This window comes from Nelumbo lutea, chromosome 2 (genome assembly GCF_056320005.1).
Source record: "Nelumbo lutea isolate HS-2025 chromosome 2, American lotus-T2T, whole genome shotgun sequence".
Classification (NCBI taxonomy): domain Eukaryota; kingdom Viridiplantae; phylum Streptophyta; class Magnoliopsida; order Proteales; family Nelumbonaceae; genus Nelumbo; species Nelumbo lutea.
In genome coordinates this window covers 73,881,929-74,007,582 of record NC_142685.1, presented here as the reverse complement: position 1 = coordinate 74,007,582, position 125,654 = coordinate 73,881,929, and the positions used below count along the sequence as shown (strand labels likewise).

At 38.7% G+C, this 125,654-nt stretch overlaps 2 protein-coding genes and 1 long non-coding RNA gene across 26 annotated transcripts; 1 reads left to right on the top strand and 2 right to left on the bottom strand.

Annotated features, from left to right (window-relative positions):
• Window positions 1-12,741: 12,741 nt before the first annotated feature.
• LOC148871525 (heparanase-like protein 2) lies at window positions 12,742-15,704 on the top strand. The gene is made up of 9 exons (XM_088973379.1): window positions 12,742-12,986; window positions 13,079-13,115; window positions 13,387-13,570; window positions 13,733-13,887; window positions 13,985-14,218; window positions 14,326-14,515; window positions 14,628-14,753; window positions 14,880-14,979; window positions 15,111-15,704. Exons 1-9 carry the CDS (start codon window positions 12,777-12,779, stop codon window positions 15,444-15,446), a joined length of 1,572 nt encoding a protein of 523 aa, XP_088829505.1. The 5' UTR covers window positions 12,742-12,776; the 3' UTR covers window positions 15,447-15,704.
• A 4,161-nt stretch (window positions 15,705-19,865) lies between these two features.
• On the bottom strand, window positions 19,866-27,405 carry LOC148871524 (uncharacterized). 2 transcript variants are annotated; one of them, XR_016106484.1, is made up of 3 exons: window positions 27,148-27,405; window positions 26,554-26,799; window positions 19,866-20,253 (listed from the first exon to the last, which is right to left on the bottom strand). It is a non-coding gene; the product is annotated as an uncharacterized LOC148871524 (long non-coding RNA). The 2 variants fall into 2 exon arrangements; XR_016106485.1 differs by lacking the exon at window positions 19,866-20,253 and adding an exon at window positions 21,524-21,855 and having other exon boundaries at window positions 27,148-27,353.
• Window positions 27,406-31,116: 3,711 nt separating this feature from the next.
• Window positions 31,117-88,252, bottom strand: PPT1 (polyprenyltransferase 1). 23 transcript variants are annotated; one of them, XR_016107774.1, is made up of 10 exons: window positions 87,297-88,252; window positions 84,473-84,608; window positions 74,297-74,418; window positions 72,214-72,283; window positions 71,975-72,124; window positions 69,295-69,430; window positions 69,079-69,175; window positions 54,320-54,399; window positions 51,720-51,791; window positions 31,117-31,588 (listed from the first exon to the last, which is right to left on the bottom strand). XR_016107774.1 is itself a non-coding variant. In XM_088972353.1 (9 exons), the coding sequence occupies exons 1-8, from the start codon at window positions 87,713-87,715 to the stop codon at window positions 51,722-51,724; spliced, it is 1,200 nt and encodes a 399-aa protein (XP_088828479.1). In that variant the 5' UTR covers window positions 87,716-88,252; the 3' UTR covers window positions 31,117-31,588; window positions 51,720-51,721. The 23 variants fall into 23 exon arrangements, 9 of the variants coding, with proteins under 9 accessions (XP_088828479.1, XP_088828477.1, XP_088828478.1 ...); XR_016107781.1 differs by lacking the exon at window positions 54,320-54,399 and adding an exon at window positions 56,632-56,965 and having other exon boundaries at window positions 69,079-69,180; window positions 87,297-88,250; XR_016107780.1 differs by having other exon boundaries at window positions 31,216-31,588; window positions 69,079-69,180; window positions 87,297-88,250.
• Between the last annotated feature and the right edge of the window lie 37,402 nt (window positions 88,253-125,654).

Below are 125,654 nucleotides of genomic sequence, written 5' to 3'. Positions count from 1 at the left end.
ACACCATAGCTCCATGATTTGTTGACATGGTTTCATATATTCTTTTTTTATTCATGTACATGTTCTTTTTTTTCTTCAATTGCTTAACTAATCTGATGAGAGATGATTTTCCCTTCCAATTACACCTTGACACATGGCAATACGAATGCTTTATAGCGCCTCATCGACATACGTGGAAGGACCTCGCTTAATGGCACCTTGTCAGCTCAGCTTATGAGGCTTGAGTAATATCCGACCTCTGAATGTGGGGCCACCTGGCACTGCTAGGATCCCACTTCCCCCACTTTGTAAGGAAGTGGGTACAAGGCATCCCCAGATCGCAAATGTTCCGCATGGGCATATCACATGGACGATAGACGTGCCGCCATCAATCGCCCAAGCATACCCACTTAGGCTAGCCACCTAGCTTGCTCCTCTCGCCATGTCTAAGCTGAGCCTTTAAGCTGCCACCGTTCGAAGGTATGGACATTCTACTCTGATTCCTGCTCTTTCCTTTCTCATCACCTCAGAGAGCTTGACGTCTATTGACTTGACAGTCAGAGTCCATTACCTAGGACATTCCTTGGGTTCTCTGACATTGTTTTTGCCAATCTTGCTACGAAAGTCTACACTCAAGCTCCAGATCACCATTGCCAATAGGGATTGAAACTTTTGAATTCATCAACTGCTATCATCTATGGAAACTTCCTAAACACAAAAGTCATTCCCTTGCTCTCACCGTCATGTCATCTTAGAAAAATCCTAAGGACACTCATCATTCTAGTGGATGATCCTCCTCTAGGGAACATCCTCTTCACGCTAAACTCTCTATGCCGCCAATAAATATGTGGGGAACACTTAGGGGTAGGTTGTTGGCCTAGAAAACACTTCAATAAAGCAATTACTAGCTCACCGTGAAGGTGGATGCCATTTAGATGGTCCAATGATGTGATTGATGTGAAAGTTTTGCCAATATAATGTGTTAGCCCACCATCAACCTGCAATGCCTCACTAGCCCTTTTCCATTTTGCAGTGGGGAATTAGCATCCTTAGACCTTTAGCACCAGGCCAAAGAAAGTTCCTAGTCATAGCCATTGATTATTTCACTAAACGGGTGGAAGTTGAGCCTCTCACCACCATTACAACTCGATACGTTCAGAACTTATTTTGAAAGAACATCATATGTAGATTTGAAATACCATAGACACTAATTTCAGATAACGACAAGCAATTCACTAATCTGAAATACCAAGACTTCTACTCCGAGCTGGAGGTCAAACAAAATTTCACCTTGGTCGCCTATCTTTAACCTAATGGTATGCCAAGGTAACCAACAACATGATCCTCCATGGGCTAAAAACTTGGCTTGCTCAAGTTGAGGGGCAATGGGTGGAAGAACTCCCTAGTGTGCTATGGACCTGCTGAACTATAAGTAGAATGGCTGCTAGCGAGACTGCATTCAACCTCACTTTTGCCATTGAAGCGATCATCCCTACTGAGATCAAAGTGCCGACTTTGCGAATAGAGACCTATAATGAGGAAGAAAACAATGACAAGCCTCAAACTATTCTGGGCTTGATAAAAGAAGTGTGTAAGCAAACTAAATTTTGAACTACAACTTACCAATAATGGGTTGCTTGCTATCATAATGCTCAAGTTTAGAGAAGGAGCTTCCATGCTGGCGATCTAGTGCTTTGAAAGTTCATGGTGCCTGAAGTAGGTTCAGTAAAACTCCGCCCGAATTAAGGACCTTACAAAATTGTTAAGGTATTAGGACACAAGGCCTACTAGCTCGAAACTCTAGAGGGGAGATCGATACCCTGTACATGAAATACCAAGAACATAAAATTATACTAAAAATGGTTGAACTTACATTACCAAATAAAGTTCCAATCTTGTTTTGCCACCCTGATTTATTTCACTGTCTAATTCGATTTATTTCATCATCAGTTCAATTTATTTCACTTAACTCATCTTGCCCTTATGAGTTGGGTCGTCTCAGTTTTAGTTAACAATGAGATGGGGAAATTGGCCTCGATTTGCTGGGACAACTCAGGTGGATGAATTCGAACTACCGAACTACCTGAGATTAGAACAATTCGTCCTGAGACCCTGCTTATGTGACCTTGCTTTGCACAACCTAGTATGGAATCATTTTGAACTCGACCATCTTGGATCGATATGGATTATTTCAAGAAAATAAAAGCTCACACAAATCGTGCAGAAAGACGCGTAGAAAGACATGCCTTAACCAAATGGGCTTCAGGTTGTTCAGATCTTAATGCAAAAGCTCAATGTGTCTTTTGACTCTCAGAGCTACCAAAAGATCTTTCCAATAAGACTTGCCAAATGGCCCCTTAATTAAAATTATTATCTAATTAGTCACATAATTAATAATTAATTCATTACATTATAATTATTAATCACATAATTAAAAGACTCTTGTTACTTTTTTCCCTTCCCTTCTATGAGCAAATGGGATTTCCTACTCAATTTTCCTACCCACACTCTATCCGTCGTGAATTGCAGCCACACATCTCTATTATGAATTGAGAGATCCAACATTAATTGTTAGGAAAAGTGAGTAGGAAATCTAGACTCTTCTATGAACATCTCTATCTCTCCTTCTCAAACACACTGAGTCCCCCACTCCACCTCTCTCTTCCCAACTATGACACCATGTTGAGTGCAACCCCCTCTCACTCTCTCTCTTAATCCAATATTTTTTTTGGTATGAAGAACAAAACAAATCTATTAAAAGTTTAAAATAGCAACTAAAAGATCCAACATTAATTGTTACTTGTCTCAAGTAAAATTTTAAAGTTAAAAGGTGATATAACCAAAAGACCGGTACAAGAGAATAACTAAATTGTATCATGCTTTACATCTACTGCAATCAAAATGAAAAAATAAAAAAATAATTGAATATAAATAAACGAAATAAAATAATTGCAAAAACATTTCCAATATAGGAGTTAGATTCCCTATATCCCAAGCAAAATTAAAAAAAGTAACAAAAATATGCTACCCCAAAAATTAGAGAAATAGAGAATACCTATTGCAAAAATCCTCACTTGGTTGTTGTATCATCTTGCGGCGTTCAATGAATTACCATTTTTTATTACACTGTGAAGCTATAACAATGCGGACATTAAGAAAAAAATGCACTATGTTTTAATGTTTTAACCTTTCTTTGGTTACACAAAAACCATCATATATTCTCTCTCTCTCTCTCTCCAATAGTTCTAGTTCCCCCACAAGATAATTGGTACCACACAACCCCCCTTTGCACCCCATCCCTCTCTCATCCCTTTTCACGAGTTTAATGTAACCTACCCATGCTCTAAGGCCTAAGCAAAAATTGCAACTTGACATCCTTCAAAACAAAAGTAACCTTTCTTTAATGTTATTACATCACTTTGAACAATACTCAAAGGTATGAATGATGAATGTCACCCCAAACCATCCCAGCTTTCACTAATCTCATCCCTACGTCCAATTACAAATGCATCTCACTACTTTTCCTCTTTCTATACCCTTCACCTTTCAAGTCACAACTCATGTAAAACTTGTTTTCATCTCTCTTTTAGATGAAAATGAAGCTCTGTATATAAGACATTTCTTCTTTTTTTTTTTTTTGCTCCAATCACCATTCTTTGATGAACACCTTTTGTCATCAATTGTTTTGCTTTACAATTTGATATAACAAATAAACATCTTCGTGGACAAAATGAAAGAATGAAATGTTAGCCATGAACAAAAGACCAAAAAAAATAAATAAATAAAACAGAACTGAACAAAAGTCCTAAAGTAGCAATCTCTTTAGAGAAAATGCCAATAATAATTAAAAATATAAAATATAGGAAAAAAAGAACATTGACAACCTAGAGGTGAAACAATCTATATCTTATACTATTTGTAAAAGTGTGAATGAGGAGGTATTGGCTTCTGGATTTTTTCTTTACTGAAATACCCCTCATCTTGATTTTAGTTCATCTCTATTGAAAGGGCAGAAAATGTAATAAAAAGAATACCATTAAGTATATTCAATTTCGTCTCATTAAGTCTCACATTTAAGTTATTAAATAAATCACATTCTCTCTCATTGAATCCAACATTTATACTTTTGTTTATTATCATTAAATTCCATTAATAAATCCATACACAATAATTGTTAATACAATGAATTTTTATATTTTTAAAATAAACATAGAAATGAAATCATATTTTTCATCTAGGTGGTGGGTAAGTAGTTCAACCATTTGGGTCAAATGGATAACTTCATGATGTCATAAATAAATAATATAAATTTAGAAATATAAAAAATACTTTTGTTTATCATCATTAAATTCCACTAATAAATCCATACATAATAATTATTAATGGAATGAAATTTTATATTTTAAAAATAAACCTAGAAATGAAATCATGTTTTCCATCTAGGTCGTGGGTAAGTACTTCAACCATTTAGGTCAAATGGGTAATTTCATGATGTTATAAATAAATAATACAAATTTAGAAATATAAGAAATACAAAAAATATAGAAAAAAAGGAAATTTTGAAAAATATTGGACACATTTCTATTATTATATATTTGTCATATTAAAAAATAGCTATGACAAAATAGACATAATTTTATTAATGATGGACATCAAATATACAACTTAAAACCGATGGGAAATTAAACCATCTTCCTATCTAAGGGGTGGTTTAGTGGTTCAACCTTTCAGGTCAAATGGGTTAACCCATGATGTATAATTAATTTTTTTAAATAGAATAGTACAAAAAAAAATATATGAAACAATTTTGGGCACATCTATAATATTATGTACTAATAATATAAAAAAAATAAGTATGATAAATAATAATTATTTTATCAATGATATAAATAAAATGCAAAATTTAAAACCAGTTTGAAAATGAAACCATTTCCATATCTAGATTGTAGCTAGGTAGGTCAATGATCAAATATTCCGACTCAAATGGGTCAATTTATAATGTCATAACTAAGTAACGAATATTAAATACATACATACATACATACATACATACATACTTATATATATATATATATATATATATATATATATATATATATATATATATATATATATATATATATATAAAACTCAAAGAAAAATATAAGCTTTGTATAAAGCATTTTTATATGATTTTATTCTTATATATTCACTATATTAAACAAAAATAAATGTGAAAATAGGAATGACTTTTCTTGATGATTTAAATGGAATACATGATTTAAAATCAACCAATAAAGCAAAATGGTTTTTCCATCCAAGTGGAGGGTTTGTGGTTAAACTATCCATGTCAAATGGATGCTATTATTAAATAATAAAATACATAAAATTCTAGAAAATGTGGAAATTTGTCAATAATTTTGGGTACATTCTATAATATTATATATTTATCATACAAAATATTGATTAATGAGAATTATTTTCAATAATGATAGAAATGAGATAAAAATTAGGATAAGAAATAAAGAGCATTAATGTCTAACACATGACCCCACTAACCATGTCAAATGGTTCAATGATTTAATTAGATAGGTCATTGGAGGTAAGTGGTTTGGTAGGGATGCAAATAGATCAGTTCGGATTTGAATTAGGGTATGTTTGAATTCGATTCAATCCGAAGCTTTGATTGGATCTCATAAATATTGATTAAAATTTGAATCTGATCAATATATTGGATAATCGAATATGCTATGACCCGGTTTAATTTAAAAAATAATAAATTATTAAAAGCAAAAAAAATATAATAGTTGAAATAAAGAAAAACAAAAAATATAAGTACTTTTTTAACTATTTTCATGATATAAAAAGTTTATAAAAATGCAATATAAATAAAATATTTATAAATAAACAATAAATAACATATATATTATATATAAATGATATATATATATATATATATATATATATATAAAATTGATTTGACCATAATATTAAAAACCAATACTCAAAAAATATGTTAGAATTGTATTTCCTCTTGGTAAATAAGTAATTTTTATTATATCATAAATTAAATAATAAAAAATAAAAAATATATAATTTTTTTATAAACTTTATAAAAAAAATTGAACATGCATTAATATTATGTATTCTTCTTATTAAACAAAAATATGTTCAAAAAATAAGAATTCGTTGTTAGTAAAGATAAAAATGGCTAAAATACAAAAAAAAATAATTAATATCTTAATCATAGTCCATTTTCTTGGTTAAATAGGTAAATGGTTCAACTAGTAAGGTCATTTGGTTGTTGACTATTATCATCATCATCTTTTGATATTGCCACATGCAATGTGCATACAGTTTTACTAGTTATTTAAAAATTGCATACCAATTAACAGGTAACACACCTTGTGGCATTACTTAAAGTCATAGTATTGCAAGAAAATAAACATGTGGAAAGGGAAAATTGCATACCAAAAATCAAGAAATGCACCCCAACCATAGTATTATGTTAAATAGTGTATGCCCTTAGCTCTAATCACATTAATGTACATAAACATTTACTAATAAATGAAAAAAGTTTTTTATTGGTGTGTTTCTATGAATTATTACTTAAACTGGACACTTATGAGACTAGTGTGCTGCCAAATTGGTTGAGTAGATTGTCTTAGCTGGTAGGATTAGACCCCAAGCACAACTTGTGGGTGTTTAGAAGAAACATTGAATCTGGACCAATTTCCAGTTATGCCTTGTATCTTGAAAATAATTGGACAAAACTGGAAATTTACACTTAACCGTAGACTTGATTCTAATACTGCATTAGGTTTTGGACTAATCTGTCTTTGATGTGCTAACCAGTGAGATCCATCAAGGGCCAAATATTTGGGCATGTTAGAGTAGTTTGGGAAATTACTTGGATGATCATAGTGACAGGAATAACCCCTTTGCCAGACAAAGTGAATATCATGCTTTACACTCTTTATAATAGAAACCTAATCAGCCAAGGAACTAATCTAGCTGAGTTAACCTAGTTGACATGTGAACTAAGAATTCAGTTCTTAGTTTTGGGTCAATGATCTGAAATTTATTATTTATATTTTCTATTATTATTTGGAATGATTCTATGGTGAATTCTTGAGTTCTTGGGCTGAAAGTGTGATGGAGATCAAATTCTTTATTAGTGGCAAGTTATATGCACATTATGCAATTTTGATATTCGTGATTTGTAATTAATTATATATTTTTTAAAAGATAAAATGTATTAGGGTTTTTTCCCTAATGTAAACATTGGAAATTATGGTTTTCTAACTTTGTTTATATTGTAGAAGAAGTTGAATATCAAAGAGAATGATGGAGAATAAAATTAATGTGGAGATAGTAGATCAATGGATTCCAATAGATTGTCTAGATTAGATTCGAACCATCATACTATTAGTCATAGCTATTTCATTTTATTATATTGTTGATAATTTGCTGATTTGATTGTGAATCATATATTAGAATTTTTAGATCAGACTTCTTTTGAGTTGATGCATGTTTTGGGCACCAAACCCTAGATAGATTTGACCTAGTCTTGGTCCACCCTACATGGCCTAAACCTAGGGTAATTAGAGAATTGTTAACAACCCCTTAGGTCACTAATAGTGATCAATTTTGGACCTAGGATAGGGGTTTTAGGGGCCATTTCATGGACCAATTCAGTTCACACTTGTGAAACCTAATTGGGTTTAGATTAAAGTAAGATAAGCCCATAACATGGACTATTATATGGACTCAATTGCTTTTTGTAGTTGAGATTATATACCAAACAAGTTTTATTAGATAAATGGGTACAATAATGGGTTGATAATGTGTTAATCTATGTCAATATGGGTTTCACAAGATTTAAGTTGATTCTTGATCAATTATGTCTGATGTGCTATGTGAATGTGATTCATATATGGATCACAAGTGCTTGCCCATGTAAAAGCTTTATGTGGCTCTTTACGCCCATCATGAATGAACACACATCATTGCCATCATGTCCATGGATCATTGAATCTAACTTTATGAAAGTTAATGGGAACCATTATGGTAAGACCTAAAATCAACCTAGGGGTTGATATAATTATTCCCTCATCAATGATAGTGCTAAATATCATAAGATAACATATTTAGAGGCCTTCCATCATTAGCATGGAAACAGGCTGAATTTGTGAGTAGAGATGCACCATAAAATTAGGCTATCTATTTCACCATGACAGTTAGTTGAATTGCTTCATTGGATTGTAGGGGCATTATAGACTAGTGGAAGAGGCCTATCCTAAAATGGAAGACTATTTCACAGTACCATTTAGAAAAGTTTATCTTAAAATGACTATCAACCTTGTCTAATGGAGGCCAAAGGGGAAGTTCATGAGACATGAGTGAATTCATGATCCTTCATAGAAAGTGATTGGGATTATACAACTGAAATAGTTGGCCCCATGCATCTATATGATTTCCTACACTTCTAGAGGCTTGAATAATGTCAGCATTCTTAAGATAAAAGGAAATATTAGAGATGAATAAATGGAAATGGAACATAGACAAAAGTTCATTTTATGGTATATAACATGGAACTATGATTAGGTTGTGGACTAATTATTTGTGCAATTTGTCTAGTTGTGATAGGGACTGGTTTCCATCAGTTCTTTACTATATTTTTGCATGAAAAACATCACAAGATATTGGGTTCGCACACACACATCGATCGAAGCAAGTTGGTGATCGATTTTGCTAAAACGGTGTAACTGAATTGGCTTCAGTATACACTGCATTATCTTTAATTGGAGGCCAATTTTGGGACTGATATTGGGTGTGAACTACCACTTTGGAAGCTGCATATTTTAGTCTCCATATCAAGTATAATATGTTTTAATTTGAATTTCAAATCTGATTTAGTTCAATGCAAGATCAATCCCAAAATCTCAGATTTTAAAATCATTGGGAAATTGGTTCCTAGGTTGGGTTAAGAAAATTTTAAAAATTCGGCCAGCCACCAAACCTAGTTCAACCATGTGAAGCTTGATTTCTAACCCTTCCAATATATTATATTATACTTTGGGGTGGATGTGGGGATGAAAGAATGGTATTCCCAAAAACTAAAAAAGATACTTAATTTCAAATGAAAAAGAGAAATTAATATTTAATAGAAAGTCTGGTTGTCAAACATGCCCAAAGAACTCCTTTAATTTGCATAAGTTAAAGAGAAATGCTTGTCATTCCATCCATGGTTTTTGAATCCTTGTTGACCTAGACAATCGAACCATTCAACTTGGAAATCGTCTAGGCAATTGGTCTTTTGCCAAAAAATAGTTGACTTGGTTAATGACCCATCAACTTGTGCGATTGAGCCGTCAACTTGTTTAACCCGGATAGTGGTTTTGGCCTTTTTTTTGTTTTAATTATTATTATTTTTTAATTTGCTATTTTTAAATGCAATGGGCCATCCGTTTGGACCAGATAGTTGAATTGTTGACCCAGAAACCAATAACCAAAAGGGGTTCTAGTTTTGGGTCGATTGGCAACATCTAGTTTGTAGTAAATCAAGGATGGAGAAACATCACTAAGAAATCTAGAGGTTATAATTAGTAATTAAAACCAACAAACAAAAAAAATTAACAACTAAAAGAAATAAAAAAAGAAACAAATTCTTTGAATCTTGCATTACCATCTTCACCACCCTTCCTGCTGTCTTTGTTCTTTCATTTCTTAAAAGATGCCTTCATAGACCCTGTGAAGATGGAGAGATATAATAAATTAATAAGAAACAATTTAAATTGGAAAGAAGATTACAATAATTTTTCTACAAAGAACAACAAAAATATAATAATTTGACAATTAATAAAATAAAAGAGGAGAAATAGACGAGGTTTGGAGAAAAATATGGGTGAAATAGAGTGAAAAAAGAAAGGGCATAACTAATGTTTGAGCAAGGGAAGAAGGAGCTAGCATAACCAATGTTTGAGCAAAGAATAATCAAATTCCAGTACTTTGAATTGTGTGTCCTGTCTTAGGACTTGACGTAAATCATTTGCATGATATTCACTCTATGGATTTAAATGTGACCAAACTCTGTTGATCTAACCTTAGAGACCAATGGCTAGAATTAGATCTAGTTCTTAGGTTTCTCGAACTCTTAATTGGACTTAAATATGAAAATTCTATGTTTGGAAAGCTAATACAAGGGAAGTTTGGATGCTAGTGGAGAATATAAATTCTATGTTTGGAAAGCTAATGGAGGAGAATATAAATTCACAAAGTTTGGTCCAATTTCTAGGAAAAAATCTGTTATGCTCTATGGTTTATTTGGAAAAAATGTTGTATGAGAATTTTCCAAAATAAAGTTGGGGGTCTTGCCAAGATAGTGGAAATAGCTGCCAAAGAACCAATAGAATACCACAATTCAAACCAAGGCAGCTTGATAAAATATAATAAAATGTGGGTTAAATGGAATCCTCCAAATGAGAGTACTTCAAAAATTAATTTTGAAGACAATCTTTAAAGTAAGATGGAGTCTATTCGTTTAGGTGAATTCAAGTGGTCACGCCATGGCTGTGAAAGTGGGTGGAAGTGGCACCACCACCATCAATGTTGTAGAATGTTGGACAACAGTTGAGATATTGTGTCAAATTATGTTGGTAGAGTGTTGAACCGTGTTTTGTTGGCAGGAGATCCTAACTCATAGGATAGGGCTGTGAGGTTGGTGTGAGGTGCGCTTTGTACGTTAGGAGCAAATCTCGATTCAGCACAAAGTGGTTTTGATAACATTTGGATCGAAAGGCTATGTCTGGAAAGAGTACAAGTGCAAATATGTACAACATAAATACATACAAAATAATACAAAATATAAGGTTTTGCACTCTACATATTTGCATTTGTACTCGTTCCAAACTCAGCCTTGACAGGGAGGACAGCCATATGGAAAAAGACCAACCTCTGTGGAGATGTGTTTCTTTAATTCAAGAATGTGAAAAATCAAGGGATCAGAACCATCTTCACATTATACATATCTGGAGAGAAGGAAACCATGTGAGCTCACATTTTCTGTCCCCTCTTGGTATGACCATCTGCCACATTATTTAAAAAAAATCACTTTAATTTTGAAATGGGAAAAACAGGCTGGTGCAGCAGATTGCTATTGGTCTGTCAGAAAATTTTCTAGGATGTGAATTCAAGCCATGCAGCTGATTTGTTAATTAGCAAATATGGATCAAAATGTCAATCTAGATTTAGCAGATATTTTGCCTACGTGGCACTTGTTCAGTTGTCTTACATCTGTTTTATGGACAGATGGGGTAGGCCCATGATCAGTTCCCTACCTTTTCCTTCCTTTTCCTTCAAACCAAACACTGCTTTAGGGTAGTTCGGATTAGTTAGGCACAATGTTGTAAGCATGGTAAATGAGCACTTAGAATTTCTTTTACACCTGTCCCTTAAAATACTCCCAATCTATCATTAGAAAAGATGAATACCCACTTTTTTTTGATAGTTGTCAAAATATTTATCAAGTACCCATTTAATGTGCTTACTTTCATGGTGTTTGGAAGCGTGGGTGTTTTTTGGGACCGATTTTCAAGAAAAAATGCCTATGCTTCCAAGACTCATTTTTTACAAAAAAAATGCTTCTACCACGTATGCAGTGAGCAATACTATGCTGTTTGGTAAGGTGATTTTCATCACCATTTTTCATGTATGTGCTAACAGGTAAGCACCACATAGGATACACATCAGTCAACCGTTGGGGGAAACGGTTCACCGATGCGTTTCATGCATCGGTGGGGTCCTGATTTTTGAGGCATGCCCGATTTTTTAATAATCAGTTAAACCAAACAATGAGACACATGGGTGTTTGTTGAAACGCCTATGTGGATCCAATGTGACACAGTTTTTTTGAAAAACGGAAACGATTCCAAACATCCCCTTTGTTGTGCCTAGTAGATCCAACCCCGCTTAGGGTTTCATCATCTTCCACCAAACATTTACTTATCTAGATAGACAATTAGTGGTTCGGTAATCACTCCCAAACGACTCCTTAGACGGTCCTAACAACAAAAGCATCGGTCCAACTGGTCACATTTCTTGGGCAAGCTGCAATATGCGTCTAGGGGTGTAAACAAATTGAATTTGAATCGGATAAGGAAATATCTGAGTTGGAATCCGATTAAAAAAATTCAATATCCCAATTCGGTTCGATATTTGATGGATATTGAAAATTAATATTCAATTTCGAATCTGATTAAATATTCGAATATTCGAATCGGTTCGACTAATTAATTATTTTAGATAATTAATAAATGTATAAAATAAATATTTTATTTATATAAAAAATATAAATTATTTATATAATTTAATTATTATATATAAATTATATAAAATATATAAAATTTTTATATATTATATATAAGAATTAAATAATCAATAAAATTCAAATTAGTTAAATATTCGAATCCGATTAGTTAAATATTCAAATTATCCTAATTCGATTCATTACGTAGAATCTAGAATCCGAAATTGAATTTTCGAATACCGTTGCATATGCGTCCAGGGCTATGAAAACGAACAGAGGTTGAGTATACCTAGGAAGGATATATCCAACTATATCTTATCCAAAACCCTGAAGGACGTGGAGTTCGAATTTCGCGGGATTCATTGTTGGAGTTGGAGTTGTATTCTTTGTTGTTCTCTCGCTTTCTCTCTCTCTCTCTTTATATATATATAGGGTAGGTAGCTTCCACCCTTCCACGCTCTTGATAGATTCGATATAATCGATAGTTCATAGTTGTTTGTTGTTGTTGTGCATGAGAATGAGAATGGGTCTCAGAATTATCCTTCTGTGTCTACTTCTCTGTCAACTTTCTCTAGCAGAAGATGTGACCATTACAGTCAAAAGTACGACCTCTATCGCTACAACAGACGACAACTTTGTCTGTGCAACTTTGGATTGGTGGCCTAGTGGCAAGTGCAACTATAACCAGTGCCCTTGGGAAAATGCTGGAATTCTCAATTTGGTAACCTACCTCTCTCTCTCTCTCTCTGTATCTAGATGCAGTAGTAATTCATGTACTATAAATTGAAACGATGGATGTTATCATGTTTGCAGGATTTAAATAATACAATTCTCACTAACGCTGTCAAGGGTAAGTAGATCAGATCACTACCTGAAACTTAATCCCATCGATGTTGCTTAAAAGTTAAAACCCCATTCGACAGACTCAGCACTCCAGCTGGGGTTGAGTACTTCTGATGAGCCCAACAAGATAAAATGTGTATTTCGTCATGACGTGGGTCTGGATTAATTTTTGTGAACTACTGGTTGATTGATTAGCTTTGTTTTCTGTTTCTGATTGTTATATACAATTACACGCCACAAGAAATGTAGCTTATTGATTGAGTTGATTAAATTTTCAGCTTTCAATCATTTGAGGATAAGAATCGGAGGATCATTGCAAGATCAGATCTTATACAAGGTAGGGAACGCCATTAAAGAATGCCCCAGCTTCAGGAATGATACCAAGGGGTTGTTTGGATTCAGCCAGGGTTGCCTTACAATGGAAAGATGGGACCAGATCAACAGCTTCCTAGGCCAGACTAGGTAATTAGATTTCTCATTATATTCCTAAATAGCTATCTTCTTAATTTACTTGTTTAATTTATTTCTCTTCTGCCAAAGTTAGAACAAGATTAGAGTATTCCTTTCCAACTTTGTTTAGAATTTTATCTGAAGTGGCATAACATCGATATCTCACGGTTGCAGAACTTTGTTGACGTTTGGGTTGAATGCCCTCATTGGTCGGAAGAAGGTATCCGACGACAACAATCTCTACGTGGGTAACTGGAACCCAAAGAATGCTCGTGATTTAATGCGATATACCATCTCCAAGGGATACAAGATCGATTCATGGGAACTGGGTAACTAAGATGGATCGATCCTAATCAAAATCTGTACATACAACTTGATATATTAATTTATCTGATATATAACGTCATTGTCTTCTAATTTCATCAGGAAATGAGTTATGTGGAGGTGGGGTTTCTGCAAGAGTATTGCCCGACCAGTACGCCAAGGACGTAAAAGTTCTCCGACGACTTATCAATAAGTTGTACAAGGATGCCACGACACGACCACAGCTACTGGCTCCAGGAGGTTTCCATGATGAAGAATGGTTCTCTGTCTTCCTTCAGGATTCAGGACCTAATGTTGTCGATGGAGTAACCCACCATATCTACAATCTTGGCCCAGGTATGTATCTCTTTCTTGCTTTCTCTTAATTTCAGGATTATATTCATGGGTGAATGCATGATTGTGGGTTTTGATTGAAAATTTAAATTTGTATGTCTTCCATACAGGTAATGATCCCGCATTGATCTCCAAGGTTCAGGATCCATATTTTCTTAGTCGGATAGCTCAGACATATAAGGACGTTTCAACAACCATCCAGCGGTTTGGTCCCTGGTCATCTGCTTGGGTTGGGGAGTCTGGTGGAGCATACAACAGTGGAGGCAAAGATGTATCACATACATTCGTCAATGGCTTCTGGTGAGGATTGATTTTCCTTTTTCTTCATTAAAATGAGACTGCAGCAGCTTCTAGCTATATATGTTTCTCCATTGTTACAGTGATCCAACCACTGGGAATTGTTCATGAACAGGTATTTGGATCAGCTCGGTATGACATCAACTTTCAATCACAAGGTTTTCTGTAGACAGGCTTTGATCGGTGGAAACTATGCTCTCCTCAATACTACGTCATTTATCCCCAACCCAGATTACTATAGGTAGGTGTTTCATGCGATCAACCACTAGAGAGCTAGCTAATCCATTGCTTGATTGTTGAAAGAACAAAAAAAAAAAAAAAAGAAAAATTGTTCATTACTCATTTCTTGTCTTATTTCTGCTACCAGCGCTCTTCTTTGGCACCGATTGATGGGAAGGAATGTTCTTTCAACAACTCACAATGGCTCCCCTTACTTGCGGGCATATTCTCATTGTTCAAAGGATCAGGTAACACTTGATCTGAACTTCAATTAGTGCAAGTTCTGATCTCTAAATTTTCTTTCCTCCAAAGTTGTTTTCCTTTATTCACATTTTTGGAGTTCTAACATGAAACTCAAATATCCATTAATTTGTAACAGCCGGGCATAACTCTTCTTCTGATTAATATGTCCAACTCCACCTCCTTCAATGTTTCTGTGGCCGATGATTTAAACTTGTACCCACTACCACAAAACAAGCAGAGTGCAAAGGCTCAAAGTGGACAACAGAGAGAAGAGTACCATTTGACTCCCAAAGATGGTAACATTCAGAGTGATGTTGTGCTGCTGAATGGGACGCCCTTGGTGCTCACAGAAGATTCAGATATCCCACCTTTGAATCCCGTTAAGGTTGATCCTTCTTCTCCTATCAACATTGCACCTGATTCAGTCGTCTTTGCCACCCTTCAAGACTTCAAGGCTCCCGCCTGCGCTTAAAAGATTGTTTTGGATATAGGTCATAGGGTTTTATATATATATAGGCAAAGTTTTTGGGGTTTGAAATGAGAGAATGGAATCCCATAATCGAAGTAAAGTTTTTCCTTTTTTTTTTTTTTTTCTCTTAATACTAGAAAGTGTCTGTCAATGTCAAAGCAGAAGAGTTTCCATTTTGCAGAATTACATGGTTTGAAATTAAATGGTTGAATCAGATGTCATAACACAGTCAAGAATCCCGAATCCCTTTGGGGAACCTTATATTGATATTCTTTTGTTCAAGTTGTTTCTACCCATAAAAGAACACTTATTGTACGGCATGTGTCGCAGTGAGCTAATATGAGATCCAAGGTTTTTAAAACCAATCGGGACAATGAAACGGTTAGGGGTCCGGTTCCCTGGTCGAATGGTTTGACCATTCAAATCGAACGGATGACCCATTTTAACAAAAAATAAAAAAATTTAAAAAAAGTAAAAAATGGTCAAAACCGTTGAATGGTTCAACCGCCTGGGTCAGCAGTTTACTAATCAAATCAACATTTTTTTTCGTAAAAATCTGGTTTTGGGGAAAACCGAAGCTGGTCACCTGATTGGTTCCCGATTTTTCTAGTCTGACCATCCAGTCCGGTCCAGTTTTGAAAACCATGATGAGATCCACACACTACAAAGAAACATACCAGTTTTGCCAAAAACAAATTTATATCAATGTAAGCTTTTCTCAATAAACACTAGGTTTGGAAACCATTAGGTGTAGTAAGTTGATTTTAAGCTTGCATTAATATATATATAGAATACAATAAACCAAGGCCCCATTCGCTTTCACTAAGTTACTTCTTAACCAGGTAAATGCAATTAACTGAGTAAGTTTTTCTTGAAAAACACTTACCCCGTAAGTGCATTTACCTACGTTTTTTTTTTTCAAGTATGCAATGATTATTTTAGCCATAAAAATCCATTATTAAAAGGACTTTTTTGTCTATTCAAGTGTTGTCAATTTCTCCCTAGGTGGGAAAGTTATTTATCCACCTAGGAAAAATACCCATGAAAATGAACTTTCCCTAGTCCCCACATAAATTTGAAAAAAGAACATGAGATTCTTGGTCAATGGGAACCAAAATCGCATTGACGAACTTTTCCCCTTCTCAACATCCAAAAAAAGAACATCCCCAAGTATAAGAGCTTAACTGCTAAAGAGATCATTGTACAAGAAATATAGGCTCATTTTGGAAGGAATACAAATACAAATATGTATATAGTGCAAATGCATACAAAATAGTACAAAATACAAGATTTTACACTACAAATTTGCATTTATACTCCTTCCAAACTGAGCCATAGGAGATTAACCGTACATCGACAAGAACGGGGATCCAGTGCAGGGATGTTTCTATTCTCAGTAAAGTCTAAGGGAGTGCCATTTAAAACCATGGTTTGGCTTCAGACCATGAATGAAAGAGCCTTTTCTTTGAATGGTCTGCTCTCCTCTTCGTAAATAGACGTTGATATAATTTTGGAACGTGATTCCAAAGTCTGTCTGGTTGCCTAAATTGATCTGGAGGAGGGTTATCCCTGCATGCACAAGACCCCAACAAGTATATAACCAAGGAATTAGAAAGAAAATGGCGGTAGTCCTCACCTTAAGTTGATTATGGTCTAACTTGTGCTTGAGGCAGGCCCAACTAAACTGACTAACCTAATCCAATTATGTTGGATTTGGTTGGGCTGGTTTAGATGCCATTATGATCACATCTACGATAAAAATATGTTGGCACGTTTGGTTCATGGAAATAGGGGCTGGAATCGGCCCATTCCAATTCCAACCGTTTGGTTGGACGGAACTGAAATTCTATTTTCATTCCTAGTGGAATAACATTCTCCCATTTGAAGTTCCTTCTATTGTAAATTAAAGGTTTGTTTGGCATGCATTTTTATGCAGTCTTTCGGCTGTTTATAAAGCTGGGCAGATCGATTTTTAGTCTATTTCCGTTTGGCGCACGGAAGATCTAACCACCAAAAGCCAGAATGCCGAAAAGATGCGAAAAACCCATTTTGGGCTGATTTCAAGAAGCTCCAAATAAATTTTTCGTGTTTTATTCTCGTGCGGAAAGACACAAAAGACATGCATCTACCAAACGTGCTTCGGGCTGCTCAGATTTTCATACAAAAACTCAATACATCTTTTGACTGTTAGAACTACCAAAAGATCCTCCCAAAAAGATACGTCAAACAGGCCCTAAATCTCATTTCAGCTTATTTCAATTCCCATTCCTATTCTGCATGAACCAAACAAACTATGGGAAAATATCATTCCAGCTAATTATATATATCAAAAACTTCCCTAATTTACCTAATTAGAAAACTTAATTTTTGGTATATATAATTAGCAAGGAGATGTTGCTGACTTTAAGAAGACTCCTTACAACTTCTCATATCCACCCAATTTCTTTATGAAAACAAACAAGTCGTAGACCTGAACAAAACCTAGATATCTAGCTAGTAACGGAATCTATTATGGCCACCTTGTGGATTAATTTGAGCCAGCCATATCTGAGCTGGCAACGGAATCTATTATATCAAATCAGAATTGGAATCAAAATCCTAAATGGGAATCAGATTCCATAAGATATGCACAACTCCCATGGAGGATTGGCATCCAGTAGAGAGAAATAAGCTTTGCGTAGAGGGGTTTAAGTCACTTGTCTTTTCTTGCTAGGCTGGAATCACATTCTCAACGGAGAGCCCAGAATCGCCATACTCACGAACAGCTGGAAATATGGAATTAGAATGGGCCATTCTGATTCCGTTATTCCTTCAAACCAAATGGGCCCTAGTTATTGAACTTCAATGGGATTCATCACATTAGCATTCTTTTAATGCATGAATATGATATTGGAGGAACCCTATGAATACAATATGATCAGACTTACTATTCCGTTTGAACAACTAGAATAAACACATAAAAATGGTGATGGCATCACTATCAACATTAAGGACACTTTTCCCATTAGCCGATGCTAGAAAAGTGCACTGTCATAATCAATCCATTCAAATTATTTGCTTGGCATTGCCCTTACTCTTGCTCCTTGGCATTGCCCTTACTAACACGCACAAAATATTTGGTTAGTCTAAAAGAATAGGGGGTGTTCAAACCCTGTACCATGATTTTCAAAATCGGATCGGATCAGACGGTTGGACTAGAAAAATCGGGAACCGGTCAAGTGACTGGTTCTCTTTTTCCTCAAAATCGGATTTTTGCAAAAAATAAAACGTTGATTTGATCAGTAAACCGCTGACCCAAGCAGTTGAACTGTTTGAAGCATTCAACAGTTTTAATCGTTTTTTATTATTTTTTTATTTTTTATCAAAATGGGCCAACCGTTTGGTTCAAATAGTTGAACTGTTCAACCCGGGCGGGTTGGTTTTAAAAACCTTGCCCTGTACTACAATTTCAGTCTTACTGAAATACGCTCTAGCATCTTTTGAGTTAACTTATACCTAATCTACAACTAGGCTTATAACCCCTTCAACCGCATAAGATGAGCTGTTGAGCTTTAAACAACCCAACACTAGCAGCCTTTCTATCCTCTTCCTTGACATCAGCAATAACACCTGAGGCCAAACTTTACAAAACTCTTGTATATCTTTTAGAAATTTATTATATTTGGAGAAATCAATAAGAGGCATGTGGCTACCCGACCTCAAGGGAGATGGAATTACACCTAAATTTTTGGAAATTGGGAATTTAAAAAAATTTAAGATTTTGTAAGAAAATAGAATTTTCTTGGTGATTCATTGCCTAATATGGATAGAGATTCTTAGGATCCAGGAATCAAGGTATGTATGGGAAGGTGTTAGGCACCCCACACGCAGTAGGTTAACCGTCCTCTACTTGGTCAATGTTCCGAGGACATTTTTTATAATTTTGGGCTTGAATGAATAACAAGAAAAGCTTATGCAACATGGTGCAACTAAACCGGACTCTACTTTGTTCCAGATTTTTATAATTTTTATAGGACTCACTTGGGTGCAGCTAAGACTATTGATATGCAACATGTAATGTCTACAGTGGTGTGTTTTTCTAGTAGACCAACTAACCATGCTATGGTCTCAACAAGATGATCTGAATTATTCTAGTGCATGAAAAGCTCAAAACGGATATTTAGAATTAGAGTGCATTGTTAATCTTCAACGTGCCTTTTTTTTTTTTTTTTTCTTTTCTTTTCTATTCAAGTTTGCAGTTTATTTTTCTTTGTGCTAATTTTCTCACAACTGCAATACTTACATCTTGAGATCTTGTAAATCATCACTTTACTTCTCTCTCTCTCTCTCATACATCTACAAGATACAAGGTCAGCTATTGTAGTTTGTTAGGATTAAACTCTGAATTACCGATTAATTAGTATGGCAAACAAGAAAAAATAATTGAGGAATATGTGAATTATAAAACAAATAATAAGAACAAAAGAAAGGTAATGATGGCACCAGATTTACGTGGTTCGGTCAAAAAGACCTACATTCACCGAAGAAGAAAGAAAAGCATGTTTATTCATGTCTTTGATGAGAGAACTACAAACTGACCACCTTACTAGTGCCGAAATGCCTTTAACAAAGCCTTGAAGCACTCAAAAAAGGGATAGATGATTGCTTTGAGCTGGTGTGAGAGAAACCCTTAATGGCAGCAAAGAAGAAGAAGATCGATCCAAATAAAGTAGGAGCAGATCTTGTCAGAAGATGGTGATGACGTTCTCCCAATCTTTTTAGCCTTCTAATGCTCTCTCTCCATACACATACTACCCCTAAGAGGCACCCCCTTTATAGAAGAAAATAGGAAAGTGGAGAAGTCACAATAAATGTAGTAGTTTTTGGTGGTGTAATTGTGACTGTTACAACATTCATCTCAAAAGATAAATATAACAGTTTTTTGTGGTATAATTGTGACCGTTACAACATTCATACCAAAAGATAAATGCAGCAGTTTTGGTGGTGTAATTGAGGCTGTTGAATTACTTAATCACAACAAACGTCAACATAGTTTGAACTCTAACTCAACTAACCCTACTAATTGCATCAAACATTACTAATTGCTATACGCTTATTGTTTTGTTGTTTACATTTATTGTCCATTTACATTTCAACATTATTTAATTTTCATCAGTTGGATGTGTCCTTGAGATTCTAATAGCAGCTAATCACTACTTGAATCTCAAGTCAATTATAGTTTGGATAGCTGGTCCTCTCTCTCTCTCCCTCTCTCCCCCCCTCTCTCTCTCTCTTTCTCTCTCTCCAGCTGTTAAGGCACACACCATCAGGTGCAACTGTTATTCACATTTGTGTTTATTTACTTTTAGTTGCAATTTACAGCAATCATTATTATTGTTGCTGTAGTTATTTGTTGACTACTAATCCCTTATCTTGTATGTTCACTTTTGTAGTTGCAAGTTTATCATTTTAATAGTTAGGTTAGTTTAAGTTTACTATCTTGATTAACTACTGAACCTAACTGACTAAGCCTTCAAACTTCTGTTGCATATTACTTGTTATAATCTTGGATTCAGTGTGAGGAAAATGGTATTGAGCTTCATTTCCAAAGGGTCAAATAATTGTAATTGAATTCCACGACAATCAGATTTTTAGAGCTTTACCCAATTCACCCCCCTTTTGGGTAATGCCATTGGTCCCAACAATCTATACAAAATTCTTTCCTCTTCTTCTCTATAATTGTAGCATCATTGGTGACAGGTGGTATATATTAAATTCCTTTCAAATACTCACCAAGTTAGAATAATAGTCTTCAAGAGACTTGTCTCCCTGTTGTGGCTAATAAATTGATTGAAACAACTGGTATATCCTAGTAATACTATTGCTCCTTGAGTACATCCTCTTTATTTATACCCAATTATGCTTTATAGTATTAAGAAATGTAAGGGTGGTGCTGATTTTTGTCTCAATGAAATTCCATAACCATGTTTTAATTTATGCATCCTCTTGTAACCACTCTGAATACTTAGAAATATTAGTCTTAAGCTTCTTATCAGTAAGAGACTTTAATTTTCCAATAGCCACAGGTGACACCTCTATAGTTTTTTCCCAAACAACATAGTTTTCACTTTTATTCAACATGATGGTGGTCAACATAAAGGTTGTAGAGGCCATAACATTCAATTTTACCTCCATTGTATGTCACTTTTCTTAAAAGAATGGGATCCAACTAAATTTTGCCAATCTTATCACATTCAGAATTTACAAAAAACACCTATCACGTCACTATTAATCACCTCACAACATTGTGAGCACCGGAAGGTAGCCCATTACATGTCTAACTGTTGGTGCCTCCACCCATCATTGAAGAGAAAAAAGGAGTGACAGGACTCACGGTATTCGAATTTGAACAGTCTTTGATTTGTAGTGACTCCTATGACATGACAAAGGCCATCCAGGTAAGTTAGGAAGGAGAGAGTGAAGGTGTTAGGCACCCCACACTCTTTATGTAGATGCCAATTCCTTAAGTTCAGAAAATATGAAAAAAAAAAATGAATAGCTGATTAGTGGAGTGCATGCAGATGAGTTAAAGATAGGATTCAACTAGGCAAGAAAAGTGAAAATTCATTAATTAGACGACATGGCTTTATTCAAAAAATAGATCTCTCCTAAGTAAACCAGATTTCATGATGAAAGACTAAACACATGAATGTTACTTACTTCCAATGTTGACGGGCTGAGTCTGAGAAGCATTCTGGACTCTGATGATTAGGCTTCTTCATAGGCAAACTCCCATAATGTGCAAGAATAAGTGTAACCAATATGCAATCACTAGATTTTTCTCACCATCATTAGCACTGCTAATCCTTTTATTCTCTTTCTTTTTTTTTTTTCTTAATTTTTCTTGTTATATTTTAAGAAGTCTAGCACTAGATTCAGCAATAATACATGTTTGGATTATTTGGCTTACTGTTTTTTATAGATACTAAATCCTACTATAATTTCAAAGAAAGGAAAAAACAAATAGATAAATAGATAGATAGATAGATAAATAAATAAATAAATAAATAAAGACATACTACTCAATTTTGCCATAGAATCAAATGAGGATTCAAGCCTTCCCTATTCACAGTCCATGTCTTAGATTGGGGTCCCATGAATGGGACGATTTTGGGATTCCCTTTCTTCACACCTTTCTTAGAACTAATCATTACACAAGAAGGTCAAGAAGGGCACAAATTAGAATAGTTGTGAACAGAGACAAGCCTGATGCACAAATAGAGAAAATGGAAGGTTGGGGTAGTGTCAGCTTGGGCTCGTTCCTCTTCAAGCTGAAGTCCAACGAGTAGGGTGGTATTGGGGATTTCCCTTCACACCTCTCTTGGATTCAAAGATTTACTCAGGAAGGAAGAAGCACAAACACTTGATGCCAATAACCCTTATCCCATGTTTGAGTCCTAGACAAAACAAAACAATACCTCTAATAGAAATTCAAAAACCTACCGTCCGAGCTCAGTTTCTTATTCGACTGTTGTTTGAGCTCACTCCCATCATCTTCTTCATCTCCTTTCACGATGATTTATTGGTCTTTGTGCTCACGAAGATAGAGAATAACTGAGTCATCATTTCCATCGAGAAAACTAGTCACTTCCACCAAGAAGTCACAAGTTGTCATAGGTGATGTAATTGACATTTTAACTCTGTCCAATGCACGAAGAATATTTTTAAGAAGTTTTGTCTTGTTTACTAGTATCAAAGGTAGGTGGTAAAACCATTTTTACTGATTATCTCGTTCTTCCTTTTTTTTTTATGAAATAGGAAGAAAAATGGGTGTGGATGGAATTACGATGGTTTATTGGTGGAAATTTTTTGTTTTTGGGGGGTAAAGTCAAGCTTATAGAAAAGATAAATGTAGACAAAATCTCATACTGGTCACTATTAACTATTGTAGAAGACTATGGATATTTGAAGGATGAGGTTAGTAAAATATGCTGTAAGGTACCCATTAGGGGAAGTGTTTGATGATTCAAAGACATTTTGGTTGTTTAGGTATGTATCTAAAGGTGAGACTCTTGGCAACCTATGTGGAGCACAATGCGTTAGACCTAGCATATAATGCATCAAGGTGCATTGCAAAAGAAACTGGTAGGGGGACTTATCAATAAATAGGCTCCAGGTGAATTGAAATGAACAGTTAAAAGAATTTGAATATCTTGGGGTTAATGATAGTCAAGCTAACGTTGGTACATAGAATTGGATGGTAATGTAATTTTCCATATGTTGCAGTGTGATTTAGAGGATGTGTTAGGTTATATGACACAAGCTAGAACCATTGAAAAGGAGGAAATTGGTCAGGCTAGGATTACCAATGTTGGAGGAATTGGAGAGGAAGACCCTACTAGAGGGACTAAGGGGGAAGAACCCATTGGAGGGACTGAGGAGGAAGAACTTGTTGGAGGGGTTGCAGGGGAGCATGTTGATAAGCCAACTAAAAGCGATGGGGAGCCAGCTGGTGAGGAATCTACATCTAAGTATGATGTTGTAGGTTTAGATATTGAATGATTAATAAACAATGAAGATGAAGTGCTTCAATCGGTAAGGCAAAGAGTGAAGGGGATGAGTAGGAAGAAAGGCAAGTGGTGGGTCAGGCAATGAAGCTGAAGTAGAACATTTTAGGAGGAAATAGAAGAGTGGTTTTGTGTATGACCCCACCATTGAGGTCCCCCACTTTGAGTTGGGAATGGTTTTCCTAAATAACAAGCGGAGCAAAAGGGAAGTTATAAATCATGCAATAAAGAGCCATAGGGACATTAGATTTAAGAAGTGTGAGTCCCAAAGTATTAAGGCTTTGTGCAAGGATGAAGGTTGCCCATGGACATTTTATGCTGCATTAGACAAGTGCACAAAGCATTTTCAGCTAAAAACGTATGTTCCCATGCACAAGTGCCAGTGGATTACTTTATAAAAAAGATGTAATTTGCAACTTAGAAGTTGGAGAAAAAGAATTTTCGAACTGGTGCTAAGGATTAGTTGTTTTGTGACGTTACATGTCATAGTATAGGAGAGCAAAATAGAGAGAAAAGGAGTACTTTGCAAGTGATTCCAGTTAGGAGTATAGGTTAGTCTATGATTATGATGTAGAGTTAGCGAGATCTAACCCGGGTAACTCAGTGCATGTACACATTCATAGAGAGAATGAGGGGGAGAAACCTATTTCTAGTAAGATTCTATGTATGTTTTAATGTATGTAAGAAGGGATTTTTGACAAATTGTAAACTAGTTATTGGGTTGGATGGTTGTTTCCTAAAGGAATTAGGTCATGGCGAGCTTATTTTAGTTATTGGTAGACATGCAAATAATCAAATGATGCCAATAGCATGGATAGTTATAAAAAGTGAAAGCATTGACAGTTGGCAGTGATTCCTTGGTTACCTCATAAATGCTATTGGCATGACAGGGGCAATTTGTGCTAGTTACACCATTATTTCAGATCAACAAAAGGTACGTAGCTGACATGTTTGTCTTATATTAATACACACGACGGAAGAAGTATGTTGAGATTCCAAGCATGTGTTATTAATATGAACATTTAAGGGACTGGTTAAAGTAGTTATAGAGCTGATGCCTCATATAGAGCACAAGAAGTGTGGAAGAAGTGTCTTTGCAAAATGGAGGAAACACAAGGGTAAAGAATTACAAAGGTAATTTTAGATATGTGCTACAGCCACTACCGTGGCTGACTTCCATAATGAGCTAGAGAAGCTTTAAAGGTTGAAGCCCAGTGCTAAGGAAGATGTGATGAAGGTAGATCCAATCCAGTGGTTGAATGCATATTTCATACATTCCTAAAGTGTGACTGTGTTGATAACAACATGTTAGAGACATTCAATGGAGGCATTCTTGAATTCAGATATAAGGCAATGATTTTAATGCTAGAAGATATCAAGATGAAGGCCATGTCAAGGATAGTGAAGAGAAGAAACTTGAAAGTTTGGGGCCAAGATATAGGAGAAGATAGAGGAATATAAGAAAGAAAGTGCCCAAACTAAATTGATTTGGAATGGGGAGTCAGGGTATGAGGTCCAACAAGGTGCAAATTTGACTGAGATACCCTGTCCCCATAAGAAGGAAAAAAATAGAGGATTATGTTCCCATTGGTATAAAAAAGATACCTTCCTGCAGACCTATCAGTATGCCATGCATCTAGGGGTGAAGTTTTGGCCCAAGTCCACTGCCAAAGCACCTGAGCCACCAACAATGAAGAAGAAGAAAGAAAGGCCTAGGGAGAAGAGGATTCTAGAGAAATGGGAGGCTCCTCAAGGGACAAGGCTTGGTAGGAGAGGGAGGAGAATGACCTGCCGGTATTTCTTTAAATATGGGCATAATCATAGATCTTATTCTAAGAAGTGACAAAGAAAATTTATTTAATATAACTATACTTTAGTTTTAATTTTATTTCTCTATGTATCACTAGTCTTATTTTGTGTTTGGTGTGAATAAGATATGGGGTAGTATGGATCAATGCGTAGGTCTGAGTCAACATGGGTATGGGTTCGGTCATAATTAGTATTGTGCCAATGGTGTGTTGAGACAAGGTCTAGGTCAGACTATGACTGCTAACAGTTAGACCTAGCCATGGGTGGTGTAGAGTTAGGATAGGGTGGTTTGGATCAAGAGCATGGGTGAGATGGGGTAAAGGTGTGGGGCCAAGATTAGGGGCTGGTATTTGTTAAGCTAGATTAGGGCTAAGGGTCTGTTTGGTTAGTGATCAGAATTAGAATGGGAATCTCTTGGAATCGGAATGAAATGGCTTAATCCCCCTACCTGTTTGGTTCAAACAGGAATAGGAATCGGATTCCATTTGATGCTGTTTGGTTTATCAAGAGGCTGGAATCGGAATCAGTCATGATTTTCAATTTTGTCCCTAATAAAAATAAAAAAGCAGAAAATGCATGAAAATATAAAAAATGCAGAAATTTTGCAGAAAAATGCAAAAATTACAATAATTTTGTAACAAATTCAGAATAAAGCATGAAAATATTCAAAATTCAGAAAAAAAGCAGCAAATTCAACAAATTCAGCAAATTCAGAAAAAAAGAATCAAAGTAAAAGGAGTGAAAATCGTATTTACCTGAGTTGGGATTTGGCCTAAACTTGATCAATGCAGCAAGGACGAGTTTTAGTTGATTTTTCACCTTAGGTTGTTTGCTGTGAGCCACAATGACAATCAGGAATGTGGACGGGGGCGATTCACAGGAGAAGACAACCTCACTAGCGTGGACTTTGCTTGAAATCTGGATTCTCTCGAGTGATTTTCGTTATAGATGGTTTTTCTTAACATGTGACAAAGAATAATAACAGGGGAGTCCTTCGAAAACTGCAGAAACCGATGGTAGATGAGAGTAAACCCAGAAACGGCGAAAATTGCTGAATATATGCAGGAAAACTGGATTGTTGTCTCGTCGGGGAAGATGATGAACAAGTATCCGTAAATGCTGTGTTTTGCTCGCCGAAAGAATGATAGGAATGATAAAGGAAATCAGAAAAAAATAGGGGAAATGGGAGAAAGAGAAAGGAAAATGAGGGAAAAGAGATCAGAAGAGAGGGATTTCGGTCCAATATACCGCTACAACGACCATTGCATCAGCAAGGAAAGAACAGAGGGAGGGAATGTGAGAAGAAGAAGAAGAAGAAGAAGAAGAGAGGAAAAAGAGAAGAGATCGACCTCCTCACAGTAATGGCAACGGCAATGACAATGGCATGGAATTCTTCCTTCTCACCGTAACTCAATCCCAACTTGGATTGGAGGGGTTTTTTTGTTCAAAAAGAAAAAAACTGAAAATTAATAGCGGAATGGGAATCATATTCCAGGGGGAGGGTTTCGGTGATGGCCATTCCCCCCTATTCTGATTCCTCATTCCCATTCTGATCGACCAAACATCCAAAATCGGAATGACCCATTCGATTCTGATTCCAGGGTCCTATTTCCTCAAACCAAACAGACCCTAAATTAGGTTATAGTGGGCTAGGTTTAAGTCAGTCCATGGCTGGGCTGAGATTGAGTCAGACTGTGACTATTGACTACTGATAGACAAACCATGGGTTGTGTGAGTTTTAGGGTAAGGTGGTTCGCGTAAGAGTGGGTCTGAGTTAGCATGGGTAGTGTGGGGGCAGGGTGTGGGGCTAAAGGTCAAGGACTGGTATTGGTCAGGCTAGGTTAGGTCTAAGCCAGTTCAAGGTGGGCTAGGTGTAAGTCAGTCCAAGGCTGGATTGGGTTTGGGTCAGACTATGACTACTGTTAGTCAAACCCAGCCATGGGTGGTGTGAGAGTCAGGGTAGGGTGATCTAGGTCAAGGTGGGTTTGAATTAGCTTGGGGCGTGTAGGTAAAGTCAGGTCAAGGTGGGGGTTGGGCTAGGTCAGGATGGGGTTTGGGTCAGGATCAGGGTGGGATTTGGGTTGGGTTGGGATGGGTTTGGTTTGAATGGGTTGTGAACAGGCAACCTACCACAGCCCATGGTTGGGGCTGGGTTAGGGAGGGGCCTAGATTGTGTAAGGGTGGGGGCTTGGGGTCATTGTTAGGGTGGGGTTGGGCTCTAAGTCGGTTCAAGGCTGGACTATGTCAGTTTGTCTACACATAGACAGTCCAATTGGGTAGCAAGGTTTGGGTTAAGCGTCAAGGTTATGGTGGGGCTTGGGTTAGGTTTGGTTTGAATGGGTTGTGAGCAGGCAACCTGCCACAGTCCAAGGTTGGGGCTAGGTTAAGGTGGGGCCTAAGTTGGGCTCAAGGTCAGAGTGAATTTTAAGTTGGGTTAAGGTGGGCTTGTGGTCTAAGTTAGTCTAAGGTTGGATTGTGCCACGCTGTCTATACACAGACAGTCCAACTGGGTAGCAAGGTTTGGGTTAGGGGTCAAGGTCAAGGTTAGGGTTAGGGTGGGGCTTGGATTAGGTTTAGTTTGAATGGGCTGTGAGCAGGCACCCTGCCACAGTCAATGACCATGAACCCATCATATCCATCTTCTAATGACATTTTTGATAGAACCATGTCGCCTTGTACATGCAACTTCTTTGATAGCAAGAAATTCTCTCTTTAATAATAGAGCTATTTGAATCCCTTTCAACATGACTACTTCCCAAACTATGGCATGAACACTTTTTCTTCAGTTCTTTAACTTGCATAATCAACAAAGTCTCCCTTCCAACAAGCTAAAGAAATCACATCCATTTTCTTATAAAGTCCCTTTTAGGTCAAATGCAAAGGACAAAAAAAATCAGCTTCATAACATATAAATGAACCTTAATTAGGCAGTACCCTTGTATATTGGACATTCATACAACAACGACTTGAGATTGAGGATAAACATCCTTCTATTTGTTTTACAAATGTGATGTGGATTTAGCATTTAGGGTCTAACCACTCGAAAATGAGGAGATGGAGAAAATAATGACTCAAATGCAGAAGAAAAACTTCAAATATGCAAGAGTACATCTCAAACTTCAAGAAAACCTAATATATAGTTGAATGAGGAAGAAAAAGTCTGCAAGCTCCTTTGTGTCTCCTAGGGGATGGCGTGTAACTATGTAAATGTTTGTAACGGACGGGATTAATGTATGGGTCCCACCAGTAAATGCATAGGTTGACTAGGGATGCAACGTCAGCATTTTTAACTTTTTTAATTTGGTCTCAAATGGAACATTCAACGGCGTTACAAATGTCCTCTATCTTTTGCCTACAATTGGCCTTTTCGCCAAATTGAGGGGTTGTCAAAGCCAAATTACCTTTTATTTGTTAATCACCAAACCTTATCTACTCAACTGCTAAAATCAATTCTCGTATATTATAATGTTTGGGTTTCATACATACTATAATTTTTAAATAATAAAATTTTAACTTCATCTTTTCATCCTTTTTTGTTATAAGATCAATTCCCATATTATCCTAATAAGATTCAAGTAAAGCATCAGCTTCTTTTTTAATCTTAGGATCTAATAATGAAACTAAACAATATAAAGGAGATTTTTTTTCCAATATATAATTTTTTAATTTTATTTCTATTACATCAACAATATTTTTAAATTTTAAATCATTTCTATATTTTGCAAACATTCACTAATTATAAACAATTGATTAACTAAAATACAAAATATTGGGTAATAATCACCCGAAACTACATTAGTTGCATCATAAAAAAAAAAAAAAAACAGTAACTTCCCAATCATCATGAGTTATAAAATCATGAGGCATTTTTTTATTGTTTATCCCATATTCTTGACATAAATATTTAAACTCTTGTTTTTGTGTTTAGAAATTATACTATAAATAATATAATTTCTAATTTTAGAAATATGAGGTAAAATAATATTCAAAACTTCTTGCACACACAAATTTAAAACGTAACATGCGCATCTAATATAAAATATTTTTTCATTTAAAGCGTCACATCTCATACTATCAATGTGAGACAAATGGATTGTAACATTCTGCTCTGATACCGACCCCTTCTCGAGGACGAGAAGAGTTTTTGCCCTTGTCGTAACATCCTATACCATTAAGATCTTTATCCATTTGTCCCTCCCTCTCACAGCTAGCTTTTAGGGGAGAGTTCTTAAGTCATATATTAAGTGGTACCAATGCCTACACTGTCTCCTAGTTGCAATCATGTGGCATAGATGGTGACGTTGGTATTGCAATGTTTGGCCAGGACTAGGTGGACTAGTGCAATACTAGCCTACGTGGGCACCGAGACTGCAGAACGTGGTGGAATGTTACGATCCATTTATCCCGCATTGGTAGTACGTAGCAAGGTTCAAAATATCGATATGCCCAATACACCAATAGGGGCATATCGAGCAAATCGATACCTTGTTTTTTCTTTTTTTTTTTCCGAAATTGGTTTGGGGGGCCGATTTAGGGCTCATCCACCCCCTGAACCCATCAAACCCCCAGTACACCCACTATAGGGGCGTATCAGAAGGGTCCCGAAACGATACGTATCATTCGATACGGGCTGATACTTTGAATCTTGGTATGTAGGAGTGGCAATTTTTCACCCAACCCGTTGAACCCACCCAACCCGCCCATTTACTTGGTGGGTTGTGTGATAACCATTAGGTTAACCATTACGAACATAGTCAAATGGCTTCACCGCCTGTGTAAAAATAATATGCATGTAATGTGATTTGAACCTTCACCAATTGTGTAAATAGTAACTACAATTACCATCAAGCTATGACCAACTTATTTGTTAAGAGAGTTTGTTTTTTTAAGTCCACAAATATAAGATTAATGGGTTTAGGCGAGTTGGATTGGGTTAAAGCGGGTTTGGGTTGAACCCAACCCATTTAATTTTATATAACTGGGTTATTAATGGGTTGGCGGGTTAGATGGGTTGAATTGAAGCTCAACCCAAACCAAACCTTTCATTTGCCACTGCTAGTAGTATGGGATGCTAATATGAGAGATCTCACATCGGTAGTAAGAGATGCTATTGTGGGGTACATATGTGCTTGGGTTCCCTCCCTAACAGCTAGCTTTTAGGGGCAAGTTCTCCCAAGTCACGTATCAAATTGTCTCCTCATTGGGCCCCTAGAGCTTGCCACTAGTTCTGTTTCTACAATGAACTAGTCCAGTTAAACTCCATGCATCATCTTCTGAAGCAAGGCATACCACATTCGTGTAATAATAACTGCAATCAATTTGATCCTTAATTCGTATAAATAATTGAATGCTTGAAGTTACTGCAATAACACTCAAGACCCAACAAGGCCCTGTCCAACTACACGGAATCCCTTGAATTGGGAATCCTATCTATCTTTGTTCATTATCTCGTTCCATGTGCTTTACAGCCTATATTGACCCTAGTTGCAAAATAATACCTCTATTAATGCTTAACCCCTTGATTCCTCTAAAATTTCATACAGAAAAACTATTGACACGCCTGTATTCATCCCAGTGGAAATTAAATGTGCTTTACAGTATCACATTTAATTCATGGTAGTACAGATTGAAGCAGCCCAGTGGAAATAAGTTACCATATTATGAATTCATCAGAGTCGTGCCGGTGAGGTTTCCAAATGATATTTCCTGATTTTTTCACAAATGGTTGTGTTGGTTAAAAAACCTCAAAGGTATGCCAATAAAGCACTGTGTAAATGCTGAGATTCAAACCTGTGACATTAGATATGAACCAGAATTAGAAGAGCTATGGCAGATAGCACCAAGACAAAGATAGGCGACATATATATACATCAATAGAGATTTATTTTAAGTTCTTAGTAAATGCCCTTCCAGTTAATTAGAAAGAAGATTGTCAAAGGATCATATCATGACCCAGTTCCAATCAGAATACAACCAGATTAAGCAAGATTTGACTATCAAATGGTAGATTCGTTTATAATTGGAGAAGATTTAGATCTCATGCACATCTACACAGAGAATTTTGTATCTTGCACAAACATGCAGGCAAGTATGCACATATACGTGCATACATAAAAAATTATTTACCATAGTTTATCTGAGTGCTGTATTTTCAACGAAAGGTTGAACGTTGAAGGCTTAGGACTTTGTTGCCTTCACTTTGTGGATAATATTATCTTAATAGCCAGACTTAAATCAAATTTTGATATAGTAAATATGTGATTGGATCAAATTCAGATATACCTAGGCCCTATCAGATTCCAACTGGTTACCTCAGTCACGAAGCCACTAGAATGAGTACCTCAACTGCAGATTTCTTCAATGTCTTAGACTCTTATTGTAATAGGTATACAGTCAGATCAGACTTGCATCCCCGAGTCAAAAGTATATAACAATGTGACACAATTCAAGTCAAATCTCAATTAAACGAGTTGAGAGAATTTCAATTCAAAACAAGGAAAACCTGCACTAAAAAACCAATAATGTTCAAGGTTTAAATATTACTTCCTTCAAGAAATCAAGGTATTCTGTTCTATAATTTTATGATTCAAAAAAGTGCTTTCTATATGTCTAGCATTCTTTACAACACTTGTGACTTGCTATAACATTCAAGTATAATAACTGTAGTGGCATAGGGGAAGGGAAGATGGAGGAAAGGTTCGTGGAGGTAGCTAGATGGAAGAGAATGCTGAAAGTCGAAGTCAAGGAGTTCCTGTTTGAAGAGATGAGGATCAGAGGGCTGTTGAGCTTGAAGATTAGAGAGGCTAAGAAGGCCACAGTGCTGATGGAAGGACTAGGAGTGCTTGAATGGCTCAGGGATTTTGTACTTGAGGCAAGCTCCAGAAGTAGGCAACCTATCAGGAAAGAGCTCGGTACAGAAAAGGGGAAAAAGTAAGTGATAGAATGCAAGCATACCAAAGGATCATTCATTGCATTATATGAATACTTTGATCAAGGGAATAAGCAGTTGGTGTGTTTCCCACAAGGAAGAGTTACAGGTGGAAGTAGCCAGTAGCCAGTTTGCTTGGTGAGTTCTTGCTCTGGTCAAAAGCAGCACAAGTAGAGACTTCGACAGGCTTGAAGGTAACTGAGAAAACCGACGACAAAATGAGACTCTCTGAGAGAAACTGCAACATGATGGAGACCTTGGAGAAGGAACTTCTGGTTCTGGGGAAGACATACAGACAAATAAAATGATAACTCATATTGGAATGGAGAATTGGGAAAAGAAGTTTGTGGTTGAAACTTCATAGCCTCCATCTAAATGGAGGAAAATTGAAGAAATAATTTTGCGGAGTATGGATTTGAAGGAACCTATTGTCATTACCCCTTTTGAAAAGTGTAAAGCCTTATTGAAAATGAGCATAGCTGAAGGTCTAGTTAGTGCCTTGAACATTTAGTTGAATGGAGTAGTAGTTACAGTATCAAAATGGTGTCTTTTATCCAACACAAAATTCTTTGGAGTTGAGGATGACATGGTCATTAGAGTGCTGGGCTTGCCATTCCATTTGTGGAAGGAATAGATATTTAAGGTGCTAGCTTCTTTTTGTGAGGCTTGTTTAGATGGTTTCTTTGATGTTGATCTCCACTCGGTTGCCTTGAAGTTGAGTGGGGTGAAACCTGAAGACATTCCAAGAAGAGTTCAGGTGGTAGTAGAAGGTTACACGTACTCTGTATGGTTGGCAACCTCCATTGAAGCACAACTGTGGAAGGAGGAAGGCAAAGAGACGGAGGTGGCAGCTTTATGTGGGGTGCAGATAAGAAACTTTGCACAAATTTAGCTAAAAAAAATTTGAAAAATCAGAAAGGAAATGGGGAAGGTGACCTTTCAAGTAGGCTGGGGACAGAGGAAGGATAGGCGGCAGATCTTTTATGCAGGCTTAGACAGAGGGACTAATTGATGGTGTTAGAGTCGGCTGTAGAGGGGGAGTATAGTCAATTTACTTTATGTTATATGCTTGATGTAGTTACAAGTAGATCCTAACTTAAGTGATGTGTCCCACACTTAAGTGGGGGCACAATAGTCATTGTGCATTGTTTTAGAAACCTATAAACAAAACTGGCTGACTAGAAAGAACTCTCTCTAGTTCGAACCAGATCTTCTTTTCTCTTCTTCTCTCTCTTTTTTTTTTTTTTTTGATCAACAACCACAGATTTCATTAATAATGGAATAAAGTTACAAAGAAAGGGAGCTAAAAATTCTTAGCTCCCCAAGTTATGGGAATACATCTGACTTAAAAACACAATAAACTTACAATTGAGCCCAAAACCTAGAAGCCCTATTAACCCCTTGTCTAGCTAATCCATTAGCAAAGGAATTAGCATTTCTTTTTACCCAAGTACATTGGACTTCCATATCCTTGATCAGCCATTTAAACTTTCTCTTCTCATTGTTGTAGCTCCACATCTTAGAAGTGTCTTCTTTCAACCAGTCCACTACAATTGCAGAATCTCCCTCTATAATCAGTTTCTTAGCATTAATTTCTTTGGCCCTTCGAATCCCTTCCAAGACTGCTAACACCTCAGCCCTCAAGGAGTCTCTCACTCCAATTGGGCCAGAAAACAAAGCTATTGCATGACCTCTCTCATCTCTTAGTACCCCCCAATACCTGAAGGCACTGGATTCCCCATGCTACTGCCATCAAAGTTTAGTTTGATAAAACCAGGAGGTGGAGGGTTCCAATTGAGAGTCAAAATCTTCTTTGTTGAAACTGAGCTAGCAACTTCTTTCCAATTTCTTAACATATCATTTGTTGAAAAATCTATGAGCTCATTCATTGTCTTAAGCCAATGTACTACCCTTATATGAATCAGTTCTACCATTGTTTCCAAGCCTCTCTCCTATTCCGAAAAGATCCTTGCATTTCTTTCTTCCCATAATGTCCGACAAACAGCAGCTCTCATGCATCTCCACATAATTTTTTGCCACTAGTTGGGGATATCCACCTGCACCCAAACAAAGAAGCAAACCAATCCCAAATATTTTTTGCCAAAACACAAGATATTAGTAAGTGGTAACCGGACTCACCAGCAGCTTTGCATAAAACACACCAGTGTGGAGACAAACAGCTATTGGGTCTTTTTCTTTGAAGTAAATCACCTATTTTGATTCTTTTTAGGAAATCTTCCCAACAAAAACTCCCAACCCTCGGAGGTATAGGTTTACACCTTGGTTGTATTAAGGCTTTAAAGAAGGAGGCACAAGTGAAGGATCCGGAGGGAGACAAACTCCAAATCCTATTATCTATATTCTTCTCTTCTCTTCTCTTCTCTTTCCTCTACCCTTTCACCATTACTTCTCTCTCTTTATTATTTCGTACTTAAGAGCATCACAGGTCTGAACTTTATCAGATGGCAGTACCGTAGGTAAGGTCTTACACGCAAATGGGAAGGTGAACAAAGTGGGAAGGACAGGAGTTGGACCGACCCAGGAATTCAAATTGAGAGACCTCGGTTCAGAACCCCACATGTGCTTCCTCTAGTGTTCATGTGGCAATTGACTGTCCAGGTATTGTTGGACCGGTCCAACCCATTGAGCTCATTACAAACAGTCAATGGACCGAAGTGGTGAAGAAACACATGCCGCTTTAAACAGGCACATGACAAGGCAAGTTGGGGAGTTGATGGACAATAACAATGGTCCATCATCATCCCCTTTGAGCAAAATTCGATCGGCACATCTTTCTTGCAACCAGGTGGTGTCTTCGACTTGGGTTTGGGTTCCCAGCAAAGGAAAAGCAGTTTGTTCTCCAGAGTGGTGCAATCCCAAGTTTAAGAAGCAATCCTTCAAATTCCAGCAACGGATTTGGAATCTAGCGAAGACGAAAGTGAAGCAGAACCGTTTGAGTCTTCAAATATTCGTAGCATTGAGAAAAATGGAATGTTATCTCTGGAAGAGGAGAGCTTCCACATGGAGCTTCTGTTTATAGAAGAAAGTATATAGAGAAGGAAGGCCAGTTTGATGTTGCACAGGATTTGGAACCTGCTGCAACCAAGGATAGTGATACATTGGAGGCATCAGTAGCTTTGGCTGAGATTGATAGGTCTGCTTCTCTCAACAAGACTCTAAGTCAGATTCGCATCAAAGTCAGGATTTCCATAGGATGATGTTGACTCCACGTTCTGCACGAAATTTGAATGCACTGGGAAGGAGAGAACAGGGAGAGGGACCTTCCACTAACTGTTATTTGGTTCCCAGCTCTACGGTTCAACCATTCTACTTTAAGGAAAGGGCTCCCAATTCGATACCCGATGGAATTCCGGCTCCAGTTCCAGTGAATCCTTGCAGCCTTCCCATTCCAGGTACCCTTGTCAATTTGTTTTTCGGTACTGATTGTGCCCCTGTGCTTGTTATTGATACTTCTGCTACCGTACCTGTTTCCCAACCAGTTGGAAAAGATGGATGTGGGTATATCAAGGAGGGATTAGAAGGTAGACAGGGGTTTGGAGGGCCGGGGGGGACTTCCAGGAGGCTGATAAGATTTGGAGTCTGACTTGGAATGAGTTGGAGGGGCTTAAAAGAAAGCATATGGAACAAGAAAACAGGGACAAGTTGATGTTATCGGAAGGGAAAGAAGAAGAAACCTCAAGGGTCAAGGGGTGGTGATGCTCCAGAGGATGGGTAGAACCAGGAAAAAGAAGAACCAAATAAGGTGAAGGAATATAATAGGAAGAGTGAAGAAAAGAAGAAAAGGAGAAGGGAAAAGAGATAAGAAGTGGAAAGACTAAGATCAGATGTCAGGGGTGATTTAGAATTTAGTGGTAAGGGCGAAAGACGGAGAAACCCAAACTAGGGAAAGCACACTTAAGGGGTTTTAGTGGAGCTAGTGTCATAAAGATAGTCAGTTGGAATGTAAGACATTTGGGGAGTGTAAGGAAAAGGCAAGCTATAAAAGATTTGCTGAGAAGAGAAAATCCAGACATTATTGATAAAAAAAAAAGAAAATCCAGACATTGTAATGCTACAAGAAACAAAAACTTTAGAAATGGAAGGATGTTGGATCCAAAGTGTTTGGGATTCAAGAAATCTTAGATGGTCTTGTAGTCCTTCATGTGGGGCTTCAGGAGGAATTTTGACAATTTGGAAAGACAAAGTGGTGGAGTCAGTGGAGGAGTTGATTGGAAGGTATTCAATTTCTTTGAAATTTCGGACCATGGGGGATGGATTTATATGGGCTCTCACCAACGTCTATGGTCCAAGTAGATACTGGGAAAGGAATGAGATGTGGGAGGAATTATTTTCCATTAGGGGCCTTTGGGAAGTGTCATGGTGTGCGGCCGGGGACTTCAATATGACTAGGTTCTCCGATGAAACAAAAAACCCCAACTAACAAGTGACCACTAGCATGAGAAGGTTTAACAATTTTATAGAGGGATGTGAACTGAAGGAACTAATTCTGTTGCATGCCCGTTTCACTTGGTCCAACTTTCAAGAAGTTCCCCATTGCTCAAAATTGGACAGATTTCTCTTTAATGAAGCCTAGGAATCACACGAAGGAAACTTGGTGTCTAGAGCCTTACCTAGAGTCACCTTACTAGAAGTTCAGGACTGTTATCAGTCTTGAACCCTAATGAATCTTAGGATCGAAGATAAGCAGAAAGAAAGAGGAGAGAAGAGAAAGAGGGAGAAGAAGCAGTAGAACACAAGGGTTGAAAGGAGGAGAAGAAGCTTCATGTTCTGCCGCCACCACTTTAATTAATATTTATAGGTTATGCTCATTACATGGAAAGGACAGATCTGCCCTTAGTCTTTACATAACAAATAGAGTAAAACAAAGACTGAAATAAATAACAACTGAAACAACTAAATGACCAATAGCTAACCCTAGGCAGACTAGAATATCTTCTACCCTACGAACACAGTGGGACCGTAGCTATGGGGCCCACTTCAGTGTTCTCTACACTCCCCCTCAAGTTGGGAATAAATGTTTATCATTCCCAACTTGGATAGATCTGCCTCTAGCTTCTTCCGTGATACAGCTTTAGTGAGGATATCTGCCAGTTGCATATTGGAGGTGATGTATGGGAGACATACTTCTTGTGATGAGACCCTCTCTCGTACAAAGTGTCGATCAACTTCAATATGTTTAGTCCTGTCATGCTGCACTGGGTTGTGTGCTATATTAATAGCCGCTTGATTATCACAATACAGCATCAGGGGCTTCTCATACTCAACGCCCAACTCCTCAAGTAGTGATCTCAGCCAAAGAATTTCAGCCACTCCATTAGCCATTGACCTATACTCAGCTTCAGCACTGGATCGAGAGACAACACTTTGTTTCTTACTCCGCCAAGAAACCAGGTTACCTCCCACAAGAGCACAATATCCAGAGGTAGACCTTCTGTCATCAACACTCCCAGCCCAATCGGCATCTGTATAGACTTCCACCTTCATGTGGTCATTGTTCTTGAACAGTATACCTCTACCCGGGCATCTCTTCAAATATGCTAGTATTCTTTCTGCTGCTAGAAGGTGTGTGGTTCTAGGAGAATGCATGTATTGACTGATAACACTAACGGCATAACTGATGTCTGGTCGGGTAAGGCATAGATATAGGAGCTTTCCCACTAACCGCTGGAACATAACTTTGTCTTCAAACAGCTCCCCACTCTCTGCATTAATCCTGTGGTTCTGTTCAATAGGTGTATCTGCAGGTTTGACACCTAGCTTTTCAGTTTCAGCCAAGAGATCTAACACATATTTCCTCTGAGAGACAAAGATCCCCTGCTTAGATCTAGCAACCTCAATACCCAAAAAATACCGTAGTGTACCCAGATCTTTCACCTCAAACTCTTGATGAAGGAGCTGTTTGAGGGACTCAATCTCATGGTTGTCGTTTCCTGTGACCACAATATCATCAACATAAACTGCAAGTAGTGTCAGTGACGACTCCACCCTCTTGATGAATAATGTATGATCTGACTGGGCCTGTACATAACCGAACTTCCCAAGGGCTAGTTTGAATCTGTCGAACCAAGCTCTAGGTGACTGCTTCAAACCATACAAAGCCTTATTGAACCGACAAACTTTCTTACCTGCCTCTGTATCATAGAATCCAGGAGGCAACTGCATGTAGACCTCTTCCTGCAAGTCCCCGTTCAGGAAAGCATTCTTAACATCCATTTGGTACAAAGGCCAAGTGTAGCTTGCTGCAAGAGATAATAGAACCCGAATGGTGGTCATCTTGGCTACCGGGGCAAATGTCTCCAAGTAATCTATACCATAAGTTTGAGTGAACCCCTTTGCAACTAGCCGAGCTTTGTACCTCTCAATGGAACCATCCGCATTATGCTTCACAGTAAATACCCACCTGCATCCAACTGGTTTCTTTCCTTTGGGCAAGTCAACTAGCTCCCAGGTATTATTTTTCAACAGGGCATCCATTTCAACTTGCATTGCACCTCTCCACTCCGGGACTGATAGGGCTTCTTGCACTGTTCTCGGAATAGGGACATCAGCAACAGAGGTGAGATAGGACCTGTAGGAGGGAGATAGGCGATCATAGGACAAAAACTGGGAGATGCAGTGGGCTGTAGATGTGGTGCAATGCCGTTTTCCTTTACGGAGGGCAATGGGAAGGTCAAGGTCATCTGCAAAGGGTGAGGTAGCAACAATGGAAGGAGTCTCTGTGGGCCCTGGGACTATAATATCTGGACTTGGAGCCGCAGAAGATATTGTAGCTGGCTAGGACTGCTGATGACCAGGATCAATCTGCCTGCATTGCCTATGATAGACTCTCAACTCCCGATCCCTTTGACCACCCTCGCTACTACAACCCTCATCATCAACTGGAATAGGTAAGGAAACAACCCCAAAGGTATTAACCCTGTCCTCACTGCACTCCTCCCCCTGAAGAAAAAGACCCAAATCTCCACGCTCACTACTCTCCCCCTGAGGAGAGACCCGAGAATAGTAGGGTGTCTCCTCAAAGAAAGTGACATCCATGGATACAAACTTCTTCCCTGAGACAGGATCATAACAACAATAACCCTTTTGAGTTTGTGCATAACCAAGAAAGATGCATTTGGAGGCCTTGGGTTGAAACTTGGAGTGATTGGGACCAAGAAGCTGAACAAAACAGGTACAACCAAATGTCTTGAGGGGAATAGTGAACAACTCCTCATTGGGGTATAGAAGGGAAAAAGGAGGTTTCATATCAAGAACCCGAAAAGGAATCTGATTAATAAGATATACCGCCGTAAGGATAGCATCACCCCAGAAGCGAATAGGGACATTGGAGGTAAACATAATACTTCTAGCCACCTCCAAGATGTGCCTATTCTTCCTCTCTGCAACCCCATTCTGCTGAGGTGTATGAGGACACATACTTTGGTGGATAACCCCATGATTAAGGAGGTACAATGCCAATGGCTTAGCAAAGTATTCATTTGCATTATCAGATCTAAGTACTTTTATCCTGGCATCAAATTGTGTTAGGATCATTTGATGGAAGTTTTGGGTCAGGACAGGCACCTCATCTCGTGATCGCATAAGATAAACCCATGAAAAACGGGTGTGGTCATCAACAAATAGTAAAAAATACATGTACCCCCCCATAGAAGGAATGTGATATGGCCCCCAAACATCAGTATGCACAATATCAAAAGAACTATTACTCCTTTTATAACTCAATGAATAAGAGTTTCTACAATGTTTAGCCAACTCACAACTTTCACACTTCAACTGAGATAACTCAACAGACTCAAACAAAGTAGGAAACAGACTCTTCAAGGACCGAAAAGATAAATGACCCAATCGGTTATGCCACAACATAACCGGACTCACAACTTGAGAAACCAGTAACTTCTTATCCACTGACTCTTCCCGACAAGAACTCTCCCCAAGCAGATAGATCCCATTCGTCTCACAGCCAGTCCCAATCACCTTCTTCGTCTCCATGTCCTGAAAAACACATCGGTCAGGAAAAAAAGTTACTGAGCAGTTCAAATGTTTGGTAATGCTACTGACGGAAAGGAGGTTAGTATCCAGTTTAGGAACATGCAAGACAGAGGACAAGGATATAGTATCTGACAGTTTGATGTCACCCTTGCCAGAAATAGGGACAAGAGAGCCATCAGCTATAGATACTTTATCCCTACCAAAAGATAAGTGATAAGTAGTAAACAGAGAGGGCAAGCTGGTCATATGGTCAGATGCACCTGAATCTATTACCCAACACGGTTCAGTAGTACCTGGAGCGGAGGCATGGTAGGCTGAGGCTCGAGTACCTGAGTGTGCAAAGGCCGATGTAGCTGGAGCTGATGATGACTGCGGTAACTGAGCTGAACTGCCAACTTCCTTCTCCAATTGTATTAGAACTGCCCGAACTGCAGCTAAGGTCTCTAATGGTGTGCCTCTCGTGCCAGATGAGGATGTTAAATCAGTAATCGTAGCCACATGAGCATTACTCCTTTTATTTCTCAACTTTGCCGGGACCAAATGTGGATGCAGCTTCCAACATGTTTCTTTTGTGTGTTTAGGTTTCTTGCAATGCTCACACACCACATCCCTTTTATCTTCCTTCTTTCTGTCCCACTCTGAATCACCCTCTGTTTTGGGTTTGACAGCTACCAAGGCAGGTGTAAGCGGCTGAGGTTGCATCATGACTTTCCTCCTGGTCTCTTCACTGTACACTAAGGAGTATGCCTGAGAGAGGGTCACACTATCCCTGGTCAAGATCTGCTGCCTCACAATATCATATTCTGAATTCAGTCCTGCCAGAAACTCAAACACTTTGTTTGTCTCAATGTGCTTTCTATGTATCTGAGCATCTTTGGGACTCTCCCACTCATGAGTCTCTAAGTGATCAATCTCATGCCACAGGGACTGCAAGTTAGAGAAATAGACTGACACCGGTTTCTCTCCTTGTTTAAGGGCATTCACCTCACATTTCAACTCATATGCTCTGGCAACATTAAGGGGTTGGGAGTAAGTCTCTTTCATCACATTCCATATCTCCTTGGCTGTCTTTGCCCATAAGTAATTTCGGCTGATATGGGGCTGCATTGAATTACAGAGCCATGTCATAACCAAGTAGTTTTCTTGGACCCACTTGGTATACGTAGGGTCTCCCTTGGAAGGTTCTGCTACATCTCCCAAGAGATACCCTACTTTGCCCCTTCCCCCAATAGCCATCATGGCTGATTGGGCCCATTCCAAGTAGTTTGATCCATCAAACTTTACGGTTGTAATCTGAAAACCTGTCTCAGAACCACCACCATAACTGTTGTTCCCAAAACTGCCTTCTGCCTGATTCTTAAGCTCCATTTCAGTCAAGAACCAGAAGTATCAAAGATTATGGTTACTACAGTCAAAACCAGCACTAGAAATCCCAACAACAGTCACAAAATCAGTAGAGAACCAATCTGTACTCACGATAGATGTGCATGAAATATATATAAGACTGATCTGAAATCAATAACCACACACAACAGCAACAGTCCGAACTGTTTTCACCCCTTCAAAAGTGTTTGAAATCCCAAAAAAAGACTGAAACACAATTTGAAGGGTAATCTGATATGCTGAAGCAAATTCGAGGTTTTAATCAGTCCTAAGAGCCTTATGGATAAGGTTTGTATTAGGGTTAATATGAAACCCTAAAACTGATCAATGTTGAGGAGAATTCTGGGGTTTTCCACAGGAATAAGATCACAAGTTTCGGCCTAATACTAGGGTTTGCCGTAGGGATAGGACAAAACCCTAGAGAAACCCTAGAGAATAGAGAGATAAAACCCTAGAGTAGTTCGGCCACCCTTACTGGATAGGTCCAACCTATCTTTTCTGATGTTACTTCTCTCAGAAAGTAAAAAACTTACAGTAGAATGCAGTTCGCTGCCTACCAAGGTTACCCGAACCCTAGCCTTCTCTGGTTCTTCTTGATCACCAACTTGCTACAACTGTAATACTTCTTCAAACAGCTGCTAATCCTCTGGAGATCTCCAAGAACTAGTCAACGAACTCTGCTTTCTCAGTCTTCCAGCCTTAGATGGTTCTCATGTGGTCGGCTGGACTAGGCTCACATGAGAGAACTTAGCTCTGATACCAACTAGAAGTTCAGGACTGTTATCGGTCTTGAACCCTAATGAATCTCAGGATCGAAGATAAGCAAAAAGAAAGAGGAGAGAAGAGAAAGAGGGAGAAGAAGCAATAGAACACAAGGGTTGAAAGGAGGAGCAAAAGCTTCATGTTCTGCCGCCGCCACTTTAATTAATATTTACAGGTTATGCTCATTACATGGAAAGGACATATCTGCCCTTAGTCTTTACATAACAAATAGAGTAAAACAAAGACTGAAATAAATAACAACTAAATGACCAATAGCTAACCCTAGGCAGACTAGAATATCTTCTACCCTACGAACACAATGGGGCCGTGGCTATGGGGCCCACTTCAGTGTTCTCTACAACCTTTAACCACTGTCCTATTAACTTAAGTCCAGAAACCTTTCAAAGAGGCCCCATACCTTTTAGATTTGAAAACAGGTGGCTTACACACCCAAATTTTGTGCGAAAAAAGGAGAGTTGGTGGAAGGAGGAACTAAGGGGGTATATTGGAAAGGTGTGAGATTTCATAAGAAATTAAAGAGATTGAAAGAGAAAATCAAGGAATGGAACAGGGATCACTTTGGGAGTCCACAATAGAGGAGTTAGATGAGAAGGGAGCCCAAGGGACCCTAGTAGGAGAGGAAAAAGAATTGAGATGTAGGGTCAAGAAAGAGTTGGAAGAAGTTTTCTTTAAGGGAAGAGATCAGTTGGAGACAAAAATAAGGATGCAAGTGGTTAAAACAAGGTGATGGTAACACTAAATTTTTTCATACTTTGGCAAATGGGAGGAGGAAAAATTTTGTGGCCAGATTGGAGGTAAAAGGGCAAGAGATAACAAATCAAGATGAAATTGTCAGGATTTTTGTGACTTCAAATTAATTTTTAGGCAGCCCTTGGATGATAGGTTATGACTAGAAGGGTTTGAATGGCCCCAAGTGGAGACTGAAGTAGCACATTGGCTGGAAAGAGACATTGAAGAAGAGGAAACAAGGATGGCCATGTTCTTAATAAAGTTATCGATGACCCAAGGCCAAATGGCTTTACTATGACTTTCTACCAAGACTGTTGGGATATTGTAAAAGATGATCTTTGTAAGGTCTTCAATGAATTTGTAGAGGTTTATTGTGAGTCGAGGGGTGAATGCAACCTTTCTTGCCCTTATTCCAAAGAAGACCGATGCATGTTATCCAAAGGACTTTAGACCCATCAGCTTAGTAACATCTATAAGATCTTAGCTAAGGTTCTCTCTGTGAGATTAAAAATAGTTCTTCCAACCATAATTAGTCAAAATCAAGGGGGCGCTCATCCAAGGGAGCCAAATAACTGATCAAATTCTTTTTATGAATGAATGTGTGGAGGATATGAAGAGATCAAGGAAGAAAGTGCTTGTGTGCAAATTGGATGTGGAGAAAGCCTATGATCTAGTGAAAGGAGTGTGGGGTAACCCAATGGCCCCAAGAGTGGAAGCTTTTTTTTGGCTGGTGGCACACAATAGCATGTTAACCTATGATCTCTTGAAATCCAGAGCCTTGCAGTTAGCAAATTGCTGTTTTATGTGTAATCAGGAGGAAGAAACAGTCATCCATTTATTCTTCTCTTGTAGTGTAGCAAACTTTTTTTTTTTTTATCAATAACAATGAATTTTATTGATAACTGAGAAAATCAGAATTACAAAGGAATGAGCTAAAGAATCTTAACTCCCTACCACCTAATGTACACCCTAACCATGAAACAATTACAAAACAGCCCAAAAGATAGAATTTCTGTTCACCCCTTACCTAGCTAGACCATCTGCCAATGCATTTGCACTTCTCTTTATCCATGTACAATGAATTTCAATGTCCTTAGTGAGCCACTTGAACTTCTTTTCATTGCTGTATTTCCAGAGCATAGAACTGTCCTCTTTTAGCCAATTCACCACAATTTCAGAATCACCTTCTATGATCAAATTTTTAATTTGCATTTCCTTGACCCTTTGTATCCCTTCAAGAACTCCTAGAATCTCAGCCCTCAAGGAATCTCCCACCCCAATTGGACCAGAATACATAGCTAACAAATTCCCTTTTTCATCTCTTATCACTCCCCCTACTCCGGAGGGCCCTGGATTGCCCATGCTGTTGCCATCAAAATTCAGTTTGATAAACCCATGAGGTGGAGGTGTCCAGCAGGAACTTGAAGTCTTCTTAATTGAGACTGAATCTGCAATCTCCTTCCAATTTCTTATCATCTCATCAATTGAGAACACTGTAAACAATTCCAAAGATTTCAACCAATGTATCACCCTAATGTGGATAGTCTCCAAAATTACTTCCAAGCTTCTCTCCTTATTTGAGAATATCCTTGAGTTTCTCTCCTCCCAAACAGTCCAATACACTGCAACCCTAACACATCTCGACATGATCTTGGCCCTTTTGGTTGGTTAGTTAGGCATGGAAGTAAATAAGCTTTGAACATTCAAAGGGGGAGTCCACCTGCACCCAGACAAAGAAGTAAATCATTCCCAAATAACTTTAACAAATTAACAAGAAATTAGTAAATGGTATCTAGACTCACATGGTATCAGATTTACAAAGGACACACCAATGAGGAGACAAACAACTATTGGGTCTTTTTCTTTGAAGTAGATCCCTTGTATTAACTCTTTGCATAAAGGCTTCCCAACAGAAACTCCCAACCTTTGGAGGTATAGGTTGGCACCACACTTCTTTAATAGGGAATGACAATCCAACAGGAAAAGGGGGTAAAAGGGCCTTAAAGAAAGAGGCACAAGTGTAGGAACCCAAGGGAGTGAGTGTCCATATTCTATTATGTCTTTGATGGCTCAATGAAGACCCCTTCAAGAATGGATAATAAGGCTAAAATACAAGCCAACTCTATGTCCCTGACATCTCTTCTCAAACTCAGGTTCCATCCGAAACCAGAAGATGAATTAGAAGGTACAAGGAAGGAGGAAACTAGTTCATTTTTAAGGGTAGAGATAGCAAAGAGGCCTGGAAATTGATCTTTCAAAGAGGAATCCCCAACCCAAACATGTTCCCAAAATTTAATGAGGTTACCTAAGTGCAAATAATACCTGATCCATGGAGATAACAAGGGCAAGCTGGCTTGAATAGCTTTCCAGGGAGACGCTCTTGTAGTCCTTGCTAGGATCCCAGAGTCCCATCCATTGTTTGCCATCCCATGAATACTTCCCACTATCTTAACCCACAGTCTTTCTTTCTCCAATGTAAATCTCCATAGCCATTTCCCTAGTAATGCTAGGTCTCTAATCCTTATGTTCCCAATTCCCAGACCTCCCTCCTTCTTACTCCTACATACCACCTCCCACCCAACCCTATGATCCTTCTTTTCCTCTCCCGGCTCCCAAAGAAAATCTTTCATTAGTTTTTCCAGCCTATTAGCCACCTTATCCAGAATCTTAAAGACTGACAAAAAAATAAACAAGAAGGTTAGCAAGAGTAGACCTAATTAGGGTGATTCTCCCTCCAAGAGACAAATAATTTTTCTTCCAGTTGGCAAGTCTCTTTTTAAACCTCTCCACAACAACGGCCCAAAAATCACTTTTCTGAGGATTATCTCCCAATGGTAAACCAAGATAGTTTAAGGGCCAATTAAATACTACACACCCCAAAATGTCTGCACACTCGCAAACCTCCCCTTCCCCCATATTGATTCCAACTATACAACTTTTCTCAAAGTTCACTCTAAGGTTTGGCATTTGTTCAAAAAGTTGTATAGTGAGCTTTAGGTTTCTAATCCTATTGATATCCCCTCCACAAAACAAAATTGTGTCATCTGCAAAGTGTAGGTATGTAAGTGGTATGTTTTCTCTTCCAATTCTCCATCCTCTTATTAAATCCCTAGAATCTACTTTGGAAATTAGTCTCCCCAACACTTCTGCAACCAATGTAAACAAAAAAGGGGATATGGGGTCTCCTTGTCTGATCCCTCTCAAAGTTGGGAAATAGTCCACCACTGTCTCATTCACCAAAATGGAATAATGGCAATCCCTAATGCAGCCCATCACCCATTTGCACCAAATGTCTCCAAACCCAAAGTTAATCATCACCTCCAGTAGGAAGGACCAATCAACCATGTCATAAGCCTTTTCCAGATCTAATTTACAGACCACCCCTCTTCTCTTGGATCTCTTAAAGTCCTCTAAACTCTCATTTGCTACTCTAGACTCTCATTTGCTACAAGTATCTAATCCGTTATTTGCCTCCCCTTCACAAAAGCTCCTTGATTATTTGCTATGATTGCTGAGAGCGCCTTCCTAATTCTAAAGGACAACACCTTAGCAAACTTCATGTGGAAGTTTTTCTCCTTTCTATTAGGAGAGAAAGTATTTCACCCTTTGGTTCCAGCTGAGTCAGTCGCAAGGCGCAAAAAAGGCGCAAGGGTCAATTTGCGCCTGAGGCACAAGGCGCAAGGCGAGGCATGCGCCTTTTTAAGCAAGGCACAAAAAAAAGGCTAAAAAATAAAAAAAAAATCCAAAAAAATGCAACAAAATTAAAAAAAAATTGCAAAAAAGTAAAAAACTATTAAACATAATATTAATAAAACATAAACTTTAATTTTAAAATAAGTATTTTAAAAAATCTATTATCTAATATTAAAATACACAAATATAACATGTAAAGCATATTTAAATGAGAATTTAAAAATAAATTCAAATATATAAAACATTTTCAAGCATATAAAACCCACAATCTCTTTTTTTGTTAATTGCATTACTTCAAGTAGCTAATGTGATGTAAAACATATTAAATTCCTAATTCTACGAGCCACCTTTGTACCACGCCCCTCGAGGCAAGCCCATACAAGTCCATGTTAGGTCTTAAATTCTTAGTTCTCACACAAAAAATAATGATTTTATAGTTTTAATTGCTTTTTAAGAAGACATTTTATTAGGATGAATGAATGAACAACATTACCAAATAGGGGGTGCGGGGCGGAGCCCCTGACCCAACCGTTAGACACAAAAAAAAAGCAAAAAAGTGTCAAAGATTCAAAAGGAACACACCTGGGTTGAGGCGCAAGACGCACCAGGCGTGCACCTTTTGAAAGGGTTGCACCTAGGACCTGGTAGGGGTGCCTACCTTGAAATGCACCTCACCTGTGCGCCTAGGCACGCCTTTTAAATCACTGAGCTGAGTTATTTTCTAAATGGCCAAAAATCAACGGAAGCAAGAAAGCCCCAAATTCTATGGAGTTGTATTCCTTTTGTCTGTTATGTTGGTTCATTTGGAAAGAGAGAAATAGAAGGATCTTTGACGACAAGGCAAAGAATGTCGAATACTTGTTAGTAGGGATGAGCAACTCGATTGCAGCCTGAGTTCTCAGTCTTCTAAAGTTTGACCAAGTGAACAAGTTAGATCTGATAGAGAATTTTGAGTCTTTTACAATGTAATTTTGTTCAATAATTGGTTTGTCAACTAGACAACCATTTTTCTAAGATGTATTGCTTTTTTCAATTTTAATGAAATTTCCTTTTAATCCTTCAAGAAAAAGCCTATGATCTGGTAGACTAGACATTCCTTGTTGAGGTACTGAAAAGTTGTGGGTTTGGGGAGAGATGGTGTAAGTTGATTTTGGGTTGTATTAATTCATGTCACTATTATCCTAATCAATGGGGTTGTGAGAGACTTCTTCCCAACTTGTTAGGGTTTAAGGCAAGGTGATCCTCTTTCACCTTTTCTTTTCATCATAGTAGCTAACATGTTTTGTAGAATGATCTTGAAGGCTGATAGGGAGAACAAAATAAAAGGAAGATCGGAAGAAATATGGTTTCAATGACACATTTTTAATTTGCAGATGATATCATAATATTCTGTGATGGGAGAGGGCAAGATGTGGTGAGGACAGTGTTTTAAAAGCACAAGGTGCAAAAAACGCACAAGGGCCAATTTGCGCCTGAGGCGCAAGGCGAGGCGTGCGCGCAAGGCAAAAAGTTTAAAAAAAAAAGATAAAAAATAAAAAAAAAGTCAAAAAATTCACAAAATTGCCAAAAAAAATTTTTAAAATGCAAAAATTTCAAAAAATATTAAAAATAAAGTTAATAAAAAATATAAACTTAAATTTTAAAGTAAATGTTTTAAAAAACCTATTATCTAAAATTAAAATTCATAAACATAAAATGTAAAGTGTATTCAAATGAAAATTTAAAAATAAAATCAAACATATAAAGCATTTTCGAACATGTAAAACCTACAATCTCTTTTTTTCCTTAATTGCATTGCTTCAAGTAGCTAATGTGATGTAAAACATATTGGATTCTTGATTCTATGAGTTGCATTTGTACCACGCACCTCGAGGTAAGCCCGAACAAGTCTATGTTAGGATCTGATCCGCCCCAGGCCCAGCCGCTAGACTCAAAAAAAAAAAGCAAAAAGTGCAAAATTTTAAAAAGGCACATGCCTGGGTTGAGGAACCTACACCTTGGAGTGTTCCACAGCTAGTTGGCCCTTGACCTACCTTGTAATCACTGGGTGAGGAACCTAAAGAAGGTAGTGAGGAAGTTTGAGCTAGTTTCTAACCTAAAATCGACATTGAGAAGAGTTGTGTAGTGGAGATCAACTTGGAGGAAGGGGAACTAAACTCTATTACCTACACCTTAGAGTGTTCCACAGCGAGTTGGCCCATGACCTACCTTGTCCTTCCTTTAGGAGCAAACCCTAGAGAAAGCAAATTCTAGATTCCAATTGTCGAGAGGTATGCAAAGAAGCTGGCAGCCTGGAAGAGAAATTGTGTCATTAGGCAAAAGAATAACTTTGATCAAATCTACTCTTGCCAACCTACCAATTTATTTTTTGTCAGTCTTTAGGATTCCCCAAAAGGAAGCAAAAAAAAATTGAAAAAGACATGAAAGATTTCCTTTGGGAGCCGAGTGAAGGAAAGAAAGACCATTTAGTTAAATGGGAGGTTGTGTGTAAAAGTTTTCAAGAGGGTGGGTCAGGTATTGGAAATATAGATAAAAAAAAATGGCTTTGTTAGGGAAATGGATTTGGAGGTGGCCAAAGGAAAGGGATAGATTGGCATGAAGTAATAGCTAGCATACATGGGAGGTTGGGAAACAGTTGGGATGCAGGAGTATCTAACAGGGCTACATTGACCTCTGCGTGGAAAGCCATCCGCACCTCTTTTATATCGGACTGTCAGGTATGATGTTAACTCTAGAACCTCTATTAAATTTTGGGAGGATATATAGATTGGCTCTTGTCTATTGAAGGATCTTTTTCTACTTTATATTCGGTTTCCTTGTATAAATATGCATGTGTTGAACTTTATTGTTCCTCTAGTACTCCTTGTGGGCCTCAATTGGGTTTTTGGCTTCTATAAGGGTCTAAGAGATAGTGAAATCTTAGCTAGCTCGGATATGTTACAACTCTTTTAAAATGTTAGTTTGGACCCTGAGAAGTCCGGTAAGCGTATTTGCCCCCCCTCCTAACAGTTTGTTCTCCTATGCCTCTTTGTTCAAGACTCTTTGCATTCTGTCGGGTCCTTCCTTTCCCTAAAAAGAGTTTTGATGTAGACCCATTCCACCTAAAGTAAGAGCCTTGTGTTGGAAAGTAGTGCATGGAAAGAAGATTAATACTTTGGATATGCTACAAAAGAGAAGGCCTAATTCTTGTCTCTCTCCTAACTGGTTTATCTTGTGTAAATCCAATATAGAGTTGCTATCACTTACTAATCTCTTGTCCTTTTGTTGCAGAGATTTGGCTTTGGTTTTTTTCTTTGTTTGGGTGCAGGTGGACTTCATCATCAAAGGCTAACAAACTATTCGACCCTTCCATGATTACGCTACCAAAAAAGGGAAGAATAATGTGGAAATGTGTTAAAGCAGCCTTGGTGAGGACAATTTGGGAAGAGAGGAATGCTAGAATATTCTTAGAAAAAGAGAGGAGCAAAGAAGTTGCTAGGGATTGTGTAATGGTCAGGGTTATCCACTGGATAAAGACTTTGGAATTGTTCTCCAAATTCTCCTTTGATGATGTTTGGAGGAACTGCGAAGCAATTTCCAAAGGCTCCTCTAGAAAGGAAAGTGTGGAGATGCATTAGATACCTACTATGGAAGGTTTTGTGAAACTGAACTTTGACGGGAGCAGTCAAGGTAATCCAGGCCTCTCTGGTATAGGAGGGGTTTTGAGAGATTCAGAAGGTAAAATTGTAGCTTTATCCTCAGGCCCCGTGGGTTTGGGTGACTCTCTCAAAGCAGAGTTGCTTGCAGCAGTACAAGGAGTGCAGATTGTGAATGAGTTATAGCTAGTAAATGTGGTGATAGAAGGGGATTCAAAAGTGGTGGTGGGGTGGCTAAAGGACCCCAACTCTATAATCTGGTGCTACAGGAATGAAACGAAGAAGCTTAAGTGGCTCATTGAAACATGAATATCAGGATACAATGGGTGAGGAGATCTGCAAATGGAATGTCAGATGCATTGGCTAAGCAAGAGGTGAATAAGGATATTTTGTTTTGGGCTCAGTTGTAATTTTTATGTCTTTTGTAGAGAGGTAGCATCTCGTGCCTCTCAAAGGGATGCTTGTAAAGTCTTATCTTATAGATTAATAAAATTTTCTGTTCATTCATAAATAAAAAAAAAAATTCTTTACTGAAAAGCTTGATTTTTAGTCTCTCCCCTAGCTCTAGCCCAAACAAAGATTTCAATTCCAATCTGATCATGAAAAGAAATGGCTTAACTAAAGAATCTAATAACCACCACCACTGATTATATTGAGAACAATTGTTCATCATGAACCTTAAGATGAAAGTGATTGTTGCACAAAACGAAATGGCATTGCAAGATTCTAAGATGTATTTTTGAAAATAAAACATCTATACCGTCATGACGTCATCTTTCCAAACAAGATCCCAGTAAAGATGATAGCTCCAAACCACTTGTTGGACACAAACCTGTCACCAAAAAAAGAATTGGAAGATAGATGTTAAAAATGTTCCTAACTGAAACTGGGGGATAATTCCTAGAGGGTATGATATACCAATGTCAACTAAAAAAAGAAAAAACGTGCACGGGATGGTAGCATGACTCACAGTAATCAGGATGTGTGTCAATAAAGAAGTTTCAGTTACCAATTGAAATAAAGGTTCCTAGCTGAATGGGGAGAAATATATTGATCTTTTTTTTGGATCAGCAAAATAAATTCATTAGTTGATGTCTGAGATAAATACAAGGTTTTAGCTACACAGTAGCCCAAAAAACTCATCAGAAATACAACTTGTCCACACTGTTTTGGTTGGTCATCCCCCCTTTTTTGCTATTACAGATTACAACATTGCCGAAAATAATGTGGACCTATCAGCTCCCTGTTTTGCTAGGACATTTGCCAACCTATTTGTTGTCCTTTTTACCCAGACAAAATTAGAGTAACAACTTTTTGCAAGAAAGTCAATTTCCCTAAAAGCAAATTCATATTTCTAAGGGGCTGAGTTGACTTGCGTCACCCAAGAAATAACCAACAGAGTCTCCCTCTACTTCTAGCTCTCTAACACCTAGTTGTACCATGGTTTTCGGACCGTCATTGACCCAGACAGTTGAACCGTTTGGCCTGGAAACCGTCCAGGCAACTGGTTCCATTTCACCTTTAACCCGTTCCTTGGCCAAAAACCGTTGACTTGGTCAGCGACCCGCTGACTCAGGTGGTCGAACCATCGACCCATTCGACCCAGACAATGGTTTTGGACATTTTTATTTTAATTATTATTTTTTTAATTGGAACGGTCTATCTGTTCAAACTGGATAGTCAAACTGTCATCTCGGAAACCGGTGGCCAAAGCGGTTCTGGTTCCAGGTCGGTTTTTAAAACATTTTGTTGTACTGCTAGTTTTAATCCTTGTAAGAGAGCCATTATCTCAGCCTTTACCGAATCTCCAAATCCAATTGGCATCGAGAATAAGGCCACTACTACTCCTTGATGGTTTCTAAAAACTCCCCCTATACCTCCCTGGATTGCCAAAAGAGCTGCCATCAAATTTTAGTTTCAGTTTATTTGGCTCTGGAGGTTGCCATTCCAGTCTCACTTCTTTGTGTGTATCTGTTTGTACCACACTATCACTCCAGCCCATTTCCATATTAAGTCATTTGTAGAGACATCTATGAAGAGTTCCATTGTTTTTGCCCAATGTGCAAATCTGACCTTTATAGTTTCAATCCTTTAATATCTTTCTTCCCAAATAGTCCATACTAGGGCTGCTCCTGTTATTTTCCACAAACATCTTCCCCTTTTCTTATGTTGCCTGAAGAAATTGGATTTGAATAAACTAACCATATCCTATGGGGTAACCCATTTGCAACCAAAGAGAGAACAAAAACAATAAAAAATACAAGTCACAAAAGAACAGGAGATTAGTAAATGAGGGAGGGTCTCACCACTAGCCTTACAAAGGAGGAGAAAGGCAATTGATTGGCCTTCTTTTTCGTAGCATGTCACAAGTGTTAATCTTTCCAAGGAACATTTCCCAACAAAGAGCCTGCACTTTAGGAGGGATTGGTTTGCACCAGATTTCTCTCACCGGGAAATTCACCCCTAAAGGTTATAAAAAAGCAGAGCCAAAATCATATTATTGTCTAGGTCCATACAACTCTTATAGCCCTTTGAATAAGTTCCATGATGGGTCAGTTATCATGCCCATGTTAAATGAACCCAATACTTCAGGCTTTGGCCACATATTGAACCACCAAGAGTCTGTATACAGGTCCCACAAAGGTTTCTTGCATTTAACCTCCATGATATTATATGGAGTAGCTTCCTAATTGTTTTGTTTGGTCATTGTATAGAGATTGCATTTGCATTTGGAAATCATAGGAGAACTTTAGAAGATTGTAGAAAATATTTTGTTTCCTCTTGGTTTAGAAGTCAATATTCTCATGCAATGAGTAAACATTCCATCCTACATGTACATTCTTGAGGGTACAAACACTCGGAAACTACTATGTACCAATTCCTTATTCCACAGATCTATTAATGTGACACTGTCTCTAACCATCAGATCTGCAGTTAAAACACCATGGATCTTTTATTTTTGATAGTAAACAAAAAAAAGAAAACTTCAATAAAATAAAAGAGAGAATACAAGAAAACAAGGTGGTAAGGCATAACCCAATACAAGAAAAAGGAAAAAAGATAACAAAAATCTTAACAAGTGACCCCAACATTTTCCAACTGTTAAGTAGACCTAAAATCCAACCCAAAAGAATCCTTAGAGACACCCTTTTTAATGAGCAAAATGATTTCATTAATATATCAAAGAGACGCCCTTAAACTCTGGTAAAATCAAAATCAAAATCCAATCTAACAAATTGGAACTGGTTCCCAAACATTGATTTTCTTTACTTCTTGATTTTCCATCAAAGATTCTTCTATTCCTTTTTTCCATATCTCCTAGCAGACTACCAAAGGTAAACAGCTCCATACAATCTTTACCTTTTGATTACCATGAAGCACCGGCCAAAGAGCAAAAATGTCATCAGGAGATCGAGGGCCTACAGCTCCACATTAAAAAGCTGAAAAAAGAAACCACAAATAAATTTTCTATAACAGTGGATATGGCTTTAAATAGAATGGATTGGCGAAACAGGATTCATGTAGCCAACCCCATATAGCTGGGATAAGGCATGGATGATAATAATGATGATGATAACAGCATCCAAAACACAAGTGACGTATATCCTCCACATCAGTTTCACAAAGCACATACCTGCTATCCATCTGAATACCTTTACTTCATTCGATGATCTTTAGTATATCATCCATAGCAACCAGCCAAGCAAAAGCTTCAACTCTTGGAGGACTTGGATTACCCCTTTACACCCCCCCAACCCACCCCACCCCCCAAAAAAAACACCCTTTATTGAAGTTCTTTTAACCTGGTTTCTTGTCAGTGCTTTATATGAGGATTTCACCAACAACCTGTCATCTCTAGATTCCTTCCACCATCTTAAATCTGACCTCTTTGGATGGATCCCCACCACTTGAAGTTTGGACAGCAGCAACAAACAGTCCTCCAACTCCCAATCTAATAGAACTCTTCTGAAAGTAGGAAACCACAGCACAGCCCCTTGCCTCATCTCATAACATTGAGAAATTCTGATATTATTCTCAGGAAATCTGTACAATCTTACAAAGTTTCCCCACTCTTACCCAATCATCCTCTCAAAACTTAATACTACAACCATTGCCAACCTGCCAAGAAGTGAAATTTTCCAATAACCTGACTTGTCCTGTGAAAGCAATTTGGATGGGTCCATTCCACCCAGGATAAGCACTTTCCGTTGGGAGGTCTTTCACAACAAAATCCATTATTGCAAGATTCTAGAAAGGAGACCATTGTAGTGTCTCTCTCATGTTTTCCTGGTGGGTAAAACTATCTGTAGAAGCACTTTCCACCTGCTAATCTCCTGCATCTATGTGACATCTATCTAGAAACACTTCTTTGCTTTATTTGGATGCAGGTGGTCTGCTCCTGATGACTTGAAAACTATTTTTGAGCCTCCACTTCTCCAAGGAAGAAAGGTAAAATTCTTTAGAGATGCACTAGAGAAGCAATTCTATAAAATGAAGGTGCACATTGGGTGAGGAGAGGAATTCAAGACTGTTAAGGGAGAGCAAAAAAGTGTCGAGGAAATCATTGACAAAATCACTATAAAGGTTGCACATTGGGTGAGGACTATAGATGTCTTTTTATTTTTTATTTTTGATAAGTAAACATGAATTTCATTAATCAAAATAAAATGAAGGTGCAGTCCATAAAGGACATCGAGTCAACACCACACATACAGCTTGACATAAAACTAATGACATACACAAAAATCAACTGAAGAAACAATCAATGTCACAACTTTGTAAAACTAACACCTCTATTGAGGACACTAGACATGTTTTCCCATTTTCTATTGATGATATTGGCATATATTTGAAAGTGGTGGCTGATTCCTCTTTGGAAATTTGGAAACCATCCGCAGTTTGATGCCCCTATCCTCCTTTGTGCATCAAGCTGAACTTTGATGGGTGCAGCCTAGGGAGTCCTAGAAGCTTGGGGATTGAAGGTGTATTTTGTAATGAGGCTGGTCATGTCTTAGAAATGTTCTTAGGACCAATAGGAGTAGAAGTTTCAATAAGAGCACAGCTAACAGCAGTACAGATGGGATTAAGGGCAACATCCCTGAATTACAGAGATACTATCATTAAGGGAGACTCAAGAAGTTATCAGTTGGCCACAGAATAATTTGGAGGGTCCATCACAGTATAGGAACATGCTAAGGGAAACTAGGGGCTCCTAAAAGAGATACATGCCAGTATCAATTGGGTGTCGAGATCAGCAAACAGCTCAGCAGACATGCCTGCACATACTTGCAAAACAAGGGCTGTTAGAATCCAAATGTATTGGGGCTTGGTAGATTTGGGGCGGGGGGATTGTAAGCTGATGTAAGCTTCTGTATGGTTCATAATTTCAACCAAAGTTAACCACCCCATACTCGCAAGTCACAGGCATGGTTCATAGTTTCAATATCGGTGAACATTTCACCATGTAGAATTGGAGAAATTTTGGAGATATTTCGCTAATTTTGCTAATATATTTGGAAAATCTAAAAAATCAGGAAAGTTTTCCAAGTTTTCTAGAAACATAGAATTAGTTAATAAACCTTCAAGAAATCTCTAGAAGAAATACAATTGCACATTTAAGGCTCAAAACCATAGCAAAGAACTATCTACATTGGCATTGCCACTCTTCTTACCATTATTGTTGTTCTTGAATCTAGGAGGTATAAACTCTAGATGTAGCTTCCAGCAGGTATCCTTCGTGTGCTTAGGTTTCTTGCAACATTCACATACATCTTTCTTCTCAGTAATGACCCTTGGCTTCATCCCAGCATTGGCAAAGTGACCCGTTGAGACTTCTGTAACCTGCACTTGTCTCTGACTCTCCTAACTGCTAACCATGGCATAGGCTTGAGATAAGGTCACTTCTGTAACCTGAATTCGAAGACCCAATTTCTCATCCACTAACCTCCTATGAGTCTAGGCATCTTTAGTACACCCCCACACAACAGTCTCCATCAAGTTAATCTCCTGCCAAAGATATTTCAGTATTTTTTATGTATGTAAATAAAATTTTAATTAATATTTTGTTATAATTTAAGTTTTTACAGCTGATTGGTGGGTTTCATATGGTGTTTCAGCTCCAAATTTACAAAAGATTGCAATTAAAGTTCTTAGTTTGACATGCATTGCATCTAGATGTGAGAGAAATTAGAGTGTATTTGAGCATGTAATTAAAACTTCACTTAAGATTTTAACATTATATTTTTATATTTTACAATCCATTATTTTGATACTTTTAGTTTTAAACTTCTAATTTTATTAATCAATCTTATGTTTTATGAATTTATGCAAATCCATACCCAAAAAAGAAATCGGTTGGATCAAAAGCGCTTGAATGACTTAGTCTTCATTAAGTTTAACCAATTGCTTAAAGAGAACGTTGATTCACATAGTGTCACTGACCCTATATCTTTGAAAGATATAGATGAAAGTAATGAATGGTTATTAGGGGAGATGACACGTGAAGATAGTGGAGAAGAAAATGATTTGGTAATCAATGATGATTCTTTAACATGGGGATATGTGGCTTTTGCTTCAAGAGTCGAAGAGCCAATAAGGAGCACAAGAATTAGAGGTTTAGGTGTACCTTCAACTTCTCATGCAAGAGCAACAACATCAGCCAATGCAAGAAGGTCTAGAGGGGGTTCAAGTTCTCAACTTCGTTTGGAAGATGAAGAATTTGATGAAGAAGAATCAGAAGAGGGGTTAGGAGACTATAATTCTGATGAGGATGATGAAGTTGAACTTCCAAATGAAAAAGATGATGAGGAAGAATATTATGGAAATGAAGACTGAATGGGAGACACTTGGAGAGTAATTTATTTCAGCCAGTTTGTTTTAAAAGCTTGAAGGATGAAGATCTACTCTTCTTTTGTTTGTTTTGTTTAAGACTGACTTGTGTTTTTTTTTTTGTTTATTTTGATGCCAATCACGTCACGCCATACTTGTTTTTTATTAATATTGACTATTGATCTTGAATCTTGATCAATCATCAATGATGTGAATGTCAATTTGTGTCATGTGTGAATTTACTGATTACCACTTACTAGATATTAGATGTAGTGATTTCAGATTTAATGATTGTGATAAGTCGTTAAGTCATAAGTGGTATTGACTATTGAAGCTTAATTGTTTAACTTTAACACCATGGAGAGTGGAGACTTGGACTTCGAGAGGTAAATTTTCTTTTAATAACTTCTTTTATGTTTGTATTCTTGTTCATTATTGTGATAGAACAAGAATTGGAAGAAATTGATATCTTTCAATTGAGAAAATAGTACATATATATACAGCCTTGTAGATGCTAAAAAAGGAAGAAAATCATACAGCCTTGCAGATACTAAAAAGGAAGAAAATCATACAGCCTTGTAGATACTAAAATAGGAAGAAAATCAAAGAAAGAATAATTCCTATAATCAAGCTATTCCTAATTGGGCTAATACTACATATTTACAGCCTATAATTACAACCTATAATCTCATAACACTCCCCCTCAAGATGGAGCATAGATGTCAATCATGCCCAGCTTGTTACAAATATAAGAAACCCGAGCTCCATTAAGAGCTTTTGTAAAGATATCTCCTAACTGCTCTCCAGTCTTCATATATGCTGTACAGATCAAGTTTTGTTGAATTTTCTCACGAACGAAATGACAATCTATCTCAATATGTTTATTTCGTTCATGAAAAACTGGATTCGAAGCAACATGAATCGCAGCTTGATTATCGCACCATAGCTTCGCTGGAACTGAGACTTTAAGACCGACATCAGTTAAGAGTTGAGAAACCCACATAACCTCACACAAAGCTTGTGCCATTGCTCTATACTCAAATTCTGCACTAGATCGCGACACCACATTTTGCTTCTTACTCTTCCACGAAACCAGATTACCACCAACAAAAACACAATAGCCAGTAGTGGACCTTCGATCAATCTTGGAACTTGCCCGGTCCGCATCAGAAAAACACTAAATATTACTGTGACCATGATTCCGATACAGTACCCCCCGTCCAGGAGCTCCTTTCAAGTAACACAAGATTTGTTCTAAGGCTGCCCAATGATGCACTGTAGGAGAGGACATAAATTGACTTACAATACTAACTGAGTAAGTAATGTCAGAACGAGTCACTGTGAGATAGTTCAACTTTCCAACTAATCTTCTATATCGTTCAAGATCATCAAAAGCATCTCCATCCTTTGTGAATTGTTGGTTATGAAGCATTGGAGTACTGCATGGTTTGACTCCCAGTTTCCCGGTTTCTGTTAATAGGTTTCAAAACATACTTCCTCTGAGACAAGAAAATGCCTCTTTTACTCCTTGCCACCTCAAACCCCAAGAAGTATTTTAGGTGCCCCAAATCTTTAGTATTGAACTGGCTCTGCAAGAAGGATTTCAAGGATGAGATTCCCTTCGTGTCACTCCCAGTGATAACAATATCATCTACATATACAACAAGTAGAATGATGCCAAATGTGGACTGCTTATAGAAAGCAGTATGGTCAGATTTGCTCTTCCTCATCCCAAACCTCTCTACTGCCTGACTGAATTTTCCAAACCAAGCTCGAGGACTCTGTTTTAATCCATACAGCGATTTTCAAAGACGACAAACTTTCCTAGACTCCCCCTGAGCAACAAACTCAAGTGGTTGTTCCATATAAACCTCTTCCTGAAGAACTCCATGCAGGAAAGCATTTTTAATATCAAGCTGGTAAAGTGGCCAATCATATGTAGATGCCAAAGAAATAAATAATCGAACTGAAGTCAATTTTGCCACAGGGGAGAAAGTATTAGAATAGTCCACCCCATATGTCTGTGCATAGCCTTTGCCCACCAGACGAGCCTTTAGGCGAGCCACTGATCCATCAAAATTAAATTTGACTGCAAAGACCCACTTGCATCCAACCGCTTTCTTACCAACAGGTAAATCGACCAGATCCCAAGTACCATTCTTAGTCAAGGCATTCATTTCCTCAAGCATGGCATCAGCCACCCAGGATGGGATAAGGCCTGGTGAACAGATTTGGGAATCCCTACAAAATCAAGAGAGGCAACAAACGAACAAGTAGAGGACAAACGATCATAGATAACATAAGAGAAAATTGGATAAGCACACTGGCGTTTACCTTATCGAAGAGCAATAGGTAGATCAATATCACTGGGCATTGGATCCGATGACGAAGAAGAGACCGGTGCCGAACTTGTCACAGGAGGATTAGGTCGTCGAGAATAGACTAATAGGTGGTTTTGGTTGAGAAGGTGGTGGTGGGGGTATTGGAGCAACACTAGCGCCTGGACCGGTGACATGATACACTAGTAGATCATCATCCTCTTGTAGATACACAGGTGTAGATGGAGCGGTAAAGAAAGGAAGATGTTCATGGAATGTAACATCAGCTGACACAAGATACATGTTCAAGAGAGGAGAAAAACACCTATACCCTTTTTGGAGACGAGAGTATCCTAGGAAGACACATTTTAATGACTTGGGGTCCAATTTGGAAACATGCGGACGAACATCACGAACAAAACAAGAACATCCAAAGATACAAGGTTCAACAGGAAACACTGATTTATTAGGAAACATAATCTTATAAGGAATTTGATCATTTAGAACAGTGGAGGGCATGCGATTAATCAAAAATCATGTTGTAGAAACATCAGCCCAAAACTGTTTAGGAACATGCGTTTGAAATAAAAGAGCCCTGGCAGTTTCAAGAAGATGTCTATTTTTTCTCTCAGCCACTCCATTTTGAGATGGAGTATCAACACAAGATGATTAATGGAGAATTCCATTCTGAGCCATGTAAGTCTGAAAGGAATCAAAGAAATATTCTTTAGCATTATCACTTCGCAATGTTTGTACAGACACATCAAACTGGGTTTTTATTTCAGCACAAAAGGTTTTAAAATGTGAAAGCAACTCAGAATGAGATTTCATTAAATAAAGCCAAGTCATACGAGAAAAATCATCTACAAAGGTAACAAAATATTGAAATCCAGTCTTATACATAATGAGACAAGGTCCCTAAACATCTGAATGTACTAACTCAAAAGCATGACTAGCCATTTTATTAACTCGAGAAACAGACGATAGACGATGGTGTTTTGCAAGCTGACAAGACTCACAATCTAAAGAAGATACATCATGAAACTGAGGACATAACTTCTTTAACAAAGGTAAAGATGGATGCCCCAACCGACAATGAGCTTCAAAAGGAGATAAAGTACTAGAACGGGCAATGGTCTGGGGTTCCTGGGTATCCAAAATGTACAGACCTCCTGATTCTCGTCCTTTACCAATAATCCTCTTCGTCATAAGATCCTAAAACAGACAATGATCAGGAAAGAATGAGATACAACAGTTAAGAGTACGAGTGAGTTCTAACAGATACCAAATTAAAAGAAAATTTTGGTAAACTCAATATGGATGACAACGAAAGTGTTGGTGTGGGATTGATAGTGCCAGAACCAATGACAGAAGAAATAGAACCATCTGCTAAGGTGACTGAAGAAGGAAAAGTGTGTGATTGGAAAGTGAAAAAGAGACTAGGATTACCTGTCATATGATATGTTGCACCAGAATCAATGACCCACTGAGAGGAAGAAGAAACAAGACATGTATTGGTTTTACCTGACTCAGCAAGGGCAGTGATGGACTGAGAGGAGTTCTTTGATGCCTCTTGATATTGGGTAAATTTCGCATACTCATCTGAAGAAATTGTAATGGTCTGATCTGACGATGGATGAGGAACACCACTCGTAGTTACAACGTGAGCTGACTGAGACCCAAAAGACTTCTGGTTTTTCTTTAGCAATTTCTGGCAAGTCCTTTTAGTGTAACCTGGTTCATGACAATAGTAGCAAACTACTCCCCCTGTGGCCTGAGTTCCAGCATTCCGACCACTATTACTGCCACCTCTGCTACTACTCTGAGAACGAGACCGGCTAGTTGATCCACTATTCTGACTAACAAGTGCATTAGATTGTTGTACAGGTGAGGTATGGGAACTAGTATCTGTACAAAGGACCCTAATAAAGACCTCTTTTAAAGAGGTAATCTCAGGATTAGACAGAATTTGTGACTTAGGACCATCAAATTGAGGATTAAGGCCAGCCAGAAAACTCATAATAGCCATCAGTTCACGTTGAGTCTGCTGAACTTTGATATCAGTACTGAAAGGTAACAAAGCGTTCAATTCTTCATAAGTGCATTTGAAAATCATGAAATAGGTCTGAAGAGACTGATCCTGTTGTTCAGCCCGATAGAATGTTTTGCAAACATAAAAAATACGGGAAATATTTTCTTTACCAGAGAACAGAAAAGCCAAATATTCCATTAGTTCTTTTACAAACTCATAGTGAGAGACATGACCGACATACTCATTCTCAATAGAATTACAGATTTGCAAAAACAATTGAGCGTCAACCCTTAGCCATTCAGTGCGAGTCTCATCAGTAGGAGGGTCCTTAGTCAGATGGTTGTCCTTAGAGATATTCCGTAAATACAAACGAACAGTCTTACTCCAGTCTAAATAATTAGTTCCGTTTAGTTTTTGTTCAGTGATTTTAGACAGAATGGGGATAACACTAGGCATAGCCAAGTTCTTTTGTTCAACCGCCATCATAAACACAAGAAAATAAACTTTTAAAAACCAGCAAAGCCAATAAAACACACTTAAACAGAATCGGCAACAGATGCAACACCCAAACAGCAAGAAATCACAACTAGCAGCACCGAAATATCAACTGTATAAGAAGAACAGAGAAGAAAGACTTTCCTGATGGGCAAACAAACACCACAGGAGTAACACCGAGGCTGAGGCGATCGTCAGAAAAGAGACCGGTGAAGGTGGGTAGGCCAATCTGGGGATTCCGCTTCCACTGGTAGGGGCGGTGAGATGCAGATGTCACTTGGAATGGGTGACCTAGAGATCGCAGATGCTGCTCACTTGGGCAACGTACAGAATTCAAAGCTGCTCACTTGGGCAGCAAAGGGAAGAAAACCATAAATTAATTTCAGACTGGAATTGGTGTCTCCAGCTCTGATACCATGTGATAGAACAAGAATTGGAAGAAATTGATATCTTTCAATTGAGAAAATAGTACATATATATACAGCCTTGTAGATACTAAAAAGGAAGAAAATCATACAGCCTTGTAGATACTAAAATAGGAAGAAAATCAAAGAAAGAATAATTCCTATAATCAAGCTATTCCTAATTGGGCTAATACTACATATTTACAGCCTATAATTACAACCTATAATCTGGTAACAATTATTTACGAAATTATGATATTAAATACTTTGTCAATCCTCATTTGCTTGTTCATTGTAAATGATTAATTTTAATGAGTATATGACATAACTCATGTGTGAGCCATGGATATTGTAGACTTAGAGAGGTAACCATCTTTTTAACTTCTTTTATATTTGTATTTTTGTATCTTATCTTATTCATGATATTTAAATTCTTTGTAATTTATAAGCACATTGGTGACAATGACATTGCTTTAACATCTTTTTATATTTGAATAATATGAGTATTTCATTATTTGAATCATTGATAGTTTGAATTTGATAATTGATACTATGTTAGACTGCTTTTTTTTTATAGATGAGAGAAGTTTTATTAATTCAAATAAGAAAATACAATCAGCCAGCCTAGGAAGAGGCACAAGACATTACCTCCCCCAAGGACTGAATCATATACACTAAACAGGCCCAAGCCTGAAACACAAATTACAAAGTAGCCCAAAACAGATCTCCCCTTGACACCCTTTTGCTTGGCCAGAGAATTAGCCATTGCATTTGCTGATCTGCTGACCCACTGAAATCTGACAGTCATATTTCTTGTCATCCATTCAACTTTTTTTAACAGGTCCCTATAGTCCCAGCAAGCTGTATCTAGGTATTCATCCAGCCCACTACTACCTTAGAATCCCTTCTACCAACAAATTGTTCACTCCAATTTGACTAGCCATCTGTATACCTTGTGCCACTGCTAGTAACTCTGCCCTTACAGAATCACCTTCACCCACTGGTCCTGAAAAAAGAGACAACATATTGCTGTCTTTGTCTCTCAAAATCCCACCAATTCTGGATGGCCCTGGGTTACCTTTGCAGCTGCCATCAAAATTCAATTTTACCACTCCATCTGATGGGGGTTTCCAATCCACTTGTGATTTGTTCTTAGTGGATGCTGTAAAAGCCACTACTTCCCAGTTTCTCCTTAAGTCATCAAAGGAGAAGTTTGCCAACAATTGTGAAGATTTCAACCATGAGATTGTCCTTCTCAATATGCATTATTTGATTTCAGCAAGACTTCTTTCCTTTTCTTGAAATATTCTAGCATTTCTCTCTTCCCATAAACTCTACGAAGTAGCGGCTCTGATACATTTCCACATTAGCTTCCCTCTTTTTGTCAATTTCCCAAAAGCAGCCGATGTGAACAGCAGCTTTACTTCAGAGGGCAAGCTCCACTTGCACCCAAATAAGGAAACAACCCAGTTCCAAATATTGGCAACAAAGGAGCACGATATCAGCAAATGGTTACATTCCTCACCCTCCACTTTACACATAAAGCACCAATTTGGGGACAGACACATAAAAGGTTTCTTCTTTTGCATGTTTTCCACAGTATTGATCTTACCATAATAGGCTTCCCAACAGAACACTGCTATTTTGGGGGGTATTGGCCTTGACCAAACCTCTTTATCAGGGAAGACCTAAAAGGAAGGGTTAGAGCAAAGGGCTTTGAAGAAAGATGCACAAGTGAAGGAGCCAACCGGGGTTAGGGCCCAGACTCTTTTATTCGGGTTAGTGGGGTCCAAACACACCGACTCTAGAAGCAACAATAGCTCTGAAACACAATGAAATTCTTTATCTCTTAACCTTCTTCGAAAACCGAAATCTCAGTTTAAAGCCAAAGGGCAAATCAGGGGGGGGAAGGAACCAGGAAATGGGTTTCTTTTTAAAGAGGGAGATGGAATAGAGACAAGGGAAACAGTCTTTCAGGGGTTGAGTGCTCACCCAAATATCTTCTCAAAAAAGAATGGAGTTTCCAAAACAAGCATCGTACCTCACGAAATTGAGGTATTTAGGGAGAATGCCAGAGATCGCCTTCCAAGGTGTTATAATACCCCCACATCCCAACTTTAGATTGCATTGCTAGTATGTTATTTTAATTGTTCAGAAATTTAGACTTTAGAATAGAAACTAGAACTTTAGATTGCATTGTCATACTCAAATCTTAACTCTTAACTCTTGGAAATTTAGATTGTATTGTTTTTGTATTTTTTTCTGATTTTTTTAATTTTTATATATATTTTTAATTTTGTTACATTTCCTAAAAATTCTGTGCGCCTTTTTGAAAAATGCGTGCGCCTCGCCTTTCACCTTGTGCCTCGGGCACAAATTGGCCCCTGCACTTTTTTTGCACCTTGCGCTTTTAAAACACTGCCTAGACCAATCTTGTCTATGCAGCTGACATTCCATCTCCCCTCCTCAATATCAGCACAAGCAGCCTCAATCTGCAGTCCCATGCTCTTCTTTCCAGAAAAAGCTTTGTTGAACAACCTTACTCTCCTAACCCCTAAACCGTCATCCTTCTTTGACCTACAGATCCATTCCCATTTTACCAAATGACAGCTGCTTTCTTCCACCTTGATATTTCAAAGAAATTCCCTTTACATTCTATTTCTTCAGCTACTGACGCTGGAACTTTGAGAAGAGAAAGTAATAGTTAGGTAAGTTTGCTACACGCTTTTAATAAGTGATTATTCCACCACATGAAAATCATGAGTCTTGTCCAACATAAACTAATATCCCCACATAAAAATAAGATTTTCTACAGAGCATTTGTACCAAGTGCAAAGTGGTAAGAATGCCAGATCTACATTTCTTTTTGTAAAAATATTAGTAGTTACGCATGCAAAAAGAAGAAAAAGGAAAACAAAACTGGAGTTTCCATCTTTTAGCCTCATGCAAATGTTAAGGACCACGGTCAGTGTTAAAAGGTCTCTTGTAATTGGAAAAGTATCTGCTCGAGATAAACATCAAATACACATTTTCCCCTTTTCATCATGAAGATTGAACATAGCGTCCAATGCGATAAGCCAAAAGGACTGCAGTGTGTCACTGTCTTCATAATCAAACATGAAAATATAATGAATATGGATAACCAATAGAATGTTAAATACCAAAAAAAAACAGTAAAAAGGTTGAATTCATAATAGAACTGAAAGTCAACATACCGGAAAGCAATCCCCACAAGAAATTCTAGTGTTAATGTTAAGTGGAAGGTAGTAAGCACTACAATTTAAGAGAGATGGTTCTACATAGACATTTTTTTATCAGCAACACAAAATTGATTCATTAGATTAAAAAATAGAGATACAACAAAGAGTTGTGGGCACCAAAACAAAGCCCACCCAGAAACTATTCACTATTTACAGAATCGCCCAGAACATAGATTGTCTTTGAGTTCCTTGCTTTGCCAGACCATCAGCCAAACTGTTGGCAGACCTCCTTACCCATCTTATTTGGATCATCATATCTTTAGAAATATGCTTGAATCTCCTGAATTCATTCCTTAACTTCCATATGATTCCTTCCCCTTTTTTAACCAGCCCAGAACTACTTTTGAATCACCTTCAATAATCAGCTTAGTAATCCCCATTTCTTCAGCTTTCTCTACTCCATAGACTGCTGCCGATAATTCTGATCCCACCACATCTCCATGCTGAATAGAACCTGAGTACGAAGCTAGAATATTTCCATTTTCTTCCCTAATTACCCCACCAATACCTCATGATCCAGGATTGTCCATACGACTACCATCAAAGTTTAATTTCTTCCACCCAACACATGGAGGAGACCAGACCTCATGAACAATCTGTCTTCTAGACGAAGAGCCTGCAACTATTCCCCACGATCTGCAGAAATCTTCAACCTTAAAGTCAGCAAAGAGCTTCAAAGTGCTCACCCAATGCACTACTTTGAGAGTAATCACCTCAACCACAGCTTCTTTACTTCTCTCCTTGTCTTCAAAGATTCTTAGATTCCTTTCCTCCCAAATTGTCCAGATCATTGCTGCTCTAGTGCATCTCCACATAATTCTACCTCTTCTTTTAGGGCAGCTGAAAAGGTGAGAGCTAAAAACACCTCCAAACAATCAGGGGGAAGCCAACTGCATCCAAAAAGAGATGAAAACCACTCCCAAATAGAAGTAGCAAAAGGACAGGAGATCAAAAGATGAAAGGCAGTCTCACCATACAACTTACATAAAGAAAACCACCTTGGGGACAAACACCAATTTGGCCTTTTCCTCTTAAGCAAATCACAGGTGTTAATGGAACCATGAAACACTTCCCAACAAAAAGCACCGACTTTTGGAGGGATGGGCCAAGACTATATCTCCTTAACAGGAAAAAGAGCTTGACTGACTAAGAGTCCACACTCTAGAATCTAAACCACCCTCCCCCAAACATACTGAACCCAACAGAAGAAGCAAGGCTGAGACATTGGAAATTTCAGATTCTTTCAAATTTCTAGTGAAGCCAAGATTCCAACTCAGGTTTGAAAGGGATGAGGAAGAACTAATAAAATCACAAATAGGTTTACCTTTGAGACTAGAAAGCTCAAAGAGAGAAAGAAAAACTTCCGAAAGGTGAGCTTCCCCTACTCACATATCCTCCCAAAATATAATTTTCTGACCCAAAGACAAATCATACCTTATGTGATTGAGGAACACAGGAAGATTGTCATGGATAGCCTTCCAAGGAGCAGCCAGAGTAGCTCTATGTAAGCAGCCTGCATCCCAACCGTTGTTTGACAGCCCATGGATACTTGAAATAACTCTAGTCCACAGCCTTTCATTTTCTTTAGGAAATCTCCAAAGTCATTTACTCAATACAGCCGAGTTCTTCAACTTAACATTTCCAATGCCCAAACCCCCCTCAATCTTCAATTGCATCACCTTATCCCATCTAACCAAATGATCTTTCTTCCCTTCACCAGGCACCTAAAGGATATCTCTCATTATCTTTTCAATTCTTTTTACCACAGCTTGAGGCATCCTAAAAACAGACATACAGTACACTGGGAGGTTTGCCAGAGTAGATTTGATCAATGTAATTTTCCCACCCAAAGAAATATAATTCATTTTCCAACTTGCTAGTCTTTTCTCAAATCTTTCTACTACTGGGTTCCAAAAACTAGCCAACCTAGGGTTGCCACCAAGGGGTACACCTAAATAACACAAAGGCCAATTTCCTTTCTCACACCCCAATAAATCTGCCATTGACTTTAGCTCATCATCTTCTACATTAATACCAGCCACTAAACTTATAGACCAATTGATTCTCAAATTTGAGATCCTTTCGAAGAGCTTCACTACTAACTTCAGATTTTCTACCCCTCTCTTCCTTCTCCATCACAAAAGAGGAGGATATCATCTGCAAACTGCAAGTGTGAGACCAAAATTCTATCTCTTCCTATTATCCATCCTTTCAACAATTGCAAGGAATTAGCCTTTAAAATCAATTTACTTAATACCTCGGCCACCAAAGTAAATGGAAAGGGAGAGAGTGGACCACCTTGTCTAAGATCTCGTAAGCCTTCAATGAAATCAACTGCCAATCCATTCACTAAAACAGAAAAATTCTACATAGGCAATTGCATGTCCATATTCCATAAGCAGTTACTTCAATGAAAATACAAAACCTGCAAAGAATTTTCCTTTATTTATTTTTTATTTTTTTTCTTTTTTGTTTGTGGTTTCTGGAATGCTTATGGATTTAAAGAAAAATACAAGTGGAGTCTGGGGGTAAAAAAAGCAACATGCAATGCAAACACCAGACCCTCATAAGGTTCAACAGCATACCGATCCAAAGCACTGAAATTTAGAGGAACTTTTATCTTTTTATTTTTTATAAAAATGAAGGTAGCATAAAAAGCAACATGCTAAAAAAACAGAATAGATAGGACACATAACTGATACAGGGGATGAACTAAGTTTTGTAGCCAAGCCACCAATCCTTTCCGTGCAAACCACAAATTTGCTCTTACATGAGTACTCACTTTCGATTGCAATCCGCACGATTTGACAGGTCAACTGCCCAGATTTGCCATGCCAATTGTCCAGCTGCAGCCATCAAAAATGGATAGAATGGCCATCCTGTCCTACAAAAGGAACTAGTTATTTTAAGCCAAGTTGAGTTGTGAACCGAGGATCAAAAAATATGGGAAACATGCACAAACCCCAAGAGTACCAAAGAAGAAGAAGAAAGTGCACACCGATGTCAGCATTAAATCCGCTGATAGCAAGGCTACTAATACATATAATCCCAAATCCAGAAACCCAGTTCTTTGTCAGATCCCCAAACCTCAAGGCTGTAGATTTAACACCCACTTTCAGATCATCTTCTTTATCCTGAAAACATAATAGTTGGTAGCTTAAATTGAGTAACAATGAATTAGTGTCAATCTCTGAATAGTAATCATGTATACAATATTTGTTTTTCAAAATCTTATGATGCAGTAGGAGGGACTAGCAAGATCTGGACTCTATAAAGACGAGATATTAATCAATGACCTATTCCTGAGTTACCACACTTTTTGAAATGTATTATCCACTGCACTATTTCTGGATTCCATGTATTCAAAAATAAAAGCTACAATTAGGTTTTTTATTCACATTTTCTACTCTCCCTTGAATCCTAATAATGTTTCTTTGCCCCTTTACGGTACAGTTGAAGGAATTTCTGGATTTTCAATTGGAGGACAATTTTTCTTCTTTACTTTCTTTCTTTCTTTCTTTCTTTCTTTCTATTTTGAAGCATGGATAAAGCACATGAGGCAAACCAGAAGTGTAAGTGTCTAATGCAAAAGGCATTTGAGGTGTATTCCTCAGATGCATGAGGCATGCACCTTAGGCCCCATTCATTTACCGGTAAATAAGCTTGGGAAAGTTGTTCAATGGGTATCTTTTTCCATTGACCAACTTTACAATGTTCTTTTTGCATTTACTAACGGGCCCCATGGTAAAATAAGCTCCACTATCTCGGATAAAACTTACCCACCTCCCAGGTGAATAAGTTACCCACCTGGGGGGAAATTTTATAAAGCATAATGGGACAACTTTGCCCATTTATATTAGCTTTTATGGGTAGAATTGTCATTTTGTTACTTACCTGGGAATCCTGGAAATCAAAAGAACATGGGTAAGTGCACTTACCCAGGTAAATGTTACCCAGGAAACTGGGTAAGTGCAGTTACCCGGGTAAAGTTATGAGGCCTTAAAGTCATTCGTGCCTCCAGCACATGCCTCAGGGTGTTTTTGAGTGCCTTGCTTGGAGGCGCACCTTCAGCCTTATGGCGTACACTTCACATGCTTTTTGAAGCATTGGAGAGAACTACTTTTTTTTATGACAAGTCAACTGCCAAGAAATAAAGTTTGCCCAAAGCTAGGCTTTTGATTAAGATAGCAATTCACTTTGTACCTAGAGAGTTGTTGGTTTAGGAAAGTGGGTCAAATTTCAAAAGGACTGAAAACACCATTTGACACAATTGCATCAGAAATTATAAATTGTAATATGATCCTTGACTACAGTCATGGCTTTCAAATCTATCCTATCAACTTAAATGATCCCTGAGTGGTAATGATACAAGATCAAACAAACTCTATAATGGTAAATCTGATGATATTTCATTCAGTTGGAATTATTAAGCTCAACCAACTCTCGTTATGTTGGGACATAGTTCTACAGTTCTTATTGTTCTTTCCTTGGAAGATGAAGCAGAATATGTTGATCGAACAAAATTTTAAGTTTCTTGCTTGCTTATTGGTTCAGGTTTTGAACTCTTTGAGGGTTCAAGACAACATAAACCAACAAATGTGTTGATTGGACCCTAACAAATAGAAAAATAATAAAAGGAAATTAATATATATAAATCCACTAAATGAATAATTTAGTTTGATGATTTTTTTTATTTTATTATTATAGCCTAAAAAATAGAGAAAATAAAAATATTTCACGTGTCATGTACAAATTAGGTATGCAGTTAAGCAAGAGACCCTCCATTGGTGCTTGTTGCCTATGCATCACCTTGACAACTATGCTTCATGCTTGGGTCCATTTGAGTAGAGCATGGTTTGAACCTTGGCATTCTTAGTCTCCTCAAGTAAATCAAGAACATAGTTGTATTCTGACAAGCAAACTCTGTCAAGTATCGATATACTTCACTTAAACCTCTATATTACTTATATAGGTGGTGACTTCCTCAGTTACGAGGGACCACAACTTAAAGAAGAAGCGAATGACATCAATACCCCTGATTAGTAATTTGCCCTAACTGACAAATCTGCCCCTATTACACATAATAAATAATAAAACATAAATTCATAAATTCCTTAACACATCCCTTTACTTTAGGCTGGCTTTAGCTACCTAACCCTTTTCCTCATCAAGATCCCAAGATAATTGAACCTTGTTCATCGCTTCTATGGCCATTGCATCAATCAAACTCTTTTGGTAATCTTTGGAGCTAAGAGAAAGTGGTTCCAAATTCCCTCACCAAGTATCTTATCCCTCATGATGTGTTGGTATTGCCATAGCCGATAACTGTTATTCTTTAACCAGCCCACAACCACCATAGAATCCCCTTCGATAATTATATTTCTATAATTTAGCAATTGCCCATTCGCAGTCCCTTAGTGCCACTAGCAATGTGTCTGTGGCCAATGTGCTGTTGCATCTGTATTTCTTGCAAGCACCCTCTCAATAAGAAATTGCAACATCTTGTAATTTAAGTTGAGAAATTAAGTCCTACAATAAATATCTAGTTTCCCTATACCGAAGCAAACACAAAAGTTAAAATCTCAGGACAATGTTGCTACAGAATAACCCACATCTAGCTTCACTGGTACATGGAAGAAGAAACAGATAAAACGTTAAGGATTTTATAATTGTTCTACCTGATGTGCATAAATTGTATCATATACAAGTGTCCAAAACACTCCAGAAACATATAATGGAAGGACAACAGTGGGATCCAAATCTCCTTTGACTGCAGCCCATCCTAATAAAGCTCCCCAGTTGAAGGTTAAACCTAAATATGCTTGAGGCTGCATGCATGAGAGAACACATCATTAAACTTTTATAATGAGAGAGAAAGAGAGATGACAGCACTGGCGTAGATTCAGAAAGTCATTACCCAAAATGTCAGCCTCTTCATGAGAGGATAGGAGAAGACTAGAAGCAATGATGATGCCCCCAAAACACGGCTGATATAAAACATGGAATCTATTAGCTCCAACTAATTACAATTAAGAAATATATACTTGCTCTCAGAAATTGATTTGACCAGATTCATAAACTAAAAATTTTAGAAATATTTCCAAAGGAACCTCATGCCTGCGTCACCCTCCCTCCACATGGCAGATTTGCTACGACAATCTTCAAAAAAAAAAAAAGCTATAATGTGGGTTTTACCATCCATACTAAAAGGGGAAAAGATAATCAGGAAATGTTGAGAAATACTGATAAATTTAAGTGCATTTTTGTACTTTTAGTGATAGAAGGCATACTAACAAATTCCTACTTGTATAAGGGTACAATTGTAAATGCCTCTTTGAAGTCTAATATGAATAGCACCTTTGGGTTGAGAAGTTGACATTCCATTGTCTTGTAAATTCCTACTTGTATAAGGGTACACTTGTAAATGCCTCTTTGAACTCCCTTGCAAAGCATAGTTCTCTTCTGCTTTCTTCTCATACAAGAACTCCCTTGCAAAGCATAGTTATCTTCTGCTTTCTTCTCATACAAGAACAGTCTACAGCATAGGGCTGCAAACAGTATGTCGATATTCCATTGTCTGAATTCAAATCTAATCCATTTATAATTAGATTGAATATGAACCTATCCCTATCTGATTTGATTCGACTTAAATATATATACTCATATATACAAAATTTATGTTGTATCTATTAGTAAAGTTGAGTTGAATGTTGAGTTTTTACTAAATTTTCATAGGTTCAAGTTTTATACAAGTAAACTTTAATAAACTTTGTTCAAAATATATAATACCAAAGTCATCTTTAGTTCATTTCATTAATACTATATAATATGTTTAATTTAACTTATATCATTCAATGTCCAATTGCAATATGAAATCAATTCAAATCCAACATAAATCCATTGGATAAATTTGATTCAAATTTGAATATCAACGAATCAAATTTGGATCTGCTTGTATTTGATCCGGCTCGATCTGTTTGCAGATCTACTATAGCAGTCTACTTGATAATAGAGCCAAGGGGTCGAGTTGAAGAAGCTCAGTTGAAGACCTACACCCTAACTTGGCCATGCGGCTCTGGCCATCAGCTGTATAGACTCGAGGAACTTGGCCAAAAAATTATGTAAGTAGTTAGTTTACATGATTTCTGACAACACCAATCCAAATGTCCATGCATCTCAATTGAACAGCCTATCATACCTGCTGATATCTCAATTCATGGTGGGCACAACCTCTACAGAAAAATTACAAGGTTATTAAGATATAGAATGTCATATGAAGGCAATTCAAAGTTCATATGTTCAAACAATTTTCCAATTTTGATCGGAAAAAATCCAAGCAGTTCAAAAAGGGTGGTTGTGTAAATGGTTTAAAATGTCCATATATCTCCTATATTTCCACAACATATTCCCATTTCCATGAGCACCAACATGAAATATTATTGGACATGATGGACATGATCTTTTAGATATGTTGAGTAGCAGTGCTGTTGCACATAATGGACATGATCACATGATAACCACTTTGAGCCAGCTTGAAATTCATTTCAAACATGATGTTAAATCTTAGCTATTATTATATGATAAATTATTTGGTTGATCTATTGGAATCATTTGCACTTTTTATGAGTTTAGGTTTTGCTTTAACTCATTCTATTTTCTTTTACAAGGTGCTTCGAGATATTTTTTGAGCTAGTTGAAGGAGTTTAGTATGAGTTAGTTGAAGGAGAATAGAATGGTCTATTGCAATCATTAGCACCATTATATTTTTTGCATATTTCACAGTATGTCTACCATGTCTATAATTTTTACAATATTTCCATACAACATTTCTGGCATGTTTCCTATATTTGGATGAGCAATATTTCCACCAATACTGACATTTTAAACCTTGGTTGTGTATGCAAAAATTTTTTTGATTGGGTCAAACTAAGTTACTAACTATTGTAAGAGCTATTTGTATCTGGAAGCACCTTGTAAAAGAAAATAAAGACAATATTCACCTATAATTGTTTAGTTGAAGGAGAATCCCAAGTCCCAAAAGCAGTTGACAGCCAAGAAAGCTAAGGCCCTGAAATGGTGTCAAAAGACCACTTGCAACTGGCCTCAACTTTGTGCGCTCAACCTGCAGGGCAAAATAATCTCTTATAATCAAGTCTTCCTAGTTCATAAGTTCATACACATATAGAAAGATATCAAGCATGCATGCCTTTCCAGATTCACTTTAAGTTGAAAGTCAAAAAGTCCACAGAGTCAGGAAAATAATATTATATTATTATAAAAGAAATTGGTTATATAGACCACATAAAGTTATATCCAAATTAACAACAAAAGGATGCAGAAACAAGAAATAAGACGAATGAATCTCTATCCTTTGAATTCTACATGTTCATCTTACCAGGACATTTCTCAATGTAAGTATCCTTGTAAAAAGTAATCGAGAGAATGATTAATCCTCTAATGAAATATGCTATAAAAACATCCATAAAACAAGAGGAAACAAAATTTATCAAACATGGCTGCAATATTAAGATGGAAATTAGCATAAATGGTACACAACCAAATTGATGACAAAATAAAGTGAGTTACAAAAGTATCCGCAAGTATATTAATCTACTTATCTCAAAAAAGAATACATCACACAACAGAAGCATTTTAGCTTTAAGGAAGAAAGAAGTTGGTAACAAAATCATGTCTTAGCAACCTTAAAAAGTGATATCATATAATACTGTTAGAAGTATTAGGAGTTTGTTTCTGTTATATTTAAGTGGGCCATGTAATTTTTTTCTTTCTTTTGTTTCCTATTTACTCGAGAGCGGCGTTAATGTAATTTTAGTTTTATTATATAAGATTAATAAAAGAGGGCGACAGTTGAGGTTAGTTATGTTCATTCTCTTCTGCTCTCCAGCCCTAGTTTTTTTCCTTCTGTTCACTTCTTCCCTACTTCTATTCATCTCAGTTTTAGATATTTTTTCCTGCTATTATTCCTTTTATTTCAGGTATGATAACAAATACAATTAGAATTTTTTTATCAGTAATACAATTAGAAATTTCTCATTTATTTTTGTTTTACTTTCTATTGGCAACTGAAAATGCATGGTATTGATGAAAATTTAAAATGCTTTACAAAACCTCAACGTTAGCTACAAAAGTCAGAATCCATAGCTACCCCAATATCAAAAAAGGAGGAAAAGGGGAGGAACTACCTTTAATTTGTCAGAAATATCCCCATAAACTTTTTTTCTTTTTTGATAGGAAATAGTTGTTGGACTTCTCTAGGTATTCTATAGGGGCGGTTAGGTTTCTGGAATTTTCTGGGCCTTCTGGAGTGGCTGATTCACTTTTCTCTCCGGTGAGAGACAGTGGGAGGAGAGAGATTTCTCTCCGGATAGGGTTTTCTTCTTCCGAAAAGGTTTGTTACCTTTGTGTATGAGATCGATTTGATCTTGGACACTCCCTACCTAATTTTTTTCTGCTTTTGAACTGTTTAAAGTAAAATGGAGAGTTGGAGTACCAAGAAGAAGTCCACCGGTAACATGAGTCTGGTTGTTGGAGGTAGTAGTAACATTTTTGAGTTTGGAATTATTATTATAGTGAAGTTTGATAGTACAAATTATCTAGAATGGGCACAATCAGCCAAGATGGCCATTGGTGCTCGTGGGAAACTAGGGTACATCACTGGGGAGGAGAAGAAACTTGATACAGATCCCTCCCGGTGGGTACAGGAGAATACATGGTGATGACTTGGTTGTGCAACTCTATGTTACCTCACATTGGTAAAAATTTTTTGTGGGCTAATACTGCAAATGAGATTTGGGATGTAGTGACTGAAACCTATTCCTAGAAATAAAATGTAGCTAGAGCGAATTAGGTGATTAGTACAAAACAGGGAGATAGACCTCTTGCCACCTATTTCTCCATGTTGAAAACTTTGGCAGGAGATCAGCCACTTAGAAACTATGGTTTGGGAGAGTATGAAGGATGCAGCAACCTATCAGGGGTTGGTAGAAAAGAATAGGGTTTTTGAGTTCTTGGTTGGGCTGAACCTTGAATTCGACATTTCCAGGCAACATCTTCTTTCTAGAGAAAGTGTGATTCTTTCTCAAGGCTCAAGCTTATGCCTTTGTCTCTAGGGACGAGTGCAGGATGAATGTCATGTTGAGACAACCTAGGATTGATCAATCAGCTATGGTTAATACAGTTAAATCTAAGCCAATGGAGACAAGAGGAGTAGTGAGGCTAGGAAGGAGGACAAGAAGGATTTGTCGTATGACTATTGCAAGAAGACTAAGCATACCAAAGTCACCTATTGGAAGCTTTACCCTCATCCCGTACCAAATCGGATCAAGAACAAGATGGGAAATGCAAATGTGGCAATTATAGGAGACCCCTCTCCCAGGCTGATCTGGAGTCCATTGCAACAGAACAATGAGGATTGAATTGGAAAAGTATGGACAGCTTATGAGTAAGAAGGATTCTGCCAGTTCCAGTTCTTCAGATGGACAGAACAGTGCAGGAGTCAACCATACTACTTCCTTTGCTCATAAAGGTAGTTCATATGCAATTGCAAATCATGAATCCACCTCAGGTAAGGAGAGACATCCCTGGATTATAGACTCAGGAGCATTTGAACATATGACCAATATATCTACCCTCTTTAGTTCTTACCAATTGTGCTCTGGTAGAGATAGAGTCTCTACAATAGATGATTCCCATATTCCCATTCCTGGGAAAGGGACAGTTAAAATGACTAATGACATTACTTTATCCTCTGCCTTACATGTCCCTAAACTCCACACTAATCTTCTTTCAGTAAGCTCTCTGATAAAAAAATTTGAACTGCTTAGTGACCTTTCTTCCTAGTAATTGTGTTTTTAGGATCTAGAATCAAAGAGGACAATTGGGAGTGATCGTGAGGTGAATGAAGTCTACCTTCTGGATGAGATTCCGAGACATCAAAGCCATCACGTTAGTAGTAGCAGTAGTAGTGGATCAGAGTCAATGAGTCAGATTATGCTTTGGCATAATCGTTTGGGTCATCTTTCTTTCATTTCATTGAGGTTTTTGTTTCCAAAGTTGTTTGAGTCTGTTCAGTTGTCTAGTTTGGAATGTGAAAGTTGTCAGTTGGAAAAGTATTGTAGACACTCTTTTAAACCAAGTAATAAAACAAGTTCCTTTGCTTTTGATATTGTTCATATTGATGTATGGGGTCCTTACCACATTTTTTCCAGGGGTGGTTACCATTATTTTCTCTTGTTTGTTGATGACCATACATGGTATTTTTGGATATATCTAATGAAGTCACGTAATGAAGTACCCATTTTGGTGTGACAAGTCTACCAAATGGTTCTCACACAATTTGAAGTGAGGATTAAAGTCTTCAAATCAGATAATGCTAGAGAATACCTTGAGAAGGACTTGTCCTCATACTTTTTGGAGCATGGTGTGATTCATCAGAGTAGTTATACACACCGCAACAGAAAGGGGTAGAAGAGAAGAAGAATAGACATATTGTGGAGGTGGCAAGGTGCCTTGTGGTGTGTGCCTCAATTCCTATTCGTTTTTGGGGGGATGCAGTTCTCATAGTCGTGTATATGATTAACTGTGTTCCTTCACGCACTTTGGGGTTTAAGTCACCTTTCAGCTTGCCTTTTCCAAATGAGGAGATATTTCATATACCTTTGAGAGTTTTTTGGTGTATCCTTCATTCACATTCTTGATCCTCATTGCAAGAAATTGGATCCTAAGGCCAAGAAATGTGTTTTCCTTGGGTATTCTGAAAATCAAAAGGGGTATTGTTGTTGTGATCCAGTGCCAAGAAATGTGTTTTCCTCGGCTAATACAGTTCTAGGTATTAACATTGAGCCTAAGCCTATTATTTCCCCTGATAATGATGTTTCTACACCTAACACTGTTGTGGCAGCTAATCTCTCTGATCTTGATCTTCCCATTGCATTCCATAAAGGGAAGAGAAAGCGTACATCCCATTGCAATTCACACCATCTCTCCTACAAGGCCTTACCACCCTCCTACCATGCTTTCCTTTCTTCCTTGGATTCTGTGTCTATACCCAAGAATGTAAGTGAGACTATCTCCAAACCTGAGTGGAAACTAGCTATGCAAGAAGAAATGGAAGCCTTGGTAAAAAATCAGACATGGGAAATAGTTCATCTTCCTACAGACAAAGAGATAATCGGATGCAAATGGGTGTCCACTGTGAAGTACAGGGTTGATGGCAGCATAGAGAGGTACAAGGCAAGGTTGGTTGTAAAAGGGTATACACAGATCTATGGTATTGATTACCTAGACTTTTGCACCAGTTGCTAAGATGAGCTCAGTTTGGATTCTCTTGTCCCTAAAAGCTACCTATTCATGGCCTCTATTCTAGCTTGATGTTAAAATTTAAAAATGCTTTCCTTAATAGTGATTTGCAAGAGGAGGTATATATGGACATTCCAATTTTTTTTATGAGAATGTTGGTAAGGGAAAAGTTCGCAGGTTGAAAAATCACTGTGTGGCTTGAGACATTCACCTAGGGCATGGTTTAACGGGTTCAAAGGAGAATTTACCCGTTTTGGGTACACACAAACTCAATCCGACCATACTCTCTTTGTAAAAAGGAGAGAGGCACTCTTGTCAGTATTAATTGTATATGTAGATGATATAGTTGTTACAGGAAATGATCTGAAGGAGATTGATGCACTCAAGAAGTCACTACAGCAAGAGTTTGAGGTCAAGGATCTAGGTGAATTGAAATACTTTCTGGGATTGAGGTTGCAAGATCCAAGTATGGTATTTTCATATCTCAGAGAAAGTATGTGTTGGACTTACTACAGGAGACTGGGAAGCTAGGAGCTAAACCAGTTGATACTCCTATTGACCCAAATTATAGAATTAATGCTTTGGATGGTGAGCTGGTTAAGGATGTGGGAAGATATCAGAGGATGGTAGGTCTGCTACTATATTTATGTATGACACATCCAGACATCTCCTATGTTGTTAGTGTTGTGAGTCATATATGCATGCTCCTCGGGTTCAGCACTAGGAAGCCATTGAGAGGATACTTGCATACCTAAAGAAGCATCCTAGTAGAGGGATTCTTTTCTCAAACCATGAAAATTTAAAGTTGGAGTCCTACATAGATGTAGATTGGGCAGGTTGCTTAGATGACAGGAGATCTACATCAGGGGTATGCACCTTTGTGGAAGGAAACTTGGTCTCATGGAAGAGTAAAAAACAGTCAGTTGTGGCTAGATCAAGTGCAGAGGCTAAATATAGATCTATAGCTCACGGCGTTTCAAAACTACTTTGGGTGAGATCTCCACTGAGTGAGATTGGAATAAAAGCTAAGGAACCCATGATATTATATTGTGACAACCAAGCTACAATCAATATTACCCACAATCCAATTCAGCATGACAGGACTAAACACATTGAGGTTGATAGGCACTTCGTAAGAGAAAGGGTGACAACTAGAGAAGTCTGGTTGTCTTATGTCTCCTCTAAACTACAATTGGTTGATGTCTTCACCAAAGGGGTTGCAAAGAATAAGCTTGAATACAATCTATGCAAATTGGGAATGTGTGACATTTATTCCCAACTTGAGGGGGAGTGTTGAGGTTTTAGACAAATTGTGTAGTCTATAGTGGTAGTTTTTTATTATTTATTGTTTAGATAGGAAGTGGGGACCACATCACTCTTGTTGGATCCTTTTTGAGCAATTATTTTAATTGTTTTATGTTGTTTTATGTGTTAGCTGCCCTATAAGGGCATATTTGTCTTTGTACTCTTTATTATTTCAGACTATAAATAATAGTGAAGAAAGCAGCCAGCATTATTGCTCTCTTTTCTCTCTCAGATCCCTTCTCTTCCTTTTCTCCTTTCTTCTCTTCTTCAAGAAATATTCTTTTCTTGTACAGATTTTTTATTTCAGCACCTTTCTATTGGTTCAAAATTTCCCTTACAATTTGTCTAAGGGACCGAGTGCCTATGTTATTTGTCTGCATCCAGCCTACTACCAACTTTGAATCACCCTCCACTTCTAAATGCTGAAAACTCAACAACCAATCTGAGTCCTTGCAATAGCACCATTACTTCTGCCCTAAGTGAGTCACCTATCCCAATTGGTCCAGAGAATAAAGCCAAGATTCTTCCTTCCACATCTCTAAAAACACCCCCAACTCCTGAGGGACTTACCTAAAGAACCGCCATCAAAATTCAGCTTTACCCTATTCTGTAGAGGAGGGGACCAGCTTTCATGAATGGTAGGAGATGAGGAAGAGGAGCCCAGTACTGCACTCCATCCTCTAATCAAGCTGTCTACTGAAAAAGCCCTGAACACAAATTCGACTGAACAGAAAAAGATGGCAAAATCCATCCCAGTAGCCAGGTACCGTTGTCACTTCGTTTATGATATTAATTCTTTCCATGTGCCTGAAGTAAGTGTTCCAGAGTCTGTACCAGCTGTTGTTCCAAGGGCCTGTGAAGCAGAGAATAGTGCTGATGATTATAGTGGGAATCCACCTAGGGATAAAGGAGGTAGGAGTGAGGAAGAGGAAGAAAAGGAAAAAGGTGAGAGAATTTGGGAACTTATTAATAGCCTGTTTCAGTTTTGAAACAGAAAGAGGTAGACACATTGTGAGAAGGTGGGGAAAACAAAACTAGAGAAGTTGAGGAAGTTAACCCGGTCATCAATGGGCAAAATTGAGATGTGAAACCAACTAGAACTAGTGTGGAAGTTGAAGATATGGTAGCAGACTTTGTAGGGAAGGAAGTTGAGAAAGTCTTCGTTCACAAGTTGGAAGAAGGGGAAAATTCAAGAAAAGGAAGTTAAGCAATGCGGAAAGATTGCGACTAGATGTAGAAGGGGAAAAAGAGTTCAATGCAAGAAGGGAAAGGAGAAAACGGGGAAGTAAAAACTAGGTAAAAAGAGGGAAGGTTAAGTCAGCCAAATGAGGATAGTCAGTTGGAATGTACAAGGACTGGGTAGTGCAAGAAAGAGAGTGGTAATAAAGGAGGTGTGCAGGAAGGAAAAGCCCGATATAATCCTGTTACAAGAATCTAAATTGATGGAATTTGATAATAGATGGGTGAGAATTCTATGGAGGAGTAAGGAATTAGTTGGACCTTGGCTCCTTCCCGGGGTTCCTCAGGAGGTGCAATTGTATTATGGAGGAATGAAGTCCTGGAAAATGTAGAAGAGTTTATTGGAAAGTTCAGTCTATTAAATTTAGATTGGCGGAGGATGAATTTGAATGGGTGATGACTAATGTTTATGGGCCGAATGGTTATAGGGAGAGAAATGAAATGTAGGAAGAGTTAAGTGCCATTAGAGGGTTTTGGGAGGGGCCTTGGTGTATTGGGGATGATTTTAATGTGATTAGATTCATAGAAGAGCCTAACAACCCTAGGCGAAGAATAACAGTTAGCATAAGGAAGTTCAATGATTTTATCAATAATTTTGAGTTGAAAGAGGTGTCCCTCCTTAATCATAATGTTACTCGGCTCAACATTCAGCTCAATCCAATTTGCTCTAGGCTGGATAGATTTCTTTTCTTGATGAACTGGGAAGAACAATGGGGTGTTTTAGTATCGAAGACTCTACCAAGGGTAGCTTTTGATCATTGTTCAATTACATTCTATAGAGAAGATTTCATAGGATAGGTCCAGTGCCCTTCAAATTCAAAAATATGTGGCTTAGCCACCTTGGCTTTATTCAGAAAGTCAACAAATGGTGGGAAGAAGGCAGACCAAGGGTGATTTGGAGAGGAATGTTGTTTCATCAGAGATTGCAATTCTTGAAGATAAAAATCAAGGAGTGGAACATAGAGTGTTTTGGGAGATTAGAAGAAAGAAAATAGGAGGTCTTTGACCAAATTGAACTTTTGGATAAGGAATCTTCAGGTACCTTGGAGGAGGGAAACAAAGAGTTAAGGTGGTCGTTGAGGAAGCAGTTGGAGGATATTCTACTTAAGGAAGAGTTGAAGGCAAAAATAGAGGAGTAAGTGGACTAAAGAGGGAGACAAAAACACCAAATACTTTCATTCCCTGGAAAATGGTAGAAAAAGGAAGAACCTAGTGGCTAGTTTGGAAGTTGATGGTGAGGTGGTCACTCGACCTAGGGAGATTGCTAGGGCCTTTGTGGAACATTTCAAATCGATTTTTAGAAGGCCGCTAGGTGAAAATTTTGGTATTGAAGGTTTGGATTAGCCTCGTCTCTCTGAGGATGCTAAAGCTTGGATAGAAAGACCTCTTGAAAGGGAAGAAGATTTAGGAAGTTGTTTTCTCAATGGATAGATCCAAGGCACCAAGGCTAGATGGTTTCACCATGGCTTTTTATCAGGACTGCTCGGAGACAAAATTTGGACTTGTACTCCTTCAGGTTCCTTCTCTTGCTCCTCCTTCTTCAAAGCCTTGTCCTAACCCTCCTCTATCTCTTTGCCTTCTTTTCCAATTAAGGAGGTTTGGTGTAAGCATGTTCCTCCTAGAATTGGCACTTCTTCTTCGAAAGTTGCTCATGAAAAGATTAATACTTGTGACTTACTCCAAAAGAAAATGGCCAAACTAGAGATTATCCCCTCATTGGTGTACCTTATGCAAGGCCAATGCTGAGAGTTGCTATCACTTACTTATCTCTTGTTCATTTACTTCTTTTATTTGGGAATTGAATGGTCTCTTGCCATGTTTGGGTGCAGGTGGACCCCTCCAACAAATGTTCAAAGCTTACTTGCTCCTTCTTTCTTCATTTGGCCAAAGAAAAGGGGAAGAATTATGTGAAGACATTTAAGAGCAGCAATATTATGTATAATTTGGGAAGAAAGGAACTCTAGAATTTTTCTAGAGAATGAGAGAAGAAAGGAAGAATTAATGGAATTAATCATTTTCAGAGAGGTACATTAGCTGAAATCCTTGGATACTTTTTCCAATGTGTCAATGGATGTGTTCTCTGGAAAATGGAAGTGGTTGATTCCTGCTCAACTAAGCCCAGCACCAATTACCACTAATCTCCTCCGGGAATAGGGTTATTGAACTTAATTTTGATGGCAGCAGCTTGAGAAACCCAGGTATTTCAGGTATTGGTGGGGTTTTTAGAGATAAGGAGGGCAAAATTCTAGCTCTTTACTCAGAACCAGCTGGGGAGGGGGACTCTCTTAGAGCAAAAGTATTGGCACTGGTGGAAGGTGTTCAAAGAGAAAAGACTTGAACATTAGGAAGCTGATCGTTGAAGGAGATTCCAAACTGGTAGAAAGTTGGTTACAAGGAGAAGGTTCAAAGTTCTAGACCTACAGCAATGAAAAGAAGAAAGTAAGGTGGTTGACAAGAGATATGGAAATCTCTTTCAATTGGATTAAACAGTGTGCTAACTCATTAGCTGGTGTATTAGCAAAACAAGGGGTGGGGAGAGAATCTTTACTCTGGGCACTCTTGTAATTGAAGGAAAGCTGGGGGAGAGATATGAGGTTTTATCTCTCATTGACTGACTCTTCTTTCTCTTGTAATTCTTAAATATTGTACACTTTTTTATCTATTAATGAATTGAAAAAATGCAGTTATTGATCAAAAAAAAAAAAAAGAATAAGCCTTGAACAGATCCAATGTTTTCAGCCAGTGTATGACCTTGATGGTTATTTCTTCTACCAATTCATCGTTTGATTTTCCTTGCACTTGGAAGATCCTAATGTTCCTCTCTTCCCAGACTGCCCAGAACCCCATCTGGTTAAACCGTAACCTATGGTCATGGCTTATCTATAAACCAAATGGAACAAGAGTTAAATCTGGAATTCTGGATGTCAAAGATCTAGCATCAGTATCTGACATCAAAATCTTCAGGAGTCCCCATAACGGTTCATCTTATTGACCCATTAAAGATAATGAAAGATTATAATATAAGAAAAAAATAAGATATACAAAATTAACATACTAGATTTATAGCATAAGTATTACATGTAGTCATATAATTTATACATGAAAACATAATAGCGAAATGTGATTGTACAAATGCTTTGTCAGTTCAGCACCCAAAACTTAACGATTGCATGGTTGAATGACTTCACCCATAATCACGATTCAGTGAATCTCAGAAGGTGAATATAGATAGGGACCAAATTGTATTTTCTAGGTCAATAACCATCAAATTTGTATTTTCTAAACAGGGACCAAACATCAATTAAACAAAATACTTTGGAGTCAATATCGCGGTCCAGAAGGTCATTCACTGTACATCCAGCACCTCTTAACAGCAATGCCCCACAACCAAATAATGACAACATCTTAATATCAGGAAGACTACCAGGAGATGCTGCCAAGGTAATTGACCTGGAACAATGAACTAGGAGTTAGACGAATAGTGAAAACAAAGAAAATTAAAACATTCATAAAAATAAAAATAAAGCAAGAAAAGAAATTTCAGGAGGGGCTGAGCCCCTATTTTTGACCTAGGAAAAGAAATTAAGGATGAAATAAGAAGAAGAAAATCAACATGTAATGAATGTGCAAAATTTGAAGTCCTTCCTTGCTTATTAATTCAGGCTTTGACATCTTCAAGAGTTCAAGATAGCATACATGTCAATTTAACCCTAAAAAATAACAAATAATAAAAAGGAACTAGTATTTTAACTCACAAACTGAATAATTTAGTTTAACAAAATCTGTTTTATAATTGTAATCTCAAAAAAGTAAGAATGTAAAAGTATATAACAGAACCATGTAGAAAATACCTTGGCAATTAAGTGAGGCGACCCTCCATGGGCGTCTTGTTGCCTAGGAAAGAATTTTAAAGGCATTCCAATGGATCTGATTCTTGGGGGCTAGCTAGAAAGTGGTTGCAAATTGTGCTCCCCCCCCCCCCCCGGCAATCCCAATCCCCCAAATAAAAAAAGGAGACTGCTGCAACAAGCTTGGAGGGCATTAGAAGCCAGCAAGATAAGACTCAATTTTGATAATATCCATAGTAAACGGAGATCCTTCAGGTGTAGGTGGGCTCTTTAGAGATCACACAAACAGCCTGTTTAGCTATTCTAACCCCATTGCCATTGGTAAGGGAAATTCACTAAGAGAAGAACATCATTCGGTACTCTAAGACTGGTTCACTCAATAGATTTGACTAATTCTCTTGTTGAGGACTGCCAGGTTGTGATTGGATGACCCGTGGATGCTCAGGCATCAGATTAGAAGAAGACAAGGTTTTTGGCAATTGGGAGAGAAATCTTTGTTTAGAGGACTCAAAGCCCTAAGGCTGAGCAGTAAGACTGCTTTTTTGCAAATTATCAACTTATAGCTGTGTACCTTTACATTATTAATAAGCATTCTTTGTTGCTTTAATGTTGGTTCACAAAAAAGGTTTCCTTGTGAATGATAATAGACAATAAATAGGGATGCAACTCAGGTTGGATTTAGTTTTCATTTTACAGTACTTTGGGCTCGGGCATTTGGGCCAGGCCCATCAAATTTTGACAAAAGTCTAACCCGAGCCCACCCAAATTGCACCCCTAACAATAATTATCTAGGAAAAAGGACAAGGACAAGAAAAGTAAAATAACAACTCTATATCTCATTTCACCAGTTGTTTCATTAATGCATGTAGTTTATGGTTGTTAGAACAAAGCCAGCTTTTCTATCTATATGATCAGCTGGAAGAATATTCTTGTTCCAATCCAACTGCCAACTTAACTGAAGAGAGACTTTAACAGGGAGATTTCCATAGTGTTTAGATATTCCAACTTCTATTGTTATAAAAAGTGGGTTGGGCAACCCATAAATAATAATCTCAAGTATCAAATAGATTAATGTATGCAATACCTTTCAAGGTCCCAACTAAAAGGGAATAAGATGAAGGAGAAATTATTGCCATGTTTGGTTTATTTCTCATTCTTACCTAAGATGAAATTCTAAAATGCACAAGAATGGATAAAAATAGGCTGAATGAGAAAATATTGCTATGAACCAAACACTTTTTTTCCTAAAAATGAATTCTTTTAAGACTGACAAGTGTCTTGTATTGTTCATTTTCATTCTTTAAAAAAACAATTGTGCTGGTATTTACAAACCGCCAGCCTAGGTTTCCAACAGTCAATGTTTACTAGTTGGCATAGATGTTTTGTAAAAATACTTTCATAAAAGTGCTTTTGTGAAAGTACTTTCATAAAAGTGCTTTTGTGAAAGTACTTTCATAAAAATGCTTTTATAAGAGTACTTTCGTAAAAGTGCTTTCATAAGAGTACTTTCGTAAAAGTGCTTTCATAAAGACTTTCACAAAAGTGCTTTAGTAAAGTACTTTTATAAAAGTGCTTTCGAAAAGTGATTTTATAAAAGTACTTTCGTAAAAATGCTTCCACAAAAGTGCTTTTATAAAAGTGTTTTCACAAAAGTACCTTCGTAAAAGTCCTTTAGTAAAGTACTTTTATAAAAGTGCTTTCATGTAAAAGTACATTTATAAAAGTGCTTTCACAAAAGTAAACATTTATGGCAACAGTTTTGTAGGCAGAGTTTTCTTTTTTTAATGAAAATGAGCAAGATTGGGCATGATTATTTTTCAGGCTGTAGGCTACCCAATTATTGTGTTATGGGACTGATTTTTCATCTAAAAAAAATGTGGCCATGGCAAGAATTTTGTAACCATTAACCAAACACTCTAATGTTATTCGTTCTTGCCTATTCTTGCCTAAAATGAAGAAGAATTAAAAGAATGAGGCCCAAAGCAATGAACCAAACATGACCTATATTGCCATCCTGGGTTCTTCCCTAGATTTTGAATCATCATCATCCAAGCCTTATCCCAACTATGCGGGGCCGGTATCTTCCCTAAATTTTGAATGTTTTGCAAAATAACACCACACATATTTTCGTTTGTATTTGATGAAAACCTTTAAAACCCAGAAGTACATTATGGTCTAGAATTTCAGAAAGGCGATATTACAGCCTAAATATTCATTCCTGTGACAATTTAAAGTTGATATAAAACCTTGAAAATAAGTAGCAATCATAATAATAGAAAGGAGAGCTTACCACATACATGGCCAGGCAAGTAACCAGGTCCCAATTGGCTTATCCAACCGAGCGAGCCGAGCATAAGGCTGTACTGCCTGAGGAAGATACAGATCGATCCATGACTGCTCGACCTTTGAACCCCCATCCAAACCACTATTGGTTCCCTTCGGCATACCAGAAGAGGTAGATATGGTTGCAATGGATATATTCAAATTACAACGGTCATATTTACTATAAGTAAATCTAAAATCATCAATCAAATGGTATTTGGGTTCTAGAGTTCTGAGATGGACAGGAGGCTTGCAATGGGGCACTGAGCATTTAGGGTCTGTCAAGGAAGCCAAAGAGGAAGGATCAAAGAGCGAGCGAGCGAGTGAGTACGAGAATGGAGGAATCCGTAACCTGCGAGAAGCATGTGAAAGGCAAAATGCTGCCATCTCTCTCTCTCTCTAATGACAGGAGACTGAAATACAGAATGTCCACCTCCGTGCTAGGATATATAGTATGGTTAAGGAGAAGGAAATAGCTTAGATTGAGACGTGAAGATTGGTATTTTGATGATAATCTGATAATGAAAAATCCACATAGGAAGAAACGAGAATGGAATGGCTGGAAAAAAAATCAGAAGTCGGCTCAGCTGTGAAGGTACACAAAGCTTTGTACAGAGAAAATAGAATTTGCAGGAGATGGGGGCGGAAAGACTAACAATTTTTGAGACAGCAAAAGCCACACAGCTTGGTGACTCGGGAGGGCCTCAGCTTTTGATTGAGCTACGTTTGACTGAGGAAGCTACTGGCCCGTCGAGGTGACACCGGACGGGAGGGGTTCACCGTTTGGGTATGATGCGCGCAGAGCGTTTAGGAGCTAGGGCTTTTGACTCAGCGGCTTTCTGGCGTTGCAACTTGCAAGAGCCAAGAAATCCGGAGAGCCCGTCAAACGCACTGCGTTTGGTTGCAATTCAAACGCAAATATGTACGGGTGAGCTGTGAGCATTCGTTAAAAACCGAATCCAATAAACTGAAATTTTAAAAATGGAAATAAAAAAATGAAAACTGAACCGAAACTGAATTACAATAAAATCGAAATAACAGAAACTAAAGTTATATATTGTATATTGTATATTATATATTATATATTATATAATGAATTTCAGTTAATTCAGTTTTTCCCGTTTAACCAAATTTTTAATTCTGAAAACCGAAATTCCTAAAAACCGAATTACCCAAAAACTGAAACCAAAATTTTCGGTTCGGTATTTTGATTTTAACCGAATAATACTCACCCTTATGTACAATGCATATTTACCCTTTTTGGTTCATGAATGCAAATGGTTCACATTTTAAATCGTTTTTTGCACTTATCTTGTTTGTTTGAAATCAGTGCAAAGTGTGGGCCCATCATTAAATGTTCCAACTATCTTATGCTTCAATGCCTTAACTTTGGTCAAAAAGTTAATTTATCAAAATAATACAAAATTGTATCTGTTGCTGCCTAGAATGGGCTAGGGGCAACACTGTTAATTCGCTCCTGAGCCGAGGTGTGGCTGAATAGTCTGAGGCCTGGGTTGGTCGAGGGCTGGTAGGCCTGTCTTGCGAGGAGTAAAGAAGAGAGAACGTTAGAGGCCTCGGGCAGGTACCTAAGGGAAGACTTCAACGATCAAGTTAGTTCGGGCTTAACTCAATGTGGACGAGGCTTAAAGTGGGAACACTCAGACAAGGCACAAGGAAGTTGGAGAGTTCTCAAAGTTCTTAAGTCTAGATTCTAGATGTTTACCTTGAGGGGGTTGTCCCCTATTTATACTTAAGGCCGCTAGGAGGTAGGTGGGCTCAGGCAGTCAAGATGTTGTCCTTTCTTGAGGAGCGCGTCCATTCGAGGCTACTGCGTGCAGCTGCGCCATTGGCTCCAGGTTGCACATCGAACTCTGCTTCGCGTGCGCCCTCATTGTGTCTATTCTGGGTGCCGCTACCTGCCACGTGTACGTGTGCTACTGGTTAGGGCCACGTAAGCCTACAACATTTGCCCCCCACTCTCGAATCTGTGGTGGGGGTTCAAGCTAAGGACCTCAACTTCGACCGAAGAGAATGCGTTGCATTTGTTGGTAGGGGTCGCTAGGCTTTCTTTATGAGGGTTTCGGCTTCGCCTAAGGAAAATACCTCGCCTTCGGTGGGGAGGGCCAAGAAGCTTCCTTTATTGGGGGCCTCAACTTTGACTTGTTGGAGATGAACTTGGTGTTGCCTGCAGTGGCGTCAACTTGATCTTTGCTCCTCTCCCTAGGGGGCACTGTGGAGGTTTAGCTACCTAGAGGCCTCGGCTTCAACCTCTGCACCCATGCCGAGCTTGGGCAAGAGGGGCTTTTTCCCCCTTGTCCTATTTTTTATCGGCACCAAAGTGAGTCTTCGTGAGGCCCTCGCTAGGGACACCAAGGGTGTCACAGATGGTTAGGAGGCTATGACTTATTACACTAAATGGGTCTTGCTATTGGTGAACCATAGCCCGTGAGGGGGACAGGTTCCTACAATGAGCGTGGACCATATGTGCCACGGGTTCTCATGCAGGTGGGGTCGTGGTGTGGCACCCATAGGAAGTACAAAGCCAGGCAAGCCAATTTGCGCATTCTCCAGTTTGGCAACACTGAGTGAATCGGTCAACGTGGTGAGGGGGGTAGTCGGCTTGCCCGTCGTCGCTTCGTCTTCCTGAGGGTGGTCGTTGCATAGCCAATGGATTGGAAGCGATCTAGGTCATCATTTTCCTTTACGTAGGGGCCTTAGTTGCGCTTTCTCCCACCATTTGCTTCCAAGCATCTTTGCCTTCGAGTGACCTTTGCTTCCCAGAGCCTTTGCTTCCAAGAGACCTCGACTTTCTTGTTCTCCTTCGAGTTTTCAAAGTTTCATCTTCTTTAGGTAAAGAATCCTCTTGCACCCATGTCTTACTCAGACTCTGGCCGAGAATGCTATGAACTCCCCATCATCTCAGGAGCAAGCTCCTTCCAAATCCCGTCAGCTACCAATTGTAGCGGGGGTGCGTTGAGTGGACATGAGGTCCAACCCTGAGGCCTAAGGTCGAGATGCTGAGTGAAGGACTGCCCCAGTAGGTTCTAAATGTAGTCGAAAGGGCGATGAATCTCCTGATGAGAGTGTTGGATCTACAAGGCCGAGGGGTCTCTGGGGTCACCCGTCATGGTAAAGGGCGAGGGAGTTCCCGAGCCCAACCTAAGGACAGTGGCCGAGTACACGGCCCGAGGGGTGAACATAGGGTGCATGCCATGTTCGGAGCAAGATAGCATTATTGACTTCAAGCAAGTAAAGACCTTAGCTAGAAAATACTATATCCCTAGATCCTATAGGCTTAGGGTTCCTAACACCAGTGAACAATCGTGGACTCTAGAGGAGGGGGAAATCTGTGTTTACCAACACTTTCTAAAGTTTGGCCTTAGATTTCCCCTCCATCCTCTGATCACCAAGCTACTGAGGTGGTATGCTATATCGATCAACCAGCTTGCCCCCAATGCCCTTAGGACCATCCTTGCTTTGTTGGTTGTGGCTCGACTTCAAGATGTGGAGCTGACCGAGAAGATTTTCCACGCCATGTTTGTGCCAAGGCCACACCCTCAAGAGGGTGGTATATACTACTTTCAATCTAGGATAGGTCGACCTATAGACAACCCCTCATTCATACACAACGGGAAGAGCAAATTCTTCTTCATCTCCTGTCCCGAGGGTTGGTCCTTTAGGTCAGGCTAGGGGGAGATGCGCTTGGCCGCTGAGAAACCCATGCCTTTCCTTGGGGACGATGAAGCTGCTGTGGTGACCCATATTCTCATGTTGGGGACGATCCAAGCCAAGCCCCTAGTGGAGGAGGAGCTTCCCTTAGTTTTTATCGGGCTCAGTCCTGCATGCCTCGGTAGGAAAAGTCCTATTGTCGACTTTTAACACGTTGATCTTTCACTTTTACTTGAAGGTACTAACTCTCGTTTCACTTTGTTGCAGAGATGTCGGTTGATGCGAAGAGGTTGCTGTTGGAAAGGGCCCAAGCCAAGAAGAGGGTGCATCGGGGAGGCAGGCACCGAGAGGGGCTACTCCTGCCAAGAGGACACCTTGAACCTAGGCTCCAGTTGGCATTGGGGCCGACTAAGGCAAGAGGTCGGCAGAGGGGAGCTGACCGCGAGAGACTGGCTAGAAAAGGCCAATTGATGCGCCTCAACCCCCTTTGGGGAAGAGGTTGGTGCACATGGACTGCCCAACGGAGGGCGGTTTGCGAGGGAGAGAGGTCATTGTCGTGCAGAGGGGGTCACTGGCCAAGGGGCCTACGACAGGTTGATGTGAAGAGGTTGTTGTTGGAAAGGGCCCAAGCCAAGAAGAGGGTGCATCGGGGAGGCAGGCACCGAGAGGGGATGCTCCTGCCAAGAGGACACCTTGGCCCTAGGCTCCAGCTGGCACTGGGGCCAGAAAAGGCCAATTGATGCGCCTCAACTCCCTTTGGGGAAGAGGTTAGTGGACATGGACTACCCAACGGAGGGCAGTTTGCGAGGGAGAGAGGTCATTGTCGTGCCGAGGGGGCCACTGGCCAAGGGGCCTACGACAGGGCCTTCTTTTGCTTCCCCCCTTCTTCCTAAGGGCCACTAAAAGAAGGGGAGTTGGTTACACGGTGGATGTTCCACCCATAGTGGCCCGTTCAAGAGGGGGATTCCCTTGATACCATGGGGGTCGAGAAAGCCCTGAATAAGGGGGTGATCCCTCTGGGAGATCGACTGGCCATGATGAATGGGGACCCCCTCAAACTCTATGACCACGACTTAGACCATTTGGTTGAGGTATGCTCTTCTGTCATCTCTCCTTGTATGTGTGGTCTTTCCTTTTGGATTTAACTTGCTGATGGGGTTATTTCTATTGTAGGTCAGCCAATACTATATCAGATTGGGTGATCAAGTCAAGATCCTCCTTGATCGCTTAAAGAAGGTCGAGGAGAAGAAAGAGCGGCTCGAGGTGTGGGTCACTAAGGCTAAGAGTAGTCAGGACACTACTGTCTCGGCTGCAAACGACGAGAAGGAGGCCTTGAAAAAATTTGAGCTTAAGCATGTCTGCATCAATGAGGCCTTAACGGCGGCTCAGGCAAGGGCGATGGAGGCCAAAGAGGAGGCAAAGGACACCGTCGCCATCTAGAAAACGTCAAAGGAGTACCAAAGTTGTCTTGCCGATTATGGGGTTGATTCCTATATGGAGGGCATTGAGGACACCAAGCTCAAAGTGTTGAGGTTGATGCCCAACTTCCCAGTGGACGAGCTAAAGGTCCCCCGGATGTCGAAACTCTTTCTACTGAGGGCCCCATCGCTCCTACTATTGAGGTCCTTGTTGCTCCTGCTGTCGCTGAGGACTCTACTGCTCCTACTGTAGAGGGTGATGCATAGGCGACTCTTCTGCTCTTTTTGTTGTTTCTTGTATTTTTGTTTACCTTTTTCGTAAAGGGTCTGATCTCCCCATCCGAGGCCTTATTTTGTAATATTTGAAAGTAAACACTTAATGAATGATATTTTTTGCATATATTATGCCTTTGTTGCTTCTATCTCTCTTTTTTTTGTATATGAGGGTCTATGCCCCCTTCCAGGAGGTCACAAGTAGCAAAAAGTCACCATTCTAGGTGGCCTACCACTTAGTTGCTCGCCTAGGAAGTTGAATTTAAGGAGATCGGCCAAGGTTAGGCTAAGGCGCCGAGGCGATCAGGGCCCCTTACCTCTTCAGGAGGAAAGGGAGGCGAAGTCCTTAGCTCTCCTGGCCTGCTTTTCACCTTCATAAGGTGCTGGTTGGCGGATGTCAGGGGGAGCTGCCGAGGTGTCGGGGTTGCTTCCCTCTTGACCTTTGCCTCACTAAGTAAGTGAAGCCGAGGTGGCCTGTCATCGCTGAAGGGTCGAGGTGAGTTGGATATCCTGGCTGACCTGGCTTGACTTTCTTAGGAGTGTCCTGGGGTGTGATCTCTTAGATGGTCGAGGCTTCCAAGATGTGCCTGGCCAAGGTCCCTGTGTCCTTCCTATCTGGCAAAGCACTTATGTTATTCTTAGTGTATGTTCATTACAGGCCAAGGTTGTTGACCGAGGTCCTTGTCTTTTCCTGCCTTAGCGCGAAGGCGAGGTGGACGTATGGCTCCTCGGGAGCCATGAGACCGACCACCATTCAGTCCGAGTGTGTAGCCTCAGAGGAGGCTGTACACGTCAGTTGTCGTGTGGCTGAGGGGTCCTGGCTACTTGTCAAAAAAATAACAACTTGTACACTAAGGCAATGGGCTGAGGGGGGAAGAACTTTGCACTCGTATTCACCATTCAACTAATAGGGAGTACATTCACTGGTAATACATTTGGAAGTTCCATGTTTGAGAGATAGGTCTTCCATTCAGATGCTCGAGTCGAAACGTGCCAGAACTGACAACTTGCTTAATTCTATAGGGACCTTCCTAGTTGGGGCCAAGCTTGCCTGCACCGACACATTAGAAATTGTTTATGGGTTTTAATCTCCAAGATTACATCAGCCTCACCCAAGTCCTTGGTATCAAATTTAGACAATTAAAAATTGTTTTGTTTCTTTTACTACCTCTAGATTTGTTCCCATTATTAGCATATCATCGACATATAGACAGATCATGACTCATTTATCATTTACAAACGTGCTATACATGCATTTATCAAAATCATTTCTGTTATATTTATTAGTTACTAACACATTATCAAAATTTTTATGCCATTGTTTGAGAGCTTGTTTTAAGCTATTCAAAGACTTAATTAATCTACATACTTCATTTTCTTTTCCTGGCATTATGAAACCTTCAGGTTACTTAATATATATTTATTCCTCTAATTCCCCATTTATGAATGTTAATTTTACATCCATTTGGTGAACTACTAGTTTGTAAATGGATGCTATATCAAACAAGACTTTAATTGTAGTCAACCTTGAAACTGGGGAATAAATGTCAAAGAAACCTACATATTTCTTTTCTCTAAACCTTTTAGCAACTAATCTAGCTTTGAATTTATCTATTGTACCATCTTTCTTTAATTTTTTCTTAAAAATCCATTTACAATCCAATGCCTTAATTCCATGAGAGAGATCTACAAGTTCCCAAGTGCGATTAGTGACTAAAGAGTCAATTTCACTTTTTTTGGCTTCTTTCCAAAATACTGCATCAAGTGCAGTTACGACTTTCTTATAGGTTTCTGGGTCCTTGTTCGATAGAAATGTTAACATTTTGTCACCCAAGTTTGTTTCTTTCCTTTGTTTTTTACTTCTCCTTAAGTCTGGTCTTGATTCTTAGAATCAGTGTTGCCTTGACTAAGTGAAGTATTGATTCCTTGAGCACTCAATTATTCTTGGTTTCTGTTTTGGATTTGAGAAGGTTTTCCATTTATTGTTTCTTTTTTCCAAGGAAAAATGTGCTCAAAGAACTTTGCATCTCAGGATTCTATTATTATATTATTTTCTACAACATTATCAATTGTTTTAATTACAAGGAACAGATAAGCCACATTGTTTTGTGCATATCCAATGAACACATAGTCACAGGTTTTCGGTCTCAATTTCTTTCTTTTAGGATCAAATATTCCAATCTATGCTAGGCAGCCCCAAACTTTTAGGTAGTTCAAATTAGGTTTTCTGTTATGCCAAAGTTCAAAATGTATTTGTCCTTTCTTCTTGGGTGGTATTTTATTATATAAGTGATAAGCCGTTAGGATAGCTCCCTTCCCCCCACAAGTTTAGAGATGCACCTGACAAGTTTGGGGCTGTGGTTTCATGTATGATTCCGTTTTCTTCAAAGAATTTCCTAATGGTTTGTCCATCATATTCAATCCCTTTATCTATTCTCAGTTTTTTTATTTTATTTCCTAACTGATTTTCTACTTCTGTCTTGTAGTTTATAAAAGCTTAACCAAGCTCATCTTTTGATATAAATAAGACTACTTTTACATATCTAGAAAAGTCACCTGTAAAAGTTATATAATACCCTTTTCCTCCTTTAGCTTCATGATATTTAAGGCCTTTTAGACCACTGTGTATAAGTTGTAAAAATTCAGTTTCTTGTTGTATACTTTTATGAGGTTTCTTAGTGAATTTTTCTTCTACACATACTTGGCATTTTTCATTTGTCAAATTAATATGAACATTCAAAACTCCTAATTTACATAATTGTCTTAAATAAGGAGCACTGCGATGTCCTAATCTAATATGCCAAATATTAAAAGATTCAACAATATAAGCAAAAGAAGAAGCATTTTTATTCATAATAATATCATAAATATTCAGTACAAATAATGCACTAACATCATATCATTTTCCAATCAATACATTATTATAATTAACACAGCCTTGTCTGCTTCAAATGTGAGCTTCAATCCTACTTTGTTGAGGAGTGCTCCATACCAAGTTTTGTATGATCTCTGGTATATGCAATACATCATTCAGCATCGAAATTTTTTTTGAAGTTAGTTTCAAGAGCACATTTCCTTTGTCGATGACCTTCGAAGTTTGTGAGTTTTCCATGAAGACTTGCTCTCCCTCAACTTGAGTTGTGTACTCATAGAAGGAGCTATGGTCCCCACATATGTGCTTGGTAGCACTAGTGTCCAATACCCACTCCTTCGACTTGTCAACTAAGTTTGCCTTAATTAACATGGCTATAATAACATCCTCAGTCAAATTGACTTTCAGTTTCCTAGAGTCTTTCTTCTTTCGATACTGGCAATCTTTCTTGTAATGATCGGGTTTGCCACATACATAGTAATTTCCTTTCTTTTATTGCTTTTTGAATTTCTTATTATTCTTCACATTCAGATTCTTTTTGAATTTTATAATCGTTTCATCAATCAAATTAGTTTTGAAAATCTAATCCTCATTTTTTTCTTTCTGTTCTTTTCTTCTATTTTAATTCAGACCACTACTTGATCCAAAGTAGTGTCCTTCCTTTTATGCTTCATACTAGTCTTGAAATCATTCCATGTATGTGATAATTTCTCTATGAGAGAACTGACAATGAATTCATTTGGCAGTATCATGCCTTCCTTTGCTAGTTCCCCCACAAACACCTAAAACTCATCTATTTGGGCAAACACGCCCATGTCTTCTTTCATGGTAAAATGCAAGAAATTGGCAATCATATATTTTTTATTTACAACATTTCCAATTCCAAAGCATGCTTATTGTCTAAAGCATTCCAAATTTCATAGGCAAAATTGTAGGAAGAAAAGACATTGTACAGTTCATTGGAAGGCAATTGAGGATATGGTTGGTGTAGAGGTGGTCAGTCGTAGTCCAATGTTTTGCACCAATAGAACGGGTTGGTTCCTCCATGTTTAATGGGTTCAGTTCAGTCAAAGCAAATGCTACCCCTAATTATTCTAAGGAAAATAGAAGGTGTTGCCTCCAACGCTTGTAGTCGGTTCCACTAAAAAGTTCAATTATAGAGAAATTGGGAACTATTGACAGTATCCGGTGCCTCATAAAGCAATTAGCAGAGATAAGTTCAACAAATGTAGTTTTAAGATTATTGCAAAATAATAAAGAAGGCAGAATGAAACTTATCAGTAATTGCTTTCCAAACCGAAAACTTGCAGTAGCATAGTGTTACAGAATAATGAAACCGGTAATTTGCAGAGAGAAGGAGGATTGAGTCACGCCACTTGGTCGCTCTCCCTAAAACCGCATTTGCCTCCTACGGTGCAACCAAGTGATTACAAATTGGCTGCCAAGATAAACAACCCACAGGCCACTGGTAGGCGTGCACTTGCTTACCAGACAGCCCACAGAATAATGAAACCGGTAATTTGCAGAGAGAAGGAGGATTGAGTCACGCCACTTGGTCACTCTCCCTAAAACCGCATTTGCCTCCTACGGTGCAACCAAGTGATTACAAATTGGCTGCCAAGATAAACAACCCACAGGCCACTGGTAGGCGTGCACTTGCTTACCAGACAGCCCACAGGCCACTGGTAGGCGTGCACTTGCTTACCAAACCTCCGCGAGCCACAAAGAGTAATGCTCAGATTGAGAGAGAAAAGAAGAGAAGACTGTCGAACGATGTTCTGGTGTATGTTTCTAAGTCGACCAACACTCCTTTTATAGAGTGTTCTCAGTAACCCAAATGGACAAAAAAGTGTCCTTTCAAAAAGAATCATCTTTAGAACAGTGCACCTGTTCAAAAAGACATAGGGAGGAAGAGACATAACCGGACAAGAAAATGTTTAAAAACAAAAAATAAATTTGAAATTTAAAAGTCAAAAGTTTAAATCGGTCAAAAGCAAAAAACATCTGGCTCGGTGCACGCGTGCGAAAAGCACTCCCAACCACCCTCACATGCATGGGAAAATCTATAGTGCTTACATCCTATGAGTCCCTACCCATAAAAAGAGCAAAACTACAGATATACTCCACCTCAACTCATTTCTTAAGCAACGTGGAACAAAGATTCTTCCCATATACTCAAGAGAGGGAAGAGGAAAAGACAAAACTCAAAATACAAGGGAGAGAGGAAAGAGGTTCTTGAAATTTTGAATCTCCCTCCAACATAAATTAATATAAACATACATGATGAATTTGTTATTATTATTATTATTATATTTAAATTCAAATATAAGATAATATATAAAAATATATTTTTTTATAATTTCAAATATAATTGATTGAGGATGATTTGACCCGACCCCTTGAGACAATGACACGTGGACATGACTCAGCACGAGCAACAGCTCAGCACCACGGTCTGACTACAACTAAGTAACAAGCCTGCAGGATAGCTCGCTACAACGCGAGCTCGAGGTCCCCCGAGCTATTAAAAGGGAAGACTCCAAGACTATCCCAACTCGCGAGCTAGGGTAACCAGCTCGCTCCAACACTTAGGCAGGAAAACTGCCCCAAAGACAACCTCGGTGAGGGTCACCTCGAAGTACCCCTGGGAGCTCGCTACAAAGTAGCTCGCGACTAAGTGACGCGATGCTCTTAGGAAACTTCTATCTGACAAGACCGTACCCGTCAGACTATGCCACGTCTCCTGACTGACGGCGCAATCCCTACCCATTCAACAGATTGTACTCACATCTCTCAACAGATGGTAGTGTGCCTATCCTCCTAGGACGTGTCACCCATCCAATTGGGTAGTACCCTACAATGGTCACTTGCGCAGCCCTGGCAGGTAACGGCTGCGACAGAAGCCCAGTGGCGGTTACGCCAGATTTGACAAAAGCGCCTATATAAGAGCTCCCTAGTTGAAGGGAAGGTTTCTCTTGAACATCTGAGATCTTATATGAAATTTACTTGCTCTCGAGCTAATCTTGAGAACTCAGTGATCCAGCGCGACCTACACTCTTAGCCTCTTTACACTCTTTACTTTCTCCCCCAGTGTTCTAACTTAAGCTTCGGAGTACTCCCGCCGGGCAAATCCCCCGGGAATCCTTATCTTATTCTTCTCAGGTGTCATCCGTTGCCAGATAGGAGCCAGTCAGGAGCTAGCTAGGAGTGCCTGTCCGTACTTCTGAAGATAGAAAAACTGGCCTATGCACTGGTTGTTGCGGCCTGAAAGCTCCGTCCATACTTTAAGGCTCATACTGTTATCGTCCTCACCAACAAACATCTGAGGCAAGTCCTACTCAAGCCCGAGGTCTTTGGTCAACTGACAAAGTGGGTCGTTGAGCTCAGCAAGTACGACCTTTAATACAAGCCACGAACTGCTATCAGGCCCCAACCTTAACAGACTTCATCGTGGAGTGCACTTTCAGCTGCAAAGTCCCTAGGCCGGCTGAGCACGAGACCCCCAGTTAGGGCGAGCCCAGAGCTCCCAAGCCAGTTGGCTCCGAGCATTGTTAGGTTGTAGCCAGCGCGGCCTCTCTCCTAGTTTGGCCAAGCGCGAACTGGGATGAGGAGCCTTGGATCCTTCACATAGATGGCTCCTCAAACCAGCAGGGTAGCAGAGCCAGAACAGTTCTGCACGACCCAAGTGGCAGAAAGTACGCACTACGCTTCGAGTTCGCGACATCCAACAATGAAGCAGAGTACAAAGCGTTGATAGTCGGGCTAGCTCTAGCCAAAGAAATGAAAGCCAAGCACATTATCATCTGCAACGATTCTCAGCTCATGGTCAATTAGGTTACAGGCAAATACGAAACTCGCAAACCGACTATGATTGCCTACTTAGCCAAACTAAGAGAGGCTCTGCTCAACTTCCGATCACACTTCATCAGGTAAGTCCCGAGGTCGGAGAGCGCTGAGGCTGACGCCTTGTCCCGGTTAGCCAGCACCAATGATAACCCCATGAGAATCGTGTACATAGAGAACCTACCTCAACCTAGCATTCTCGGGGGGGGGGGGGGAGAGGAAGTCGCTCATGTCGTTCAAGTAGAACCGAGCTGGATTGACCCACTCGCGAACTTCCTGCTACATGGGACCCTCCTGCATATCACAATGCCGCCAGAAGGGTAGAGCATCAGGTGGCCAAATAAGTCATGATAGACGAACGGTTGTACCGAAGATCCTACATGCTCCCTTACCTACGCTGCTTGCGACCTTCCGAAGTCGAGTTCGTACTCCGCGACACTCATGAGGGCCTGTGCGGCAGACACTTGGGGGGCAAGGCACTCACCCCAAAAGCACTACGACAGGGATACTACTGGCCAACAATGAAAGCAGATGCTATTGAGCTCATCAGAAAGTGTGACAAGTTCCAGAAGCATGCCAATATCCACCATCAGTCCGCTATCGATCTCAAGTATCTCACCAGCCCGTGGCCTTTCGCGCAATGGGGCATCGATATACTTGGACCATTTCCACCAGCGACAGGCCAGAGGAAATTTCTAGTGGTACCAGTGGATTATTTCACCAAGTGAGTAGAAGCTGAACCTCTTGTAATGATCACAACCCGAAACGTCTAGAACTTCTTTTGGAAGAACATAGTGTGCCGCTTCGGGTTACCCCGGGTATTGATTTCTGATAACGGTAAGAAATTTGAGGACATCGAATTCCAGAACTAGTGCCAAGACATGGGGACCCGACAAAACTCCACTTCGGCCGCACACCCTCAAGCAAACGGTCAAGCAAAGGTTACGAATAGAGCCATCCTTAGTGGACTGAAGGCACGGTTAGACCAAGCTAAAGGACTATGGGCAGATGAACTACCTAGCGTGTTGTGGGCTTACCGAACCACAGAGAAGACTGCTACAGGGGAGACTCCCTTCAACCTCACCTACGGCACCGAGGCAGTCATCCCAGCTGAGATCGAGGTTCCCTCGCTACGACTGGAAGCATCTGACGACACAGCCAATGAAGATGAGCTACTTACCAACCTCGACCTACTCGACGAGGTAAGGGACCTCGCATATATTAGGACCGTAGCTTACCAGCAAAGAGTAGCTCGGTACTATAACGCCAAGGTCAAAAAGCGAAATCTCCACGTCGGCGACCTGGTCTTTTGTAAAGTTATGGTACCTAAGCCCAGCGTTGGCAAGCTCGGACCGAATTGGGAAGGACCCTACCGAGTGAAACGGGTGCTCGGGGAAGGAACATACGAGCTCGAAACCCTTGTTGGGAAACAAGTAACTCGGGCATGGAATATTGTCAACTTAAGGCAGTATTACCAACAACTATTGAGTAGACCACGAGTCACTCCCACAACCTAAGGGATAAAATGCCGAGCTAACATGTCATCGGTGCAATAAGACCCAATCGCCTCTACGGCATGGGCGAACTATTGAGTAGACCACGAGTCACTCTTAGAGCCTAAGGGCTAAAATGCCAAGCTAACATATCCTCAGTGCAATAAGACCCAGTCGCCTCTATGGCATGGGCGAACTACTGAATAGACCATGCGTCACTCTCAGAGCCTAAGGGCCAAAATTCCGAGCTAGCACGACCTCGGCGCAATGAGAGCTAGTCGCCTCCATGACATGGACAAACTCCAAGGGCAGACTATAAGTCACCCCCTCAGCCTAAGGGCTAGAACACCAAGCTAACCAAGACTTTGGCACGATGAAAGACTTAGTCACTTCGCCAGCGAAGGTAAAGTATGAAGCATCAGAGGCATAAGTAGCTCGGGTCTGAACCCTACGAAGCATAGCTCGCTTCAATACACCGGTTGGACCAAATGAGGTACAACCTACAAACCTATAGTTCAGCTATACATGGTAATTACTTCACGTTGTACTATAAAGATGCCTAAAACACTAAGGGATAGCTCAGGATAACGATTACCGAAAAGTCCTACTTTGGATATGTAGCTCTAATAGCTAGAATGATGAGATCGCTTTGGCAAATAAATAAATAAATAAAAGAGCACACCATACTTAGCAGCTAAGAAAAATTTCATTACTAATAAATAAAAACGAGCTAAACAGCTCGGGAAAGTTCAACAAAAGGTAAAAAGGCACAACTGCCCAAGAAGAAGATTTTTTGAAAACCGGGTTCGGGCACCCGGGAACCATCAAATGTCAGTCAGAAGAATAGAAAATCAGAAGCACCACCAGCCTCAAGGGTTCACCTCCTCCACCTCATCCTAGTCCTTCGGGGAGTCAGGCTCCTCCTCCTCCGCCTGGTCCGCCGTTTTGGGAGCTAGGCCCTTCATTGTGATGCTATCGAGGTTGAGCCCAGAGAACTTCTTTCGGACCATCTAGCGACAGAGCTTGAATCCAGAGCGGTATGAGGTCGAGCCATACTCCACTTGGAGATCGTGATACTCCTGGGAGTCCTTAAAGTCCCAAACCGCCTTAGCCCGTTCGGCCTCCACCATGGTGTCAAAGTTCCGAGTTCAGTCCAGAAGTGTAGACTCCAGGTCTCGAACCTGCTGATGAAGGAGCTCCCTCTCTGCTGTCACCCTCGATGACTCCTCCCCGTAGCACGCGCTCTCCTTAGAAAGCCTGACGATCTGCGCCTCCTGGTCACGAACGAGCAACTCCTGGGCCTCGGTCCCCTTGCGAGTCTGAAGGAGCTCACCTCGGGCCTGGTTGAGCTCGCCCTGGAGCTTCTGAATGAGGACCTCTGATTGCGAGCGTCGCTGAAGTGGATGTTGGGCTGGAGGGCCATGGCGTGGATGGCGGTGTTCACTTGCCAATAAGAGACTAAGGTCAGAAAACAACAAAAGAAAGAACAGAACGAAAAGAAAAAAAAAAGAAAAGACTACTTACCACCATACAGTGGGAGGCAGCAAATGCGGCGAGTGCCTTGGGCTCCATCTCCCCCCACCTAGCGACCTCCTCATGGTAGATTGCCCTTCGGTTCTTCTGCCCAGCCACGATGTAGTCATTGACACCCTCCCAGTTCATTACCGGGAACTGCGGGTAGGAGAATGAGCGGGAAGGACCAGGAGGAATCACCCCTTGCCTCGGTAGCTCGCCCTCCTCGAGACTACCTTCTCTGGTGCCTCCTTCAAATGAGGCCGATGGAACTTCCGGCGGTGGAGAAACAAAGTCTGGCTCAGCAGACTCAAACTTAGTGCCCCCAGAAGTGGGAGTTCGGTCAGGACGTGACCTTTTAGCCTTACGCTTCTAGTTGCTAGAAAGAAGGTGGCGCGCGTCAACACTAGACATGATGGTTGCCAAAGAACCACAAGGTATTAGTCCAGTAAAAAAGAAAATATATGCATACACGTATGATATATTTTTACAAGGCACTAGGCGACCTAAAAGGCAACCTGCCTAGACTCAGGCCAGCCTGTGCGAGCTTCTCCTCGGTCAAGTAATCTGAACAGAGAAGGCCTACAACTGCCCAGGATAGCAGCGTTTTCCGAGTTTTAGAGTCCAGCTCAGCCCCGAGGTCATGGATGGTGCCCCTCCAAGAAGTTGGGAAGGGCCACCCCTCAGGGTTACGAACCACAAAATAGTCCCTCTTCCAAGCGGGAACCCTATTCGGCAGGTCGTGCAGAAGCTTAAATCCACGGCGGGGAGAAAAGTAATAAGAACGCTTTTCCGGAGGCGCTCCGGGAGTGGCATTCTTAATACAGAGAATGGAAGAAAAGATATCAAGATCAAGGGGTAGGTAGTACTCATAGCACAAGGAAATGGTACCAGCTACATTCCGGATGGTGATGGGATGGAGCTGGTCAATGGTGATGTTAAAATGATTCAACACCTCCACTATTAGGGGGTGCAGGGGAAGACGCAGGCCTGCCTCGAGCTATTCCTGGAAAATTACTATATCATTGGGACCATGCTCCTAGGGAAAATTACCAGAAGGGAGACCGTAGATAAGGTCCCCGAGAAGGTGAAAATGGTGGACTAGAGATCTGAGTTTCCCCATCGTCATAGAGGATGGACCGAAGGTGTCAGGCTCTCTGCCACGAGAAGTAGAAGCCACATCGTCCGAGGCCTCCCGAGCCTCCGGAGCCTACTCCCAAGCTCCCCTAGAGCTTGAGGGAGCGTCGTCATCCTGGTCACTATCACGGGGATAAACGTGGTATGGATACCCAGACATGATTGACAGAATGAATAAGACTCACAGAAAAGATGAAACGGTGTGAACAGAAGAGCTCGGGCAGACTAGATGGATGCGGGACCTCAGAATCTGAAGACAGCAAGTTAGCGTGAAAGAAAATGAGGCCTAAGGGCCCTCCTATTTATAGCCACTATGCCCCTAGCCCAATAGCCCAGATTGAGACAGATCTGGCGATTCGTAGTCAAGCTGACCGCACATCTTCTGAAACCGAAATGTGACTGGCTGCACATCTCCCATGATTGAGGTAATGATAGCTGCACGACATCCAGAGTTAAGAGCTGCTTCAGGCGTTTCTCGGCATTCGAAACATCAGACCCGACCCCTTGAGACAATGACACGTGGACATGACTCAACACGAGCAACATCTCAGCACCGCAGCCTGACTGCAACTAAGTAACAAGCCCGCAGGATAGCTCGCTACGTCATAGCTCGCTATAGGGGGAGCTCGCTACAACGCGAGCTCGAGGTCCCCCGAGCTACTAAAAGGGAAAACTACAAGACCATCCCAACTCGCGAGCTAGGGTAACCAGCTCGCTCCAACACTTAGGCAGGAAAACTGCCCCAAAGGCAACCTCGGTGAGGGTCACCTCAAAGTACCCTTGGGATCTCTTTACAAAGTAGCTCGCTGCGCGACAGGGTAGCACGCTACAAGGTAGCTCGCGACTAAGTGACGTGATGCTCTTAGGAAGCTTCTATTTGACAAGACTATACCCGTGAGACTGTGCCAGGTCTCCTGACTGACTGCGCAGTCCTGGCCGATAACGGCTACGATAGAAGCCCAGTGGCGGTTACGCCCGATTTGACAAGAACGCCTATATAAGAGCTCTCTAGTTGAAGGGAAGGGCTCTCTTGAACATCTGAGATTTTATCTGAAATTTATTTGCTCTCGAGCTAATCTTGAGAACCCAGTGATCCAGCGTGACCTACACTCTTAGCCTCTTTACACTCTTTACTTTCTCCCCTAGCATTCTAACTTAAGCTTCGGAGTATTCCCGCCGGGCAAATCCCCCGAGAATCCTTATCTTCTTCTTCTCAGGTGTCGTCCGTTGCCAGATAGGCACCAGTCAGCAGCCAACTAGAAATGCCCGAATCGTGCCACATCAATAATTATATAAAATTGATATATTAAAATCAATAAATATTATAATATAATTGAACTGGATGGAGTCAAATCTAAATCCAATGCAATTATATAAACACATCATTTCAATATAAGAGAGTAAGATAACCAAATAAGATGTTGGATCAAGCCGCCAATTTTCGGGTAGTACTAAGAGGCCTACATGCTTAAGAGCTAATAGTTAATGCAGTGACACCACGCAATAACGATTGTAAAAATTAAGGGTATTATTGGAAAGCAAATATCGATCATTAACCAACAATGGAGAGCATAAACAGGCCATCATCACTTTGCCAACATGAGCATCTAGCAAGAAACCATTATCTTGGCAAAAATGGATACACTTTCTAACCGTTATCTTTCTTGCCAATCGACAAAACAGGTGCATTTATTGATAGAGAAATCACCAAATTGGGCTTGAAATGAATTCTAGAGAAACAAATGAAAAAAATATACAACACTGAGATAAAAGGAAATGATAGCAAACAAAAAAAATACCTATAAACACAAAGTGCGAAACTGTTTTCTTTTTATGTATATGGATATATGCAAATTTTTAGAGCCCATAACTTTGTATTTGGTTATATATATATATATATATATATATTTATATATATTTATTTCGGGTAACTTTTCCAAATTTACATGCTCCCATGACACCAAAAGCCCTTTTTGCCTCAAATCCCAATTTAAGCATTTTTATAATTAAAAAATAAAAAATGAATAAAAAATATATATTATACATGAAATAATATATATATATATTATGTAGAACATGATTATACAAGATTTAATTAATATAATACATGTTTAGACATATATGTTACACTTATATTTGTATATATTTATATTTTAATTGATGATATGTCATGGTTTGGCCCATCTGACTTGGACGGTTGAACTAATAACCCACAACTCAAAGGCAAAAACTATTTAGGGCAACTAAGGTTTGTAAAAAACAACAGGTACAATAAAAATAGTACCCAATCAATTGGTACTTATTAAAATTAATGTGCGAGGATTGATTGGTTAAAACTTTTATGGAATCAAGTCTTTCCCATAGCATAGGTTTTCCCTATAATTGATTGGGAGAAGTACCAATCAGCCCGGATCAGAATTTACTAGGCCCAAAGTACAGGGGTAATGCATCCTGACCGTGAATTGATGCCAAATCCATGGGCAGGATGTGGTTTATAGGAGGGGAGAGGACGAGTTGTAGGGGGGGGCTGGAATTCAAAATTCTGTATCGTGTGTCTGACTGTTCGAAAACTTCCTTAATTGAAACCTTTGCTAGAAAAATGCGTAGGTGAGGCTATTTCATCCTTAGCAGCCAAGGTTTTTAAAACCGAACCAAACAACAAGCCGGTCAGGGGTTCAGTTCTCAGGTCGAATTGTCTGACTGTTCGAACTGAATGGGGAACCTGTTTTGACAAAAAAATAAAAACCGCCAAAACCGTTGGACAATTCGAATGGTTTGACTGCCCAAGTCAACGGTTTGCTGACCAAATCAACAATTTTTGGCAAAATAAGGGTTCTGGGGTTAAATGTAACTAGTCACTTGACCAGTTTCCAGTTTTTCCAATCCAACTGTCCGGTCTGGTCTGGTTTTGAAAACCATGATTGATCAATCTTCAATCCTCATCTAACTGAACATAGCTCCGTGAGGCTAGAACCATGGTTCAAAGTATCGATACACCTCTACGTATCAGTGCTTAGAAACACACAGAAATACTTTTTTTTTTAGTTTTTTTTTCAAATTTTAGTTTTTGGGGAGCGAAAAATGGGTTTTTTTATTAAAAAAAGGTGGGGTTACAAGTGTTTTGGGACCCAAATGATATGATACGATATGATATGTCCAGTACGGGGCACATCGTATCGATTTTTTGAACCCTGGCTAGAATAGATAAACCTCGCCTGATCAATCTTCAATCCTCACCTTATAACCTTGTGATGCTGAAACCAAACCTTATGAGACTTAGCTATTTCTTGTTTACTCACTCTCCCAATCCAAGGCTTAGCTATTTCTTGAATCTTTCACTCGCTTACTCTCCTCATCTCAAGGCATTTTCTGATATGCTTTCAAGACTTTTAAGACTATCCTTATCCATGTTGGCTTACAATTATAAAAATTGGTTTCTTCATTTCAAAGTGTGTTTGTTTCAAACAAACAAATTATAAATATTATTCTCATTGTACATGAATTATTCGATCCAATGAAGTAAAAGAAAGGCAAATTTGGCATGATGGCTTGTAAATAATTGATATGGAAAAGGCATATGATAAAATTCATTGATCTTTCATAAAAAAAGATTCTAAGGAAATTTGGTTCATGAAAATTTATAGAATGATGGGCCTAGAGAGGGATTTTAAATAAAAAAGAAATAATAAAGGGTAAATTACAAAGACCCCCAGTACTATGGGGTCTATGACAAAGACCCCCTCCTGTACTATGACCATAAGACAAAGACCCCCTTTCGTTAGCCTTTCATCCAAAAAGGCCGTTACAATATTTTTTAATCCCTATACTACCCTTATAAATATTGTTCATCTTCCCCGACCTTTCTTCACATTTCTCTCTCTCTCCCCGATCTCTCTTTTCATACTTGTCTACCAATCGATGGGGGTATCAAGCCCTCGTGCTAAAACATACATCATAGTATAACAATCAGTATCAACAGTTCATCGCCATCTACAATGCACCTTTTCATCTTGTTTTCTATTAATAAAACCTCAACAAACCCTAACTTTTTTTTTTCTTTCTCTTATCATAGTGAGCCACATGGAAACCAAGAACAAGACCAAGACCACGACAAGCTTTTTTCTTACATACGATATGATAGCTCAGAATGATATGATCTTTTCGCGATTTGGTTGCTTGCTTATATGCTTCAGGCTTTCTCTTTGTTCCTTCTTTTTAATATCTTTTTAGTGGTAATAGGGTTCCCTCATAATCGTATACGTCCAAAATACTATTCTCTGTTATTTATTTTTTTAAGCTTGTAAAATGTCCAACCAGAAGAATGTTTCATTTCATTTCACAACCAATCCAATTTGATTGATAGACAAGGATGAATAGAGAGATCAAGGGAGAGAGAGAGAGAGAGAGAGAGAGAAATGTGAAGGAAGGTTGAGGAAGATGAAAAATATTTATAAGGGCAGTATGGGAATTAAAAAAATATTATAACGGCCTTTTTGGACAGAAGTCTAACGGAAGGATGTCTTTGTCTCACAGTCATAGTATAGGAGGGGTCTTTGTCTCAAAACAAAGTATAGGGGGGTCTTTATAATTTACCCAATAATAAAAAATGGATGGGTTTTAGAATTGGGCCAATTGGCAATGGGAGAAAGACTCATTTTGAAATGACACATGGATTGGTGAATTTACCTTTAAGTAAGATGGATAATGTAGGGAACATATTTAATGAAAGCATGATGTTCCATACGTGATAAACCATTTAACAAAGAGTTGTTGGGACAGAGAGAAGATTGGCAACTTAAAAAATTTTTAGATTTATAATATAATCCAGACTATAGCTATTCCTCATAAGAATAAAGAGGACGAATTAGTGTGGAGACTTGAGCCCAGAGGAAAACTTACTACAAAATTGGTGCACTGGATAATTTATAGGGAGCATATGGACTGCCCCCGTTCCTAGTGGCTACAAGAGGAATTGAAAATTCCAATCCAAAAGTTAATATTTTTTTGAGTTTATTACTTAAAAGTAAGGGACAATTACATATAGGTGTCCTGTAATTTGGGGTAGTGACACTTAAGGGCCAGAACTTGAACTTTCAAGTGCAACATTTTAGTAGGGGCATAAATGGATCGAATTCGAATTGGATTATGTAATATCTACATTTGAATCCGATTAAAAATTTGATATTCAAATTTGACTAATTAATTATTTTAGGTAATTAATAAATATATAAAATAAATATTTTATTTATATAAAGTATATAAATATATAAATTATTTATATAATTTAATTATCATATATATAAATTATGTAAAACATTTTATATATTATACATAAGAATTAAATAATCGATCGAATTCGGATATTTATCAAATCGAATTAGGTTATATCCAAATTCAACTAGTTAGATATTCGAATTATTTGAATTCAATTCGATTATGTTGAATCTCGAATTCGAAATAGGATTTTCAAATACCATTGACACCCCTACATTTTAGTACCCTGATCTTTATGAAATATACACTTAAGTCCAACTCTAGCATTGTAACAAACGTTAATGTGGCTAGTAAAATTAATACAATGTCCACTATCACGTCTTTCTGTGTCTTTTAGATGAAGATCTGAGCAGCTCAAAGCTAATTTGGCAATATCACGTCTTTCTGTGTCTTTTCACACGAGAATAAAACGTGGAAGATTCGAAAAGTATAATTTGGAGCTTCCCGAAATCAGCCCAAAATGAGCTTCTCGCGTTTTTTTGGCGTTCTGGCTTTTGTCGACTAGATCTTCCATGAACCAAATGGGAATAGACTGAAAATAAGATTGCCCAGCTTGTAAATATCCAAAAACCGCATGGAAAGACACACCAAATGGGCCCTTAAGATCTATGCCACAACATTGGAAAAAATAAACAAATTAGAGAGAATTTAGGAGGGTATAATGGTAGTACTAGAAACACGGTTAGACTAAAATCATGTAGAAAAATTGGGAAGGAAACATACCTTCCATCACTTGAGGCTGCTCTTGAACTTCACCCTGCAACTGGTTCATCTCTCTCCACCAATCCGCATCGAGCTTATGAAGGCTATATCTTCGTGCTTGCACTAAAAGATGTGTGGGAGAGTTAGGACCTGCCCTTTTAGAGAGAGAGATGATAGGTGTTCCATATAACCAACTCATTCACCTTTATGGGTGGGTGTTAATCAGGGTTTTAAAGCTTGATTTGAAAATTAAAATACTTTTGTTTTAAAATATTTTAAAATAATTGTTGAGTGCACACTTTGATTTGAAAAACAAGCCACCCGTTAAGTGAGAAATGCTTGTAACCAATAGTGACAAGCAAGGTTTTTAAAACCAATCCGGATAGCGAACCAGTTAGGGGTTCAGTTTTTAGGTCGAATGGTCGGACCGCCCGTTCTGAAAAAAAAAAAATTTAAGCAGTCAAAATCGTTGGACGGTTCATTCGCCTGGGTTAGTGGTTTGTTGACCAAATCAACATTCTTTTTGGCAAAAATCCGGTTTTGGTGAAAAATGGAACTGGTCACCTGACCGATTCTTGATTTTTCTGGTCCGATTGTGTAGTCCGGTCCGGTTTTGAAAACCATGGTGACAAGGTTTGGAATGTAGAGAGAAGAATTACATCAATAATAATAATTAGATGCAAGACCATCCATGCATGGTTACAGTGTCAATACACTCAATTCTTGAATCCAAGCTTTACTGCATGGCCACAATTTAACATATTAACCATTTCATTCAAAGGTTCAAAATGTGTCTCAAAGTTAAGACACTACCAAACAAGAATTTTCATGCACATGTGCACCAAGAACATGAATAAATGAGTCAGGACAATATATAATCACAATAGTAGGTGTCAAAACTAAGCTATATACAACCTCCCACTAACCAAGGTAGTGTTTGGCATCAATTCCATTGCCCCAAAAAATGGTACCACATCAGTGCCATGTCAAAAAAATGTTATTATAGAAAATAAGGCATTGTTTGGTTCTATTTTTCTAAAAACAAAGAGAAAATGGCCATGCCTTGAAAATCGGGAAGATGGTCTGAAGAAACATCGAATACAATGTTTTCTTCTTTTCTAACTGTTGTTGCGAATGGTAACATGATGTGGTGGGGATGTGGCGTTCAGTGTGGCACATTTTTGAATTGATATGGTGCACCACAATGCACCATATCATATGTGTATTTGTTTTGTTAAACAAAACCCGATAGATTTTTCAATTGTAGGGTTTGTTGTTTACACTTTCAGTCGGCGACAAAGGTCCAATCAATGTGTTCTCAATCATCAAAAGTCGATATGGGGTTTTCTCATTGTCGGACGTTGGAGGTCGAACGGTGCATTCTCAAGCGCCAGAGATCAATTTGTGGCTTCATAGCATGCTATAAATTCTGATTACCTTGTGAATGAAGCTGATAGTGTTTCTTTTAAACTCTTCCATGATATGGCTGCACCAATCATCATGAAAATATAAACTAGCAAAGTTAGAATTTGAATACCCCACCACTTTCGGTTGCCTGTGGATATTTCATAACCTTCCTTGTTGCTTGCCAATGATCCATAACCGAATCACTCTAGTATCTACCCAGCATCCCGATGACGAATGCAATATTTGGTCCAAGTTTCAAAGTATGGACACATATCAGTCGATATGTATCATTATGGGACCCCTATGATACGTCCCTACAATGGGTGTATGGGGGGTCTGACCGATTCAAGGGATGGAAGAGCTCTAAATTGACCCCCCTGAATCAATTTCGAAAAAAAAAAATAAAATAAAGTATAAAAAAAGGTATTGATTCGCCCAATACGCCCCTACTAGCATATCGGGCATATCAATATTTTGAACCTTGTTTGGTCATGCACATACCTAAGTATACATTAAGCTCCTAATTGTTGATGTATAGGGAACATTTTCATTTGATCCCACTCGAAGTTATTTCTCGGATATTGGAATTTACCAAATCTATCACCTTTGGTAATAGGTGCCTTTCCACTTTTGCAATTTTGCATACCAGATATTTTCGTAACTCTATCAATATAAGTTCGTTGTGACAAACCTAGAACCCAGGAGACCTATCCCGATGAATTTCAATACCAATGACAAATGTTGAATCACCAAGATCCTTCTCAAAATTTTGAGACAAACTATTTTGTCTCGTGTAACACACTAATGCCACTACTAACTTGCTTCCCCTGAATTTTAGGTATATGCACTCATCAATCATATTTTCCTTAAACCCATATGAGGTAACTATTGTATCACACATTAAATACCACTGTTTGGTGCCTATTTTAACCCATAAATAGATTATCAAAGCTTGCAACTAAATTTCTAATCTTCAATCTCAAAGTCTCTTGATAAAACCATATAGACATCCTCAAACATGTCACCATTTAGAAATTTAGTTTTCACATCCATTGGATGTAACTCTAAGCCAAAATGAGCTACCAATGCCATTATAACTCTAAGAATATGATTGGTTTGAAGGAAAAGGTAGGGAAACCAATAAAAGGTTTGTAAAAGTTTTCCCGCCTGTTCCTTCTTGTCTCCACTTTTCTCTTCAAACCAAACACAACTTAAAAGAATCCTTCTTTAACACAAGAAAAAATGTCTTTTTATAATCAATGCCCTTTCTTTGAGTAAAACCCATAGAAACAAGTTTGGCTCTATACTTTTTTACATTTTAAGTCACATTTATTTTTGAACATGTTTTTTAAAACTGGACCGGTGACTATTCAAACCAAACGCTCGGCCCATTCTAACAAAAAATAAATAAAAATATAAAACTCAAAAAAATAAAAAATGATCAAAACCATTCGAAGGGATAACCTCCCGGTTCAGTGGTTTGTTGACCAAAATCAACGGTTTTGGGGGGGAATCCAGTTTTTGGGGAAAACAGACCAATTCCCGATTTGCCCGGTCCCTTTTGATTTTGAAAACCATGGTTTTGAATACCCATTTGCAACCAATGGGATTGACTCCCTCTAATAAGTCAACAAAATCCTAGACATGTTTCATTTCCATAGATTTTAACTCATCTTTCATGGCATCTAACCACAAAGAGGCTGCTCTACTATCCCTGACATGAGAAAGTGTCAAAGGATCATCTTCTTCGCCAAAACCATAGTCTCTCTCTTGTAGATAAACTAAATAGTCATTTGGCTGAAGGGATGAGAGATTCATCATATGGATGGCCAAACCCTGCAAGAAGGTTGGGCGAAATTTCAAAAACTTCTCTCCCTCCCATCTGGGAATTGCATTCCCTATTTTAGAAAACCGCATTTCAATGATCAATCTTAAACCAAAACCATAACAAATCTAAAACAAAAGGGAAGAGAGAGATATACCTGATACAATGTAGCATTAACTCCCAATGAAGGTGTTCACGCCCAAGGAGAAAAACTAAAACCCACTTCCACTGAAGATGACATAGTGTGTAGTGAAGCAAGATCAATAGGATGACTTTTCAGCAAGAGTCGAATTCTTCAGCAAGAATGGAGTAGAGGGCTGGTGAGCACGACTTCAGATTGCTTCTTCTACCAAGAAGCAATAACGAGAACAATTCTTGATCACTCCCACAAGTGGAGATCGAACTGGGTAGGGGCGGCAAAAACAGGGAAGAACTTTGCAGATTGTTGTGTTGTGCTATGTATAGCTGAGGAATTCACCCCCTTTATTTATAGCCTTATCATGATCAACCTCCTAATCCAATTAGAAGAGAGTTCCTTAATCCAAATTTGATATTTGGATATGGATTCTGGAATGGATAAGACTTATCTTCTCCTTCAACTAATCTTAATTAGATTATAAATCCAATATTGCCTCTTTTTAATTAACTAACTTAAGCCCAATTCGAATTGGGCTTTAGGCCCATTAAGTTTATGTGCTCACTTAACCTCTTAACCTGTTGCCCAGTTGGCTTTTCTTTGTATGGCGTGGGACGCTTATATCGATCTACACATCAACCACATGGGTTCAGCCTAACCTTTGTTACAAGGCCTGGCCCAATTCACTGTATGAGACAGTGAACCCCTGAGTCCATCACCATGGGCTCTTAATGGGCCCAACATTTACACTAAATGGTCCTTAGGTCCAACCACCTTGTGAAAACCCAAGGACTGTGGGCAGATGCAAGATTAGCCCATCAGGTATTACCCTCAATGGTTTTACATTTAACCTTTCAGCCCTTAATGATCAAATGCTGCCCGACAAGAGAATACATCTCCCTCGGCTGCAAGGAACAGTGTTGCACTCTCTACTCACATTGATCTCGGGATTTAAAACCTTTTGCAAATATTTTGAAACCATAATATATATATACAAATATATTTTGCAAAAACAATTTTCAATGGTTGAAATCAACTGCTGGCAGTTTAGGTTTTCATCAGAAAGAGTGTATCCCCGATCATTCACTTTGTTTGACAAAGGGGATGATCTTGTCACTATGATCACCCACTCAGATGAATTCTCAGACTCTCCCAACATACCCATGTTTTGACCCCTCTAAGGATCTCACTGATTGGCACATCAAAGACAGCTCAATTTGACACCTAGTGTAGTATCATAATCGAGTCTAGGGGTCAGGTGTAACATTCCAGTTTTGCCCATCTATCTCCAAGGTCCAAGGCAATACTAGAATTTTGGTCCGGTTCAGGGTTTCAAAGAAACCCCCCACTACATCCACCTCAAGTCTCACCCTGTCAGCTGAGACAAGCCACCTCAACCAACTTGACGGTACATCAGTGTTACGCTTGGCAGAATAAATCTCCCCAGCTCCATCCAATGGCTATGAAGATTCTAAACTAACACGAGTCTCATATGTGTCCAGTTTAAGGGTATTACACAAAAACACACAACAATAACATGAATCAAATATGTACCTTATTCATTTACAATAAATGTCATAATGTACATCATGCTGATTAGAGCTAAGGGCATACACTGTCTAATAGTTCTCATTTGCACTTAGGTCCAATCGGGTACAAGCTGAAGTCCCATACTCTCCACGTGTTTCCCAAACACTTTTTGTGTTAATGGTTTAGTCAATGGGTTTGCTACATTTTCGACTGATGCTACCTTCTAAATCTGGATGTCCCCTCTTCCAACTATCTCCCGTAGTACATGGTACTTCCTCTCGATGTGCTTTGTCTTCGAGTGGTCTCATGGCTCCTTAGCCTGAGCAATGGCTCCAGTGTTGTCATAAAACAGTGGGATGGGTGATGTGCTGGATGGAACTGCTCCTAATTCCTGAATGAACTTCTTCATCCATTCGACTTCCTTGGCAGCTTCACCTATGGCAATGAACTCGGCCTCGGTTGTAGAATCTGTTATGGACCCTTGTTTGCTGCTTTTCTAACTAATGATGAACCTACAATTTATCTATAATTTTTAGGACTTTAGCATGGATTTTTATGTCGGTTTTATTAATTTTTGCCTTAATTTAGCTTAATGCTAAGAATAAGTTTCAAGGATAATTAATCCAAGAAAAGGAAGTTTAAAGGCAAGAAAAGAATGTTCAAAAAGATCAAATTCATCCCAGGCCGGTTGAAGAAGCAAAAGAGAGCATTTCGGCCTAAGAAGAGTAAGTGGATTCCTTGAGAAAACCCAAAAATCCATTGTAATCATTCTACTCTTGTTTCATTTTCCTTTAATTTGAATTCAGCTTCCTTGTTGTAATTTTTTCTTTTACCCTCTTCTATTCTTTCTTGGTGTATTTTAGTTGTACTTGAAGTTTCTTGAATAGGGGTTAAATTATAGATTAATCCAGCTAATTAACTTTCAAAACTCAGATATGAATTATTAGATCTGAGATTGCAAGATGTGAATTGCTTGAAAGAGAATTCAGATCTGCAAATTTCAGATTGGCTGAATGGATTTAAAGCTTGGAATTCCTATAGTGCTTGAGAGAGACTCTAGGAATTCAGATCTACTATTCAAGAACTGAATTGAGTGCAAGGTTATAGATAATTTGCACAATTCAGTTGGTGATCAATTCAGATTTGAATTGATGCCTTATAAGTGTTTGAAAAAATGCATACATGGGGATTAGATTCTTGCTAGGGATAAAAGAACCGTCACTCATGCATAGGATGAACATGCACTTGAGAGAGGCTGTTCATGACCATGGGGTTTCACCAAACCAAGGCTCAATCATTATTTATTCGAATGATCCAATTGATAGATTGCTGAATTCTGAGATTGACATTTACTGCTTAATCTTCTAACATTATTTAAAGGCAATTGGGCCAATAATTTAGATAGATTTTAGTTTAGGATTTTTAGCTTTCATTAAAGTTTTGATTTATTTGTTAATCAGATAAGAAGTGCTTAATTTAGTATTGGTAATTGTTTCCTAAATCCTCGTGGGAACGATACTTCACTCACTACTTTATTACTTGAACGGCTAGTAGACTTGCTAGTGTCACAATGAGCCACAGATCAACTAACTACGCAGGACTCCATCGTAAAGATGTATCCAGATGTAGACTTTCTATCATCTTGATCTGACTGGAAATAGGCATCCGTATAACCAAGGATTTGTAGTGAACTACCATCAAATAATAGATAAAACTCTTTTGTCCTTCGAAGGTATTGTAGTATGTTTTTCACAACAGTCCAATGTTCTTGTCCTTCGAAGGTTAATAAATTGGTATCTACTTACCACACTCATGGCCTGAGCAATGCCTGGCCAAGTGCGCAACATGGCATATATGATGCTCTCTACGATAGAGGCATAGGGAACTTCCTTCATACCCTCAATCTCCTCAGGTGTCTGGAGAAACATACCCTTGGAGAGAGTGACTCCATGCCTAAAAGGACCATTTCCTTTCTTGGAGTTCTCCATACTCTATCTCTTGACTATCTTGCCAATGTAAATAGACTGGGAAAGTCCTATTATCCTCTTCGATCTATCTCTATAGAGCTGAAGCCCCAAGATATAAGAGGTTTCTCCAAGATCTTTAATGGAGAATTGTTGTGAAAGTCATACTTTCATCGTAGTCAACATTTCTACATCATTCCTAATGAGTAGAATGTCATCTACATACAGAACCAAAAACGTAACCTTATCCCCACTGGTCTTCCTGTAAACACAAGGCTCATCCGGATTCTGCTCAAAGTCAAACTGTTTGGCAGTAGAGTCAAACCGGATGTTCCAGCTCCTAGAAACCTTGCAATTGCTGCATATAGATATTTTCATAAAGATCTCCATTCAGGAATACGGTTTTAACGTCCATTTGTCAAATCTCATAGTCATGGTATGCTGCTACAGCCAGTAGGATCCTAATGGATTTAAGCATGGCCACGGGCGAAAAAGTTTCCTCATAATCAATTCCCTCTTTCTAAGTGTACCCTTTCGCCACAAGACAAGCCTTGTAGGTCACAACCTTAGAATCAGGGACATTCTTCCTGTTATAGATCTATTTACAACCAATTTCTTTTACCCCAGGGGGCAGATCTACTAAAGCCCAGACTCCATTGGTCTCCATTGAGTCCATTTCAACTCTCATGGAATCTACCCACTTCAAGGAATCTATGACCAATATAGCTTTCGTATAAGTCATGGGATCCTCCTCACTGGTCATAGCTTCCACCAAGTAACTTTCTTGGTCATAGTCATAACCAACTGGAGGCCTGGAGGCCCGGGTAGATCTCCTAGGTTGGTTATTAACTGGATATTGTGGGACATCTCCCACTACCCCTGACCTCTACTCATCAAGAACAATTTCCTGATGATGATTGTTCATGATGTAATCTTCCTCCAAGAAATGGGCATTTCGACTACAGAACACCTTCTTCTCTCCTGGGTCATTGAATAAATACCCTACAGAGCCTTTTAGGTAACCTACAAATAGGCAACGACTGGTCTTAGATTCCAATTTGTCAGCACTTGTTCTTTTAACATGTACTGGACAACCCTAAATCTTCAAGTGTCTTACACTTGGTTTCTTACCGATCCAAAATTCATAGAGAGCCTTTGGAACGGATTTGGTTGGAACCCGATTCAGCACGTATATCGTAGTCTCTAATGCGTAACCCCAAAAGGATGTAGGTAATTCTGAGTGTACGAGAAGTGATCGGACCATATCCAATAAAGTCCGGCTCCTCCTGAATTCGTCAGAGAGATATTCGCCTCCTCAATCTGATCGAATGGCCTTAATATGTCTCCCCAACTGTTTCTCAACCTTTTGCCTAAACTCTTTGAACTTTTCAAAGGATTCAGACTTGTGTCTCATTAGGTACACATAACCATACCGAGAATGATCATCGGTAAATGTTATGAAATAAATGTGCTGGTTACGTGTCCTAACATTCATGGGACCACATACATCAGTATGTATAAGGTTAAACATGCCTGTTGATCTTTCAGGATTACCGTTAAATGGTCGCTTCGTCATCTTACCCGAAAGGCAAAGTTCATAGGTTGGAAGATCTTCTACTGTTAAAAAATTCAAAGGACCATCCTTTACCAACCTTGTGATATGATCTATGTTAATGTTGCTAATTCAGTAATGCCATAGACACGAGGGATTAACTGTATCGCGTGTTTTTTTCTAAGTGTTGTTATCCGACAGTTTCGGTAATATTTATTTCTACAGAATGATGAACAATATAGAGATCATTCTCAAGTTCTCCATATGTGAGGAATTTGTTATTCCTTTTTATAGTAATCACATTACTAAAAAGAACAGAATAACCATCCGCACACAGTTTTGAAATAAAAATCAAATTTCTTATCAAATTGGGTACATAAAGACAATCTTTTAATATAATTATTCCTTCTATGAAATACAATTCTACAGTTCCTATGGTTGTAGCTACAACACTTGTAGAAGTCCCCAAGTAAAGAATTACTTCTCCGTCACTCAGTATTCTACTTGTCCTGAACCCCTGCAATGTATTACATGCATGAGTAGAAGCCCCAGATTCAATACACCAGGAAGCAGAAGTGACCAACATATTGGTCTCTATGACAAAGGATTCGAAATTACCTTATTTCTTGGTCTCCAGGTACTGATGACAGCTTCTCTTCCAATGGTCGGTCAACTTGCAGAAGTGACAGGCATCTGATGCCTTACCCTTCTTCTGCTTTTTAGGCTTGCTAGTTTTCTTCTAAGGTTTCTTCTTTCTTGATTTGCCACCTTCAACAAGCATGGCTATGGGCTCATCCTTCTTTATCAGTTCTTCGGCCCTCTACAACATATTGTTGAGTTCCTGAAGCCTAGCATTTAGGTTGTTCATATTATAGTTCATTATGAATTGATTGAAGGAAGGAAACAAAGAGTTTAGTATGGCATCAACTTTGGTGACATGATCTAACCCAAATCCAAGAGTCTCCAATTCATTAATGTATCTCATCATCTTAAGATAATGCTCATGAACTAGCTGGTTCTGGGACATTTGGGCGGTCATAAACTGCTTTAGGATCTTCTGACGAGTAGAACGATTCTACTCTTCATACATGGTCCTAAGACTATCCAAGATATCCTTGGACACTTCGATCTGATCGAACAGTCATTGTATTTGATTGTCTAAGGAGACTATGATGTAGCACCGAGCAAGAGAGTTTTTCTCTTCCAATTCTTGATATTCCCTCCTGTAGGCCTCAGAAGCCCTATCATTCGGATGATCCGGAACAAGGTTCTTAACAACTTTGTCCAATTTCTCGAATGTCAGAACTAGCATAAGGTTACGAAACCAATCAGCGTAATTTGGGCCCTTGAGCTTATTATCATCCAACAGTTTAGTGAATTGTCTGTTTGCCATTTCTGATAAAAGGCAAAGCAAATATTAGTCAACAACCTGATTTGATTCATATTATCTACATAGATATAGATTTTAATCTATGTTCTATTTTCATTTATTCATCTCTGAGATTTCCCTCATATCTCAGTGACGAAGACTGCGAAATATGTCTCTAGAAATGTAGGAAACCACATACAGTGCATGGAGCCAACTGTTTTAGTTACAAAACCCCACCACCTTCTATGAATGAACACATCTACTCATCTCATGAGCTTTCCCTTTGGCCTTTGTCAAACAAGGTTCATTGCCATTTTTGGTTAAACATTTCTGCCCAATAAGTGCTTACCCATCATATTCGTGAACGCCAAGGTACCATGAGAGAATTTTCCATTTTAGGATAGGCCCCTCCCACATCGGCCAATGATTCCCCTATCATCTTATGAAACAATCCGATAGATCCAGCAGCAAATGGATAGCCCAATTTTATGGTGCATCTCCTCATTACCGAATGACTCATCTTCATGCTAATGATGGAAGGCCTTTAGTGAGTTCATCATATGAATCTCCCTATCACATGTACTTATATTTCAGTAGAGATAATGAAATATTACACCATAGTTTTATTTAGGTCAAACCAAAGTGGCTCTCACTGACTTTCTCATAACCAGATTTAAATGGGCCCTAAACGACTAGGGTTTTGCACAGTTCCTCTTGGGGAGAAAGTTGATGTGGGGCCCATCAAGCAGGGGGATCATCCAATGATCTTATGGACACCATTGCAATAATGTGCATTCAGCCATAGTGTGTGAAAGAGCCACTATCGAATTAGCATGGGCCAAGTGCTTATGGCCCATGTACGTAGCACATCACACATCCATACACCACATGAATAAAACAAATTGATCCAATCAGTTAAAATATATATAAAACCCTAAATTAATTAGATTAAATCAGTATCAACCCAACAGAGACCATAATATTATCATATAACATTATCTAGGTACATGGGTTGTACTAAAAAAAATAGTTCGACCCATATAGCAAAATCAGGGTTGATGCAGTTTTAACGTATTAAAATTGGGTTTTACAGAAGTGGGCCAAATTAAAAACTTGAAGTGGGCTATCAACCCTTTGGCCAAAATCGAATTTGGGTAAGAAAAAAACAACGAATTCAGTCCAACCAGGTTTGACCAAATCTGGTACAAATCCACCCAAGTTTTGGTGTCTAGTTCAAGATTTAGTTTAAGAATAATGATATGAAAAATAAATTAATTCAAGATAATCAAATTATCAAGAAAACGAAATCAGAGGGTTGCATTGTGATTTTCTTGGACATCCTACAAATTTGCAAAATCGTAGATCGTAGAACTTCTTTCTATGAAATCTTCTTCTCCTCTATTGCGCACTCCAACAATCTCCAAATGGAAATAAAATAAAAAAAAACTATTTTTTTCAATTATTAAATCACATCAAATTCCTATACAATTTGTCAAAAAAATATATTTACAGACCAAGTTGAATAGAAATGAAATAGCAGGGTGCGCCAATCTTCGCACCAAGAAGATTCGATCTCCATCACACGTGCATCCCAAGAATTCCAGAAACATTCACTGACAATTCTATAAATATAACAAAAAAATAAAGATATTTTTTAGATCACCCGCCCATAATCTAGGAACCAATTCCCAAAAAAAAACGCTAACTATGCAAATCGGGTAGAATGCCTTCTGCCCATTTGCGCAGATCTAGATCTGATCTAATTTGGTTCAAGATTTGAACCTGACTTTGATACCAGTGAAGGGATGGGAGATCCATCATATGGATGGTTGAACCATACAGGAAGGTTGGGCGAAATTTCAAAAATTTATTTACTCCCATCCGGGAATCCTATTCCCTATTTAGAAAACTGCATTTTCAATGTTCGTTCTCGTAACCAAACCAGACCAAATATGAAATCAAGAATAGGGAAAGATATACCTGATACAGAATCCACATAAAAAAACTCTTCCCAACGCAAGTGCTCACGCCCAAAGTATGTACCAAATCCTCCCTCCATTGAAAATGACATAACTTAGGATGAGGTAGGATCAACAGATAGTTTTTCACCAAGAACTTGTGATTCTTTAGCAAGAACCAAATGGGGTAGTGAGCACAGGTTTAGAATTGTTTCTTAAGAAACAATATCAACATCAAATCTTGATCAGATCCAAGAATTGGAGACCAAACAAGGTAGGGCGGCAAGAGTAGAGAGAAAAAGAACTAAAGGCAAAAATCAGTCAAAATGAGTTGTCTTCAGTAATGTTTGTGTGTATTTTTCAGATCCGCCATACTCTCTATTTATAGCCTTAAAGAGACAACCTCCTAATCTGATTAGGAGTCTCTTGATCCAAATCTTTATTTGGATCTAAACTCTTTAAGTGAAAAGGATAATCCCTTATCTTATCTGAAGTTGAAGATCAACTTATTCATAATCAAATTAGGAGTTCCCTGATCCAAATCTTTATTTGGATCTGAACTCTTTAAGTGGATAAGAGTTATCCTTTTATCTTTATCTACTAATCCAAACCCAGATTCGCCCTATTTAATTCATCCAATTAACCCAGTTTGACATGGGCTTCAGGCCCATTAAGCTTTCAGTCTCACTTCCTTTTAATGCTGGCTAACTTGGCTCTCTTTGTATGGCGTGAGACCCTAACATTGATCTACATATCAGCCACATGGATTCAGCCTAGCCTCTGTTACAAGGCCTAGCATTGCTGAATACAGTGAACCCCTGAGTCCATCACTATGGGCTCTTAATGGGCCTAACGTTTACACTAAATGGTCATTGGGTCCAACCATCTTATGAAAGCCCAAGGACTGTAGGCAGATGCAAGATTAGCCCATCAAGTATAACCTTCAATGGTCTTACACTTAACCTCTCAACCCTTAATGATCAAACACTGCCCGAAAAGAGAGGATCTCTCCCTTGGCTACAAGGTACAGTGCTACACTCTCTACTCACATGGATCCCGTGAATTAAAACATTTTGCAAACAATTTGTGAAACTATAATATATAAGTATATCTATATATAAATATATTTTGCAAAACCAAATTTCAAACACTTTTGAAATCCATTGCCGACAGTTTAGGTTTCCATCAAAGAAAGTGCATTTTCCTGATCATTCACTTTGTTCAACAAAGGGGCTGATCCTTTCACTATGATCACCCACTCAGATGAATTCTCAGACTGTCCCAAGGATCTCACTAATTGACACATCAAAGATAGCCCAATTCGACACCTAGTGTAGTATCATAATCGAGTCTAAGGGTCAAGTGTTTTGTCCATCTATCTCCAAGGTCTAGGGCATTACTGGAATTTTGGTCTGGTTCAGGGTTTCATAAAAACCCACACTATATGTACCTCAGGTCTCACCCTAGTATCTGAGACAAGCCGCCCCAACCAACTTGGCGGTACATTAGTGTCAACTTTGGCATAATAAATCTCCCCAAATTCATTCAACAGTTGTGAAGATTCTAAATTAATACGAGTCTCATATGTGTCTAGCAGCTGAGACAAGCCGCCCCAACCAACTTGGCAGTACATTAGTGTCAACTTTGGCATAATAAATCTCCCCAAATTCATCCAACAGTTGTGAAGATTCTAAATTAATACGAGTCTCATATGTGTCTAGTTTAAGGGTATTACACGGAAACACACCACAATAACATGAATCAAATATGTACTTAATTCATTTACAATAAATGTCATAATGTGCATCATGCTGATTGGAGCTAAGGGCATACATTGTCTAATAGTTTGGATTTTTAGGAATATTGCTCAAATAATAATGCATTATTTAGACATTTGTTTCAATGTTCTTGCATAATATAGCAATTTATATGCATAATATGATTTTTTGTTGGACTTTTTGGAATATTACTCCAATAATATGCAAATCCTATTTTCTTTTGTTATTTCTTGCATAATCCAATTTTTGTGCATAATCCGATTGTTGTTGTTGTTGCTATTGCTGTTGTCGTTGTTCTTATGGTAATAATGCCACATGGACCCATATGTATAGTTCCACGTGCGTTACATGTGGACTCATGTGTGTCTCGAAGGAGTAATGTGGTAATTTCCTTGGAAATAAACAATATAATAGTCGAAAACCAACATTTATATGGATTTGTGAAGCAGGGGCTAATATCCTAAAATAACCAAAATAGTCTAATATTCTAAAATTTCTCCCACATGGAGAGACCCATATGTGTCTCTCCCATATGCTCCAATAACCCAAACAAACTAATATCCTATCATTTCTCCTAAACAACCTCCCCCATTATCCCCAACTTTCTCCTAAGTTATCTCTAATTTAGTATAGAGTTTCTCCCCTAAATTATCTCCAATTCTTATTTATCATAGAAAGTTTGAACTAAAAATTTTAAGAATTATTTAACTAACCTAACAAAATTATATAATTATTTTGAAATTTTTATTAAAAAGACAAAAAAATTATAATCAAGCTATTAATATTCATATTATTAATAATTATATATTTTTTACAAAAAGTCATCATGAAATTATGTACAAATAATACAAATTATGATTTTCTGAATAATTCAATCTAAATGTTATTCAAAAAATAAAAGTCTAACATTACAAATGAATAATTATATACTTCAATAACTAAATATCTTAAATAACAAAATATTATAATTAATATTTTAAATCAATTAATAATATATTTTAAATAGTTATTGAATACCTTTTCATTATAATTAATAGATTAAGATTTTAAATATTTAGTTAAATAACAAAATATTTTAAATAATGAAACATTTAACATAACTAGTTTTTGAATAGTTAAAATAACAAAATTGTGTATAAATAGTACTATAATTTTATGGATTATTAAATTCAACAAGTAATTGATATTTAATAATATTCATATTATTAATAATTATATATTTTTACAAAATTCATCATGAAATTATGTACAAACAATATAAATTATGAAGAAATGAAGCTAAGAGGCCTGAGTCAGGCTGCTTCATCTTCCCGAAAGGTTCGGTCTTCAAAAGGTTCGTTGGAGACAGATACTAGGCGGTGACAAATTCAAGAGCTTCCTCTGGTGCCAATGGAAGAGACTCTGATGGTGGTGACCCCTATTGCAGTATTGGAAAAGGAGGTTCAAAGAGAGAATGAGGGAAGCAGTCATGACCAATCCAAAGAGTTGGGGAATAGTGGAGGAAGTCTTGAGCCAATGAGGAGAAGCGAAGAAGATGTCTTGATAGGAAACAAGGGTAAGTCTAATTTATTAGCTGCAGAGGGAGGTAAGCATAGTGTGTCTGAAAACAATCCTTCTTCTTGGGTGACGTTGAAACTCCTGGGGTTGGGGAATTTCTTGGGAATATCGATGGAAGGGATGGAAACTGAAACTATCAAATTTTAGGAAGGGATTGAACAAAGAGTGCTTATGGAGAGGGGAAAATTGGCGGCAAAAAAAGGGGGAACAAAAAGAAAGAGAAGTGGAGAAATGATGAGATTAACATGGAGTCTAAATGATAAGGCGGGGAGCAATGAAGGGGTAGCAAGGGGGTCTAAGAAGTTATGAGGTATGGGTTCCTGTTATCAGTTAAATCCTATGGAATTGAAAATCCTTTCCTAGAATGTTAGAGGTCTGGGATCGAGAAGGAGGAGGGTGATGGTATGTGATTCCCTGAAACAATCGAAGTTTAAGATAGTCTTGCTCCAAGAAACTAAGCTAGAGAGTCTTGATGCTGCTACAATTCAAAGTGTTTGTGGGGAGGGTCAGGTTAGATGGAAGGCCTTGGATGCTTCTGGGAGTGCTGGTGGTATTGCGAGCCTTTGGGACCCTACTTTCTATTCTCTGGTTTCCAGCAAAATTGGTAACTTCTCAATCTCTCTAAGGCTGAAATTACAAGATGGAAAGCTTATTCAAGTTACAAATGTTTATGGTCTTGTTGACATAAATCTTTGGGCGACCTTTTGGGAGGAATTAGCAGACTTGAGAGACCCTCAAAATTATCCTTGGGTAATCAGGGGTGATTTTAATGCAACTATTTCGGCGGATGAGAAGGGTAATAAATTCACTTGGACTAATAATCAATCAGTCCCAACTGGTAAGGCTGGACAGATTTTTGATATCTCCAAACTGGGATGAATTTTTTCCTGATTTCATGTAGCTTACCCTTCCTAGACCAGTATCCGACCATAGTCCTATTCAGCTTGTTTGTGGTCTCTGTAAGACAGTCAAATCCCTGTTTAAATTTGAAAATGCTTGGTTTGAGGAGGAAAATCTTATCCCTTTAATCAGATCTGTGTGGAATGAGTTGCAGATG

Coding starts and splice junctions, on each gene's coding strand:
- LOC148871525 (XM_088973379.1), top strand. CDS start 12,777: ATGAGAATGAGAATGGGTCTCAGAATTATCCTTCTGTGTCTACTTCTC. Junction 13,116..13,386: donor TCTCACTAACGCTGTCAAGG/GTAAGTAGATCA, acceptor TTAAATTTTCAG/CTTTCAATCATTTGAGGATA. Junction 14,219..14,325: donor TATCTACAATCTTGGCCCAG/GTATGTATCTCT, acceptor TCTTCCATACAG/GTAATGATCCCGCATTGATC.
- PPT1 (XM_088972351.1), bottom strand. CDS start 87,715: ATGGCAGCATTTTGCCTTTCACATGCTTCTCGCAGGTTACGGATTCCT. Junction 84,609..87,296: donor CTTGCCTGGCCATGTATGTG/GTAAGCTCTCCT, acceptor TCATTGTTCCAG/GTCAATTACCTTGGCAGCAT. Junction 69,431..71,974: donor ATACAATTTATGCACATCAG/GTAGAACAATTA, acceptor TTATGTTTTCAG/GATAAAGAAGATGATCTGAA.